General features: G+C 49.1%; 7 protein-coding genes and 1 non-coding gene across 41 annotated transcripts; 3 read left to right on the plus strand and 5 right to left on the minus strand.

Annotated features, from left to right (window-relative positions):
* The first annotated feature begins 2,208 nt into the window (after nt 1–2,208).
* Nucleotides 2,209–17,203, plus strand: MPL (MPL proto-oncogene, thrombopoietin receptor). Its single transcript, XM_086383799.1, has 12 exons — nt 2,209–2,388; nt 2,554–2,686; nt 3,031–3,209; nt 3,726–4,024; nt 4,658–4,820; nt 5,186–5,312; nt 10,227–10,405; nt 10,532–10,710; nt 13,023–13,182; nt 13,375–13,471; nt 15,510–15,597; nt 15,803–17,203. Exons 1-12 carry the CDS (start codon nt 2,310–2,312, stop codon nt 16,088–16,090), a joined length of 1,971 nt encoding a protein of 656 aa, XP_086239925.1. The 5' UTR covers nt 2,209–2,309; the 3' UTR covers nt 16,091–17,203.
* LOC147375161 (U6 spliceosomal RNA) lies at nt 9,234–9,337 on the minus strand. The gene has a single exon (XR_015161783.1). It is a non-coding gene; the product is annotated as a U6 spliceosomal RNA (small nuclear RNA).
* Nucleotides 17,204–21,433: 4,230 nt separating the features above from the next.
* Nucleotides 21,434–25,417, plus strand: CDC20 (cell division cycle 20). Its single transcript, XM_086383515.1, has 11 exons — nt 21,434–21,548; nt 21,721–21,909; nt 22,024–22,172; nt 22,259–22,355; nt 22,516–22,644; nt 22,745–22,941; nt 23,052–23,146; nt 23,284–23,512; nt 23,670–23,795; nt 24,693–24,810; nt 25,160–25,417. The coding sequence occupies exons 2-11, from the start codon at nt 21,729–21,731 to the stop codon at nt 25,336–25,338; spliced, it is 1,500 nt and encodes a 499-aa protein (XP_086239641.1). The 5' UTR covers nt 21,434–21,548; nt 21,721–21,728; the 3' UTR covers nt 25,339–25,417.
* Nucleotides 25,418–25,591: 174 nt separating this feature from the next.
* Nucleotides 25,592–30,378, minus strand: ELOVL1 (ELOVL fatty acid elongase 1). Of its 5 annotated transcripts, none has more exons than XM_086383772.1 (9): nt 30,278–30,378; nt 29,500–29,569; nt 27,712–27,771; nt 27,391–27,581; nt 27,091–27,171; nt 26,911–26,967; nt 26,715–26,820; nt 26,496–26,632; nt 25,592–26,327 (listed from the first exon to the last, which is right to left on the minus strand). In XM_086383772.1, the coding sequence occupies exons 3-9, from the start codon at nt 27,755–27,757 to the stop codon at nt 26,106–26,108; spliced, it is 840 nt and encodes a 279-aa protein (XP_086239898.1). In that variant the 5' UTR covers nt 27,758–27,771; nt 29,500–29,569; nt 30,278–30,378; the 3' UTR covers nt 25,592–26,105. The 5 variants fall into 5 exon arrangements, with proteins under 5 accessions (XP_086239898.1, XP_086239885.1, XP_086239893.1 ...); XM_086383759.1 differs by having other exon boundaries at nt 29,477–29,569; XM_086383767.1 differs by having other exon boundaries at nt 28,382–29,569.
* A 695-nt stretch (nt 30,379–31,073) lies between these two features.
* LOC147375165 (dolichyl-diphosphooligosaccharide--protein glycosyltransferase subunit TMEM258-like) lies at nt 31,074–35,407 on the minus strand. Its single transcript, XM_086383785.1, has 4 exons — nt 33,961–35,407; nt 33,303–33,349; nt 31,490–31,730; nt 31,074–31,104 (listed from the first exon to the last, which is right to left on the minus strand). The coding sequence occupies exons 1-3, from the start codon at nt 34,180–34,182 to the stop codon at nt 31,631–31,633; spliced, it is 369 nt and encodes a 122-aa protein (XP_086239911.1). The 5' UTR covers nt 34,183–35,407; the 3' UTR covers nt 31,074–31,104; nt 31,490–31,630.
* MED8 (mediator complex subunit 8) lies at nt 31,074–51,370 on the minus strand. Of its 15 annotated transcripts, none has more exons than XM_086383567.1 (9): nt 51,187–51,370; nt 49,485–49,603; nt 48,374–48,518; nt 47,697–47,837; nt 47,421–47,502; nt 46,813–47,061; nt 46,023–46,083; nt 33,303–33,349; nt 31,074–31,104 (listed from the first exon to the last, which is right to left on the minus strand). In XM_086383567.1, the coding sequence occupies exons 1-8, from the start codon at nt 51,190–51,192 to the stop codon at nt 33,343–33,345; spliced, it is 810 nt and encodes a 269-aa protein (XP_086239693.1). In that variant the 5' UTR covers nt 51,193–51,370; the 3' UTR covers nt 31,074–31,104; nt 33,303–33,342. The 15 variants fall into 15 exon arrangements, 12 of the variants coding, with proteins under 12 accessions (XP_086239693.1, XP_086239684.1, XP_086239675.1 ...); XR_015157514.1 differs by lacking the exon at nt 31,074–31,104 and adding an exon at nt 31,490–31,730 and having other exon boundaries at nt 33,227–33,349; XM_086383558.1 differs by lacking the exon at nt 31,074–31,104 and having other exon boundaries at nt 33,137–33,349.
* SZT2 (SZT2 subunit of KICSTOR complex) lies at nt 51,295–104,074 on the plus strand. 7 transcript variants are annotated; one of them, XM_086383496.1, is made up of 72 exons: nt 51,295–51,397; nt 63,531–63,656; nt 63,958–64,131; nt 64,489–64,598; nt 67,893–68,024; nt 68,784–68,925; nt 69,334–69,440; nt 72,929–73,139; nt 73,321–73,491; nt 73,846–74,080; nt 74,269–74,398; nt 75,322–75,464; nt 75,714–75,866; nt 75,999–76,113; nt 76,323–76,540; nt 76,623–76,838; nt 77,231–77,309; nt 77,507–77,601; nt 77,867–78,035; nt 78,204–78,318; nt 78,434–78,547; nt 78,736–78,906; nt 79,027–79,121; nt 79,358–79,481; nt 79,573–79,737; nt 79,824–80,028; nt 80,323–80,438; nt 80,547–80,793; nt 81,590–81,731; nt 81,840–81,932; nt 82,083–82,161; nt 82,262–82,555; nt 82,719–82,860; nt 83,039–83,134; nt 83,222–83,285; nt 83,517–83,702; nt 84,019–84,189; nt 84,277–84,364; nt 84,463–84,534; nt 84,712–84,913; nt 85,717–85,816; nt 86,518–86,647; nt 88,399–88,551; nt 88,654–88,756; nt 88,842–88,947; nt 89,033–89,144; nt 89,672–89,790; nt 89,898–90,062; nt 90,304–90,388; nt 90,524–90,688; nt 90,773–90,940; nt 92,386–92,519; nt 92,908–93,074; nt 93,188–93,285; nt 93,375–93,507; nt 93,607–93,737; nt 93,873–93,973; nt 94,047–94,223; nt 94,412–94,679; nt 94,783–94,862; nt 94,945–95,070; nt 95,175–95,374; nt 96,687–96,777; nt 97,002–97,082; nt 97,165–97,239; nt 99,738–99,951; nt 100,313–100,466; nt 100,607–100,729; nt 100,824–101,229; nt 101,343–101,459; nt 103,015–103,083; nt 103,244–104,074. In XM_086383496.1, exons 5-72 carry the CDS (start codon nt 67,992–67,994, stop codon nt 103,385–103,387), a joined length of 9,693 nt encoding a protein of 3,230 aa, XP_086239622.1. In that variant the 5' UTR covers nt 51,295–51,397; nt 63,531–63,656; nt 63,958–64,131; nt 64,489–64,598; nt 67,893–67,991; the 3' UTR covers nt 103,388–104,074. The 7 variants fall into 7 exon arrangements, 4 of the variants coding, with proteins under 4 accessions (XP_086239622.1, XP_086239596.1, XP_086239605.1 ...); XR_015157496.1 differs by having other exon boundaries at nt 51,296–51,397; nt 64,428–64,598; nt 92,975–93,074; XM_086383470.1 differs by having other exon boundaries at nt 51,296–51,397; nt 64,428–64,598.
* HYI (hydroxypyruvate isomerase (putative)) lies at nt 104,067–106,872 on the minus strand. 10 transcript variants are annotated; one of them, XM_086383690.1, is made up of 8 exons: nt 106,660–106,872; nt 106,469–106,580; nt 105,341–105,455; nt 104,867–104,945; nt 104,728–104,777; nt 104,557–104,626; nt 104,335–104,379; nt 104,067–104,224 (listed from the first exon to the last, which is right to left on the minus strand). In XM_086383690.1, exons 1-8 carry the CDS (start codon nt 106,856–106,858, stop codon nt 104,151–104,153), a joined length of 744 nt encoding a protein of 247 aa, XP_086239816.1. In that variant the 5' UTR covers nt 106,859–106,872; the 3' UTR covers nt 104,067–104,150. The 10 variants fall into 10 exon arrangements, 9 of the variants coding, with proteins under 9 accessions (XP_086239816.1, XP_086239796.1, XP_086239825.1 ...); XM_086383670.1 differs by having other exon boundaries at nt 104,335–104,469; XM_086383699.1 differs by lacking the exon at nt 104,335–104,379.
* Between the last annotated feature and the right edge of the window lie 31,849 nt (nt 106,873–138,721).

The following is a 138,721-nucleotide window of genomic DNA, read 5'->3' on the forward strand; positions in this document are numbered from 1 at the left end:
AGGGGGAAGCAAGGAGATCTTTAGAACAATAACATTTAAGAGAAGGAGCAAAGAAAGAAAGAAACTGGAAGGGAACATTACAGGAGTGGGAAGAAACCTGGTGAATGTGACATATTGCAGAACCCAAGGAAGGAAAGGAGTGCCAAGCATTGCAGAAAGGTTGAGCATGATGAGAATTCAAATGAGAGATACAATGAGGTTACTGTGACCAATACAGAGAGAAGGAGACAGTGGTAGGAGATAGGATCTAAGTAGGTTGAGGTCAGATCAGACAGGATCTTGTCTTTAGGAGGTATGCTAAGTGCAGTAGGAAGCAATAGGGGTTTTAAGCAAGGGAGTGAAGAAATGTGATTTGCATTTGGAACATCTCACTTCATTCTATGGAAGATTTGCTGGAGGGATTAATAGTGGAGGCAGTCAGGAAACTTATCAGTGACTCAAACTGGGACTAAAATGGTAGGGGTACAGGTGGTAAAAAGCATTCAGGTTCAGGGTACATTTTGAAAGACTTTCTGGCAAGAGTTGCTAATGACTTGAATGTAGAGTAAAAGGAAGATAGGAATCGAGGAGTACTGAGATTTGGTGCTTAATCAACTGAGTAGATGGTGACACCACTTACAGAGTAGGTAAGACTAGAGGAAACAAAAAAGGTGTAGGGAGGAAGCCAGACTCAAGAGTTTTATTTTGGCCATCATAAGTATAAGATGTCCATTAGACGTGGAAGTAGAGATTCGAAGTAGGCAGTTGGTGATCCAAATCTGGAGCCCAGGAGGGGGAGTCACAGCTAGAGACATTAATTTTGAAATCATCAACACATCCGCAGCATCAAAGCCATGGGACTCCATGAACATTACAGTTATTTCCCCTCTCACTTGACCCGACAAATTTGGTGCCCCTTGCTTGGGGGCTGGGAGAGGCATCCAACGTCATCTCCATTGGGCAGAGGAAGCTGGTCCCATGGAACCTGAGAGACGGATGGGAATCAGGGCAAATCTGGCCTCAGGGACTTCTTCAGAGAAGTGATGCCAGAGAAGCTAAGACCTCACAGGTGAGGCTGAAGGTTTCACATACTACAATCCTCCTACCCCTCCCTACAGCACTCTGTTAATAACATTAATTCAGGAGGAAGAAAGAAGGATACTCAGTCTGTAAAGCCAATGAGGGGAGCCCCAGGTGAGGTCGGCGGGGCTAAATGTGGGAAGTTACCATGGCCTGCACTGGCCCCACGCGCTGCCAGAGTCAAAGCTCCTGAGAGTCGGCGCAAAAGCCACCACAGTTACAATAGTCGCAGGAGGGGACTTGGGCTTCAGAGAAGGGATTCCACCAACTCTTCCACCACAAATGTGAAGATGAGCTAGAGTTGGAGAGCTGAGACCAACCATCCCTTGATTCGGAGCCAACCAGATAAACGCACTGAAGCCCAGAGCTTCTCAAACTTTAATATGTACTCATATCATCTGGGGATTTGGGGACAGTGCAGATTCTGGGGCGGGGCCCAAGAGTCTGCATTTTAATAAACTTCCAGGTAGTGCATTTGCTGATGGTCCATGGACCACACTCTGAGTAGCAACAGGATGAAAGGTAGCTGTGGAGGCTCCCCACGGTGGAGGGGGCTGTCCAGTTCCAAGGAGAACGTGTTTATTTGTGCACAAAGTGACAGAACCTATTAAAGTGGAAACAGCCACCATCTTGTCACCACTGCAAGGCAGACAGTCATTTCTTGGTGGATTTCACCTTCCAGAGGCACTGGCATGGTTGTTAAACACTTAGGTTCTAAGCTTGATGTCCTGAGTTTTGCCTCTTAGGAGGTGCGTCACCTTAGGCAAATGTGCAATTCATCTGCGTCTCCAGCTTCCCCATCACTGTAATGGAAATAATAAGACTATTATGAGGATAGGCTGAATCAGGGGATAAAAAGTGCCTAACATGTGTCAGCAGTGAACAACACTCAGTAAGTGTCGCTCTCCGTGCTCACAATACGCCTTCTCCAGCAGTGAACGCGGACCAACACAGAGGCTTACTCTGCTTCTGGTACGTGGTCAAAAAAAACCAACGCAATCCCCCATCTCTCTCTTGATGAAAGGCCTGTATCCTCCCTTTCAAATTCCCCCTTCCCTCCTGCCCACTCCCACGCCCCCTCCCCTGGCCCCCAGCCCCAGTGTGGTCTGGATGGGCCCCACAAGGGCAGGGACAGGGACAGGACGTGGGGCTGTATCTGACAGGAACCTGAGGGGCTGGCCTGGGAGGGGACTGGGGCCCAGCTTCCTGAAGGGAGGATGGGCTGAGGCAGGCACACAGTGCCGGAGAAGATGCCCTCCTGGGCCCTCTTGGCGGTCATCTCCTACCTCCTCCCGGTCCCCCAATACCTGGCACAAGTCACCAGCCAAGGTGAGGTGTGTGGAGGGTAGCAAACACCCATACCCAGGAAGGTGGAGCCCTGGGCGGGCGGAGTGGGGAGGGAAGTGCAAAGTGGGAGGCCCCCACTGGTCCCCTACTCTTGCCCACAAACATGCCGGGGAGGACCAGGAGCCCAACTCACCAGCTGTTCCTCAGATGTCTCCTCGCTGGCCTCGGACTCAGAGTCCCTGAACTGTTTCTCTCGAACCTTTGAGGACCTCACTTGCTTCTGGGATGAGGAAGAGGGAGCGCCCAGTGAAATGTATCAGCTGCTGTATGCCTATCCGGGGTATGTGTTGTATCATATGTATCATATATGTGTATCGTGTATATACCACTCCCCTGTATTTGTCCTGTGCATACTACAGCTGAGCCCTATTCCAGCAGCTTCCTTGCCTTTGGCCCTGTCAGAGGACTAGTCCAAGTACGTGACCGAAGTAGCCACTTAATGAACAGAGGTGCTTTGGATACAGCCAGCTCCAGCCCCTACATACCCCCTAATCCCACCCATCCCAGGCGCTGAGAAGAGAAATGGCGGTAATGGAAACAGCAGTCGGGCTTGGGCCCAGACCTGGGTCCTCAGGGCTGGACAGGTGAGCGTGTAGGTAGCCCAGACTTCTCCTGTGCCCACAGGGAGCAGCCCCGCACCTGCCCCCTGAGTTCCCAGCATGTGATGCCCTTTAGAACCCGCTACGTGTGCCAGTTTCCGGCCCAGGCTGAAGTTCGCCTCTTCTCTCAACTGCACCTCTGGGTGAAGAATGTGTTTCTGAACCAGAATCTGACCCAGCGGGTGCTCTCTGTGGATGCCGTGGGTAAGCAGCATCCTCCTGTCAACCTGGCCCCTCTGTTTGCCGCCCTCGGGCCAGCTCTTGGAATCAGACCGAGCTGTGCTCTTTCAAGATGACACGGGTGCCCCCCAACTACCAGACTCCCAGAGGCACCTCGAGCCCCCCTTTCTCATTCCTCTTAGCCTCGGCGTCCAGAGCTAGACTTCGTTTCACACCAGAGACACCCTGACCTTCCCATCATTAACCTATTCATTGGCTCACTCATTCATCACTTACAGAATTCCTGCCCTGTGCTAGGCACTGGAAATCAGGACAAGGATGCACAGATGAGGAGGGGTCCCTGCTCTTGAGGAGCACTGAGCCTACCCACTGGTGGTGCGGCCACTACTCATCTGAGGACAGAACAGGATAAGGAGCCTCCCTGCCCCTGCCCCAGGGGCTGCCCTCACCCCAGCCTCCAGCACCCCTCTCCACAGTCCACAGGCTGAGCTGTAGACTGCAGCACCCAAAGAGTTCTGATGTGCTCTGTCTCTCCCTTAGGCCTGCCAACTCCCCCCAGTCTCATCAAGGCCATGGGTGGGAGCCAGCCAGGGGAACTTCAGATCAGCTGGGAGGCCCCAGCTCCCGAAATCAATGAATTTCTGAGGCATGAACTCCGCTATGGCCCCAAGGACCCCAGGAACTCCAGTGGCGCCACAGTCACACAGCTGCTGTCTGCAGAAACCTGCTGCCCAGCTCGGCGGAGGCCAAACCTAGCGGCAGCCCTGGACCCGTCTCCATGTTCACAGCCCATGATGCCTCAACAGACTGGACCGGAGCAGACCTCCCCAACTAGAGAGGTAACCTGGCCTTCTTCTGCTCCACCTCCTATCTCTTACCCTCAATTTTGCCCCAAGAAAGGACAGGCCATGCTTTGGGCATTCCAGACTGGGTTGGTCCTTGGAGAGCTAGCATAGGCTCCGATTAGTTCTCAGAAGCCATGTTTATTTAGGAATCTCCCACTTTAGGTCATTCAGACCAACACAACTGAGCACTTCAGGTCCCCAAGTTAGTGGGGGTTTCCCTAAAAAGCCCTGAAAGTGAAAGTATCAGTCACTCAGTCGTATCTGACTCTTTGCAACCCTGTGGGCTATAGCCGACCAGGCTCCACTGTCTGTGGAATTCTCCAGGCAAGAATACTGGAACGGGCTGCCATTTCCTTCTCCAGCGGATCTTCCCTGACCCAGGGATCAAACTTGAGTCTCCCACCTTGCAGGCAGATTCTTTACTGTCTGAGCCACCAGGGAAACCTAAAAAACCCTGAACTCCACCTGAAACCCACAGACCTGGCCCCCAGTCTGTGCACGTATCATATCCAGTGAAGAACTGAGTGTCTCTCCACAGGCATGTTGTGGGGCTTCAAATATAAGAGATGGAGGCTATCTTGGCTGAGAGGCAGACCTAGATTGTGAGGCTGGGATTCTTCTCCCAAGGCTCCATCTCTGACAACGAAGGGTGGCAGCTGCCTCATCTCAGGACTCCAGCCTGGTAACTCCTACTGGCTCCAGCTACGCAGCCAACCTGATGGGGTCTCTCTCCGTGGTTCCTGGGGATCTTGGTCCCTCCCAGTGACTGTGGACCTGCCTGGTGATGCAGGTGAGTCAACAGAGGAGTAGAGGAGGAGATAGAAAAGATCTCTAGAGATGCCTGGGCTAGATATAGAAGCTCAGAGAACCATGGTCCTTCCTGATGATCTCAAACTTGCTACTGCGCAGGATGGACTATATTCAAGGAGAGAAGAAAGGATAGGAGCAAACATTCAAGTTATGTGTGTAAAGATGATCTGGATACCCTATGGAGTAGGAGCACGTGGGCTCTGATAGGGCTTCTTTCTCCACATCCATGCTCAGTCTTTGCGATCCTATGGACTGTAGCCCACCCGGCTCCTCTATTCTCCAGCAAGAATACTGGAGTGGGTTGCCACACCCTCCTCCAGGGGATCTCTCCTTCTCTGATCCCAGGGGAAATTGGACTACAATGCTTTACCTTGGACCTGACGAATGTTACCTGTCAGTGGCAACAACAGGACCATGCCAGCTCCCAAGGCTTCTTCTACCACAGCAGGGCACGGTGCTGCCCCAGAGACAGGTGAGAAGTGAACCGCTGATTGATGTCATGGGAGAGAGGCACAACTCTGCAGAAAGAAAGGAGAGATTGTTCTTGATCCTCTTCAGTCCCCTTCCTTATTCTCCAAACCAAAGGCCCTCCATGCTCTCATCCGCCAATGGGTATTGTATCCTTTCAACATCTCTTCACCCCCTGGGAATGCATTGGTTTGATTCGGTGTAATCATATCACCTGGACCATTACAACAGCCTACATTCTCTATTACTTCCAATTTACCCGCCCCTGCATGCTGTTGACAAACTGAGCTTTCTTAAATGTTGCATGGCTTTCTCCTACTCAAATATGTATTGCTATTTCTGCTGCTACTACTAAGTCACTTCAGTTGTTTCCAACTCTGTGCAACCCCATAGACGGCAGCCCACCAGGCTCCCCTGTCCCTGGGATTCTCCAGGCAAAACACTGGAGTGGGTTGCCATTTCCTTCTCCAAATACGTACTGCAACTTTTCACTATCTGTTGGATCCAATCAAAACTTCACCTGGTCGTCAAGCATTCCCACCAAACACCTCACTGATCCGTCACCTCCTTCACATCTAATATATAACCAAGGCTTGTTGATTTTACCTATTAAACATCTCTAGGATCTGTCCATGTTTGTTCATCACAGCTATCACCCTAGTACAAGCTGTCTTCTTCTCTGAGTTTGGTTACTGAGAAGACTTACTAACTGATCACCTCTTGGATCCTCCAAAACATTCTCCACACAGGAGCTGAAGTGAGTTTTTAAAAGCAGAAAGATAAATGCAACATTCTCTGCTTAAAACTCATCCAAGATCCATAGCTTTCACTGATCTTAGGACAAAGAAAAGAATTCTATTGTGACTGTGTAAAGTTCTAAAAGACTCAGCCCGTATCTGTGCCTTCAACTTTATCTTATTCCATGCTGCCTTCTGTGCTCTTTGCTCCAATACTGGCCTACTTTCATTCCCTCTCACCTACCACAATCCCTCCTGCCTCTGAATCTTTGCACATGCTGTTTACCCAGCCTGTTTATCTTGACCTAAACTCTACTCATCCTTCAGATCGAAACTCAAATGTCACTTCCCCTGACCTGCCTTCTTAGATCCAGTGGCACTATTATATATCCTTGTTGCACCATGTACCTCTCCTTCTTAAATACTTAACATAGTTATAATTTTACATTTATACCTTACATGGTTATTTGATTGATAACAAAATTCTCTCTCAGAGCTCCGTTGAGAAAGGCTGATCTTAACTAAACATGATCCATCAGGGCAAAGTCAGTGTCTGCTTTTACTCACCAATGTATTCTCACTTACCATGGGGCCTAGAACAGAGTAAGTGCTCAGTTAAAAAGAAAAAATGAATGATGAAAAAAACCATTAACAGTTTTAGTGTATTCTTCCAGTTTTCTATGCATTTACATCCCATGGACGGGGGAGCCTGGGAGGCTGCAGTCCATGGGGTCGCTGGGAGTCGGACACGACTGAGCGACTTCACTTTCACTTTTCACTTTCATGCATTGGAGAAGGAAATGGCAACCCACTCCAGTGTTCTTGCCTGGAGAATCCCAGGGACGGGGGAGCCTGGTGGGCTGCAGTCCATGGGGTCGCGAAGTCGGACACGACTGAGCGACTTCACTTTCACTTTTCACTTTCATGCACTGGAGAAGGAAATGGCAACCCACTCCAGTGTTCTTGCCTGGAGAATCCCAGGGATGGTGGAGCCTGATGGGCTGCCGTCTATGGGGTCGCACAGAGTCAGACACAACTGAAGCGACTTAGCAGCAGCAAACATAATATTTAATTTTCAACATAAATTGGATCACATTATATGTATGATTCATTTTAACTTACTTCTTTTTAACTTACTTTTTTACTTAAAAATATGTCTTGGACATCTGTAATGATGTAACTGATTCTTTCTAATAACTGTATAGATTTCCATACTATGAAGAGGGCCATGAATGAAAGGGTGGCAAAACTGAATTCACATATTCTCTGTCAAAACCTGCTCCTCCTCTTCTTGTCCATCCTGCCATCAACTCACTTTTCCACCCTGAACTTCTGCCTTTTCTACACCCTCCACATCCAATCAGAAACTCTGGTCATTTCTACCTTTTCAGTACCCTCTTTGAATCCATCTGTTTCTCTCTACCCCCACTGCCACAATCCTGCTTTCAGATCCTCATCACTTTGCATGGAAAATTCCATGACATTGTCCTAATAAATTTCTCTGCTTCTAGTCCATCCTCACAGATCCTTTCTCACAAACTGCAGTTAGAGAGACTTTCCTAAAGTACGAAGCTAGTGATGACAATTCTCTGCTTAAAATCCTTGAATGTCTCCATCATTGCTGCAAGATTCAGTTCAAGCTCCTTAGAAAGGCATTAAGGCCACCTGTGACCTTGATCTGCCCACACTTACCGCTCCCCACCAAGCCCTCTGTGCTAAAAAACGTTCTGCACCACTTAGAGTTTCCCCCAAAGTACCATATCTCTTATCTGTGCACAAGCATGTGCCTGGGATGCCTGTTTGTACCCTTTGCTTGTCCTATTTATAGTCCAAGACTCATTCTCAGCACTGCCTTGTACAAGAACTATTTTCTGACCCTCCGCGTTTGGGTTAGATGATCTTCCTCGCTACTCCTAAGCCAGCCTGTGCACATCACAGAAAAATATCATCTGTTTGTTTTTCTCCCTTTCCCAATGAAATGACAGCTCCTTGAAAATTCTTCCTCTGTGTATTCATAGGGTCTATCATAGTACCTAGCACATAGTATAAATTATTTGTTGAATAACCTAGTAAACATAAAAATACATAAAATGGTAAATGATTTTAGTAATAGCTAGCTATTTAGGGGTTATAACCAGGAAGGAGACAGGATTTATTTGTTCAACAAACAACTCTTGAAGGTGACTATGTACCAGGCCCCAGGGATAGAGTGAAAAAACAGAGAAGCTTCCAGCATTGTGGGGACTTACATTTTAGTTGGGGGAGGGGAATGGGGGGAGGCCACCAAGAAAGAAAGGAGCAAGGTTAAATGATAAAAACTAAGTGGAAGGGTGGGGGTGGGTGTTAATTTCATGAGTGGATGGAGAAAGCCTTGCCAAGGAGGTGACAGATGAGCTGAGACCCAAGTGGTGAGAAGAAACGAGTCACGTGAGATCTAGAGGCAGGGCAATCCAGGGCAAGGTGAACTGCACAGACAGTGGATCTGGTATGTTTGCAGCACAGAGAGAAGGCCCGTGTGGGTGAAGGGTCATCACCTTGTGTGAGACTTGTAGGAGATGAGAATGGCAAGGCAGGGAGGAACTCAACCATATGAAGTCCTATAGGCTCTGGGGTGGAGTTTGGGTTTTATTTGGGATGGGGAGCCATGGAAGGATTTAAGCAAGGGTGATATGATATGAGCTTCCCAGGTGGCTCAGTAGGTAAAGAATCCAGCTCCAATGCAGGAGATGCGGGTTTAATCCCTGGGTCAAGAAGATCCCCTGAAGAAGGAAATGGCAACCCACTCCAGTATTCTTGCCTGGGAAACCCTTTGGACAGAAGGGCCGGGTAGGCTGCAGTCCATGGGGCCAGCAAAGAGTCGGACACCACAGCGACTAAACAGCAATGTGACGCCGTACGGTTCACGTTTTTTTCACTTTAAACTTTTTCTTCTGTATTGAGGTACAGCCAATTACTAATGCTGTGATAGTTTCAGGTGAACAGCAAAGGGACTCAGCCGTACGTATATCCAAGTATCCATTCTCCCCCAAACCCTGCTCCCATCCAGGCTGCCCCGTAACACTGAGCAGAGTTCCATGCAGTATACTACAGTTCCTAGTTGGTTACCCATTTTAAACATAGCAGTGTACACATGACCATCCCGAACTCCCTAACAATCCCTTGCCCCTGGCAACCATAAGTTCGTTTTAAAAAATATGAAATGCTTCATGAATTTGCATGTCATCCTTGCCCAGAGACCATGCTAATCTCTGTATCATTCCCATTTTAGCATATGTGCTGCTGAAGTGTTTACATTTTTAAAAGATGTTTCTCTGTGCAATTAAAAAGAAGTAAGAGTGGAAGCAGGATCACCATTTAGAAATATGCCTTAATCCAGGCAGCAGATAATGGTTTCATCTAATGTGGCAAGAATAAAAGTCAAAATAAAGGGATAGCTTTGACATATATTCTGGACATTATCAGATCAACATTTTGGGTCTAAATTCTGATTGCTGTGTGGAGAACAAATTGAAGGGAGTGACAGAAACAGAGGCAGAAAAGCTAGTTAGGAGACTGTCGCAATAATTTGTTAGTAAAATAGCATTTAGAGGTGACTAAGAAGGCTGCCTAATGAGAACAGATTCAGAACATAAATATGTTTTGCTTTACTCTTTGAAACAATCCCATTCAAAGTAGGTATTATTGACACATTTCACAAATGAGGAAACTGAGGAAAAGATGAAAATTAAGTAATTTGCCCAGAGTTTTACACCAATAAGCCAAGACCTGAACTCTATAGCCCATGTAATTTCCCTATTTCATCTAGCTCTTGCTTTTTTTTTTTTTTGGCTGCACTGGGTCTCTGTTGCAGCACTTGGGCTTTTTCTCTATTTGCTCTTCACAGGCTTAGTTGCCGGGTGGCATGTGGGATCTTAGTTCCCCAACCAGGGATCAACGCCCCCACCCCCGGAATTGGAAAGCAGATTCTTAGCCACTGGGCCACGAGGGAAGTCCCTACCTCTTTATTAAAAAGAAGAGGCTGAACTCCAAAGCAAACCTCAGAAAAAAATACATAGCATGAGAGAGAAAGCCCTGGAGGCCTGTCCAAGGAACAAGTTAGATTATAATCGAATTCCCTGTGAGACTGGATTAGTCTCTGAAGCAGGCATTGAATCAAATGACTCTATTTGCCTGATTTGTAGGGACCCCGTCTGGGAGAAGTGTGAAGAGGAGAAAAACTCAGGATCACAGTCCTCCCAGTTCTCCCGCTGCCACTTCAAGTCACAAAATAACAGTGCTATTCACATCCTTGTGGAGGTGACCACAGCCCAGGGTGCTGTTCACAGCTACCTGGGCTCCCCTTTCTGGATCCACCAGGCTGGTAAGGACTTTCTTCCCTTCTCCTCCCACACAGTTCCCACCCCTACCTTGTCTGACCCCATGCCCAGGATCACCAGCTCTGATACTTCTGACCCATGGCCCCGGTGACATGATGTCTCATGCACAGAAGGGCTTAGGCCAGTCCCTGGTGACATCCCTGTAGTGCTCATCCCTACTCCAAACTTGCACTGGAGGGAAGTCTCCAGCGGGCAGCTGGAACTGGAATGGCAGCATCCATCAGCCTGGGCAGCCCAAGAAACCTGCTATCAGCTCCGATACACAGCAGAAGGCCATCAGGACTGGAAGGTACAGTCAAGTTACAAATGACCCCAGACCTCATATTCGGGGTATTTCTGAGTTTCAGGATGTTTGTTATCAGGAGTGATAACCAAGATATCACTGTATACTCATGTGTATCTGTGTCTGGGCTGTTTATCTCTATCTGATTCAACTGGTATCTTAATCTCTCTTTGACATGTGACACTGCTGACTATGCCCATTTAAAATGTTCTCTTCCCTTTGCTTTTGGGACATCATTCTCTCCTGATTCTCCTACCACTTCTCTGACTGAACCTCCTCACTCTTTCCCGGGTTGTTCTTTTCCACACTTTCTTAATAGGTTGTGCTTCCTGCAGTCCCATCCTAGACTCTTTTCTTCTGTGAAAGAGTTAGTCGCTCAGTTGTATCCAACTCTTTGCAATCCCAACAACGGTAGCCCGACAGGCTCCTCTGTCCATGGAATTCTCCAGGCAATAATACTGGAATGGGTAGCCATTCCCTTCTCCAGGGGATCTTCCTGACCCAGGAATAGAACCCAGGTCTCCTGCATTGAAGGAGATTCTTTACCGACATCTAGATGTTCTCCCTAGGTGAGTGCTTCGATTCCATGTTTTCAATGACTATACATTAACCATCCCAAACTCATTCCAACACCTATGTGGAAAATAACTTCCATACCATAGGTGAATTACCTAAACTTCTGAAGAGTCTAAGTTTCCTCACTGGTGAAATGGGGATAAAGCTATGTACTTTCCAGAGTTATAGTAAAAATTAAATATATAGATACTTAGCATATTGCCTGGTAGATAGAAGGCACTCAATAGACATTAAATATTAGTTTCTTTCTCTACTTTTATTCTCATTGACCACATGTATATATGACTTCTTACTAGACAGTTCTACCTAAAAGCCCCCTAGAACATTTCAGACTCAGTATATCCAAAACTGAACTCATTTTCTTCCCCAGACTTTTTTACATTTTTATTCAGGCATACATTACATAAAGTAACACAAATCTTAAATATACAATTGGTTAATTTGTACATGTGTATACATCCATGTAACCACTACCCAGATGAAGAGAAAGGTTGTTTCTGGTACCCCAGAAGTATTTTATGCCCTCTGGTCACACATACACACCCTCCGGGGTAACTACAATTCTGACATTACCATTCATAAGTTCTGGCTATTGTTGAACTTAATAAAGTCGAAAAATACAGCATTTTTTCCTCAAACTTACTTCTCCTGTTCCTTGTCCGTGACAATGGCACCAACACTTAACCCAGTTACTTCAGCCTGGAATTATTCTTGACTCTTCTCTCCTTCTCCCTTGCCCCTTCCCTCTATCAACCATTTAGTTGAGTTTATTGTACTAGTAGGCCTCACGTCTCTACTACTACTGTTTTATCTTTGACCCTCTAGCCCACCTATGCATGCTCTTGGTACACAGAACACTCTGTAACCCACAATCAAGCAACTCAGTCAGCTTAACACTCTTTTGAGGGCTCTGTGGTACCTTACTTATATTGTTATTACTGCACTCATTACTTCTTGTAACTATTTACTTGTTTGGATGTCTTCTTCATAAGACATGTGAGACCTTGTTTTTCTTTTTCCCCAATGCCTACCCCAAGGCTTGGCTTGTCACAAGCAATTCATAAATGTTTACTACTGATCAAGTTAATAATGTCTTCCTGCTGGTATACGCGATGTTTGTTCCCTCTTCTTGGACTCTCCTCGTACCCCCAGCACCTAGCACAGTGTTGGCATCCTTTACTGAAAGGATGTTATTTGTGGCCTGATTTACATGGCTATGGGCTTCTCTGGTAGCTCGGGCGTGGGAGACCCGGGTTCGATCTCTAGGTCGGGAAGATCCGCTGAAGGAAATGGCAACCCACCCCAGTACTCTTGCCTGGAAAATCCCATGGACCGAAGAGCCCGGTCGGCTACAGTCCATGGGGTAGCAAAGACTCGGACACGACTGAGCAACTTCACTTACACGGCTATGAGTATCTGAGTGTGTCCGGGGTTTCCACCACCCCCTGGTCAGTGTGTGTGTACCGGATGTCTGCCGATAGATCATATGTATGTGTCAGGATGAGTAGTTCTGTGTGTAGATGAGTCAGTGTGTCAGGGGTGTACCACGCCAGGCAGGGCGAGGCTCTCCGTCCGAGTGTTCTCTCCAGCCAGTTTCCGCCGGGGATGCGTGTTTTCTGCCAGTGAGGCGCTTTGGAGGAATCCCCGGGATTCAAGGCGGTAGGATTGGGGTCAAACAGAGGCCGAGTTCTCCCCAACGCCGTCCCACGGGGACCTGACCACCCGCTTGCACCTTTGCGTAGGTGCTGGAGCCACCTCTTGGGGCTCAGGGAGAGACCTTGGAGTTGCGCCCGCGCTCCCGCTACCGCGTACAGCTGCGCGCCAGGCTCCACGGCCCCACCTTCCAAGGTCCCTGGAGCTCTTGGTCCGACCCAGTGAGGGTGGAGACGGCCTCGGAGACGGGTGAGGGCCGGGCAGGGGCAAAGGCTCTCTGCGGCTGCGCGAGTGGAGGGGCGGGGCTCCGACCTCACCAGGCTGAGGTTGTGCAGACCTACCCGGCGCCCCGGGACAGCAAGTGGGTGGGGCTGGTGGACCTGCGGGCAGAGCTCTGGCCAGGCGCCTCCCCCTGAGGGCTGACTGCTTTTTGTCCCTTAGTCTGGATCTTCCTGGTGACTGCTCTGCTCCTGGTCCTGAGCGTCAGCGCCCTCCTGGGCCTGCTGCTGCTGAGGTGGCAATTTCCTGAGCACTACAGGTACCGCTCCGGCCAGGTGGGAGACGGGGGTGTGATCCGGGCAAGGCCGGCGGCCCCTAAAGAAGCATCCTCTGGTCACTCTATGACGCCCGCTCTCCAGACAATCTCACATCCAGACCTGTGGTATCTGCCGCTCCCCGCACGTCTTCCCTGGGAGTCCCACCGCCTCCTTACACTCGAACGTGTGCACTCTGCGGGACACCTCAAACAGCCCTGCCTTCTGGCTCCTCATCTCAGTAACAAGTCCACCTGTCACCCAAGCCAGACCACTTGGGCGCCTCCCTCCCCATTATCCAGTCTGGTCCTGTCGTTCCACCTCCTAAACCTCACTCAAAAACAGCACCCTTTCTCTAGCCCTGCAGGAACTACCGGACTCACCAAAAGGGAGCCCCTTCTCCCTCCAATCTAGCCGCACACAGCCACCAGAATAATCTTTCTAAAACGGCGCACATGAACTTGTCACTCCACTTCCTTAAGTTTCACTGTTAGCTCCCCAGGATAAAGTCCAGGCTCTAGGAAAACAAGCAAGGCTGTGCCCCTGCCAGTGTTTCCAGCTCCCACCCTGTGCATCAGCCTTGCCACACTGCCGGTGATTTCCTCCACAAGTCCAGTGGTTTTACTTCTCAGTGCCTTTGAACATAATGTCCCCACTGCCAGGAATATCCTCCCTGGATGACTAACACCCATTTATCTTTAAATAACTTTCTTCACCAACTCCTAGGAAACCTTTCCTGACCCTCCCCTATTGGCTACTCTCTTCGTGCCCCAATACAGACTTCTTTCATAGTGCAGGAAGCATTTTACTGCATTCATTTCTTTATATGTCTTCCCTGTGCCTTACGTGGTCATCCTTAAATCTTCAGCACAGTGCCTGCCAGATAGCACACCCTTAAATAAATGCTGTTAATAAATGAGTTGTTTATGTGGAGAGACTAAGGCTGAGGATAAATGTCACTGGAAGTTATAAACATAAAGGATAGATTCCATACCACCTCAGTCCTTTGGTAACATCTCTTTATTCTTGAGGACTCAGCTCAGAAGGTGACTCCTCCAGGTGGCCTCTTCTGATGGCCCTAGGCTGGATTAGATGCCCCTCTTTGGGGCTCACATCTCTCCTTGAACTCGTCTTTGAGCTTTTAATCCTCTCTAATGTAGGAGCAGACTGGGATGTAGCCTGTATCCGGATCCAGCTAAAAGGTTGAGGGAGAAGAGGGAGGCTGCACTGCTGGCCCGGGTGTACCCAGTTCCTTTCCCCCAGTTTACCAGATACATCACTCCTCCTCCCCTGGAGAGATAAAAATGTGGTCACAGAAGAGGCTCAATTAAAAAAAAAACAAAGAAGAGGCCCGAAGGTCATTCAGCTAAAATCCTTCCTTGTGGAAATATGAGCCTAAGGAACTGGAGATTCCCCTGGCATACCTTAACCCACATTCTTCTAGGGAGAGCATCTTCCCCAGTAACTTAATAAAAGCCCCCACGAGTTCTCTTCATTCAACTAATTTCTTGAGAATCTATTATGGGTCAGATACTGTTCTATACCCTTTAGATCCAAGAGTTAGCAAATAGACAAACTCTTTGCTCTCATGGATTTACATTATATATATATATATATAAAATAAGATTCTAATAAATATACAATAAGTCAAGTACTATAAAGAATAATAAACAGAGCAGGAGACAAAGAGTGATGGGGAAGGGAGGTGGTTCTATTTTAGACAGGGTAGTCAGAGAAGGCCTCTCTGTCGGGATGACATCTGAGCAGAAACCTAAGTAAAATGAGGAAATGAGTCGATGTTCCAGGCAGAGAGAATACAAAGTGCAAAGACCCTGAGGCAAGAATGTTTGAGGACACTCAAACTGCTTTTTTGAGCCTCCACACCACTGACTTCACCCCACCACCTGAGGGCTCCTCTACCTTCCTCTTACCTCTTCAAGCTTACTCCCGCACCTCACTGCCTCTCCCCACACACCTCAGTGGTCTCTCCCACCTCCTAATTCACTCCCACAGCCCAGTGTCCTTCTCTTCCTTCTCCTCAAGGAGCCTGAGGCATGCCCTGTGGCCCTCACTTCCAGACCTACACCGGGTCCTTGGCCAGTACCTTAGGGATACTGCAGCCCTGAGTCCGGTGAGTGCACCTCCCCATACCACTGCCCACCACCAGCCCTGCTTAGAGCTCCTTGTCCCATCACACAACTTCTCCAAGGCCCTTGGCCCACAAATATACCATCCCTGGGCCCTACCTCCAGCCCAACCCTCCTTTCTGCACAGTCCAGGTCCTGCTCCCACAGGACCTGCTCTAATCCAGACCCCTTTCCCCCCATCTCTCCCAGCCCAAGGCTGCAGTCTCAGATGTCTATGAGGAAGTGGAACCCAGCCTCCTTGAAATTCTACCTAGATCCTCAGAGAAGGCTCCCTTGCCCCTGTGTTCCTCCCAGGCCCAGTTGGACTACCGAGGATTGCAGCCTTCTTGCCTGGGGACCATGCCCCTGTCTGTGTGCCCACCAATGGCTGAGCCAGGGTCCTACTGTGCCACTCACATCGCCAACCATTCCTACTTACCACTCAGCTGCTGGCAGGTCCCTCACTCCCAGTACCCTGGACAGATCCAAACTCTCTAGCTCTCCCTCCTGAACTCCCTAACCCATCCCATCCCAACAACCATCTCAGATCTCACGTCCTTCCTGTTGTCTGCCCTTCTGGCTGCACTTCATAACACTGATCTTTCACCACTGCTGCTGGCATCCATCTGGGACTCTTTCTCCTCAGGCAAGGCTTACTTGACTAAGCCCCTCTAAATTTCACCTCCTTTCTCTCTGCTCTTTAATGCCAAAGTCCTTGAAAAGGAGTCTCCACTTCCCAACTCCCATTTGCTCTTCAGACTGCTTCAATTTATTCCCCTGCTACCACTCTGCTAATGAAACTACTCAGGCAAAGCTCACCTCAAGCTTTCTCATCACAAGATCCAATCAGATCTTGTTAATCCTCAACGTGTTTAATCTCTCTGTTGGCATTTGTCATGGTGACTACTTATTTCGCCTTTAAGTTCTCTCCTCCATGGCTTGCATGCATCACCATCTCTCCTGGCTCTGCTTGGGCTTCTCTGAGTATACTGATAGTTGACAGCATAAACTTTGTGGAGTCAGAGCTAGGTTCAATTCCTATCTTTCCCACTTGCTAGCTGTGTGACCTTGAATAAATAACTCAAAGTCTTTGAGCCTTAATTTTCTCATCTATAAAATAGGGATAATACAGAATGCTATAGAGTTGTAAAGAGTATTTAGTGAGATAGTCTAAGTAAAGCATACTGAAAGAGGGTCCCGGATTGATGTCAGCAGCACTGCCAACATAGTGCCGACTAAGACATAGTGTTTGAGATATCTAGACTAGACTATAGTAATTATTCCTTCCTAATCTCTTATCTTGGCATGTCTTCCACTCCTTAATTATTGCAGTCACTTAAGAGGCAGTTCTTAAGTCTCCAACCCATCTGCTCTCATAGCCTTTCTTACATGCTGACCGTTCTAAAGCTCTTATCTTCAGCCCAGACTTATACTATAGCACCTGTAATGCTTTATGCAAATAACTGTTTACATGTCTGTCTCCTGTTACTAGATTGTGAGCTCCTTCAGGGCAAGGGCTGTGATTCATTTGCCTTCCACCTCCCCTACCCCCTAGCACCTAGAGTAGTGCTTGATTCACGATAGAAGGCCTCCAATAAATGTTTTCTAAATGAAGGAAATCTTTCTGGACAATGCCACCTCATCCCATGCCAACCTCTCTCATCCTCTATGCCATTCATATGCAGTGGTAAATATGCTTAGGCCATTCTGATTATGGATTCCCTGACCCATTCAAATTCTCAAACAAATGGTATTTTTTTGCTGACTCCAAACATACCCACTGTATCAGTCAGAGTCTTGGCAGAAATAGATGACACACACACACTCAACCTGGGTATCTGGATGAGAGTTTAATATAGGGCATATTTACAAAGATGGGGCAGGATTCAGTAAAAACATCAAGGAATAGTGCAGTGTCCTGGGGCTAACAACAACTGGGAGGTGGGGCCCACCCCTCCCCACCCTGGGTATCAAGAGGTCCCGGGAGAGAGTGGTTACAGAGAAGGCTGCCTGGCAGGAGCTGTGGCAGAGAGCTGCAGCCAGCTTGTGGGGATGCAACAGTAATGGAGCCCGGGGAACAAACAGCTCCTGCCTGTTCTCCCCCTCCCTCCAACACCACCCCTTGACCCCCTCTGTATTAGTTTGCAAGCACCCCCCTAACAAAATACCACAAACAGACATTTATTGTCTTATAGTTTTGCAGGCTAGAAATTCAAGGTTTTAGCAGGGTTGGTTGCCTCTGAAAGCTGTAAGGAAGAATCTGTTCCATTCCTCTCCCCTAGCTTCTGGGGCTTTCCTGGTGTTCCTAGACTTGTTCCTAGGCCTCTCCTCCATCTCTGCCTTCATCTTCATATGGCGTTCTCCCTTTACCTGTGTGTATGTCCAAACTTCTTCATTTTATAAGGATGAAAGTCATATTGGATTAGGACCCACCCAAATGACCTCATCTTAACTAATTATATTTTGGAGTGACTCTATTTCTAAATAAGGTCACACTCTGAAGTACTGGGACTTAAGTATCCAACATATAAATTTGGGGGTGAGGGACACAATTTAACCCATAACATCCTCCTATTGGTGAAATACAAACAGAAACCAGAGCCCAGGGGAGTCCACTGACGCAGGCCATATAAGTCAGCCTCACAGGGCACAGAGCAGAGCAGGATGAATGTGGCCCTGGACGGGACAAATGATGACACCTAGTATACTCACTTTCCATATTTCCTTCCCCAAGCCACATTCAAGGCTCCAACTCGACTCCTAGGGACTCAAAACTAGGACTAAGAACCAAACCACTGAAACTCTCGCCTCTACACCAATTCAGCCATCATGTCCTTAACCCCTTTTACTTACCAAATTCTGTATCCTCTTCTCCATCTTCACTGAGCTATTATTACAGCCTCTACCAACGGCCTCTGCCTCCAGTCTCTCTCCCTAAATCCAGCCTGTATGTTGCCTCCAGATTGATCTTCCTGTTCATCTCACTCCTTACCTCTAAATCTTTAGTTTGGCTCTTTAGAACCGATCTTATTCTCTTCTACTATTTTGCTATGTGAGAATTAAAAGTGTTAATACAATGGCAAGCACATAGTAAATACTCAGCATTTACAGAGTTATCTTTATTATTATCCCAACTGGACTGTTCCACCGTGAATATTACCTATATTTCATTCCCTCCATACCCTCTCCCTCAGGTCCTTTAGGTAAGAGTTCCCTTATCTAAGCAGCTCATCAGGTATCCAGATACTTTGCTCTACCAACAGGCCATTGCCTGTCCTCTTCTATCTCCTCTGGCTCTTTTGCCTTCACCTTCAAAGATTCATAGGCAGGACTTCCCTGTAAGTCCAGTGGATAAGAACCCACCTGCCAATGCAGTTGACACTGATTCGATTCCTGGTCCAGGAAGATCCCTCATGCCTCGAGGCAACTAAGCCTGTGCACCACAACTGCTGAGTCCAAGCACCCTAGAGCCCCTGCTCTTTAGCAAGACTGCTCTTCAGCAAGAGAAGCCACTGCAATGAGAAGCTCAGGTGACCCAACGACGTGTAGCCTCCTCTACAACTAGAGAAAGCCCTTGGGCAACAACAAAGACCCAGCATAGCCAAAAATAAAAATTTTAAATAAAAGATGCATAGGATCTTAGTGCTGGCATTCCCTCCAGCTCCCATGAACTGCCCTCTTTCCCACTCTCAAATTTCTTATACAAGTAGCCCATGCTTGCTGCCTCCATATTCTCCCCACCCTCCTTTCTGCAACCCCTTCCAAAGGAAACCCGAGCACCCCCTCCCCTGATCCCTTTCTCTCCAAGGTCACCCATGATTTATTTCTCAATAGCCAACTCTGACCTTTTCTGTCACCACTCGACTATTTTGCATATTAGAATTCCTCCTACTTCAAGGTCCATGTCAGTACAGTTTCCACTGGCTTCTGCCATTCCTTTGTTTTTATTTTTTAAATTAAAGTCCTTTTTTTAATTGTCTTTTAAAAAAATAATTTTATTTAATTTTGGGGCTGTGGTGGGTCTTTGTTGCTGCGGGGGCTTTTGTGTAGTTGCACAGAGAGGCTACTCTAGCTGCAGTGCACGGGCTGCTCATTGTGGCACAGGCTCTAGGACACTCAAGCTTCAGTAGTGTGGCGTGTGGGCTCAGTAGCTGCAGCTCCTGGGCTCTGGAGCACAGGCTCAGTAGTTGTGGTGCACAGGCTTAGTTGTTCCATGGCATGTGAGGTCTTCCTGCATCAGGGATCAAACCAGTGTCTCCTGCACCAGCAGGCTGATTCTTTACCACTGAGCCACCAAAGAAGCCCTGTCATTCCTTTACTTTTCAAGGTTCAAATTCCCTGAAGTTGTACCCTTATTTACCCTGTTGTTCTTTTCCTCTACGGTGACCCTCCAGAAACTGCAAATTGCTGGCCATGCCTTTAGAGACTCTCATTGACTCCACAATGCCTAGCAGATAAAAGTCCAAACTCCTTAGCTTAACATTTATGGCCCTGACCAGCTTGACTCCTTTTATGTCCTCTAGGGTTCAGGGACGCCCCATTTCCAACCCTAGGACACATAAATCCTTGTTTTCCAAGGTAACTGGAAAGAGATAACATGAATGCTTCAAAATTAAAGATAATAACAATATCATTTGGGTGAAAACTCCAAAATTTTTTCTGTCATCATCAGAACTGATTTTAGGCTAACAATTGATTTTTGTTTTTCCCTAGCCTTTTTCTAGGACAGTGTAGAATATGGTTAGATTCTGAGGTTAGTTAGTTTGGCTCCACTAATTATTATTGGCTGTGTGTCTTTGGGCAAGTTTCGAACATTTCCCTGATCTGGTTTCTTTTTTTTTTTTTTTGTAAAAAGGGAATAAAGTTTCTGCCTTATGGGATTAAGGATTACCTGCAGTAATGTACGTAAACTCTTTAAACATCATAGTTAGCAGATGGTCAGTAAATGGTGCCCATTATCATTTTTATGATTGCTGCTTCACCTCTAAGTATGTCATACAATTCACTGAAGTCACTGTTAGAGCACTCTATTGAACAGGAGTCAGATCTGGACTCCCACCAGCATGTGACCTTGCACAAATCCTTCGGGGCTGCGGTTTCTTCATCTGTAAAATACAGGTGCGTTGCTGGGATGGGGAGATGCACCATGCGCAGATTAGACTCGTGGATCTCTAAAAATCCTGACATCTCTTGAGCTCCATAGGGGTCAGCCCCAGTTTCCCTCACAGGGCTATCCAATCTTATCTCCCAGATGGGCAGGTCTGAATCCTGATCTTTTTTCTTGATAAGAAAAAAGGAATTCACCCCTCTTTCAGCCTCATTTTCCTTGTTTCTAAACAACAGCAAACAAAACAGTTTTTGAAAACAAACACTGGCACTTCTTCCTTCTAGTAGTGTTCCCTCAAGCACTAAGCTAACAATGGACGCTCCGGCCTTCTCTCGTCTAAGTTTCTCAATCAACGCCTGCAGCACCCCACTCCCAACCCGCCTGCCTGCCTTCGGTCCGGCTGGTCGGCCACTGCCTTACACTGCCTTCTCTAAACAGGCTAAGTGCTTTAGGGCATTCCACCAAGTTCCGCACTTCGTATCATAAAAACTATCCTCAAGCATGAAGCGTGAAGGACGGGTGCGGGGTAGACTGAGGAATGAATGAAACCAATAGGGGAAGGCAGCCAGCGCAGGCCCCGCCCCCAGGCGCGCCCCATCCCGCCGCGTTTCCCGACACCTTGTGGCGTAGAAGCTGCCTTCAAATCCCGCTCGCCTGCTGGACTCTCGTGAGATCTGGAGCTTCCGCCGGAAGACCCGCCCCCTGTGCCGTGGAGGCCAATGGGCTAGGGCGACGGTTGCGACGGTTGGGTTTTGAAGGAGCCAATGAGTGCTTGGAGCGGCGAGTTTAAGTTGTCCCAGTCCTCACTGCTAAAGCCGGTCTGGGATCGGAACCTGCTCTAAACTGACGGTGAGAGACGGCTGGACTAAGGGAACCGGTCTGGGACCGCGGCCGAGGGTGCTGCGCCGGGAAGGGCTGCGGCCAGGGTGGTCCTGACTGTGGTCGGCCGCCCCAGAGCACGGTCGCCTATCTTACTCTGGGGCTCAGCAGGCAGCCCCTGCAAGGAACCCTCTCCCTCCAGACGTTCCCATGGCCCAGTTCGTGTTCGAGAGTGACTTGCACTCGCTGCTGCAGCTGGATACACCCATCCCCAATGCACCCCCTGCGCGCTGGCAGCGCAAAGCGAAGGAAGCCGCGGGGCCGGCCCCCTCGCCTATGCGGGCAGCCAACCGATCCCACAGCGCCGGCAGGACCCCAGGCCGAACTCCCGGTCAGTAGGGTGCGGCGGTTCGCGGGGGAGGGGAGGGCAAGGGCTTGAAGCAGCCTTCACGCCTCCTCCCCCTGAGTCGGGTCTGACAGTCTGGCTTCCCTCCCCCTGTCCCAGGCAAATCCAGCTCCAAGCTTCAGACCACTCCCAGCAAACCTGGCGGTGACCGCTATATCCCCCATCGCAATGCTTCCCAGATGGAGGTGGCTAGCTTCCTCCTGAGCAAGGAGAACCAGCCTGACAACAGTGAGACGCCCACCAAGAAGGTATGTGTCCCAGGGGACTTCTGGCAGGAAACTGGTCTGTGAAATCTAGATAATACCGCCACCTCATCCCCACCCTTATGTGCCAGGAACATCAGAAAGCATGGGCTTTGAATCTGAACGGTTTTGACATGGAGGAAGCCAAGATCCTTCGGCTCAGTGGAAAACCACAAAATGCCCCAGAGGGTAAGATGTCATTCTATCCCCAGGGCTCAGGGTGGGTGAGATGGCTGTCTGCCTTTTCCACCTAAGATTGAGGGGAAGGAAGTGCTTATCTGGCCTTCCTGGCTAAAGGCATGCGCAAGTGTCAATCCTCCCGGTGTCTAGACCCACTCTGTTGCCACAGGTTACCAGAACAGACTAAAAGTACTCTATAGCCAGAAGGCCACGCCGGGCTCCAGCAGGAAGACCTGCCGTTACATTCCTTCCCTGCCAGACCGCATCCTGGATGCCCCTGAAATCCGGAATGACTACTGTAAGTGCAGTCTTCTCCTTGTCCGGCGGATGGAGAAAGAGGGAGAGAGAGGGACAAGGCAAACAAGACAGCTCATGCTCTTCCCTTCCCCCTCTGGCAGACCTGAACCTTGTGGATTGGAGCTCTGGGAATGTGCTGGCTGTGGCTTTGGACAACAGTGTATACTTGTGGAGTGCTAGCACTGGTGACATTTTGCAGCTGCTGCAAATGGAGCAGCCTGGGGACTATATATCTTCTGTGGCCTGGATCAAAGAGGGCAACTACCTGGCTGTGGGCACCAGCAGTGCCGAGGTGCAGGTGAGACTTGTCCTGGTGCTGCAGCTCTGTTGTCCCCAGACCCAGGGGGCTTGCCCAGCAGGACGATGTTAATGCCAAGTCCTGATCCTCATGGTCTTCTCTCTCTGTAGCTATGGGATGTGCAACAGCAGAAACGGCTTCGAAACATGACCAGTCATTCTGCCCGAGTGGGCTCCCTCTGTTGGAATAGCTATATCCTGTCCAGGTCAGTGGCTTTGCTAATCTGTTAAAAAATCATATTTTGGCCCCCTCTCCCTGGACTGTACACTGTGCAGAAGCAGCTCTGGCCTGCCACCTGTTTGGCACTGCTGCAGGACCTGGTTCCCTTCTCTCCTCCGGCAGTGGCTCGCGCTCCGGCCACATCCACCACCATGACGTTCGGGTAGCGGAACACCATGTGGCCACGCTGAGTGGCCACAGCCAGGAAGTGTGTGGGTTGCGCTGGGCCCCGGATGGAAGGCATCTAGCCAGTGGCGGCAACGACAATCTGGTCAACGTGTGGCCTAGTGCTCCTGGAGAGGGCGGCTGGGTTCCTCTGCAGACCTTCACCCAGCATCAAGGGGCTGTCAAGGTGAGAGTGGGGCTGGGCCGGGCCTCTGCACTCTCACCTAGAACCTGGGGACTGTTAAGAGGACATGGGATGGTGAAAGTGGACTGAGTTAATCTGTGTGCCCGATACCTCCTTGTCTTGCTCTAGTACCTGCTGACTTCACCTTTATCCCACCTAGGCTGTAGCTTGGTGTCCCTGGCAGTCCAACGTCCTGGCAACTGGCGGGGGCACAAGTGACCGACACATTCGTATCTGGAACGTCTGCTCTGGGGCCTGTCTGAGTGCTGTGGATGCCCATTCCCAGGTAGTTTTCATTATTCCAGCCTCACTCCCAGATGTGTTATTCTGCATAGCTTTCCTGGGCAACCTCCTCCCCTCCAATGGCTTCACCGACGCAATACTGGCATGATCTCCAAGCTCAGATGTCACCCTTGAACTCCAGACACACATTTTCAACAGTCCACAGCCAGCCTGTCTCTAACCCCATGTTCTATAACGTGGCACCACACTAGTATGTCCCAAATTAAACTCGTCGCTTCCCCTTGCCTCCCTGAAATGTGTGTTCCTCCTCTGCTATTTGAAAAGGATACTAAGAAATCAGAACAAGTAAGACTCTTTCATCTTCCTCACCTAGTCACCAAGATAAGTCAGTTTTCCCTCAGAGTATCATTCACATGTGTCCCCTCCCCTCGGCCTCATCCTTCTTCCTGTGGAGACTCACAGCACTGGTCTTTTATCGCTTCCAGTCTGTCCTCTATATTGGTCTGGGTAGTCTATTTTTGTCCTCCGCAAGCCCTGCAAGGGCTCCCAATTACCTACAGTGTATAATCCAAATGTTTTAGAATGATATTTGAGGCCCTAGCTCAAAGGTGGGTCTCCCTACAAGTGCTGCAGCTTCCTCTCCTGACACCCCCCTGCCCAGTACATGCAGACTTTGCTTTATTCGAGCCTCAGGCTCTGGAGCCAGAGTTCAACTTAATTTGTGTGTGAGCTTAGACAACGTACTGAACGTCCTTCCAACTGATTCCTCATCTGTAAAATGGTTAACAATTCTAACTCTCAAAAGGGTTTTGTAAGGACTACAGTCATTCAAGTCTGAGTCTGTAGCCTCTGGGAGTGCCTAACACCACGGTGGATGCGGTTGTGATTTGAGTAGTCCTGGCTCTGTGTGTGTCATGCCCGTGCCATTTCCTGTCCGCAGGTGTGCTCCATCCTCTGGTCTCCCCACTACAAGGAGCTTATCTCAGGCCACGGCTTTGCCCAGAACCAGCTGGTTATTTGGAAGTACCCAACCATGGCCAAGGTGGCTGAGCTGAAAGGTAGGTGCTAAGTGACAGACTCAAAAGGGCACACACTGTATGACTATTTGTATGAAATGTCCAGTAGAAGCAATGCAGAGACAGAAAACGGATTAATGGTTGCCAGAGGCTGGGAGGAGAGAGTACTGAGGAGTGACTGTCTTTATGGAGTGAATTATCATTGTGATGGTTGCACAACTTTGTGAATATACTATAAACCAATAAATTATATGCTTTAAAAGGATGAATTTTATAGTATGTGAATTATTAATTATCTCAATTAACGTTACAAAAACTCTCAAAATTGGAGGGCTTGTAGGTACCTACCATCCTATGTATTGCTCTCACTTTTTTCCTCCTCACATCCCAGGTCACACAGCCCGGGTGCTCAGTCTGACCATGAGCCCAGATGGGGCTACAGTGGCATCCGCAGCAGCAGATGAGACCCTGCGACTGTGGCGCTGCTTTGAGCTGGACCCTGCCCGGCGGCGGGAGCGGGAGAAGGCCAGCGCGGCCAAAAGCAGCCTCATCCACCAAGGCATCCGCTGAGGACCAACTCCTCGCAGTGTTTTGTGGGGTTTGTTTTTTGTTGTTTTTTACTTTTCTAATAAAGTCACATCTCCCTCTCTTCTGGCACGACCTCTGTCCCAGCCAGCAGCCTTCCCAGAGGCTCCTCCCTACTATGATCAGAGAGCTAGAAACATCCATCCTGTGGGCACCTTGACCATCCCTCCTGTTTGCAGACAGGCTGGCAGGCTTTGTACCCACTCTTCCATTGACACATGTGCACACACAGCCACCATGCTTTCCTCTGTCACTTTTAATAAAGACATAAAGGAGTGAGCAGCCTCCACAGGCTGTATTCCCAGGCCCCTCACCCACCCTGACCTTTGGCCAAGAAGCTCCTACTTCATTGTGGGGTGGAGAAGTGGGGAGCCTGGGTCCACAGTGACAGATTATTGCTGACCTCTTCAGTGTGAGGAAAAAGGCCACAAGACCCTGGTGGGGGCCAGCCCTGAGTGCTCCTCTCCCAAGTGTAAGGCAGGGAGGGGGAAGTAAGTGTCCAGCCCTTTCAGCCCCCGGCTCTGGAGTGGCAGAGGGCAATGAGGCCACATCCCTGGGGCTGGCCGGGAGAAGTCAGGGAGGAACGGAAGCGGTGGTCTCTGTGTACCAGCTGTGGGAAGCAGAGAGCTGTCTGCTGCTCAGTCCTGACCACATAGCCCTGGTCACAGGTGTAGCTGGGGAGGACAATGACAGCTGCTGCCTAAGGTGCAGTCCTGAGGCACTTAGGTGGGCACCAAGCTAGGCCATGTTTCTCAGTTGGCCTTGACTTTGGTGGTACCTGGAACTCCGTTTTGCTGAGATACACGGGGCAGCCGCTTGCCTTTAGTGTAAGACTGATACCAGAAATTGGAGAAGAGCACGAAGAAGATGGTGCCGTACATCCAGATGAGGTGGATGATGACTGGGTACTGGTAGTTACAACTGGGCAGGAAGTAGTATTGGGAGATGTGCAGCGAGACCAGGACAAACTGGATCTGGGACCAAAAGGCATGGGTCAGAGGACACAGGGAGAGAGGACTGGAGAGCAAGGGGACAGAACACAGTGGGGAGGGCTGGGGTCAAAGGTGAGGTAGGCTGGATAAAGGTAGGGTCCAAACCCGAATGTCGGGGGGACGACTGTGGGTCAGGCTCGGGCCCCTCACCAGCTGGATGGCTGTCATGTGCTTTTTCCACCAAAGGTAGGGCTGAGCCACAGGCCCAAGGGCAGACAATCCATAGTACAGGTACATGACGACGTGCACAGAGGAGTTGATCATGGCGTGGAAAGAGCCCATTCCTCCTGTGAGTGGACAACAGGGTCAGGAGAGTCAAGCCTCTGGTCCCCAGTACCTGTCCCTCCCCCAGTGGCCTTCACCACTCACCTGGGGCTATTTTTACCCCCCACCACCAGCTCCAGGGAAGCACTGAGTGATGGAAGACATGTAGGAAGGTCACCTGTCCGTCTTTCTTCCGGAGAACAAAGATCAGCTGAGAGAATTGTATGGGGAAGGGGTTTCAGAGCCAAGGCCTCTCACATCTTTCTCCCCACACGTTCTCAAATCTCACGAAATTACTCACTGTATCTATCAGCTCAATGAACTTGGAGAAGAGGAAGAGCCAGGCCACTCGAACCATCTGTAAGAAGTCAGGACATCCTTAGGACTGCCAAGAGCCTCTCTAAACGTGTCTATAAGACAAGGCACATCCAAAGTGCTCTTACCCCTGGCTGTTTGGGGCCTGGCCTCTGCCGCCACTTACCCTCAGTGCCTCCGGGTTGTTGGAAAAGTCCACTGGGTCGCAGCGCCAGGTGTAGGAACTTAGCCAGCCAGACATCAGGAACTATGAAGAAGTGTGGATTAGAGAGCTAGACATCCCTCCCTCCTCCAAATCTCTTTTGTTCTCTAGACCAGCGGTCCCCAATCATGGCCTGGAGGTTGGGCACCCCTGCTCTAGATGGAGAAACAGAGCTGAGCCTCTCTGGAAAGAAGATGCCTCCTCTAGCCCGAGGGCCCACCCATTATCCTGGAGGAATAAAGCTGAGGCATCCCAGGGGCCTACCTCATAGACAATGTAGAGAGAAAGTGCCACCAGTGAGAAGTTGTAGACAACCATGAAGCCACGGAGCTGGAAGGGCTTCCGGTTGGCCATGATGCGAGGGCCCAGTGAGAGAACGAAGTATACATAGGTCAGGAGGATGGAGGTCATTAGCAGGGGGGACTCCATCAGAGGGTAGCCCTGGACCCGGGGATCTAGGAATAAGGGTAAAAAAAGGAAGGGTCACAGAGTCCAAACAGGCCCCACCAGGTTTGCAGACATGAGGTCAGGTCACAAAGGGTCAAGGGGTCTGTAAGGAGGAAGGGCTAGTAGACAGCATCTCACCTGCATGCTTCATCATCTCCTGGTACAGGTTCACAATAGCCTCCATCCTCGCTAAGGGCTCTGGCGAGGTCAGGATAGGTGTCAGAGAGGGCTGACTGTTCCCCCAACCGCCCCCCCACCCCCAATTTCACCCTTGACCCATAGACAGAACACAGACCAGACAGGACAGTTCCAGACACCTTGCTGCAGAAAGGACAGAGCAGTGAGAGGAAGGAGTTGCTGGGGACCAGAGCGAGGAGGCGGCCATGGGGGGCAGGGATGGGGTGTGTGGGGGATCTGTTTCCCACACATCCTGCATGCCTGGGAAAGGCTGTTCTGCCCTTTCTCTCCACACCTTCCTCTCCCCTCCTCACACTCTGCTCCTCTCCAGGGATTTCTACTTTCTGACTTCCACTCCCTTTTTCTTCCACAAGAGGACTCTCAATTTCTGGTCTCCTTCCATAGAGGCTTACCTCCTACCACCAGGGAATTCATCTCCGGGACGACCCTCCTCTCCCTTCCTCACCAGTCTCTCACCTCTCCAGAGGTCCTCCCCTTTGATTTCTCTTGCCCCATTTTAGGATGCACAGCTCCCAGGATGGTCCCTCCTGTCCTCTCAGGAACTGTCCCTCCCTCCTCCCCCCTGCTGAGACACTCCCTCGGGCTCTCCTCTGCCCTCCTGGGCTCTCACCTCCAGCCTCTCCTCTGTCTCAGACGCTCTCCTCTCACCCTTCCTTTCCAGAAGCCTGGCTCTTTGAGACTCCTGCCCTGGCGGCTCCACCTGTCTGACTAGATCTGGCAGCAGCCCCGCCCTCTGCCCACCCCCACAGCACAGCATCCGAGGTGGAGGGTGGGTCCAGGTCACAGGTCAGTGCTTGGAGGACCCACCAGGATTGAGAAAGCCAAGTAAAGCGCAGGACTCACCACCCACCCAGCCACCCCGGATCAGTCAGATGAACTCTAGGTTTTGAGACAAAAACTTGGACTCCTGCCACAGGCCTAGCCTCTGCCCAAAGAGAACTGCTGAAAACCCATACCCGGGCATCCTCTCCTAAATGAACGATAAATTCTCAGGCTGTCCTACTTCAGAATGGGTACCATCACCCCCTCTCCCAGGGAGGGGCCGGGAGCCAGTGGCATGTGAGGAGGTGGCGGGTGGGAGAGGTCTCAGGAATCTTCCCCTCCCTCAAGGAGGGCTCATAATTGACTAGGCCCTCTCCCTCTCCAAGCCTGAAGGAATGTCGGGGGAGGGCTCAAAGGGACACAAAAGCCTTGGCCAGGAGGAGAGCCCGGGACTCCAGACAGACAGCCCCCAAGGGGCAAGGCGCTCCCCAAACAGCCAGCACAGCAGGTGCTCTGCGAGCTGTGTTAACTTGGGTTGGCCAGGTTCCCTCCACCCAGAGAAGCAACCCTGCAGGTACCAAGTAAAGAACACAACTTCTGACAGTCACGGGGGCTGCACACACATCTCACAGACGCTCCCCCAACCTCTACGCCCACCCACAACTGCCCCACCTCGGTCAGGCCCCCAGCCGTCCCATACACACAGCCCCTGCCACAGCTCTCCCTCCGCCCCTGCGACAACTCGCCAGTGGCAGCACACGCATGCACACACAGAGCCCACCTGCCTCCTGCCGGCTGCAACTGCCCTTGTCTGACACACTACCCGGACAAGTCTTTGTGGACTTTGACATGCACGGTCTCTAATACTCAGGCCTGCTCCTAGCTACGCGCACACTGGCAAACACACCTAAACACACATGCTCCTTCACAGGAGCCGCATTACCATGTGCAAGGGCTTGTGCTCACATGCAGGTTTCCTCTCGCGTCTGTGAGTCTCAGATGAGCGCGGTCACATACATAAACTCACACAGCCCACCTGCAGGTGAATGAAGCCAACATCACCCACACCATGTGCAGACATAGACCTACCCAGGGTCATGCACACCCGTAACTCTCTTTTCACCGATGGCAGTCATCATTCATTCATTCACAGAGTTTTGCTGGCTGCTTATTCCAGGGTAAGGCCTGCCCAGAAGCATGTGCTCTAACACACAGCTCCTCCTCGACCCATGGGAGCTTGCCAGCTTGTTATCTCCCAGTCCCTCTCTGCCACCATCCCCAAGTTCACCTCCCCCACCCCACACACGCAGGCACCCTGGAGGTCAGGGGTGGCTCCGGGCTTCTGGAAGGCCCTCTCCCCAAGTTTGAGGAGAGTCTGGGTGTGTCCCCAGTAGGGAAACTCGGTCTGGTCCTTCCTTGCTTTAAGATGGATGGAAGGGAAAAGGAGACAGGCAAAGGGAGCAGCGGGGGTGCAAAAGGGCGCCAAGGGGAGGGAGGAGTAAGAGACGGAGAGGGGCCAGAGTAGGAGGTGGTGGAGGAAGGCCCAGGTTCAAGCAAATGGGGGCCAGGCGCGAGGGAGGCTGCTGGGGAGGCCCAGCCCCGGAGAGCTGGGACCTCCCACCCACTCTCCACAGGCACAGCCTCGCCCACAGCCTGGGCAGGGCAGGGCCGGGCCGGGCCGGGTGGCCCAGCGGGTCAGGGGCCTGGGCACGTGGCGAGCCCGCCCTGGGAGGTCCCGACTCACCAGTGGGGGCCAGGCGGGCAGTCGTGGAGGGCTGGGATGGAGCAAGGCTGGAGAGCAGTCCCCAGGGCCAGCCTGCCTGCCACTTCCTCATCTGCTGGGCCGACTTTCTGTCACCAGAGGGGGAGAGGGCGGGCCGGGTAGGGGGCGCACGCTGATTGGGCCTCTGGTCGAGGCAGGAGGGGCCGGCCAGCCCCGGCTCTGCTGGGCCCGCAGGGCGGAGGCAGGGGCGGGCCGCTGGGCCCCTGGCAGGAAGCGCGCCCAGCCCCAGCTCCCCACCCCTTTCCGCCGCATCGCCTCCCGCCTCGGTCAGCTCGCGCGGCCTGGCCCCGGGCCCTTGCCCGCCCAGGCTGTACCCTGCGCCTTCCTAATGTTTAGCCCCTGCGTGGCCTCCTTCTGGACCCTCTGGGATTCGTCCACCAGCACGACAGCTTCTATTCGTAACCGATCCACCCAACCTGGGACCTGGGAGCAAGTTCCGGGGTCAGCCGTCCCCTCAGAGAGCTCCCTCTCGAGAGAGTGGGACCCGAGGGGTGCAGGCAGCCTCTCTATGCCCCGATAGTGGACTCGGTCGGTGGGAAGGTCTCAGCCCAGGGAGCCGCTGTGTGGGGAAAGCTTCCTTACCATCCTATAAACTTGGGTGAGCCCAGCCTTTGGAGTTGTTGAGAGGACCGTGTGGACCGGAGGTGGGAGAATACAAGTAGCCCGGGGCAGGGGAAATTAATGAATCACTGGCTACGCTGGCCTCTTCAAGGTTGTGAAAGGAAAAAGGGGAAATGAAGCCAGCTGTGGCTGAATGTTGAAGGCCAAATGGAGCAGTTTGGTTTATTCTGGAAGCAGAGGAGAAACCAAAGAGTTTTGAGGAGGCTACTATCAGACCTGTGTTAGTAAATATCCACATTATTACTGACCACCTACCACGTGCAAGATGGGCTTAATTGCTGGTGGCACATCAATGAACAAGGCAGATGCTGTCCCCACATGGGGTTTACTGTCTAGCCAAATCACTTCACACTGGCAGCCAGTGAGAGAGGGTACTTGGTGCGTGGTGGGGGGGGGGGGGGGCAGGTGAGAGAGCACCCTCACCCAAGAAGGTCTGGAAACTGACAGGGTTGGAAAAATAGACACTGGAGGTTTCCCTGAGACAGCTAGTCTTACTCTGTACACTTAGTTGTCTATCCGGCTCCCTGAACCCCCCTCACGCCATACACTCACCAACTCTACAGAACCACTGGGGCTGAGGACTAGGTTTCAGCAAAATGAAATCTGTATCTCCAGCAGCTCCGGGATCAGTGCTAATAACTGCACACAGTGATCAGTAACTGTGCACAGGACTGTCTGATGTACACGTGGAATTCAGAGGAGGTGGCGGTTTGGGAGAAACAATGTGTTCATCAGCAGTGGAATGCAGCTTTGTGGAGGGGCTTCCCTGGTGCTGCAGCAGTAAAGAACCTGCCTGCCAATGCAGGAGATCCTTGGTTAGGAAAGAGCTCCTAGAGAAGGAAATGGCAACCCACTCCAGTATTCCTGCCTGGGAAATCCCATGCACAGAGAAGCCTGGTGGGCTACAGTCCATGGGGTCACAAGAGTCAGACACTTAGCCACTGAACAACAACAAGCTATGTGGAAGTGTAGTCTTAGAGTTAAGAGGTCAGAGCCAAAGTACAGTTCTGATCCAGTCCACAGAGTACCTACCAGTACCTACCCTTGAAAGGAAATGGCAAGAGAATTCAGATATTCAAAAAGCTCAGACTAATTAGCGTTGTACCTGAAGGCCTATCTGATCTGGTCCTCAGCCTCCCCGCATTCTCCTGGGCCACATCCTATGCTTTAACTGTTCCCCAAGGATATCAGCATCTTTCATATACACCCACACCTCCAAGCCCTGTCTCCTAACTCAAGATAAAAGCAGCTTTTCCAGGCAATAAAGCAGTCCCTCCCTTTGCTTTCACAATCTCCTGCAATGCAATTATCTGCATACCCCTTCACTGTAAGTTCTTCTCAGCAAGGACCAATATTTTGGTTGTCTCTGTACCTCTAGTATCTGACCAATGTTGGACTCATCTGCCCCTCCACAGTGTTTGCAGAGTATTAGAGTGAATGAGAAATGAGAAGGGGAAGAGAGGTCGAGGGACCCAGAGTCAAGTGGGGAAGACAGTAAGAATTCAAAAGCTTTTCTACTTGCCTTGGGATGACAGTATCAGTTGAGTCAATAAATATTTATTGTTTTAGGTATACTTCAGTAGCCCTGGGGGTCACACCTAACTCCAAAGACCTGATTTTAAATCTCCAGTTAGTACTTACATGACTTAATGTTAAGTGGCTGAACCTCCAACAGCACCTATCTCATTAGATTGTGAAGATTAAAGGAGATGACCCAGGTAAAGTACTCAGCACTGTTTCTACCTCGACATTTCATAGCCAAGGGGTGAAGCAAGAAGGTATATTCTTGTATGTCGATTAATGAGCATTCGTTCAACAAATACTTCCTAAATAAACTGTGCAAAGCACTGTTTGGAGAGCACTATTGAGAGGTTTAGACTAAGTGTCCATCTAGAGACAAACAAAGCAGACTGTTATAAATGATGAAACAGTTCCTGAGGTTAAATATGGTAGAGATGTGTGTGTGGGTGCTGTGCTCAATTCTGTCCAACTCTTTCCGACCCCATGGACTGTCACTCACCAGGCTCCTCTGTCCATGGGACTTTCTAGACAAAAAACTGGAGTGGGCTGCCCTTTCCTACTCCAGGGGATCTTCCCAACCCAGGACTCAAACCCACATCTCTCGCATCTCTTGCCTTGGCAGGAGGATTCTTTACCACTGTGCCACCTGGCACAGAGAGAGATCTTCCACTATCCATTAGTCACCTGGACCACACTGGTATTGACGAATGACCATAGCAAGCCCTCAGGAAATGCCCACTGACGACATGAACACGCCCAAAGACTCACTTCCTTCAGTTCCAGTCCTAGTCCTAGGAGAAAACACCTTCAAATATCTGATATAGACCACCAAACCAGGTCCTACCAAATGGCTTCTCCAAGGCACTGGGGTTCCTGAAAAATATTCACAGTCTAGAAAAGAAGACAGATAGATAAATTAACAGTTACAATAGCAAGTGGTGAGTTAAACCAAGAGGGTTAAGAGAGCAGCAGGGGTTGCGGGGGCGGGGGGGCACCTTACTCCAAGGTGGGGGTTAGTTCTTGAAGGCTTCATAGAAATTACACCAAAGCTGGGTGTTAAAGAAGGCAGGGAGACGTTTTCAGGCGGATGGAAGCATGTGTGTGAAGGTACGGAAGCAGGAGGTATGGCCCGCATGGGGAGTTCTGGGGAGTCTCCAGTCCAGAGGGCGAATGGGTAAGGGGGGAACGTCGGCAGGAGTCAGTCATGAAGAGCTCTGTATGGCCTGCTACAAAGTCTGGATTTAGCTGTTTATCTTTTTTAGCCCTGGCTGCACACCAGAATCATCTGGAGAGTTTTAAAAATATCAGTGCCTGACTCTCACCTCCAGATTGATTCTAAAGGTTTTGATTTTGTTTTTTCACATATATGCCTTTACTGTGAGCAGCAGGTAGGATACTTCCAGCAATAGTAGAAACAAAAACCAAAAATTAATTTACCAAAGGAAGGACTCAGTGAGGACCCTTGGTTGAAACCCTTGGGAGCTCAGACATAAGACACTGACCCAGAGCAGCAGGCAGAGGACTCCAAAGCCCATGAAGAGTGAGGCCACCAAAGAGATGAGGAGTTCTTTGTAGATATCCCAAGTGTACTTGGTGGAGGTGACCTTATAAACAAAGAACCAGGAGGTGAAGAACATGTCAGCGGCCAACAGCACCACAGTCATACGGGGAAAGATAGCTGGGTTCACTGGACGGGTATATCTACTCATGGCCTCTAGCTCCATTTTGCTGGGCTCAGGGTAATCCACTGCTCCTCTAAGGGTTGTTTTTAATGGAAAGAGGCTTAAGCGTGTCTATGTGCTGTGTAGAAGACAATGAGATACGGCACACACAGGGTTTAGACTTTGGCTCAGGAAAACAGCTTATAGGCTGAAATATACAGAAAAGAAGGGTAAGTCTGTCAATGCACTGCTAGGAAATGGGACCACTTAGAACCTGCAGGGAAGCTGGTGGAAGATCTTGGAGGTAAGAGGGTCCATGGGACGCTACCTACACCGGAGGCAGGCTGATAAACTGGAGAAGCTGAAAGAGTCCAGGAAGTCGTTCTTGATAAGGATAAAGGCCAGATGTGTATGTGGGTAGGGAAGAATACCAAGTCCAACAGCTGAAACTCCCCCTGAAATTCATGGAGCCTTCCTGACTAAAGGGAAGTGAGGTGACAACTTCCCCTGGGCCCCACCCTCTCTGACTCACACCTCACTCACATGGGCCTTTCTCCATTCTCTCTCCCCAGAAGATAAACTACTGATTTACCTTCTCCAAGGGTTCAGTCTGAAAACCACCATCTGTATGAACTGAACTCTAACAACTCTTATTTCCATGATCATGTGGTTTTATGTGTTTCTGGGGAAAAAAAAATCTAAAGGGAAACCGGATCAAAGAAGCAGGAAAAAAAAAAATGGTAAAAGGTATTATCTGTATGCGCCTGCAAGGGAGCCGGTGGAGCAGTGGAGGGAACAGGGTATGGGGGCGACAGGCGAAATGGCTGAGAACAACAGGTACTGAGGGTCAGAGGCTGAGAGGCCACAGGAGTAGCAGGTAGAAATGGAAGCAGTCTCCCGGGGCCTATGTCGAGCTTCTCCCTTCCCCACCTGTAAGGGACAAAGGGCACTTTCTAACTGTATCCGCACAGAGGAGCTGAGGGGAGGGCTGCAACCTGAGGACAGAGGAATGAAGATGAGGGGAAGGGCTTGTCGGTTAATGATTCTGCATGTCCATGGGCCTCAGTCAGCTCGCTGGTGTCCTCTGCCTAAGGTTGGGACCTTGGCTGAAGGAAGGACATCCAGCCAGCAGAAGAGAGAGACTGCATGCAAACACTCATCATACTATCTGAACTGGGGGGCTGCCTGAACCCGTGAGAGGTCAGGGAGACAAAGCCTGATCTGTTGTAGGTAGCCAGTGCCAACACCCTATGAGTATTGTTCAGTGTTCACTGAACTGAGGTTTAAAAAAAAATTCAGTTTGGGGGAAAGGGCTGTGATAAAATGTGCTAGAAGAGTTCTGGAGAGAGAAAAGGGAAGGCTTTTGGTGAGGGGACAAACCAGGGGAGGTTATCAAGGTGGACGAAAGAGAGTTAGCAAGATCTGGAAGATGTGAGAGAAAGGCCAAAAGGGGGAGAGAGAAAATACAACACTTTCTCTGGCAAGCATGGGGCCAGCTGCTTCCCATATGCTTTTATGGTTCAGTCCTCTAAGGCAAGTACTGTGATCACTGCTGAACAGATGGGGAAAGGATGGAATCAGAAAGGGCGAAGGATTTTTTCTCAAGGTGACACAGCAAGTGAGGTGGAAGTAACATAGATGGTTCAAGCTGAGGAAAAAGCATGGACAAAGGGGTGGATGGAGGGAAGAAAAGGACAGGAGCAGGGAACTGGAAGCAGTTCTATTTGGTGAAAGGATCCAGTGAATGAAAGGCCTTCATATGCTAGGTTAAAAAGTAGATGGCTCCAAATCATGAAGTGTTTTGAATGAAAGAAAGAGGAGTTTTGTTTGTACTGAGATGTCCCTGGAGATTTTTAAGGGGTTGGTATGATCCCCATTGTTATTTACAAAGAAAAACCTGGTGACAGTGAGATTATCAAGAGGAAGGCAGAGGAAGGGAGGCCAGCAAAGAGACCAGCTCAGAGGCACAGGTGTGACACGGTGAGGGCCTAACCTAGGGCAATGGAGCAAGAAGGGAGAAGAGGGGATGGGACCAGAACTGACAGCCAGGCTGGCAAGCTGGATAACCCTGTGGAGCAGGATGGAGGGAGTGAATGCAGTTTGGGATATCCTGAGTTTGAGGAAAGATGGCCCCTTCCACAGGCAATCTGAAACACAGTACTGTAAGTTTAGGAGAAAGGATGGGGTTTGGTTGTGGTGGGGGCTGGGGCGTGGGGGACGATATCTGTGAATTGTCTGCAGAGATAAAACCACACACAGTGGACTGTTGTAGCTTTAAGTCCGGTTGCATTCAGATACTTTCCCATCCCCCTGCTTTCATTTCCTTTATGGAATTTCTGCCCAGCCCCACTGGTGCTTTAGTCATGGTGTTCTCTCCATTTCCCTCAGTGCTTCTAATGGCACAGAATCCAAGCAACAGGAGAGTTCTTCCACGAGATGAGCTATATGTAGTAGAGTAGAGAAATGCAGAGACAGAGCTGAGACAACACCGAGCCCCTGACCTGCCTGGAGCCAGTCGCCCTTCAACTCCCCATCTGTATAACCCAAATCCATTGGGTCTCTCTTTTTTTTTCAGTTAAGCTAGTTTAATTGTACTATGTTGTAATCAAAATAGTCTAACATGCTATGTGATAAACACAAGATTTCTCAGGAGAGTGTAAGGGATTGCTCAGGGGAAGGAGAACAGTGTTGGCATTTCAGTGCTGACTATATGCCTGGCAGGCCTTGTATATGCCCTTCTAAGAAGCTTGGACTTTATCCTATAGTAAAGTAAGAGCTACTTAAGTTGAATTTTAAATATGCTAAGTGGAAGGTACCTTTCACTGAGCATATTATGGGATTATAGCACCAATTTAGGAGGTGGAAATCAAGGGTCTTGGAAGTAAAGTAATCTGCCTAAGGTCACATAATGGATAAATGTCCAGTTCAGTTCAGTCACTCAGTCATGTCCAACTCTTTGTGACCCCATGGACCGCAGCACGCCAGGCCTTCCTGTCCATCACCAACTCCCAGAGTTTACCCAAACTCATGTCCATTGAGTCGGTGATTCCATCCAACCATCTCATCCTGTCATCGCCTTCTCCTCCTGCCTTTCCCAGCATCAGGGTCTTTTCAAATGAGTCAGCTCTTCACATCAGGTGGCCAAAGTACTGGAGTTTCAGCTTCAACATCAGTCCTTCCAATGAACACCCAGGACCAATCTCCTTTAGGATGGACTGGTTCGATATCCTTGCAGTCCAAGGGACTCTCAAGAGTCTTCTCCAACACCACAGGTCAAAAGTGTCAATTCTTCATCGCTCAGCTTTCTTTACAGTCCAACTCTCACATCCATACATGATCATTGGAAAAACCATAGCCTTGTCTAGACAGACCTTTGTTGGCAAAGTAATGTCTCTGCTTTTTAATATGCTGTCTAGGTTGGTCATAACTTTCCTTCCAAGGAGTAAGTGTCTTTTAATTTCATGGCTGCAGTCACCATCTCCAGGTCGGGTATAATTTAAGAATGGTCAACTGTAAAAGGGAGGAAGTGATAAAGACTTCACAGGAGTAGGTGCTATTGGGAGGACGAATTGTTCCCTAGGTGAACAGGAGGTTGGAGCAAGAAAAAGAGAGGGCAGACACACCAAGGAGAGAGCAAAGCATGTTTAAGGCATGGAGGTGTGAGACAGCACCTAGTCCGCAGGTATTGGCCATAGCTTAGAGTATAGTGACAAGAACCATGGAGTTGCCATGGCAAAACAAGGCCTAAAGGACTGGTGGTGACTGTGAAGGGAAGAGAGCAAGCATGGAGCTCTGGTGTGCGATAACCAGTGGATCACACAGCCACTGATGAAGACCTAAGCCTGGACTGAGTGAGCAGGGACAGAGAAGAACACATCCCAGCTGCACAGGGAGACCTCTGAATGGTGAAGGCCCCCCTTTAGATGAGATGTGGGCAGACTGGAACTGGGTCTTCAAATGGTGTGGACAGGGAACAGATAGAACTTAGAAGGGGTGAAAAGGAACACTGCCAGTGAGGAAGCCTGTCATATGGTCTCAACTCAAAATCACAGTTTAGGAGACCAAACTGGGCTTTAATAGACAACTAAGAGGGAGAAAGAAAGTTCGCACAACTAGATCTGGAAATGACTCATTGCTTCAGGCAAGCCAATGCAGAAATGTTCCAGTGTCTGCTCTGCACACAGTGGGGGATTAAATGTGCATGGAGAGTCTCTCCTAGTGTGAACGTAGCTATGAGCACAGATGAGCTACAGAGGGAGGAAGAGTTACCTCCGCACAGAGGGACTGGTCAATGATTGATTGAAGCAACAATTGCTGACAGCAGACTTTCAGACACTACCCTGAGGATAGTTAATATTTACTGAGCTTCTACTATTGTCAGGCACACTATCCTAAGTGCTTTGTATGTATTAATATATTTAAACTTCACAGAAGCCTTGTGAAATAGCCACTAGTATTATCATCCCTAGAAATAAGGAATCTGAGGCAGAGAGAGGTAAAGTAACTCGCTGAAGGCCACACAGCTAGTAGGTGGCACAGCTAGAATTTGAACCTAAAGGAAATCAACCCTGAATATTCATTGGAAGGACTGATGCTGAAGCTGAAGCTCCAACACTTTGGCCAGCTGATGTGAAGAGCTGATTCACTGGAAAAGACCCTGATTCTGGGAAAGATTGAGAGTAGGAAGAGAAGGGGGCTGTAGAAGATGAGATGGTTAGATAGCATCACTAACTCAATGGACATGAATTTGGGCAAACTCTGGAAGATACTGAAGGACAGGGAAACCTGGCATGCTGCAGTCCATGGGGTTGCAAAGAGTCAGACACGACTAAGCAACTGAACAACCCGGCACTAGAAAATGCTCTTTTAACCAAAATGCTAGATTATACTCTCTCTCCAAGGTCAACCAAATAACAACAGTAATAGCAGCAGCGACCACTTAAAGTGTTTACAGTGGGCCAGATGCCATGTATGCCAGGCATGCACATTTCTTGCAGAAGAAAATATAGCTCTCAGATAGAAGAACTGGATTCACCCTTTGACAGTGCAGGGTGCTTGAACTTGGGGGGGCAATAAAGAGCAGCAGGAGCTAGGATAAGTTTGTACAAGGTACAAATGTACAGCATAAAAGAGCAGGTCATTGACCACACCTAGTGGAAATGGCACTGGGCTATGGACAGACAGCTTTCTCGGAAAGCTTCAGAGTGTGACCTGTGAGCTGAATTTCGAAAGAAAATTGGATATTCATCACCGAACGATGGGATAAAATGTTCTGTGCGGAGGGAACAGTGGGAATAAAGGTATGGGAGGCCAAAGAGAGTTACATTCAGGAAACATCAAGCAATTTGTACAACATGGGAATAGATTGGGTGGCAGGACAGTACACAAATTAAGTTGGGAGAAGTCAGGGAGCTAGATGACAAAAATCTCGACTTGCTTTTCCAGGAAATTTAAGCTGTTTTTCAAACTTGTCTGCTGCAATAAATGTAAAAAAAAGAATAAATATCCCCAGAGAATTTAGCAGCTTAGTATGAAACCCTTCGGACTAGTGGTAATTCCCCAAAGTCTGCTTACTCCTTACTGCATGCCTGATAATTCTGCATTTTGTTTAAGTTACTTACCCTCGAGTAAAATGGGCAGCTAGGATGAGCTCTACCCTATAACATTCAGTATGCCTGGCTCACTGCCCCTACCAACCTGCCCAGTATGTGGACCCCAGTTTGAGAACCATAAGAAGGAAACTATCAAAAGGACTTTAATCAAGGGAGTAATGTGATCAGTAATGTGAGAAATCTGTATGCAGGTCAGGAAGCAACAGTTAGAACTGGACATGGAACAACAGACTGGTTCCAAATAGGAAAAGGAGTACGTCAAGGCTGTATATTGTCACCCTGCTTATTTAATTTCTATGCAGAGTACATCATGAGAAATGCTGGACTGGAAGAAACACAAGCTGGAATCAAGATTGCCGGGAGAAATATCAATAACCTCAGATATGCAGATGACACCACCCTTATGGCAGAAAGTGAAGAGGAACTAAAAAGCCTCTTGATGAAAGTGAAAGTGAAGAGTGAAAAAATTGGCTTAAAGCTCAACATTCAGAAAACGAAGATCATGGCATCTGGTCCCATCACTTCATGGGAAATAGATGGAGAAACAGTGGAAACAGTGTCAAACTTTATTTCTGGGGGCTCCAAAATCACTGCAGATGGTGACTGCAGCCATGAAACTAAAAGACACTTACTCCTTGGAAGGAAAGTTATGACCAACCTAAACAGCATATTCAAAAGCAGAGACATTACTTTGCAAACAAATGTCCGTCTAGTCAAGGCTATGGTTTTTCCTGTGGTCATGTATGGATGTGAGAGTTGGACTGTGAAGAAGGCTGAGCGCCGAAGAATTGATGCTTTTGACCTGTGGTGTTGGAGAAGACTCTTGAGAGTCCCTTGGACTGCAAGGAGATCCAACCAGTCCATTCTGAAGGAGATCAGCCCTGGGATTTCTTTGGAAGGAATGATGCTCAAGCTGAAACTCCAGTACTTTGGCCACCTCATGCAAAGAGTTGACTCATTGGAAAAGACTCTGAAGCTGGGAAGGATTGGGGGCAGGAGGAGAAGGGGACGACAGAGGATGAGATGGCTGGATGGCATCACTGACTCGATGGATGTGAGTCTGAGTGAACTCCGGAGTTGGTGATGGACAGGGAGGCCTGGCGTGCTGCGATTCATGGGGTCGCAAAGAGTCAAACACGACTGAGCGACTGAACTGAACTGAACTGAATGTGATCAGATCTGCACAAATCTCTGGCAGCCACATGGAAGATGAGTTGGAGTGGGCAAGCCTGGATGCAGGGCATCCAAACAATACTTTTAAGGCGAGGCTCCAGGCCTAAACTACAAGGCAGGATGGATGGATCTTGGGGAGGCAGAATTGACAGGATTTGTATCTGACTGAGTGGGGGGTGGGGCGGTGCTGGGACACAGAGTGGGGAAGTGTTTAGGACAGTTTCCATAGACCTGGCTTAGGTCACACCTAGGATACTAGAAAAGAAACAGGTTGGAAGGGAAAGATGATTGGACTGACACATTCAGAACCTGAGGTATTTGTGGATCATAGGGGCAGAAATACGCAATAGGCATCTGCAGGTCAGCAAAGAGGTCTGGGCTGTCTGATAAAACTTGTTTGAGTTATGTACATAAAGGTGGTGGTCACAGAGACAGCAAGTAGAATTAGAAAAGAAGGTTAACAACAGAGTCCTGGAGAATAACAACATTCAAGAAGCAGACAGAGGGACAGAAGGCCAAAACCTGCAGAGAAGGGATGGTCAGAGAAGTGGGAGTCGGTGAAGGGGAGAAGGTGGAGGAGCAATGGCCAGCACTGTTTAAAACCATGGAGATAAGTAAGAGACAGAAGGACTGGAAAAAGTCTGGATTTAGCTCTCAGGTCAACAGTGATCTGAGACAGGCTAGTTCCTGAGGAAGAGTGGAAGTGGGGCTAAAGAGTGAGTACGGGGCGTGAAGGAAGATGGTGGTGGTAGCCTCTGTATTTCAAGAGCATGGCCGAGAGTCAAGTGAGTGGTGACGTGGGCTCAAGGATTAACACGGAAGGATACTAACCAGGGTCATGAAAATGTGTGCGGCCTAGAGAAATGAGTACAAAAGAACAAGGATGGTCTACACATGGGTTGTGGGCCACGGAAGATTAATTATCAAAATGACCATGAAGGAGGGAAATTTGGGCAACAGCAGGGAAGGGAATGACATGGCAGAGGAAACACAGGAAGGGGAGCAGCCCGTGGTGCCTTGGATTCAATTCCATGGGGAAGGTTATCATGTGGAAAAGTATAATTTGCTGTCTTTAGGTGGGGGAATCTCTGGTACATTTATCTTGCCCAGAGGAGAGAAAGAGATGCCTGAGTGGGAAGGTGACCTCTGGCATTCAATGCATTTATCTCTGTTGTAACTTTTAATAAAGAACTAGTGCAAGTTAGGAAATAATTTTAGGGAAGTGCTCTAGAGGGAGGTCTGTATTTTAAGCTGCAGGTGACAGGGAACTTTAGGAACAGTTTGGAGGGGTTCAAGGGATTGGCAGGCCAGTCTAAGAAAAACTTTGCCTATCATAACATAGTCATGTGATGAGGAAAATGAAAAATGCCTGGGGATATACAGGCTTCAGAATCACTGCCAGAGACTTGAAAGCTAGGAAGTATCACTGGGAGCACCCAGGTGAGAAAACAGGCCCAGGGAAGTCAGGGGCCTTGTCCATTGTGTACTTGGGGGAACTGCCATGTACATATGGTAGGTGATATCTTGAAAGCATGTGAGCTGATCAAGAGGTGACAACAGAGAGCCAGAACCTGCCTCAGTAGAAAGTAAGAGACAGAAGCTAAAGGGAAGAAGAGAGGAAATTTGTCCCGTAGGACAAAATACATCTTGAAGCAATGACTGGAGTTTCAGTTAGAAAGCCCCACCTGCAGGGTGGTAAACTCTTTCCCAATGTTAGCCTCTGTGTGTTCAAGGCTGTCAGGCCAGAGCCACATTGAGCCTCCATAAGTTGGTACAGTGAACCCTCCAGACTGAATCACAAAGGGACCACAGCCCCCAGCCTTACTCCTGGCCCACTGCTAAACTTCAATAGGCTAACCCCCACAACTTGGAACAGATGGGAGAAAACGTACATCCCTTGGCGGTTTCTCTAGACAGTAATCAGGAGCTGATCTAAAGTGGCCTTTGGATGGATTCCGCCCCCGTCCTGCCTGGTGCTGGGATCAGCTCACACGGCTCCTGTGTCCACAAGGCACAGAGAATACATTGTCCATAAGGAGGATTATTCTGTACAAGAAGTTTAGACAAAGGGAGAGGTTGTTCCCAGCTGCCTGGGGGAGGTGGGAAGGGGGTGGGAAAGGGACTGGCCTTGCACTAGGGCATTCCTGCAGAGATCAGCTTCTTCCCTTCAACAGCAGGACAGGAGGTGGGCACTATACCGGCTCTGGTTCAGTCCAAACACCAGGACTGATTATGGAGTTTGAAGGAGCACTTAGCTGAAACCTATCTACCTTGACTGTTTCCCAAGAAAGTGCAAGGTCAAGTTACATGACCTAACTAGGTAGGGCAGCAATAGACATCAGCAGAGGAAGAAAACAGGGTGACTGGGGCAACGTGCAAAAGAGAGGTTCAGCAATGAGAGTCCCAGCCTCAGGGCAGAGCTGGAGAGGGGGCGGTCCTAGCAATGGGTGTCATGCAAATACCGATGCAGTAAGCCTCCACCTTCAACAGGATGACCTCTGTGCTGCACTTAAGTTTAACAGCTGCTGCTTCTTTCGCCATCCCAGACACACACCTGGGAGACAATGGTGTGTCCTAATTTCATTTTCCCTGGTTCCCCAAGAGTAGAAGCAAGCACAGGCCCCAGGCAAAACAGAAACATCAGAAACTGGACAACACTACCAGAAGGGAGGAAGAGTGCCATCTTTTTATCTTAAACCTGAGCAAGGGGGCAGCAGGTCAATGTGCTCTTCTTGAAACTCTGTAGTATTCTCTCTATACCCTCCGTTAGGGATGAGTGTTAGGGGTGGGAGATGCTCTCCACTGAGACACTTGTTGGGCTGTATGAGCCCCACAGTTGGTGACGCTGCTAGGTTTGTGCACTCCAGAGGACCCGGGGTTGGGACGCTGGGAACGAGAGCATGTCCTCTCAGAGGGAATACAGACGTAAGGACGGTTTGCTTAAGGGCATGAGATGGAGGTGGGGTCCTGAGTATGCTCCTCTTGGGACAGGAGGGCACTTCAACTCTGGGAGGGCAAGGAATCCATTTCAAATAGTACTTTGGGAATGACATTGCTATTAGTCTGAGACAACAAAGACACTTGGGGTTGGTTTCAATAGGTTTGAAAGTTTTTAAGAAACTTTCAACAGGAAGGAATCTTTGGGTGGAATAAAGGACAGTGGTCACCAAGCTACTCCAGGGGTTTTGGAGACACACACCTTGAATCCTATCCAATGTGACAGTGAGCTCGGGTATTTCCAGTGCAAACGGAAGAGAGGAGAAGGAACAGGTGAGTAGGCTGACAGATCGCTAAGGCAGCCCTGCTGTAGTGGGGAAAACCCCTGACACTGCCTCAGAGCTGACGGCAGGACTCTCCACGCTCTGTGTACTATGATCAGTGAGAGAAAATGTGTGGACACATTTCTGGTCGTGATGGAACTAGAATGGATGTGACATCTGTGACTGCTTTTCCAGTCCTTTGCTGCCACAGCCTGGCAGAGTCCTGCCTGGCACTGAACAAATACCTAAGTACTAATACGTGACAGAAGAGAACAGAAAAAAGGCAGCTGGGAGGAATGAGCAGGCCATTTTATTACCTCTCAGGACTTTTAGATCAAACCTACAGATAAGAGAAAAAAAAAACAAAAAACCTAAGAAAACTTTTTATTGGAGAACAAACAAGAATTGCCTTGGGACTTGGTGGTCCAGTGGTTAAGACTTTGAGCTCCCATTGTAAGGGGCCTGGGTTTGCTCCCTGGCTGGGGAACTAGATCCGATATGCTGCAATTAAGAGTTCACCTGCTGCAACCAAAAATCCTGCAGGCTGCAACTAAGACCCAGGACAGCCAAATAAATAAGTAAAATTTTTACAAATATTGCCTTGCAGCAACCTTGAAAGTCTCTGACATGTAGTCTCCAATCCCCACATAGCTCTCTCAATTTACCTGCTGTAGATAACCCTGACACAGTGGTCATCAACTTAAATAACTTTATTCAGAGCAATCCTTTGGTCTACTTCTGCTGACTCAACTCCTGCCCTTGCTTGCAAAGGAGAGCCAAGAAAGGCAGCTTAAGCTGGTGACCCAAGCCCACTCTCCTCTCCAGCTTTATAGAAGCAGGCAAAAGTGCTGGCGGCTGCCACCTCCCACCATCCACTTGACCCTTATTGGAACTACTGGCTCTATGGACTGGAGAAAAGCCATGCTAACTGAGCCCAGGAACCAGGCATACTTTGAGGATGACTCAACCATGACGAGAGACGGTGTGAGGTGCAATTCCTCTTTCCCTCCAAAATATGAAAGAAAAAAAAAGGTCTGGAGAACAAGGGATATTTTCACATGCTCACAAAACTCTTTCTCATGTAGCCCTGCCTGGCAGAGCCACTTCCTGAGGAAGCTCCCATCTACTGGGACTTCAACATCTTCCCTCACAGGCCCAGGGTTGGGTAAAGGATAGGGGACTCTGACTATTTCCCAGATGAGAGCTGAACTGGCTTCTGAGAGGATGGAGAGTAGAGCAGGCCCAAGCTTCTCCAGACTTGTAAGTGGATGGTCTGTCTCAGCCCAGAGGCCTCGTCACCTGCAGCCTGGAGAGATGGCCAGGCTGGAATCTGGGAAGCCAGGCCTGTGGAGGCAGTGGGCCTCTAGGGACACAGAAGCTGTCACCATCTCTGGCAGCACAGAATAAGCACAGGATTTCAAACAAAGCTGAGCGGTCCACGATCTTGTGTCCATCAGCTCACCACAGACATGAAGCAGTCTCAGATCAGGGCAAGTTCTGGATCGAGGACTGAGGAGGGGACAGTGGGAAGAAGTGGCTGGAGAAACTCTCATTTATTGAATACTCATTATTTCATAGATTGTGCTAAGTGTTTTACATCGTTTTCCCATTTTAATCCTCACAACAACCCTATGAGGTAGGTATTATCATCATTTATAAACCAGAAAACAGGCTCAGAAAAAGTAGGTCACTTGCCCAAGGTGACACAGCTAGTTGGCAGTGGAGATGGGATCTGTCTGTGGCCGAAAGCCTGTGTTCTTTTCATTGTACCCATCCAGGTCAGCTTTGGGCAAAAGGCAGTTTCACTGCCCAACTCTGAAAAGAACACCTGGGAGTGGAGGTTGCCACTCACACTCACCGCTGGTAGGGATGCATGGAAGCCGACTTGATGTTGGTTTTTATCCCACTTGGCATTTTCCCTAAAAAAAACATGAAGAAAGATACCTGAAGCATAGTCAGATGTTCATCATAAATCAGAAGTGCTGCCTCCCAGGTTCCCTTCTGTCACCTCCTCCATCAGCTCAGAATCTGTGGCATCTGACCTTGGGTGACAAGGCTGAGGTACGGCTCCCTGCCCAGCCCTCTACCTGAAGATGGTCAGGACGAGGAATAGTGGGAAGGGCTGGAACACATCCCTGGAGGTTCCTGCTCCTCCCCTAATAGAAAAAGAGAGCTTGTCCCTTTGCCTAGACAGCTTGGAAGAAAATATTTCTTCTAGCTGCTTATATCCAAACTCCTCCAGACTGTTCTTATAATTACTAAGAGTGAGCAGAAGAGACAGTATACAGAGCAAGGAATACGCATAGCACTGGAAAACCTGCCTGCTTGTCAATTCCTAACACACCTACCCAATGATCCTAATACCTAGGGTGAGACACTGACAATACACCTACCCAAAGTTAAAGGGGACAGAAGGGTAGCTAAGGGCAATTTCAGTCAAAGTTCTTTCTCATTGTCTGGTGTCTGTTAACAGAGTCTCAAATGGGACTTTCACTCTCAAGAGTTTTTTTCCAGGTCACAGTCCAAGAGAGAAAAGGAGAATCTCTCCAGCCCTGGGGATGGGGTAAGGGGGAAGTGTGGCAGATAACCCAGTTTATTTTCACATCCCTGCTCAAGGTCTGTCACCAAGCCAATCTTTGTCACCTTACCTGGCTGACCTGCTTGGGCCATCTGCACCCCACTGAGCATTGGCTGCTGCTGATTTGGAGCTCCTGCCATCTGCACCTGCTGTAATCCTGAGGCTCCTGCGAGGACTGTTCCAGCTCCCGGCTGGCCTGGCTGGCTAGGACCACTGCTGCCTGCAGGCCTCCAGTTAGAAAGCCCCTTTCCAAAGGCAACAGCTGCTACTAAGGCGTTGGTATCTGCTGGGTTAAAGGTCTGCTTATTCGGCCGGAGACCTGAAAGGCAAGGTAAGTGGAGACCCTGAGGTATGCCTCTGGCCCTGGACTTCGTTTAGCACCAGTATGAGTGCCAGGGCTTGGAGTTCTGACTTCGGTAGCATCCAGACTTCCTGGCAACCCAGAGGAAGAGCCAGAGGACCCCCATGACTATCTCAGAATTCGCCCTTCTCCCTTTGCTCCTTTCTCCACCTGCCCCAGCGCTGGCCTGAAATATAGAAGGCCAACAGAATAGATGCATACCCTTGGCTAAACAGCACATCCCTGCATCCTCATTTCACCACTACCTACACCACCCTTCCTATTCCAATGATCTTATCCCTCATTCCCCCACCACTTTGCCACCAATCCCTCCATACCTCCACTCTCTGATTCTCGTTCCTCTTTGCTGATTTTCTCCAGAAGGTTTGAGCACATTTTGTTCAAGCTCTGGATCTGTTTCTGTAACACATGTAAGTTTGTACAGAAATTAGGGCAAGCAAGAAATGATTACAGGAAAGTTTCTTCTTTGAGCTATTTCAGGGGCAATGGAGGCATAACCAACTGCCATACCCTACAATACAGGAGTGGGAATACTCAGCTTCTCATGGTAAAACTCGAGGGTGTAGGGCAGCAGGGCAGTGACTCAGTCCAACCTGCGCTGCATCAGCACCAATGCGAGCAGCATCTGTGGTCAGCTGCTTCTCTTGCTCTTCAACCTCAGGGTCAGGCTTGGTTCTCAGATGGTCAGGGACCACCTCGTGGCTGAAAACAGGTACCCGTCCTTCAGTCTGCCTCTGTAACACACAGATTTTATTGATCCTACTGTGGACTCCAAGAAGATTCAATTCTGGCCTGATATACACATAGTTCCTTCCACAGGCAAACACTGCATTTTCAGGGAAAACACAACCTGAGACTAATAATATCTGGCTTCCTAAGACACCATTCCCCTCATTCCATCCTTCAACTCTATCTACTCACACCCCATCTCTACCAGATCTAAGGATAAACCCCTCTCTGCCACATTTTAATCAAAGATTGAACTAGGAAAGGTTACAAAAAACAAACGTTTTGCTCGAGACAGGAGGTGGAGGAAAGAGGGAAAAGGTCTTTATCTTGGTGCTGTAGGCCTCAGGTTAATTTAGCACTCTTTGGGAGTGGTTCTCCCAAACTCCAGAAGGACAAAAAGCAAGGCCTCCAAAATGTAGCCCCCACTTATTGCCATACATTATTGCATATTCAAAATTTCTAGAATAGAAACCAACCACTGTGCTGTCAGTCCTCACGTAAGAACGTTGTTTCCTAAGCTGCATCCCTCTCCTCCTCTTACCATGAGATCTTCATCTCGGTCTGGGGACAACACCAGAGGGATGATGACTTGGTTGCGGAACAGTGGTGTCTTTTCATGCTTCAAGACCTTGTTCAGAGTGTTCAGCTGTCCAGAAAGCAAGGCAAAGCTGTCCAGGACAGATGGCCTGGTGGTGGTAAGAAGATGTCAGAATGTTCCTGGTAAAGGAGCCTCAAAAGGGTCCCTTGGACTAGGAATAACCAGACTTACCCCCAAAACACTCACAGCCCTACACTGGCCTGGGCAAGAACTAGACTGGCTCACAGGGATTATGGGGTTAAAAAGAGGGATACACTTTGAATTTCTGACACAGATGCAGAAAAAAGACAGGTTATTATAGCAGTCCCCACTTATCCTAAGTTTCACTTTCTGAGGTTTCATCTACCTGTGGTCAACCACAGTCCAAAAATATTAAATGATAAATCCAGGAAATAAACAATCCATGTTTTTAAACTGGGAGGTGTTCTGAGGAGCGTGATGAGATCTTGCTTCATCCCACTCTGTCCCACCCGGGATGTTGATCATCCCTTTGTCCAGCATATCCATATTGTATACGCTACCCACACAAGTAGTATAGGAAAAAAAAGAAAAAACCCACAGTATATACAGAAAAGGATTCAGTATTATCATAGTTTCGGGAACCCACAGTGCGTCTTAGAACTTATCCCTGGACAATGGCAAAATAGGAATGATGGCTACACTATTAATCACTAGAACTTCAGAAACTGGGTAAAAGATCCCTTTCCAGATCCAAACTTTCTGAGTAGATTGGACCTAAAAGACTTGGCAACACCCATGCAAGAAATCCAGTATGAATACTGCAGTGGGAGGACCCACTGCAGGAGGACCTCATCCTGGAGAAGTCAAACAGGGAGAATCAAAAGCTAGAAAGAACCTGGGTTGAGAAATTGGGCATTTCTCTACTTCCCATACAATTGGGGCCCAAGGCCAACTTCAGTGTTAAATGTTGGGAAACCCAGCTCTTTCTAAATCAAAAGATGTTGGCAAAGTGATACATGCTGGAGATACCCTATCCAGCAGGGGGCCTAGCCCACCCATGGAGCCCTCCCCAGCTTGCCCTGGCAACTCTTACCAGGTCAGCCGGTCATACTCGTTCTCCAGCTTGTAAATGAAACTCCCCAGTGAGTTCTTCAGATCAGCCACTTGACTCAGCAGTGCGTCTAATGATGCCTCAAGCTGTTTTTCCTCCCTCTGAGCCAACAGTAATAGGTTGGTTACTCAGATAAGTGTAAGGATGATGCATATAGAAGAAGGCTGAAAAGCCAGGGTGACAGTGTGCAACACCAGTACAGTGACACAGAATCTCATTGGCACAGGGAGAGTCAGGTTGTTTACTGTATTTGGTGTTAGGATCACAGATAGCATCAACCCTTAGACCTTTAAACCCATTCATCTGACTGCAATTCCTCTTACCTACTGATTCCTTCCTCTCATTGCTTTTAATCCAGGCGTGACTGTTTCCCTATATTAGGCTTGGTTTTTCTCTGTTCTCCCTCATTGGACAATTTTCACCAGATGTAATACCTGGGATTTATTATGTTTGGGACACCTCAGCAGCATACATCCTCTGGCGTCCTCTGTTCTAGAACCTGCCTTGTGAACCTGGCTCTCCTTGGCAATGACATAATCTCTGAAAACCTACCTACACAGGAAGGCTCCTCTGAATACTGCCACGGTCACCACCTCTGCCACCCCCACCTTCCTCTTCCCTCAGCATTTGCTGTTTCAACCTCTTCCTTGCTAAATCAACCTGCACTCACTTTATTGCTGTACCAATATTCCTGTGCCCCTTTCTCAAGCTTGCTGCTGCTGCTGCTAAGTCACTTCAGTCGTGTCTGACTCTGTGCGACCCCATAGATGGTAGCCCACCGGGCTCCCCCGTCCCTGGGATTCTCCAGGCAAGAACACTGGAGTGGGTTGCCATTTCCTTCTCCAATGCATGAAAGTGAGAAGTCAAAGTGAAGTCGCTCAGTCGTGTCCGACTCTTGGCGACCCCATGGACTGCAGCCTACTAGGCTCCTCGGTCCATGGGATTTTCCAGACAAAGAGTACTGGAGTGGGGTGCCACTGATGTACTGACAACTACTCTTGTGCAACAAACAGTGACAAATGAAAACCGAAACAAAACAACAACAAAGCTGCACAGGCCCCTAAGCACTAGGCAAACTATATTAAAAGCGGAGGGGTCTTCATGGCATTTCCTTTACGTCTACGATCTCCAGTTTTATCTCATTTCACCCTTTAACTACTAGGGGTACACACTAGGAAGAATGAAGCAAAACTGCAAAACCCCGAACGTGCAGGACAGGAGCCGGGTTCCACCCACGGTCTCACATTATCTAGTCTGGCTTCTGGCCACCACGGTCCCACAATTCCTTCCACCCCCGGGCTTCTCTCCAATTACAGATTCTCTGTTCTGTCGACATCCAACAGCCTAGGCTGGGGCCTGAGCCCGAGCCCAATCCACCTCTTTCTTCAGCCATCTTTCTTGGACTGCACCTTCCCAAATTACAACTTGATCCTTTTCCACACCCTAGCAAGACAGTGCTGCCTTCTCCGTCCCAACTTAACTGCAGTTTCTGTCTCCTGTCAGCCGGGCTCCACCCCATCCCTCTCTAAAGGTCCTCGCCCCCATCGCGCGTCCCCTTATCTCACAGTCGCGGTCTCGACCCCGTCCTCTCAGCCCTAACTCCTCACTCTCTCCTCGGCCAGCCCACTTTCTGTCTCGTTACCCAAAGCTAGTTAGCGGTCACTAGCTCCAAACCGGTCCTCACCTGCATTGCGGCGGCGGGGGGGCGGTGTCAATCACTTCCTCTTCCGGTTCCCAAGTCAGCCAATTAGAAAGCCAGAACTCGACCCTCCCACTTACTTCCGGCCCCGCCAGTCGCGAGACCTCCGGGTCAGGGGTCAGGAGCGGAGCATCGTCTCTGGCCCGGGCCGGCGCGGGAGGGCTGTGTGATGGCCTCGGAGCGCCCGGAGCCGGAGGTGAGGGGCGGGCGGGCGCAGCGCTGGGCCTGGAGATCCGAGGGGGAGGGTCCGGCGGCCAGGCGTGGCCGTGGCCTCCTCCGGGTCTGGGGGCCGCCTGGCCCTCCTGAAGGCCCAACAGTAGCATTTCCTCACCCCTACTTTCCTTGCGGGTGCTAGAGGAGGAACTCGTGGCTCAGTTTTGTTTGCCGAAATTTAATCCACGACTCTCAACTCTACGGCTCTTGGGTTCTTTGACCTCGTAATGGCATTCAGAAAATCTGTATTTTGATCTTCTGTTGCAGTTTCAGTGGACAGGTTTGCCGGTTGCTGCATCTTTCAAATATTATTGGAATGCCATAAACAGCATAAATTAATTAGGTTCTAGCGGAATCCCAGGGACAGAGGAGCCTAGTGGGTTGCTGTCTCTGGGGTCGCACGGAGTCGGACACGACTGCAGCGACTTAGCAGCAGCAGCAGCAGCGCTCACGCTTTTGGAGAGCAGCTTAGATTTCATGAAAAAACGTTGGATTCAGAGTGAAACCTCGTTCTAGTATTGGCGCTGCCCTGTAGCTGTCTGTGCAACTTTGGGCAAATCTTGACTTCCCTGATCCTGTTTTCTTCTTTGTAAAATACCTATCTTCTGGTCTGTTGTGAGGATCACACGTTTCAAATCGGAAAATGCAAATGAAGCATCCATTAAGTAGGAAGGACCATGCAAGGAACTTTTGTATACATTGTGTGGTTCAGACTTGTGCAAGGAAGATGACAATAGCCATTTTCATTTACAGACAAACTAAAAATCAAGAGAAGTGAAGTACCTTACCCAAGTGCTACTCTGAGCTGGGGAGTAGCAGAGCTTTGGAATTAGAAGTGTAAAATGTCAGATTTGGAAAGAAAACATCACTAGGAGAGGTACCCAATGTTACAGGAGAACATGTGAGTGGATGGGAAAGGTGAGAGGTGTATAATCATGAAATGAGTCCTTACCTATTGAATGCTTACTGTGTGCCAGAGACCATCTTAGCGCTTTACCAGTGTCAAAGAGTACTCTCAACCCTACGAAGTAGACACTGTTATCCCCATTTTTTAGTTGAGGAAACTGAGGCACAGAGATTTTAAGAGTAACAAAGTTGCACAGCTAGTAAGTGGCAGAGCCAGGACTCCAAAACAGGTGGTCTCTTGTAGATCTTGTGTTCTTAGCCGTAATGTTTACAGTGCAAAAAGAAAGTGGCCACAGGATGGTAAGTCTCCAGTATTAGGATTTGATGTGATGAGACCCAAGATTAAATACAACTATAGGAAACTACCCTATTAAAAAGGATCAAATGTGCTCACAGGGCTGGTGGAGTAGCCTATGCATCAGAAATACCATTACTGAGGAATACTCAAGGGATTTGAAGCATGTTTTGTGGATTAAAATGAGAAGACATGGAGGGATGTTGTGAAATACAACAGACCTTTCATGCATATAGTCTAAAACAGCATTATCCAATGGAAACCCAAGGCAGGCCGTATATGCCAGTTTTCTGGTAGCTGCTTAAAGAGGTTAAAAAAAATAGGTAAAATTAATTTATAATAATATATTTTCTTTAACCCCATATTTCCAAAATAGTGTCATTTCAACATGTGATGAATATTAAAAATTACAAGATATTTAATGTTCTTTTGTACCAAGTCTTTAAAATCCAGAGTGTATTTTACATTTAAGCATATGGCACTTTGTGCTAGCAGTATCGCAAGTGCTCAGTAGCCACAGACGGTAATGGCTACCGTACTGAGCAATGCAAACCTAAAATAACTTGAATCAACACACGTTCCTGGCAGTCTCACTCAGCCACAAGTCCATTTGTTAAATCCTTGATTTGCATTTCTGAAAATCTTACCCCAGAAAGTAAAGGGAATGAAGAGTTCTGCCCCTTGGCAGAAAAGTGACTGACAGAGGTTATTATAATCCCAAGAGAGAAAGATTGAGCCTAGTCAGATTTAAGACGTCATCATTCCTCAGATACTTAAATGATGTGTGCTGTTATGGACTTGGAATTGTGCTAAGTATCAGGGTGGATAGGAAGCAGTGTAAGACACTCCCTATTTTAATGGGGTGAACAAACATTGGATTATGATAATAAGTGCCTCAAAGGAAAAGTACAGAGCGAGTGAATGTTTAACAAGGGTTCTTAACCTAGTTGTTAAGTGAAGTGGGTGGATCCTACAGCCTTCTCAGAGGAATGACATTTAAGCATGGAGGAGTGGAGGGTGGCAGTGAGGAGAGGCGGAATACATTGCAGGCAAAGGGAAATTGACAGTCTGGAGGGAAGGAGGAGGAAAAGGCAATGGCAACCCACTCCAGTACTCTTGCCTGGAGAATCCCATGGATGGAGGAGCCTGGTAGGCTGCAGTCCATGGGGTTGCCAAGAGTCGGACACAACTGAGCGACTTCACTTTCACTTTTCACTTTCATGCATCACTGGAGAAGGAAATGGCAACCCACTCCAGTGTTCTTGCCTGGAGAATCCCAGGGACGGGGGAGCCTGGTGGGCTGCCGTCTGTGGGGTCGCACAGAGTCGGACACGACTGAAGCGACTTAGCAGCAGCAGCAGAGAAGGAGGAGCTGTGAGCCTTCAGAGAACTTAGAGGAAGCAGCTGCTCATGTGGGCTCGGTGACAGAATAGCTAACACAAGTGCTTCCTGAGTTACCATCTAATACTTGGGAAATCCCGGTGAAATCGGCACAGTTATTATCCCTCTTTCACAGGTGAGGAAACTCAGGCACAGAGAGTTTAAGTAACTTCACCAAGGCCTTATTCTAATAAGCAGTGGAACCAGTGTGTGATCTTAGGTGCTCAGACTCAGGGGGAGGTGGGTGAGAGATAAGACTGGTGAAGAAGATCCAGGTTGAAGCCATGCTTGAGGTTCAGACTTTGGCATATGTACAGTGGTTCAAGGGCAGGTGAAAATTCTTGTGGAACTCTGTTAACAGAAAACAGCTCAGGGTTGGAAAAGGCTTCAAGAATAATTTATACCTTAACCACCAAGGGACAGGGGCAACAAACAAAAAACAAATTAATGAGATGGACATGGTTTCCTTCATGCTGGCGTACATAGTGTGCAGCACATGCCTCATGTCTTATTCAGCTTGCTGTCAATGAATGTTCCAGAATGATAGGCTTTCTCTGTCATTGTCTTATTCTCCTGGTTAATTGCCACAGCATCCTTCTGAAATAGACATTCTTATTCACATATTACAGAAGAAACTGAGGCCTGGAAAAACTGACTTGTCCAAGCTCAGTTGGATACCAAGTAGTAGAGCGTATTTGAATCCAGGTCTCTGCCTTCAAAACCCTGCTTTCTTTTTGCCAGACAACTCCAATGTACTTCAAACTCAGGAGGATTCAGTGCTATGCTATGCTATGCTAAGTCACTTCAGTCGTGTCCGACTCTGTGTGACCCCATAGACAGCAGCCACCAGGCTCCCCGTCCCTGGGATTCTCCAGGCAAGAACGCTGGAGTGGGTTGCCATTTCCTTCTCCAATGCATGAAAGTGAAAAGTGAAAGCGAAGTCGCTCAGTCCTGTCCGATTCTTAGCGACCCCATGGACTGCAGCCTACCAGGCTCCTCCATCCATGGGATTTTCCAGGCAAGAGTACTGGAGTGGGTGCCATTGCCTTCTCCGCAGGAGGATTCAGTATCAGGGATTAAATCTCCACGTGAGTGTCAGTGCTGTGAGAACACAGCTAACTCAGGAATTCTCAACCAGTGCAGTGGAAGAGTGACTTGGGGGAGCTCGTGAAGTGTAGACTCCTGAGCCTTCTCACCTCTTAATTCATGTGGTCGCAGGTGGTGCCCAGGTGTCTGCAGTTTAACAAGCACCTCAGGTGGTTCTGATGCCACTGGGTCCTTGGATCACACTTGGAAAAATACCACTCTAGCTGCCTGAATGAATTCTTGAATCTTTTGGTTTCGATAAATTGCATCTTGAAAGTGAAGAAAACTTAGAGCTGATGTTTGTGAAAATGTAGTTGTTGACTTTGAAGGATACATACAAGGGGGAATGTTGCAAGAAGGCTCGAGTTAGGAAATGTTCCTGGTTTCAAGAGTGTGGATTCTGTAAGAACCGATTAATGAACTAGACTTCAGTTTGGCCTTGAAGAGTTAGTCCGTCATTCAAAATAACCTTTGAAACAAGGTGGAGAAACGGAAGCTACACAGTACTCGAATTAAGCAGCTTACTAACAAATAGTCTGAAGAAAGTCTTCTAATGGGACAATGCTTGTCTGTACCCTCCATCTGCTGTATCCCCCTTTTCCTCCTCACTTAGTCAACTCTGTTCAACCTTCAGAGTCACTTTCTCTTAAGACCCACCTCTGAGTCAGGTTACTTTGTTACATGCTCTCATAAAACCACATTCTTATCCTTAGGCACACCTAGTTTGTATTAATATAATAATTAGAGTGATTATCTAACTGGTTTTTTTTTTCATTATAGGGTAAATTCTGTGAGAGCAGAGAATGCCAATTTTTGCTTTCCATCGTATCCTTAGGACCTAGCCCCATGTTGGCACATAGCAGACTCTCCATAAATTTGTTGAGTGACAGATGGATGCATACTCACCTTACCTTTGTCCTCTTTGGACTTGGATAAGGACTTGATGGCATCATGATTGAATCAGCAGGGAAATTTAGCTGTAAAGAGATTTACTAGAAGACAAAACAGCAGCCTAAGCTTCACAATAGAATAATAGGCTGGGTTTATCCAATGTAATAGGACAAATTGAATAATTGTGTGTGTCCAAAAAAAGCCAGCGGCATTAGGACAGAATAGGGGATGTGTCTAAGCAGCAGAAGCAAGGAAGTCATAGAGATCTCTTGGGTCAACAGCATGGTAAAGCTTTCCGCAAAGTAAGTAGAATGTGGGGTACTCTGAATCTGTGCCTTCACCTGGGTCTTGTACTCCATTTTGGCGTCCACATTTTGAGTTGAAAAGTAGACCAGCCAGAGTTCGTTCATGGGCTTGTGATCTAAGATATAAAATAGGAAACTCAAACCATGCTGTTAGAGATGCACTTAAGGAACCTGGAGATGATTATTGTGGAGCAGCAAAGACTCAGAACCATCATCAGATATCTGATAGATTCTCCTTTGGCAGAGGGTCAGATTTTCCCTCTATGGCCTCAGGAGGTAAAACCCAAAGTGATTTACGTATTTTCAAGAGAGCAGATTTCCAGAGCAGGTCAATGTAATATCAAGAAGACAGATTCTGGCTCAGTGTGAAGAAATTTCTAATTCTGCCAACCAAGTGAGGGTGAGCACAAAAAGCTGAAGTGAGTGGCTGTGCAGGACTTCAAAGCAGCAGCACCTTGTTACCATTAACACATGCATTTATGTGGCACTTTTAACTTTACAATGTGCTTTCACCCATCGTTGGGATAGGTGATGATATTTTATAGAGGAGGAAACTAAGGGTCAAGGCCAGAGTCTCAGCTGTCAATACTGTCATTGCATCTAAAACAAATCTATTAAGAGTCTACACCAGAACCACCCCCCCCCATTCCAGAATTGTACAGAAGAACATAATATCAATAAAGAACATACTAGTAGGGGGAAAAAAAAACTTGGTAAAAACAACTTTCATGGAGGCAAAGGAAAAATCCAAACAGTAGTTTTTCGACAAAGCAGATGAGGAAGGATAGGAGTTCTTAAATAGCAAAAGCCAGATGTTGATAAAGGTGAAAAATTTGGAATCACTGGTAAGATACTAAGAACATAGCTTAAAACAGAGAAGAGAGTGAATATAACTTGTCGGAGGTATTTCTCTCATTCATACATTCATTCAACAAATATTCCATCCCTTAGTGTCTTGGCACTGTGCTGGTTGCCAGAGAGACAGCAAAGAACAATACAATGTAGACAGCCCCGCCTCCCCGCGGTGTCTACACTTGTTGGGGAAATCAACATTTAAAAGTATTTTTTACAAATTTTTCAGTATTAACTCTGGTGGGTGCTATGAAGAAATCCAGGCCACTTTGCGAATGCCTAACAAGATACCAAACAGTACAGGGAATCATGGAAAGAAAGGTTCGTTTATTAAGCCCAGAGTGGCCAAGATTTTAGTCCTAGAAGATGAAGTGACCAGGTGTCCCCAACTCTCCTTATGGTGCTGACACATAGACCTGTGCTCTCCCTCCTTTAACCCTGGCCCAGTATGGGCCACAAAACCCTTTCCTGGCTATTTCCTTGCACAGCTGAAACAAACTGGCATTTTAAAAAAAATATATCTTTACTCACCACCAAAGAAGAACAAAAGGAAAATAGCATGGAGACTAGTGTTATGATGACCTCACCTTGAGAAGAGTTGTACTGCCTATGATTGGTTTTAAATGTTGCATTTGCTTTGCTTAGAACATAGAGTGAATTCACTTACTCAGCAAAATTGTATAGCGCATCCTATTGCCAGGCCGTGCACCAGACTCCGGGGATAGAGTGATAAACAGAAAGGGCTGCTGAACTGGGATATCCTTCTTATTCTGATAATTCTGAACCCAACCCAGCCTTTTTCAAGATAAGAACCGTGGCACAGTCAACATGTATACAAGAGAGGTCACTAAGGCCACACAGCCAATCCAGAGGGAGAGGTTGCCTAGTTTGTAAAAGTAACTCATTCTGAGACCAGGGATCAGAGAAAGAGGGCATGTAATTGCCGCTATTTCCTTTCAAGCCAATTAGACCCCGTTTGCCTTTTTAAGAGTTTGGCAATAAGAGCATTCGATTTGATGGGACCTTCTGAGGGGAATGATGGTTAGAAATGATAGGAAATAACTATACCTAATTTCTCTAGCTACCAGAAATCATCCTGCAACCTACTGGTTTTTGTGGTGTTTTCTTAAGCATCCTTGACACCTTTTTTTTTTTTTGGTTACTTTGGACTTCCCTGGTGACTCAGACGATAAAAGAGTCTGCCCACAGTGTGGGAGACCTGAGTTCGACTCTTAGATTGGGAAGGTCTCCTGTAGAAGGAAATGGCAACCCACTGCAATACTCTTGCCTAGAGTATCCCATGGATGGAGGAGCCTGGCGGGCTACAGTCCATGGAGTCACAAAGAGTTGGAGACACTGAGCGACTTCACTTCTCTTCCCTACTTTGATTAATCATCAGTTCTTGTCCATCTTAATATAAAGATTCCTTAAAGTGCAACTGAGCTCACTTGTCTTAAAGGTTAGTTCAACTGACTTTTCCCAAGACCGTCAGTGAAAGGCAGTGGTGGTTTTACATTCTAGTACAGCTCCTTGTCTCAGCAGGGAACAGGCTCAAACACTCACAGAATGGCTACTTTGAGTAGCTGTGCTGTAGGCCATTGTCATCTCCCCTGGTTATTAGGAGAGCTTTCTAAATCCTGTGGTAGCCAGGGGGGGATTCTTTTAAATTCAGATACAATAATACTGCCCTGCTGAAAAAAGATTTAGGTAGCTTGACCTAATTCTTAGATAAAATCCAGACTCCTAGCCAGGGCCTACCTCAGGCCCATGCAGGATAACAGTATAACAGTGGTATTTCCCAAAGTGTGATTTTAGACAGTATAGAGACAACACAGAGTAATACTGAATCGCATCACATTGATGTTTAAATTGTCTTTTTGAATTATGTCACAGCATCCTTTATAAACCTCCATCATGTTCCTTCTTGTAACCATTTTAAAACTTTTCTGCTCCTAAGCCCCAGTTTGATCCATATGTTAAGCTCAGTAGATGGGCTTTCAGCTCATCAGGCATGGGCTTGACTTCTGACCCTGTGCCTACAAATTCTAGACCACTAGACCATTCAGGTATGACCTAAATCAAATCACTTACAATTATACAGTGGAGGTGACAAATAGATTCAAGGGATTAGATCTGATAGAGTGCCTGAGGAACTATGGATGGAAATTCATGACATTGTACAGAAGGCAATGATCAAGACCATCCCCAAGGAAAAGAAATGCAAAAAGGCAAAATGGTTGTCTGAAGAGGCCTTACAAATAGCTGAGAAAAGAAGAGAAGCTAAAGGCAAAGAACAGGAAAGATATACCCAATACCCACCTGAATGCAGAGTTCCAAAGAATAGCAAGGAGAGATAAGAAAGCCTTGCTCAGTGATCAATGCAAAGAAGTAGGGGAAAACAATAGAATGGGAAAGACTAGAGATCTCTTCAAGAAAATTAGATACCAAGGGAACATTTCATGCAAAGATGGGCACAGTAAAGGACAGAAATGGTGTGTACTTAACAGAAGCAGAAGATATTAAGAGAGGTGGCAAGAATACACAGAAGAACTGTACAAAAAAGATCTTCATGACCCAGATAATCATGATGGTGTGATCACTGACCTAGAGCCAGACATCCTGGAATGTGAAGTCAAGTGGGCCTTAGAAAGCATCACTATGAACAAAGCTAGTGGAGGTGATGGAATTCCAACTGAGCTATTTCAAATCCTAGAAGATGATGCTGTGAAAGTGCTGCACTCAATATGCCAGCAAATTTGGAAAACTTAGCAACGGCCACAGGACTGGAAAAGATCGGTTTTCATTCCAATTCCAAAGAAAGGCAATGCCAAAGAATGTTCAAACTACTGCACAATTGCGCTCATCTCACATGCTAGCAAAGTAATGCTCAAAATTCTCCAAGCCAAGCTTCAATAGTATGTGAACCATGAACTTCCAGATGTTCAGGGTGGATTTAGGAAAAGCAGAGGAACCAGAGATCAAATTGCCAACATCCATTGGATCATTGAAAAAGCAAGAGAGTTGTAGAAAAACATCTGCTTTATTGACTATGCCAAAGCCTTTGACTGTGTGGATCACAACAAACTGTGGAAAATTCTGAAAGAGATGGGAATAGCAGACCACCTGACCTCCCTCCTGAGAAATCTGTATGCAGGTCAAGAAGCAACAGTTAGAACTGGGCATGGAACAGCAGACTGGTTTCAAATAGGGAAAGGAGTATGTCAAGGCTGTATGTTGTCACCCTGCTTATTTAACTTATATGCAGAGTACATAATGCAAAATGCTGGGCTGGGTAAAGCACAAGCTGGAATCAAGATTGCCAGGAGAAATGTCAATAACCTCAGATATGCAGATGACACCACCCTTATGGCAGAAAGCAAAGAAGATCTAAAGAGCCTCTTAATGAAAGTCAAAAAGCTAGCTTGAAGCTCAACATTCAAAAAACTAAGATCATGGCATCCGGTCCCATCACTTTATGGCAAATAGATGGGGAAACAATGGAAACAGTGAGAGACTACTTTTTTGGGGTTCCAAAATCACTGCAGATGGTGACCATAGCCATGAAATTAAAAGATGCTTGCTCCTTGGAAGAAAAGCTATGACCAACCTATACAGCATACTAAAAAGCAGAGACATTACTTTGCTGACAAAGGTCTGACAAAAGTCAAAGCTAGGGTTTTTCCAGTAGTCATATATGGATGTGAGAGTTGGACTATAAAGAAAGCTGAGCACTGAAGAATTGATGCTTTTGAACTGTGGTGCTGGAGAAGACTCTTGAAAGTCCCTTGGACTGCAAGGAGATCCAACCAGTCAACCCTAAAGAAAATTCTGAATATTCATTGGAAGGACTGATGCTGAAACTCCAATACTTTGGCCACCTGATGCGAAGAACTGACTCATTGGAAGAGACCCTGATGCTTGGAAAGATTGAAGGCAGGAGGAGAAGGGGACGACAGAGAATGAGATGGTTGGATGGCATCACTGACTTGATGGACGGGAGTTTGAGCAAGCTCCGGGAGTTGGTGATGGACAGGGAAGCCTGGCATGCTGCAGCCCATGGGGTCGCAAAGAGGTGGACACGACTGAACGACTGAACTGAACTACAAATTCTGCTAAGCCGCCTAACTTTTTTGGATCTCCACTTAACTTCTGTTAAATGTTTTGTGTGAAGACTGAATGTGGTTACGTAGGTAAAGGGCCTAGTGTTGAGCCTGGTCATAATCTGTAGTAGTTAACTTCTATTGTGTTCTAACTAAGTGCCACGCACTCTGCTGACGACTTCATAGACATAGTTTTCCTTCATCCGCAGAACAGCGCAATTCAATTGGTATTAGGATTGGTGCTGGTAAATCTAATACCAGTACTATCTTCATTTTATAGATGAGGACACTAAGACTTATATAGGTTAAGTACCTTTTCCACAATCTCACTGCTAATAGGAGGCTGAATTGGGATTCAAACCCAGGCTGTCCGAATCTGAAGTTCTTATACTTAACCTCTCCAGTGTTCTATTGAATGTATTTTAGGTACTCAATAAATATGTGTTTCTTCCCTCTTCCTACTCCTACTCTCATCCCTGCCATTTTCCAGCGTCCCTTTCTGTATCTCTTTCCCCAAACTTTAAACTTTTTATTTTGTATTGGGATATAGCTGATTAAAAATGTTGTGGTAATTCCAGGTGAACAGTGAAAGCACTCAGCCATATACTTGTACGTGTATCCGTTGCTTCTGTATCTCTTTATGCTTGCCTTCTGTCTTGGAGAGAAAGGTCTTTCTTCATCATTAGTCGTTGCATCTCTGCTCTCCAAACTCTTCTCCAGCATCAGATATCCATCATTATTGCTTTTCCAGGACTTTTTCCATCTCTTCTCCATGGGTATTTCCCCATTATTGGAGAAAAAAAAAAATCTTCATTTCAACATCCCATTTCTCAACAGGATATCACTGACTTCTGCTCACTTCCTCGTAGCCTGGCATTTCCCCCCTCACTAGGAACATGGGAAGAGAAATTTGCAGTTTGTCTAAGTAGGAGAGGAGAGTAAGCTTTTCATCTGAGGCAAGAGTAAGGGAGTAAAGGATGTTACTGATAAGGGTTAATCTTGAGGAAACATTGAAGAGTTCAGGCCAGCTGACCCTTATTTCTCTGCAAAACTGTAGGCAGGTTCATCTGCTGGGACCACGGGAGTAGGCAGATTGTAAAACCTGAGGGGACTAAGGAAGGGTTGCTGAGCAGGAAAAGGTGAGATGATTGGTGACGTTCTCTAGAAGTGGCACCACTGGCAAGGTGGGAAGCTTCTTTCCATCAGAGTGTACAGCCGGTGCAGTGTATGTGTGGATAAGGAAGAAAGTTAAATTCATCCTAAGTCAAGAGTTGGCTGGGCTTTTGTCGCGACAGGTGAGGACACAGGCAACGGAACAGATGGTCGTTAGGACACAGTTGAACTGACTGCCTGTGAGGCAACGGAAGGAAGGAACTGGAGCGTTGACAGCTGAGAAGGATGGGGAGGGAGACTGTGACCCACAGAAGTTGGGCTTTGAGGTCTTCAGTAGGCTTGCCATTCACCCAGTGAAGAGCTCTCACTCCCTGCTGTTGTCAAGACTTAGTAGGAGGAACTGCCGGGCATTATTGAGTGTCTGTTCTGTTTTAAGCGATTTGCTAAGCACAGGGACACAAAAATAGAGCAAGATGCAATCCCTGCCCTCAAAGAACTTAGAGTTTATAGGAGAAACTCACATATCCATTGAAGTGTACAAAGGTCACTTGATCTGCATAGATGTCTTTAGAGGAGAAATGGGAACCAAGAGATGAGAATTGAATCCTTGGGAAGCCCATTGCACTGAAGTGGGGGTAACCATTTCACCTCTGCTGCCTCGCCTCTCGGTAATGGATTCCGAGCTTTTTGGACAAGTTACTTGCACTGTGATCTATATGTACTGGCAACTAGTGGATTTTAAAAAAATACTTATTTGGCTGTGCCAGGTCTCAGTTGTGGCCACACGAATCTTTAGTTGCAGCATGTGAACCCTTAGTTGAGACACATGGGATCCAGTTCCCTGCGTGCATGCTGAGTCACTTCAGTCATGCCCAATTCTTTGTGACCCCATGAACCGTAGCCCACCAGGCTCCTCTGTCCATGGGATTCTCCCAGCAAGGATACTGGAGAGGGTTGCAATGTCCTCCTCCAGGGGATCTTCCTGACCCAGGGATCAAACCTGTGTCTCCTGCATTGCAGGCAGATTCTTTACCCATGGAGCCACCTGGCAAGCCCCTAGTTTCCTGACCAGGGATCAGACCCAGGCCGCCTGCTTGGGGAGCATGGAGTCTTAGCTGCTGTACCACCAGGGAAGTCCCTGGGACTAGTGAGTTTTTATAGATTTTTAAAATATCTCTTTATCTCTAGGTGGAAGAAGCTGGGCAGGTGTTCCTGTTGATGAAAAAGGATTATCGAATCTCCCGAAATGTTCGCCTGGCTTGGTTCCTCAATCACCTGCACCAGACTGTGCAGGCCACACCCCAAGAGACGCTGGTGAGGCCCAGAAGCATGCGCAACGTGAGGGCTGACCCCGAGGATCTGGTTTTTTTTTAGGAGACTGCTGGAAACAGGAGGGGAGACTAACTCTTGAGGGGTCCAATTCGAGGAGGGGCAAGTGACCTTGCCCACAAAATTTCACAGGGGAAATTTTGTCTAGTCATTTTTCCAGCTTGGAGAAGTACTTGGTTGGGTTGCGGGAGGTAGAGCCAGTGGTGTGTCATTTTGGGTCTGGAAGTCAGGTCCTGGAGAGAAAGGGGCGACTTCCCTGACTCTTCCCTCTTCTCTCCATCATCAGCTTCAGTCTGAGCAGGAGCTGGAAGTCCTCAGTGTCCTGCCTCCTGGGTGGCAGCCAGATGAGCCGGTGGTCCCCAGGCCCTTCCTCCTTGTACCATCCACCCGGGTCACCTTCCTGGCCTGGCAGTATCGGTTTGTCATTGAGCTGGACCTCAGCCCATCTACCGGCATTGTGGTAAGGGGCTGGTTGAGGGGAGGCAGTGGGAAGAAAGGATTGGGTAGGAAGTGAGAAGTAAGAAGAGGTAGCCTGAGATAAGTGAAGAATGATCCCACAGTGGTACCACGGTGAAAAGGAGACAGGTGTGTGAAGGAATGGTGGGTGTTTGAAGACAGAGCCCGTCCCATCTGTGCACTGTGTTGGGGGGTATGATCAACCTTAAGAATCTCAACCCCAGAAGCTGCTTATATCTGCCTTCTGCTCAGGGCTGTGTTTGGTTACCCTTGAGAGACCTTTCTTTGCATTGCCCTCAGGATGATTCCACAGGGGAGATCTTGTTTGATGAAGTTTTCCATGCCCTCTCCCGCTGCCTAGGCGGGCTGCTCCGGCCCTTCCGAGTGCCTGGATCTTGTATCGACTTCCAGCCTGAGATCTACGTCACTATCCAGGCCTACTCCTCCATCATTGGCCTGCAGTCCCATCAGGTATTGCATCCTCTCTCCATGTCTGTATCCTCAGACCTCATTTTGGGTAGTCCACTGACCAAGTCCTTATCCTGTCTCTACTCTCCATGCCCAAAGTCCCCAGCCCTCCTCAAACCTATTCCTAGTCATCTCTGCAAGTCTCTCTCCTCTTTAAAAGTGTCTGTTGCTCTGGCCTTAAAGGGCCTTCCCACAAGCATCAGGTGCGTTGGCACTGACTGGACAAATGCCTCTCTCATGGCTCCTGTCAGCCTCTGGTTCTGCTCCTGGACGTCTCTTCTCTCCCCTGCCCCTTTTAGTTCCATCGGAAGACTTGATACTGTCCTAACTCCTTGCACTGCCTCTAGGAGATGGTCTTTTGGCACAGTTTTGTGGTTTTGAAATATAACAAAGACCCAGAAACATAATTTCTTCCAAGGAGAGAGGAGGGTCATTTTTCTTCTGAGCCCTGCGAGCTGTCGGGTGTTAATGCTGACCATACAGATAATTACAGGCTTATCAGACACCCAGACAGGCTATCAGAAGGCACTCCTTTTGGAGAATGGCCAAGTCTGTTACTGGAATATCTGTTTTGGGCTTAGATAAGTATTGGCCCAGTTTCCCCTCATCTGCTTGTAACCACCCTTAACTCATTGGTAGGGGCTTACCCTGAAACTGTTCCTGATGGCTGCATTGTCAGCTTAGCTATCAAACTGGCTTTGAGAGAGGAGGATGCAAGAAACAGCATCTGAGGAGCTGAAATATGCATATGGCATTGGGTACATGCCTGGGTCCCAGCCCTCTACCCAGGATTAAAGTATTCTCCTAGTGCTGGTGTTAGGACTGTTGGTGGTGGACTACATCCCCAGGCAGAGATCAGGCTTTGCAGGTACTCATGGTCAAGGTGAGAAAAGTTTAGATGTTAGGTAATCACTCAACACTTGGTTCACTTTGATAAACAGTTAGTGAAGCCCAATCGATGCCAGGCCTGGGCTAGGTCCTGGATGAATCAGACCCTGTTCCTGTCCTACTGGGAGGGGTTGAGAGCTTAGTGGGGTAGACAGATATTGAAAGAGATCATTTCAGTTGAAAGTGATAAGGGCACTGATAAGTTATGACTCAGGTGCTGTGGGAGCACCCAGCCAGCCTGGAGTAGCAGCAGGAGAGACTTTTGGACCAAGACATTTGAACTGAGTCTTGAAGGATGAATTGATGTTAATTATTGAAAACAGAGGAAATGGGCTTTCCAGGCAGAGAGGCCAGCAGAAGCAAAGACATAGAGCTGTGAAACTGTGCTGTCAGTCACTGGGGTTCTAGGGAGCCACATGTTACTCAGCTGGCCACAATGAAGATTGAGTGATGGGAGGGTTAGGAGGGTGGTAAAGGGGAGACTAGAGAGAGAAGCGGGGGCAGAATTAGGAAACGCCTTGGATGTCATGGCTAAGAACTTGCACTTTATTCTACAGGGGAGTTTGGTGGTAAAGAGCATCTGTATCTGCAGATGCCTCATGTGCTTCCTGGCTGTACCCCTTCCCAGCTATGTGTTCTTATGCAAGTTACTTAACCTCTCTGTGCATCTGGGTCTTTTCTCCAAAATGGGGATGTCACCAATATTGCATGGTTACTGAATTAATACATATCAAGCATTTGTTAATAAAACAATGCCTGTCACACAGAAAACGTGCAAATGTTAGCTACTGAAATTATTAGTCACAGGTAGTAGAGAACTCTTGGAGGTTTGGAATGTCAGTGACAGGATCAGATGTGTACATTAGGAAGATGACACTTGTTTGTGGCCAATGAGAAGAATTGCAGGCAAATTCTGGACTAGGGAGAACAGGCGGAAGATTATTGCAGCATGGCAGAGGAGGTGAGTTCTGAACAAGGACAACCACTGTGGAGAAGATGAGGACTGAGAGCTTAGGTAAGCCTCCAGGGCCACTTGTTACTAAGTCAGCTAAGAAGTGAGGCAACTTCCTCAAGATGCATCCTGCTGTTTTTCAAAACAAAAAGTTGTCACGTTTATACTATATGCCCTTTGAAGGAGATTTGGAAAATATATAAAATATTTTTTTTAAAAACCTACAGAACTTGCTCATAATAAACCTCTCAGAAATAGCTATTTTTGACATGTTATGGAATGTCTTTCTTCTCTTTGAGTATGCGTTTATTTCCCTCATCACCTCTACTCAGTCCAGAGACAGAAGAAATATCAGGCTTATTCCAAACACCCAGTGGTACCCCTGCTTTTTTAACATATGATATGGGCATTTTTTCCACATCACTAAATATTTTTGGAAAGCGCAGTTTTAAATGACTGCCTCTCTTAATATTTTATCGTGTTTTTGTCATTATATATTTAGCCAGACTTTTGTTGTTGGATCCTTAGGTTGACTCAGTTTTCACTCTTCTGAACAATACAGCTCTGAACATTTTGCTCATCTTTTCACAGCCCCAGTTCCCAGTCTTCCTCTCCTCAGTCAGGCCTTTAGTCGTCCTAAGTCCCGCTCTGCCCTCTTCTGGCTGTCCCCACGCACTGGCCCAGTTCTGAATGGAGAGTGAAGCAGTAGCTGTTGGGTGGGAGGGCAGGGGTTGGGGAGAAGTGGGCAGATTGTAGGAGTCTGATGAGAACAGGGAGAGAGGAGAGATCCCAAGGCCACCACAGGGGCTGCCAGGTCTGTATCAAATTTTTAGGATGGGAGAACTTACTCACGTTGAAAGTAGAAGGAAGGAAACCCCATGGAGAGAGAACCAAGATGTTAGACAAAAGATCCAAGATTAGATGGAGATATTAGCTTTGGGGAGAAAAAAGAGGAAGAGGAATCTTCTTCAGAGCCTGAAAGGAAGAACAAGAACACAGGTAGATCCAAATGCCTGGCAAATGCTGAGGGCGTTTTCGGTGGGTCAGAGAGTAGTCACCCTGAAGGTTAGGGTGAGTGGGGAGTTCCTGTTGACTGGTTTCCTTTCTCTGTGAAAATGGTGGGTGGGAGTTATCTGCTAAGGGTAAAGAGAAGGAAGGAACACTCATTGGGGGAATAAGATTCTAAGCTTAAGAAATAGAAAAGATCCAGAGCAGCTTGGTGTGCAATGCTTGGAAATCAACAAGAATAAGAAAGTATGAGTCAAATTCCTGGCCAGATAGGGCAGCTTGTAGACGATGTCCTGGAGGCCAAGATGGAGGAAACTGGAAGACGTTAGTGGCGCCCACATGCGCGAGCTTGGGGCAGCCCAGTATGGCAAATAAATAGGGAGGCCAGAGGGGTACTGCCCGGCGTCCCCCTGCCCTTCATGTCTCGCTCTTGCCCTTGTGCTTCTCAGGTGCTGGTCCAGGGCTGCCTTTTGGACCCTTCCCAGCAGGAGGTGTTCTTGCAGCAGGTGTATGCGCAGCTCTGTCTCTTTGAGGATAAGGTGGCCACCATGCTACAGCAGCAGTATGACCCCCAGAACCAGGTATGTGGGAGAGAAAGCAGGTAGAGGCCACTTAGAAGGAAGAGCTGTTAAGGGACAGAGGAAGGACAAGCCAAATGTCATAGAGGGAAGAGACAGCAGGAAAAAAGGGCTAAAAGCCAGGGGCAGAGGGCGCCAAGGAAAGAAGTGCCAGTGAGTGCACACAGCAGGTCCCTGTTGGAAGAGGGCTTATTAGACTCCCCAAGACACACACTGCTGCTGGGAGAAAATGTGGAGGCTGTTTGCTTGTGTTTTTTCAGTCCTGAATCTTCTCCCCCAGTGGATCTGAGAAGGTGATCATGGGTGACTTTGATTTCCACTATTTTGTATAATCTGGGATAAAGCTGCTTGGGTTCACCACAGTGCACTCTCTTGTTCTTTTAGATATCTGAGAAGTAGCCAGGCAGATGGCAGGTCTGTGTGTCTGAAGACTTAATCTGATTGATGTATTAATATATATCGTAATGGCAATGGAAGAATATGTAAAGGGGGCCTTACTGGCAAAAGGTGGGGAAGGCCTGCTCCAGGCCAGTGAGGTGCTTCACCTGGTGCTGGACGCCCTGCTCATCTGAGGATCAGCCTCCAAGCACACAGCCGGGGAAGGAGCACAGTCAGGACTTGGCCACACAGTGGGGGAACTGGAGGGCTCATGGGATTAGGCCTGTCTGGCCTGGGCAATGCTAGACTATCAATTCTGGCTTTGCTGTGGATGGGGTGGCAGCGCCATCTGTCCCATTCAGTCTTTTCTGTAACTTGGGCCAGACCGAGGACCAGTCCCCAGACTCAGGGGAGCCCTCAGGCCGGAAAGTGGGCGTTTCCATGGTGACAGCTGATCTTGGACTGGTCAGTATGATTCGTCAGGGCATCCTGGCACTGCAGCTGCTGCCCTCCAACTCCAGTGCAGGTCAGTAGGAGGAATGTTGGTGAGATTGGGGAAAGGGGGATACAGGAAGGGTGGGTGGTATTATCAGCAAAGATAGAAGTTCCAAAGGATTGGTGGGCCGCAGGGAAGTGCGTCTGTTTCCTTGTTTGTGAAAGGTAAGTGTTCAGTAGTGTGTATCTCGAGTACCCCCAGCTCTGACAACCAGCAGGGACCCTGGTGGGAAGGAACAGAGCTCCAAGATCACCTCTTGGGAGGAGTTTGGGACCCAGCTCTCAAGAGGTTGGAGCAGGAGGGAAGGGGAGAAGGAAAGGTATTGGAGGATTATAAAACACAGTGGTTGGTGGACACTGAGGTCCTTTCCCTTCGGCGCCTCCCTGTGACTCTGATCTGGAGGGACCCCAGGTCTGAGTCTGATGCTTCCTGCTCCAGGTATCATTGTGATCACGGATGGAGTGACCAGCGTCCCCGATGTTGCTGTCTGTGAGACGCTGCTGAACCAGCTTCGCAGTGGCACTGTGGCCTGTTCTTTTGTGCAGGTAAGGACTTTCTGGGAAGGAGGATTGGAAAGTATCACACCTTACCAGGTGGAATGTGGCTGGTTACTTTCTTGTAGGCAGTGGTTTCCCAGGTAAAGCCAATAGCATAGTTCTGGAGGGATGGGGGGGATGGGGAGGGAGCATCATGTCTAGAACAGGATAGTAAATTGATGGGAGAGGATTCTCATCTTTGTTCTTTCCTTAGGATGTGAAAGACAGCATGTTATAGTAAGAAGAATCCAGAATTTGCTGTCTGGCAGTCAGTTCCAGTCCCACCTCCCTCATTAGATTAGTTATTCCTGTTGCAGTTGCAAGGGTCAGAAAACCCAGCTCAAACTAGCTTAAGCAGAGGAGGGAGTGCATATATTCAGGGACCTGCAGCCAGTTTGGATTGACAGGCTATAGGATAGAAGGCAGAGAGCTGTGGAAAGTGAGGCTAGAGGGTAGGCATAGGCCAGAGCATGGAAAGGCGCTTCTGCTGTGTTAGAGGAGTTCCAGCATAATTGTGTGGGTGATGCTGATAGAGGGAACGAAAGTCACTTACTGGGTTTATGTTTTATAAATGTCACTCATTGCTGGGGGAGGGACAAGAGTGGAGGCGAGGAGGCTGTTAATTGCAGTGGTCAGGTGAGAGGATCAGGACTTAAACTAGGGGAATTCAGGGTAAGAGAGAATGGGGGTTAGCATTAAGGAAATGAAGGGGCGGCATCAACATGACTTATGATTAGCGAGGGGGGAGGGGTGAACAAGAAAGAGGGGCTAAGGGTGTCTCCAAGTTTCTGACTTCACTGATGACTGGGAGCCAGCAGAGTCAACAGAGCAGCAGCTGGGGTAGAGTGCGGACAGTACGATGAGGCCAGGCGTGTGCACATTGTTCCAGGGGGCTCTGTGTCACCTTTGGAGTCAGGCATGCCTGGCCGGAATCCTGGCTCCACTTACTGGCTGTGTGATGTGGACACATCATTTCACTTCTTGGGTGGATTCATTTGTAAACGGAGATTGTAACAGTACCTTCCTCAGTGGGTGAGGTGATGCATTTGAAGGGTTTAGCATAGTGCAGAATTGCATAGTGAATGACTGCTATTCGTAGCCGTTAGCAGTCGGACATGTAGCTCAGACACTCAGGAGTCCACACTAACTGAGAGGGAGTTAGGATTTGGGCAGCCTACACACGGCATTTGAGAATAGATAAGCGTCCCCAAAGAACCTGGGGGCTAAGACCGTTCATAGAGAGGGGGCCCAGCAAAGAATGAAGAGGAAATAATCAGACAAAAACCAGAAGGCTCTGGTGTCAAGAATTTCAGGGTTTGGGGGGAAAAAGGAGTACTTCACAGCATGAGGCAATAGAGAGATCTTGTACAATGAGGAATGAAAAGTGCCCTTTGGGTTTGGCAATTAGGTTATGGAAATTTTTTTCGAGGCTACTACAGTCAAGAGGCGGTGAGAGAAATGATTGCAGTGTGTGGAAGAGTGGATAGAAGGGAAGGATGTAGAGACAAGGGACATGTGGAATCTGGTTGTTCAGAACAAGGGAGGAGCAAGCGTGCTCGAGAGAGAGAACGGCAGCCTGAGGGGAGGACAGTGTGGAAAGAGAGGGCTGTTCTGATTTGTGTTTTAAGCTAGAGACTTCATGTTTCCAAAGGGCCATGGTGGAGCAGAGTTTGAAAATAAAGGAAAGGAAGCTGAAGTTCCTAAATTAACAGGAGGGAGGTGGCTCAAAAAATAAATTGAGGGATTCTTGGAGCAGAAGAGTGTCCTTGCTTCTCTGAGACTAGGATAGAAGTGAAGACATGTGCTGTGAGAGAGGGAGGCAGAGCTGAGGAGGAGGAATGACGCTGAAGACCAGCCTGAAGGACCAGCTGCATTGGGTGTCATACGTTTTGGTGTGGCGCCACCCTACACAACTGTGCAGTTTTTCTTCCATTTGGGATCCAACCAGTCCATCCTAAAGGAGGCCATCCCGGGTGTTCATTGGAAGACTGATGCTGAGGCTGAAACTCCAATACTTTGGCCACCTCATGCGAAGAGTTGACTCATTGGAAAAGACCCTGATGCTGGGAGGGATTGGGGGCAGGAGAAGAAGGGGACGACAGAGGATGAGATGGCTGGATGGCATCACCAACTTGATGAACATGAGTTTGGGTGAACTCTGGGAGTTGGTGATGGACAGGGAGGCCTGGCGTGCTGCGATTCATGGTGTTGCAAAGAGTCGGACACGACTGAGAGACTGAACTGAACTGAAGATCTCATTTGGGATCTGAGTATAGAGCTTGTGATCTTAGTTGGGGTTTCCAGGTGGAAGCAGAAAAATGGTGAGGAGGGCCTGGGAGTTAAGAATGTTGCATAAGAAGTTGTTTGAACATGTGGTCCAGGCTAGGTTGTAAAAAGAGGCCCAGGAGGACGTGGATAGATTTGAAAAGAGCAAAGGTTCAAGGCCTGGGAGTCTTAATGGGATCAGAGAGCAGCAGGAGGAGGAGGATGAAAGGAACTTAAAAATGGGACAGAGTTATTTGTAATCAGGGATGTGGCAATTGAGTTCACAAAGAGGAAGTAGTTCCAGGTGAAGCCAGGGGCCAGTGTGTAGCTAGGGGGCAGGTGAGTGGAATAAAGTTCCTGGAGATGAGGGTTAAGGAGCTGAGTGGCCAGGAAATTGAATGAACCATCTGTAGGTGTCCCCATCTCTGATCCCTAAAGCCTGATGATCTGAGGTAGAGCTGATGGAATAATAATAATAATAGAAATAACTTGCACAGTAAATGTAATACAGTTGAATCATCCTGAAACCATCCCCCTCAACCCTGGTTCATGGGATAATCATCTTCCATGAAATTGGTCGCTGGTGCCAAAAAGGCTGGGGACTACTAAATTCTAGAGTATACCTGCAAAGGACCAAGTAGTAAGCATTTCAGCTTTGTGGGCCGTATGGTTGTCCCAGCTACTCAGCTGTGCTCTCGTAGCCTGAAAGCAGGCATGGACAGTAGGAAGATGAATGGGCGTGCTGTGTTCCAATAAAAGTTTATTTACAAAAATAGATGCTAGACTAGAGTTGACTGCAGGTTGTATGTGGTTTGCTAGTCTCTGATCTATAGGTTTAGTGCTCAAACTACGGTCCACAGACCAGCAGCCTTGGCATTGCCAGGGAGCTTGTTAGAAATGCAAAATCTCAGGCTCCCACCCCAGACCTCAGGTGCTTTGTGTGCACCCTGAAGTTTGAGAAGCACCCTGTCAGACACTGCAGTCTTAAGATGATGATAGGAATTTGGTGAGCCATTGGCCAAAATCTTAGTGAATGGGGTCAGGCTGGTATTTGATGTGGGGTGAGAGGGGTGTGGCCAGCTGGCGTTGGCTTCAGACAGAAGGGCTCAGGGAAGGAAAGCTGCCGCTGTGCGGGCCAGGGATGGGAGCTGCCACCCAGCCCAGTCTCTTCTTGCACCACCTTCTCCGTTGCCTCTCCTGGAGCTAGGTCTCTACTTGCTCACTTTCTTCAGGTGGGAGGAGTTTACTCTTATGACTGCAGTTTTGGCCACGTACCCAACGTGGAATTGATGAAGTTTATCGCCATGGCAACATTCGGCTCCTACCTGTCCACTTGTCCTGAGCCCGAACCAGGCAACCTGGGTCTGACTGTCTACCACCGGGCATTTCTCCTCTACTCCTTCCTGCGCAGCGGGGAAGCCCTGAACCCTGAATATTACTGCGGTGAGGGGCAGACTGGGGCAGGTGTGGGAACCGGGGGATCCTAGTGTGGACCCAGAGATGATACAGGGATCTGTCTAGGGCTCGAGTCCCCGGGCAGTGTAACTGGGCTGGTGACTTCACCCTGTTCTCCTCCATCAGCTGACAGGTAACACTGTCCCCTGCCCCTCCCCTCGGCCCCTAGGCTCTCAGCACCGCCTGTTTAATGAGCACCTGGTCTCCGCAAGCAGCAACCCTGCCTTGGCCCTGCGCCGGAAAAAGCACACTGAGAAGGAGGTTCCCGCTGACTTGGTCAGCACCGTGTCTGTGCGGCTTCGAGAGGGCTACAGCGTCCGAGAGGTCACACTGGCCAAAGGTAAGGTCTAGGCCCTGCTGTATCCCACACGTCTAAACAGAGCAGGAGACCCCCGTGTACCATGCATGGCAGACTCTGCCTGTCAGTTGAGCTGGGCTTCTCTTCGCATTTAGCTTCCCAGTTTCATCTCCTTCTGTTCCAGGTGAGTCAGCTGAGAGTGGTGTAGTGTCCTGGACTTAGCTTGTTTTCAGATTTTGCCTGCGAACTTCAGTTTGTGTCTGTTGGCGGGCTCTTGGCCTGCACTCTGTGGAACCAGGCTTGGAACCTTTGGCCAGGCTAGAGTTGCATGCTGTAGGTGGAGGTTGCGGACAGGACCCAGTCCCAGGCCCTCCTCCCCTCCTGCTTCCCCTGAAGGTGGGTCCCAGCTGGAGGTGAAGCTGGTGCTGCTGTGGAAACACAACATGCGCATTGAGTACGTGGCTACTGCACCCTGGCCCCTGGAGCCTGAGGGCCCTCGAGGCACCCGGGTGGAAGTGACAATGGAAGGTGGTTATGACATCCTGCATGACGTGTCCTGCGCGCTGAGACAACCCATTCGCTCGCTGTATCGGACCCACGTTATCCGGCGGTTCTGGAACACGCTGCAGAGGTAAGCAGGGTCGCCGCTCAGTTGACGGAGGCCCCACTCACTGTGTGGAGGGGCGGAGGTGTGAAAGCGGGGCTGGAGAGAGTCACCCTGAGCACTCGGGCTTGTGTCCAGACTCCCACGTGCCCCGGGGCTCCCCTCCCCTGACTCCCCAGAGGCCGGGGAGGCTCAGGGTGGCCCTTGCTGTGCAGCATTAACCAGACGGACCAGATGCTCGCCCACCTGCAGTCCTTCTCCTCCGTCCCGGAACACTTCACGCTGCCCGACAGCACCAAGAGTGGAGTGCCTCTCTTCTACATCCCACCTGGCTCCACCACCCCGGTGAGGGGGCCCTGACGCGTGTTCTCCCTGTCCTGTGCTCTCCCTCTGGAGCCCAGAACCACGTTCATTTTCCTCACCTCTCAAATCTGAGGCCCCCAAACCAGGACCCTGAACTTTAGCCGTCAGAGCCCCCTCCTCCCCACCCCCACCCCCCGCCCCAGGGGAGGAAAGAGTCTCTAGAGAAAGCTGACCCTCCACGGATCACTGGAGTCCAGGGTCAAGAGTAGCAGAATGCCTCAGAAGTGGTCTCCCAGCCAGCTACAAGCCCTTTCGCCATCTCCACACGCTCCCTCCAGCCTGCCCCGCACTTCCCGCCAACCACGACTGCTGTGCTTCTCAAGGACTGTGGCTCCGTTTGTCTTTTGCCTTCTCCACACTTGGCCCCAGCTGTCAGCCTAGCACTGAGGGGCTGGGGGCTTATTCTACCCTCATGAGGGTATGAATCATACCCTCTTCCTGAGGTCCTGCCATCACTCAGAGGCTTTCCCCCAAAGTCAGTGATGGAAGTTCCATCCTGTGTCTGGATTCAGCTTTAAGAGGCCACGCTGCCTGTCCCTGGGCCCATTTGTCTTAATCTAGCCAGTGGTCCCCAACCTTTCTGGCACCAGGGACTGGTTTTGTGGGACAATTTTTCCACAGACTGGGGTTTGAGGGAGTCGTTTTGGAATGATTCAAGTGCACTACATTTATTGCGCGTTTTATTTCTTACTATTATTTCAACATTTCCAGCTCAGACCCTTAGGCATGAGATTCTAGAGGCTGGGGGCCCCTGACCTAGCCTTCCTATTGGAAGCAGTTTCTGCCTCTGTCCCAGGTGGGGCTGAAGGTTCCTTTAGCCCTACACCACTGCCGCCTCTGACCCCCCCCGCCACCCCAGGCTCTGATGCCCTGCAGAGGTCATTCATGACCTCTTCGTGCCCCAGGTGCTGTCGCTTCAGCACAGTGGCTCCGACTCCTCCCATGCCCAGTTTGCTGCCTACTGGAAGCCGGTGCTGTCCATGGATGCGAACTCGTGGCAGCGCTGGCTGCACATGCATCGCCTGGTGCTCGTCCTGGAGCACGACACGTGGGTATCCCTGGTCGGGCCACAGCTGGGGTGGAGGAGCGGGGCACGGGAGGGACGCGGAGTGATGGGGAAGGGAGGCAGTGGATGAGCCCGTACCGACTTGGCCAAGGAAAGCTCCAGCTGTCCTAGCCCTCCTGCTCTTGAGCCTCCAGACCCTCAGACAGGGCCTGGAAGAGAGAAGTAGCAGCCTGTCCCCCTCCCCCAGCCTGGGGCCGGGCCGGCTGACCTCACCGCACACCCTCTCCCCAGGCCCATCCCCAAGCACCTGCACACCCCGGGCAGCAACGGCCGATACAGCACCGTCCAGTGCAGGATCTCGCACTCCTCGCTGACCTCCCTGCTCCGTGACTGGAGCAGCTTCGTGCTAGTTGAGGGCTATTCCTATGTGAAGCTGCTCTCCAGGTGGGCGCGGTGATGTCCCCTCCTCCCCCCATCCCGTGTCTCTTCCTCTCACCCCAGACCCTCTCCCTCCTTCCTCCTAAACCCATCTTCTCCCAGCCGAGGGCTGCTCACGGACCCTCCATTTCTCCCCAGTGCCCCAGACCAGCCCCCCTCCTCCTTCTACATGGTCCGCATCATCTCCAAGGCCCCGTGCATGGTGCTCCGCCTGGGTTTCCTCATCGGCACACCAGCACAGGCTCGGCACAAGGTGAGCGGGGCCCCAGCTCACTCTCCGACCCACAAGCCCTAGAGTGTCAACAGGCTCCTTCTCCCCAGTACTCCCAGGGGCCAGTCGAAGGAGGAGCCCCCCAGACCAATAAGCCATGCGGCACCAGGCTCTCCCGCCTCGTCTGTGGACCCCTTCTGCATGTCCATAGCAGATGGGAGCAGGAGGTTGTGATCACAGTTTCCCCTCAGATTGTGTCGGACTTGCGGGAAGAAATCCTGCGCCTGCGTTTCCCCCACCGGGTTCAAAGCAAGGAGCCAACACCCAAGGTGAAACGAAAAGGGCTGGGGGGCACCGGTGGAGGCAACTCTCCCTCCAAGTCCCCCCCAACGCTGGGGCCACAGCAGGCCCTGTCTGACCGGCCCTGCCTTGTGGTCCTGCATAAGCCACTGGACAAGCTGCTCATCAGGTTGGTAGAGAGGGTGAGGACAGGCCAGGAACATGAGCTGGGCATGAGTAGAGGTCAATTGGGAATTGCCCTTGTTGCCCAGGTATGAGAAGCTGCCCCTGGACTACCGGGCACCCTTCTTGCTGACCCTGGAGCCACCGGGGCCACTGCCCTTGGTGTCGGGCCGCTCAGCCTCTTCTAGCCTGGCATCACTGTCCCGCTACCTGTACCACCAGCGCTGGCTCTGGAGCGTCCCGTCAGGACTGGCCCCTGCGCTGCCGCTCAGCGCCATCGCCCAGCTCCTTTCCATCCTCACTGAGTACGTCACTCAACCTACCGGGCTACGGGGGGCAGGGAGGGAGCAAGCATCAATGCTGGGCTTGGATGCTGGCAGAAAGCCTAAGCCAGACATGGTCCCTCTCTCTGCCCTCATCTCTGAGGCCCCAGCTCTGCAGAAGAGCCAGCACAGAGCTGGCACGCTGCTCCCCTGCCCACCATCTTTCCCCACAACTTGGTGACTTTGGCCCCTAGTTCTCATTGGACCTGCTGCCCCTAAAGGACCAGTGGTTTGAACAGGGCCACCAGCAGACAAGTCTGCCTGGATGGCCACTGGAAAGTGGGCGTCTTAAGTGGCATCAGAAGCCAGGGGTTGTATGCTGAATGTCTCTCCCCATCTCATCCCATCCCACTGCTGCTTCTCTGGGGCCTCAGAGTTCGGCTCTCGGAAGGGTTCCATTTCGCCTGCAGTGGGGAAGGCATCATCACCATGGTCCTGGAGCTCCCGATTCAGGTACGTGCCATCCCTCACATCCCACCAAGGTCCATCGTCATCTCAGGGCTACTCACCTCTGAGCGGGTTCGGCGCTGATGGAAACACTGCCTCACTGGGACCCTGTGGCCTGAGGCCAATCCCAGGAGTGTGGCGAGGGGCCTAAAGTTCTGAAGGCCAGGGCTGGGGTGGGTCTAAACTCTCCCCTCCTGTCTCAGAACGAGCCCCCGGGGCAGGCTGTGGCCGAGGAGAGGCACACGTGCGTGGTCCAGTACATCCTCTTCCCGCCTCATTCAACCTCCACCAAGGACAGGTGAGGCCCGACCCCCGGAGCCACTTTGCTCCAGTTCCCCTTCCCCCTACTGCGCCCTGAAGGTCTGTCTCCCAACCTTGAAAGTCAGGGCAGGGGATACTGTCTTTAGACGCTTCATGGGGCAGATACAGTGACAGAAGGCCGTGTGTGAATTGTGGCTGTCCCGTGAGCCCTGGCCTTCCCACCCTCTGTGGACCAACTCCTGACCAGGTGGTGGTGGGTTGGACTCTCCTTTCTTCCAGGCTTAGAGTCCTTCCTCCTTTAGCTTCTCAACAGATGATGACAACGATGTGGAGGTGGAGGCCCTGGAGGGGGACTCGGAACTCAACCTGGTCACCGAGGTGTGGGTGGAGCCACAGCATGGACGGGTGGGACCCGGCCCTGAGAGCTGGAGGCACCTCCAGGACTTGACGTACTGTGAGATCCCTCGAGCTGTGAGTGGCCTCGGAGGACCCCACCGCTCCCTAGTCCCCTGGGAGTAGCACAGCCTGATGGCTTCCTGGTCCCTCTCAGTCTCTGTGTTCTGAATGTCTGTGTTGGTGGGGCTTCCTTGAGAGCTGGAAGCTGGGGTTCACCCCTGCCCTCTGCTACTCCTCCCCTAGCTCCACCCTCGGGACGCTGCCTGCATAGGCTCCATGCTGAGCTTCGAGTACCTGATACAGCTCTGCCAGAGCAAGGAGTGGAGTCCCCTGCCCCTGGAGCCAAGGGTCTCTGCCGGTCAGTGGGGAGGGGCCTCTGGGCAGGAGCAGGGGAGGAGTGGGGAGAAGCCAGCTGCAGACGGGAACTCCAGGCCTCCCTGCACTCGTCTCCCCCACCCTCACTGCCCTCCCAGGATTGGACCAGGGAAGAGACGCCTGCGTCCACGAGATCCCTTTCCGTTTTGACCTCATGGGACTGTTGCCTCAGTGCCAGCAGCTCCAGATGTTCTTCCTCCTGCTTTCCAGAGGTGGGTGAACCTTGTGCCTAGAGAGCCGGCCAGCCAAGGGGTATTAGAGCACAGAAAGCAGATGAGTCTGCGAAGGAGCAGAGGGTGTCAGGGGCGGCGGCTGCAGGAGGGCCGGGCTGGCCGGGGCGGAGCCGGGGGCGCTGGGCAGCAGGAGGCCCTGGGTGCTGAGTGGAGTGTGTGTTGGGCAGAGCCAGAGGGCGTCCCTCCTGCCGAGGGGCCCTGTCCCGCCAATGACATGGTGCTGTGCCTGCTGCATGGCTGCCTGGGCCAGGAGCTGAGTGACCGGGAGCTCCCGCTGCCCGCCGCCGACCAGGCGGCCTTCCTGCGCGAGGTGCTTCGGCGGACCCGCCACAGTCCAGGTGAGCCCCCGCCTCTTTCCAGGCACCAGACTCTACAGAGCGGTTCCCGGCTGGGTTCTGGCCTCCCGTTTCCTGCATCTCAGAGCTCTGCTCTCCCATCCACCTCTACCTTCATTGTAGGTCCAGAGGGGCCACCAGTGGGGGACCCTGGGATCCTAAAGGATCAAGCAGGCAGCAGCGCCCAGGCCATCGGAGACCCCGGTCTTCCCAACCTGGTCAGCACTGGTGCATCGGGCCTTTCATCATGGTGACCTCCTGCCGTCCCCACATGTTCCTCCCCAGCTTTCTAAGTCTGGGCAGGCTCAGTGCCGCCCGCCACTGACAGGGTGCCGTCGTTCCTCTTGGTCGCCAGTGTTGCAAGCTGTCCCTGAGCGTGGAGTCTCGGGCAGAGGAAGGAAGTGGGCACTGGGTGGTCCCTTCAGGCGGCTCTGATTTTGCTTCTCTTGTACAGAGTCCAGGCCCTCCTGAAACTCCCGGGCCCGTCAGCTCTGCCCAGCCCCCTCAGTGGCGCTGCTATGCAAGGCTTGTGACCCCCCAGCATGTTTTTCTGACTTTCCTCCCCGCGACCTTCTCAGGTACTGACTGTTGACCTCTCCCACGCATCCCCTCAGCTCCCTCACTGGCCCGCCAGGCGGCTCTGAGTTATGTCTCACTTTTCTTCTGCAGATGTCCTACATCTGGCTTCATATGGCCTAGAGGGACCCCCTCAAGAGGAGATGAGGCCTAAGTTTGAAGATTGGAACGGGGCCCCCAGCCCGAAAGATCTGGCGGGAACTGGGGTCACGGTGACAAAGTCCCAGGTCCCCACCCTCAGTGTCACCCCAGCCAGTGGTAAGTCTGCTGACTCTTAAGTCAGCTAAGCAGCAGCGGGAACGGGAACAGAGGGCTGGATGCCATGGGCTACCTCTTGCCCACAGACAGTGCCCAGAATCCAGGAGAGCTGAGCCCACCCTTCCGTCAGGACGTACCAGCTTACCCTGGGCGCCAGGCTTCACAGACAGAGGGTGCAGATGGGCCCTGGACCCGGTGTCCTGTCTACATCTATAGCTGTTCTCTGGAAGCATTGAGGGAGCAGATGATTGGCATGCAGCCCCCTCAGCCACCCCGAGATCTCGTCTTCCGGTGAGTGCCCTCTGTGTTGACCTGGGTCCTTTCCCCGCCCCCAGCCAACCACGGCCCCCAGCCATGGCTCAAGGGGAGAGACACACAAGTTGATGATCAGTGTCAGGAGCTCAGCTTCTTGGCCATGTCCTGCCTGCCCAGTGCTAGACTTCCTTCAGTGCATCAGCTGAAGTCTCTGGGCCATCACTGCCTTTGGTAGGGACCTAGGGACAATCCACTGGAAGGTGGGGATGGTTGAGTGTGGGCTGTCACTGAGGGGAGCTGGCCAAGCCCTCTCTTTCCTTCCCTTCCTAGGACTCAGTTCCTCGACCAGCCTTCCCTCTCCTCAGCCTGGATGGAGCCCAGGCACAAGGGGGCAGCCAGCCACTGTGCCTTGCTACAGGAGCACGCACAGCGATGCTACGTCCGCGGTGAGCGTGACGCCGCGGCAAGGAGGAGCCCACTTTGCAGATGACGGCCATGGGGACTGGAGAGGTCCTCGCAGAGCTTGACCTCGTGGCCCCTTCTGCTTCCCCCAGGGCTGTTCCGGAGCTTGCAGCAAGCACAGAGTGTGACCTCGCAGGACCTGCTGATAGCAGTGGATGCCTGTGAGGAGCTGCTGCAGGAAATAGACATCACCCCCTTTCTGCTCGCGCTGTGTGGCCACACTCGGGGTTTGCCTCATGCACCCCCAAGCCCTGGTCCTCTCAGCCCAGGGCTCTTCAGCAGCAGCATGGAGGAGGGCCCCGAGCCTCGGGAACGAGCTGTCCTGGCTTCTGAGTCCAGGTTGGGATGGTTCTTGAATGATGTATAAGGGGGCACACAGACGAAGCCCCTATAGCCCGGGGCCTCTTGCCCTGGGGAAGCGACCAGGCATGCTTGGTCACTGGTTTCCCACCTCCTGCCCAGGCTTCTGTCTCCCATTCAACATGGGCAGCAGTCTCCCCGTCTTACTCTCCTGGTTCTCCCAGCTTTCCTGTTTTGGTGTGGAGTGTTGAGCTAGGTTAGTGGTGGGGAGTTGCCAGTGGCCATCAGAGAAAGCAGAAGCTTGTCCGAGGACATCCAGATTGTAGTGATAATCCCCTAAACTGCTGAGTCTCAGACAGAAACTGTTGAGTGAGAGAGGCAGGCAGGCAGACAGCTGTGTGTCTGGTGTCTGCAGGGGTCAGCACTGGGGGAACGGAAGGAGCAGAGGGCTGAGTACACTGGTGGTGCCCAGTTCCCTCTCTGGAGGTCTGCATCCCCCACCTTTCATGCCCCCCAGATGAGTGCACTTTTCCCACCAAACCTTGCTTCTCCACCTGGGTCTCTCTTCCACGATGAATGACCTCTCCCTCCACCTGCTGAAAGCCAGGAATCAGCCTTACTCACTCTGTTGCACAGAAATGTCCAGCCACCAAGCAATATGGCGGTTAGAGCGGAGACGGGTGGGTGGGTTCTCCCGCCCTCTCCTGCGAGTGTCCTGTGCTCAGCACCCTTCTGAGAGGCGGAGGCAGACCATCGTGTGCTGCTCCCACTTGGGAAGCAGGCTCCTCTAGGACGCAATGCTTCCTAACACTTCACTACCCCCCACCCTGCTCAGCATAGAGACCGAGGACCTAAGCGAGCCTGAGTTTCAGAGCACCCGTGTCCCTGGGCATCCAGACCCGGGCCTGGAGATCTCTCTGACAGATGTCTGCCAGCTCAGAGGAGAGGCCCATGATGCTCTTCACAGCCTCATCCAGGTGAGGGCAGAGAGACAGAGCCCTGGCTGGGCAGTGGTCCCTCATGGTTGGGGGTGTGTAGGCTCAGCCAAATAGCAGCTGACATCGTAGCCTTCTAACCCCAAACAGGAGAAGTTCCTGGAGATCAGCAGTCTCCACTTCCGCACCGTGCCCTCCAACCCCCACTACTTCTTCTATTGCCCTCCATCCAGCAGGCGTGAGGTGAGCGGCCATCTCCCTTACCTCCCTCCCTCCCTCCCCACAGCCTGTAGCCCCTGAAAGCCTGCTTGGCCCACCCAGATCCTCCTGATCCCTGATGCTTGGTCCCCTGAGGCCCCACCTCAGGTCAAGCTGTCCCTTTCTCTTGCCCAGGATGAGGGCCCCCGGGACACAGTCGACAGAAAAGTCAGTGACTTGGAGTTTTCAGAGGCTGAGCTCATGGGAGAGGAAGGTACATAGGCCAGTGGGTACGGGGTAAAGGCTGCTTCCAGCCAGCATCCAGGGCCTCCGCCGCCAGCCTCTCCTGTTGACCACGTGACATGTGTCTCCAGGAGACGCATCTGCCTGCTGCGTGGTCACCGAGAGTGACCCAGAGCTGGAAGTGGAGTACCGCGAGAGCCGTGAACCAGACCTGGGGCCTGCTGGGCTGGACTGTGCCTCACTGTCAGATGTAGACACCGTGAACCCGGACGAAGACTCCTTCAGTATCCTGGGGGGCGACTCCCCCACGGGGCCTGAGAGCCTGGCGCATGACCTACCGCCGCTCTTCCTGCACCTCACGTGCTCCGTGCGGCTGCGTGGCCAGCACAGCTCAGTACCTGTGTGCAGCCTGCCCACCTGCCTGGGTGAGTCTAGAGGTCCCCAGGGGAGGGCCATAGGACCTGGTCCAGCCTGCCTGCCTGTCTGGGGGTGGGAGAGAGCCTCTGGGTATAACTCTTTAGCCCTAGACACTTGGAATCTGTGCTTGTCCCAGGGCTCCAGTGACCCCTAACCTCCCCCCTCTCCCAGGCCAGGTGCTTTCTAGCCTGGAGGGCCCCCCTATTGGAGGCCGAGTTGCTCTGCGGGACCTCAGTGTCACTCTGGACGTCTTTGTGCTGACCTTGCCCCTGGAAGTGGAGCTTCCCCCGACCTCAGATCCTCAGCACCACCGGTGTGGCAGCAAGTTTGGTGGGGGATCTGGGGCCTTGGGATCCTTAATGGGAACCATTAAGGAGTTTAGGGGTGCCTGGGGACCAAAGGTACCTTAAGGATTCCAAGAAAGGATTGCGGAGGAGGCCTTGGGAGGATGATAGGTGCTGACCTTTGATCTTTGCTCCTGTTCTGTTCAGGTCAACTTCTGAAAGCAGTGCGTCCTTCCCACGGTCCCCAGGGCAGCCATCCGATGATGGGCTGGGGCCCCCACTTCCACCGCCAGGAGAAGACAGGTATTTCCTATCTCCCTCTTAGACTTCCTTGCTCCCCATTGGTTTTTGTCCTCTGGAAACCAGTATGTAAACCTTTCTTCCAATTAGGCACCCAGGACTGTCTAATTTGGCCACACCCCACAGACTGGCTGTTGAGACGACCATGAGTGAGGTGAGGGCCTTCCCTCCCCCAGCCTAAGTAACCACCCCTCAGCACTGTAACTGACACCCTTTCCATCAGATGGTGACATAAGACACCCCCTTTATTCTGGGGTCCAGTGAGGCCTGTCCCAGTCTGTGAGGCAGAGTCTCTTCCAGTGTCTTCTGATAGAGGAGTACAGTGATGCCCCAGTCGGCGTGGGGGGTGCCCCTCACCACTCCCTGCATCGCTCTCTGACTGTAGATCCGCTGGCTGCTGGAGGATGAGATGGTGGGGGCGCTCCGAAGAGGGGGCATCCCCCAGAGCCCGGCCCTGCACCGCGCAGCCGCCCACATCCACAGCTCACCCGGACGCTCCACCTGCCTGCGCCAAACGCTGCCCCTGAGTTTTGTGTTTGGGCCAGAGCGTTCTCTCACACAGTTTAAGGAGGTATGCTGCCCTCGAGACGCTCCCTGGTCACCCTGGGGCCCGTCCTTCCCCAGGCTGCATGAATAGAACCAGAAGGCCCTCTCTCGGTTGGAGTCCACCTCCTCACCCTGTGGTCTGACTCTGACCCCATGCCTGGCAGCTCACCCTTGCCCCCGGGCCTGTTGAGTCTTGGGCGAGTCACTGAGCCTTTTCATAACAACGGGGATGCTAGCTTGTGCTTCACTGGCTACTTGTGAGGGGTCTGATGAGGAAGTGTGGGGCCCACCAGTAGGGAGAGCTGCTCCTGCCTAACCTCTGCCTGGCTCCTGCTCCCTAGGAGTTCCGCCGCCTCCACCTCCCTGGTCACGTTCTTCTTGAGGACCCTGACAGTGGCTTCTTCTTTGTGGCAGTGGGCCAACAGCCAGGTGGGTCCCACAGGGAGCTTGGGACTTCCCCGGCCTGGGCTTGGCGCAGCCAGGAGGACAGGGCTGAAGGCCTTGAAGGGGAGGTGAGTCTTGCCTGGGCTGACCTGCGAAAGGAGCGGGTGGTGGTGGAAGTATGGGGCTGTGCTCCAACCTGACCTCCTGACCCTCAGGCCCTGACAGCCAGCCCCCAAGCCCCTGGCTCCCCAGAGGATTCTCAGAGCCCCCTGCTCATCAGTCTGCCCAACCTGCCCCAAGGAGGTAAGAGAGGACTTGCACCTCCCTGGCCCTGCACCCATGTTCAGAAAGCGTCCTTGGCAGGATTGAGAGAGGCTCCAGGCTTTCCCTTCTCTTCCCAGGGAGCCAGCCTGGGCCCAGCCGGGGACTCAGTCTCATGTCCAGTCAGGGCAGTGTGGACTCGGACCACCTAGGTAAGTTGGAGCAGAGCAGGGAAGACCAAGCTGATGGGAAGTGGACTCAGGGCCGCATAGTGAAAGGTCTGGGCAGGTCCATCAGTAGGGACTAACCCAGGGGGGCCCACCAAGCTGATGCATTTGGGGCTCACATGAGCCTAAGGGTAAGGTCGAACTTGAGCATGTTTGACACAGGTTACGATGGTGGCAGCAGTGGCTCAGACAGTGAGGGTCCCAGTGAGACCCCAGGTGAGAAGCCCCCTTTCATGTTGCGGACCCCGCCTGGGCCTCCACCTCCACAGCCTTCGCTCGTAGGCCTCCCTGGACCCTGCCTGCCTGACTTCTGGCTCATTGTCCGGGTGCTGCAGGACCGTGTGGAAGTGTACGCACATGCGAGGTAAGGAAAAGCTGGGCCTGCACCCTGACGCCGACGTTAGCCTCTCCCTGGTCCCACAACTCCCCTCTTCAGTGTTGTTAGAAGGCTAGACTTGGGACTCAGGTTTTGGGTAGGGATCTGACTTGTGCTCTGAGGTTGGGGGCTCCTGACCACTTCCCACAGGTTGTAACAAAGCGTATCACTCCGCTCTTCTAATGGAGTTGAAAAGCTGATGAGGATTTTGGCTCCTAGCCAAGCATTAAGAGAATCTATAGTTCACAGCAGCTCAGGAGCTGTAGGCATATAAAAATAAGGGATAATAGGTAGTATTTAACAAGTACTTGCCATGTGGCAGGCACTGTGCTGCTTGTTATATGGATCACTCATTTGATCTGTAACATACCTGTGAAGTGTTATTATCCTTATGGTCAGAATGAAGAAACTCCAGCACACATAGGCTATATTATGCTTGCTCAAGGTCCCAGTTAGTAAGCAGCAGCGTCATACTTAGGCATCTCTAATCATGGGGGTGGGCATGTTAAGAGAAGGGAGGCCCACCATTCTGACAAAGAAGATCGGAGGATAAAGAAGAGGTGAACTGCATGAGGGAAACCTCAGGTGGTACCTACGTGGAGGCTGTGAGGCCAGCCTGGAGCCCAGACTTCCAGAATTGCTGTTGAGAATTCCATCTTTCCTAGTTCCCTTCATGTTTACTTCCCCTTGTCCAGTCCTCCTTCCTTTCCCTCCTCTTGGTCCTTCCTCCCATGACCCCCTCCCGCCTCTCCCGCCCCACTGCAATTCTGTGTCTGATGTATCCTCCCCAGGAGCCTGATTCGGGAGGATGGGGGGCCAGGCACCGAGTGTCGCCACCTGCAGCAGCTCCTGGTGAGGCGAGTTGGGGAGATCTGCAGGGAGGTCAACCAGGTAAGGGGCAGGGCTCTCCAGGCATGGGATGCAGCCCAGATAAGGAAGGAGTTTCTAGGAACTTGACTTTCGGAGGCTGTTGATCCAACTTGGACATTTTCTTTGACCCTTAGTTACTGGGATGCTATTACTCCCCAGTGTCCTTACAACCTGAGGAGCTCTCCCAACCCACCCCCAGAGTGGGTTACTCTCTCATTCCCTTCCAGTGACTGTGAGATGCTCCCTCTCATTGCACTCAGCTAGCATTAGGGATGAGATAATGAATTAAGACAGAGGGAAGCTTATGTCAAATGGGGAGAGATGGATATGAAACCACTAAAGCACACAAATTATTTCCGCTGCAATTGTGAAGGCTTCTGCAGAGGAAAAGCAGAGACTGTGAGAACACTTAACAGGGATCTGACCATCTGCAGTGTCAGGGAAAGCTGGGAAGAAGAGATTTTTAAGCTGAGATCTGAAGGGCAGTAAATAGATTCTGGCAAAGAGGAGGGACAGATGTCCCTCACTGGCTGTAGCACCCAGAGCCCAGTGACTGTCAGACACCATCTCTGAGCTCCCAGTGATTACTGATGCTCTTTTTGACCTCCGACCCCCAGTGATAATGGGCATTCTCTCTAGCCTTTGATCACCCCCTCCACCACCACCAGCAGTGTATGCGGGAGTATTTCAGTTCCCTGAGAGCTGGTTCCTTCTTCTCTCAGCGGCTGCTTCTTCAGGACCTGCACGACAGTCATGTGTGCAACTCTCTTCTGGTGGCTGAGAGCGAAGAAGACCTGTGGCGTAGCGAGACCCCCTTCCACTCCCGTCAGCGGGTACCACTGCCCAGCGATGGTGAGTCCCACTCAGGAGCCTTCCTTTACCGAAGACTGCTGAGAAGCTGGGGGAGGACCGAGTCACTCACCATTACTTGGTCCTCAGTGCCAGGTAATACAGTGGAGAAGAGGACCGAAAAGGATCACCAGGTTTGGCTGCCACGGGGTCATCAGTGGCTAGTGAAAGTGCTTTCAGTGGAGACAGGAGTAGGAAACCAGAGGAAGTGGAAACATGAAAGGATATTAAGCTGGAGGAGCCGGGAGGCACTCCTCTTTCAAGTCGCCTGGCAATGAAGGGAGAAGCAAATAGATCCGGCAGAAACTAAAGGAAGGTGGGAGGCAAGGCAGGAATTTAAAATAAGGTGGAGACTTGAACATGTTTCTGTTCCATGGGAAAGAGCCAACAGAGGGGGCACCGTTGAAGAATACAGGAGAGAAGGGACATGGAGCAGGCGCCGCTGTGACCTGTCTTCCTAAGGGCATGCTCTACTGGCCCTGCCTTGTTTTCTGAAATGACCATCTCGCCCCTGCTGGGTGATGGCCGGGGCCAAGGAAAGGGCAGGGGATGGTGGACAAGTAGGCCAGGTCACAGGCGAGAAGCCCGGAGGGGTGGAACCTGAGTGCCCATAGGATTTTCCCTCTGATTGGCTGTCCCTCCGGACAGGCAGGCACAGAAACCTTTGGGGTTAGAAAACACATGATCATCTACTTGAGATGGGAATCAAAATCTCCACACTTCTGCTCCCTTCTCTTATTCCTCATGACCTCTCACCCCAGCTCACAGGAAAAAGCCAGATTGTGCCATTCCTTTGCCGTTTTCCCTCAGTTCTAAAAGTCATGTCAGATCACTCCTTATCTTCAACATGCTTGGCAAGTCTGTAGACAAATGTTGCTAACAGCTACGGGAGAGCGCGTCTCTCAGCACGTCCTGGGATGTGTTCCATATCAAAGCAGAATCCCCGTAATTGATGGACTTCCCAGGGTTTAGAAGACATCTTCTGCAAATTGAGTATGAGCTGCAACCACCAAGCACTCCTTCCCAGTGGCTCCCAGCAGCCCAGGATGTGAGACTAGTCGGAGCCCAGACCCAGCCCTTCCTCATTTTAGTCTTTCCATATGGTTTCGCTGAAACCCTTAGTAACCAGCATTCCAGTCCAGACTGTGCAGCCCCCTGGGTGTCCTGTACGCTGCTCACATCTTAGAGCAGCTTCTGTGGGAAACCAGATTGCCACCTTGACCTACTGGAAGGTTCCTCATCAACCTGGAAGGGGTCGGTCAAGGCCGTGGGCTGCAGCCACAGTCTTGCAAAGAGCCACCCAACCCTTCGGGTTTTCTGGGCTAGCTGTCCTCCAGAGCAAAGGGCGTAGTGTCGCCCCTGCCGTAGGGGTATGTGAGCAGTCACACACGTTCTGTTTTAGTGGGGTGTGTATTATTATTGCACTGCCCAGTGAGTACATGAGTAGGATATGTTCTATATTAGATTCCGACAGGCTCAGTGTCCTGGCAGCATCCCCAGGACTATGCTTTGCCTTTCCTGATACCTCTTCTTAGCTCCTTCTCCATGTCTTCCTGAGATAGTTCTGAAAACCTCTGTGCTATGACCTGTCTTCCTAAGAGCTTATCTTAATACCCAAAGTGACCGTCTTTCCCCCCACAGAGCGATCGGCCAGAGGAGTCGTGGGTTGAGGACAGGTAGGCCAGTTCACAGGTGAGAAGTCTGAGGGCAGAGGGCTGTGTCCTGTTTCTGATCCACCATCTCCCGTCCCCCAGATTATGCTGCCGATGAGAGCTGTGGGCCCCGAGGGTACCTGGCCGCCACGATGCAGTTTGTCCCTGGCCATTTCTCCTGTGACGTCGTATGGGGAACCGTGATTCGAGTCCACTCACGCCTCAAAATGGGACCCAGCATGGGCGTCTCTCGGGGTATGTGATTGGCATGAGAGGGCAGGTGGAGTGTAGCAGGGTCAGGGGTGGGGGTGGGGAATCTGGAGAAAAGAGTTTTCTAAGCCCAGGTTCCCCCTACAGCCATCCAGGCCCTACGCTCTGTGCTTAATGCCTTCTCTGTGGTGAACCGGAAGAACATGTTTGTTTATCAGGAGCGAGCAACAAAAGCTGTGTACTACCTGCGGTATGTGGGTCCTGGGAAGCCGGGCTACAGCCTGGGGCAGTGAAGGAGCTGTGGTCCAAAGCCCTCCCGTGCCACTCTCTCCCAGGCTCCTGGAGACGTCCTGCAGTGAGCGGCCGTGGGACAGTGATGCCCTGCCCCCGTCCCTTGCTCTGTCCCGAAGCCAGGAGCCCATCTGTTCCGAGGAAGCCTCGGCATGTATCCCCCACTCCCCGATTGCCCCGTGCTCCTGCAGACTTTGCTCCCTGGAGCCAGGCCCTGACCACAGTGTCCCTGCAGGGTCCTCGTTCTCCCCTGGACATGGCGTCCAGCCGCAGTTCCGATGCTGCTCGTCCTGTGGGCCAAGTGGACAGACATATCCAGCTGCTGGTGCATGGCGTGGGGCAGGCAGGTGAGGGGAGTGGCCAGATGTGGTTCCACAGTTGTCTGGGACTTCTTACACTAGCTCCGGGCATCTCTCGAGCAGGAGCTGGGTGGGAAAGGACAGGCTCTTGGGATGTTGAAGGGTAGGACCTATAGCTGGCAAAAATGCAGCCAGACGTCTAAACTGACTGAATATGTGGATAGATGGTGGTCCCATTGGCCAGATACTGGGGCGGGTTTGGGATACACTGAACCCAAGGTATCCAGTAGGCAACTGGCTCATTTATTTATGGCTCAATAAATGTATACTAGCCTTGGGCTAAGAATGTTACTGATGAGATAGATGCTATTATTATTCCCACTGTATTGAGGGGGGCACCGAGGCTTTGAGAGGTAAGACTCGCCTGTCAAACGCTGAGTAGCTTGGCAGAACTAGAAATTAGTGCTGGCAGCTTCTGATGTATGGCAGCCTGTTTGAGTCTGGGGTTAAGGGATGAGATGGGGTGGCTGGATCTTCTGCCAGTGTCTCCACCTCCCCACCGTGGCCGTGTCCAGGTCCTGAGATCACGGATGAGCTCGTACGGGTTCTGCGTCGGCGCCTGGATGAGGCCACACTAGACGTCATCACGGTCATGCTCGTGCGGAACTGCAAGCTGACGCCAGCTGACGTGGAGGTCAGCTCCCTCCCAGGCTCCCTGCGTGACTCCACCGCAGCCGCCGGGACAGTCGCAGCCAGAACCTCTTTCTTCAGCTCTGACTCCCCTTCCTTCCCTCTCTGCAGTTCATCCAGCCCCCAGGGAGTCTGCCCTCAGAGGTGCTGCAGCTGGGCCTGCCACCCTGCTGCCGGCCCTGGCTTCCCGCCCTGGCCTGGTACCTGCGGCAGAACCTGCTCATCTTCCTGCACTCCCCCAAGTACACGGACAGCAACAGCCGGAACCACTTCCAGGTGAGGCTGCACCCCCCGTCCACACTTGCGTGCATGCTTGCTGAAGTAGCTGTTTTCTGCAGATCCCCACCCGGGTACCTTTGTGCGCCCGTGGACCTCTGTACACCCGGCCCGTAACACCTACCTGTGTCTCCCTTTGCTCTTGCGTGTGCCTGTTCCCCACTCTCCCCGTGGATACCTGTTCCCTGAAGCCTGTGTCCATCTGCCTGGTCTTAGTGCTCAGAGGCTCTTCTCTCCGCAGCATCCACTCCCGCCGCAGGGTGGCCTCCCCGACTTGGACATCTACTTGTACAACAAGCCTGGAGGACAGGGCACTGGGGGCAAAGGTACAGCGCAGCCCCTGGGCCCGTGGTGCCACGGGGTGTGGGAAAGCCTGTTCCTGTCCCGAAGCTGGGTGGGGGGTGGGGAGGGCAGGGCCCAGAAGTCGCAGAGCTGAGCTTTCCTTTTGGATTTCTACCCAGGGGTCGCCTGCATCACTCTAGCTTTCGTGGGTGAGGAGGGAGCCCCCATCTCGCTGGCATCGTGGCCCACTTCTTCTCCGGGGCCCCCAGACCCACTGCAGCAGGAAGAGTTCGAGCAGCTGACTCAAGTCACTCGCTGCCCAGTCCTGCCGGGCAGTTCTTCAGGTGGGGCGGCTTGGTCAGAGGAGGGGGTGTTCATTTAATGCTGTGGAAACCAGGGACACACTCAAGTGGCCCCTGTTCTTCCAGCTCCAAGCGGGGCCCCACGGCTTCGACTGGATGTGTGGGAAAAGGGCAACATCAGCATTGTGCAGCTGGAGGAGAAGCTCCGAACAGCAGCTCGCCAGGCCCTGGCGGATGCCATCATGGAGCTCTGGCTGCTGCCAGCACCGCTGTGTACAGAGGATACATCCGCAGGTACATGGAGTCCTGCTTTGGGGAGTCACAGGTTCGCCAGGGCCAGGGCTGAGGGGAGAACCCCAGAGATCCAGGTGAGATGGTGTTCCAGGTCAGGGTGCAAGGAGAGTCTGGGGAGATGTGGCGGAGGCTGCATCTAAGATACACATTCTCGGCTGTCCATCACCTTCTCCGCATCAGCACGGTGACACACCTGATGGAAGTGCCTGTGTGCGGCTGTCACTCGCTGAGATTGGGGGTCTGTCACCAGGAACTCCCTACACACACTCACAACCAGGAACTCCCTACACACACACAGGACCAGGAACTCCCTACATACACACACAACCAGGAACTCCCTACACACACACACGACCAGGAACTCCCTACACACACACACGACCAGGAACTCCCTACACACACTCACGACCAGGAACTCCCTGCACACACACACGACCAGGAACTCCCTACACACACACACGACCAGGAACTCCCTACATACACACACGACCAGGAACTCCCTACACACACTCACGACCAGGAACTCCCTGCACACACACACAACCAGGAACTCCCTACACACACACGACCAGGAACTCCCTACATACACACACAACCAGGAACTCCCTACACACACACGACCAGGAACTCCCTACATACACACACGACCAGGAACTCCCTGCACACACACACACACACACACACACACACACAGACGACCAGGAACTCCCTACACACACTCACCACCAGGAACTCCCTACACACACACACGACCAGGAACTCCATACACACACACACACACACACACAACCAGGAACTCCATACACACACACACACACAACCAGGAACTCCATACACACACACACACACACACTCACCACCAGGAACTCCCTACACACACACACGACCAGGAACTCCCTACACACACATACACAACCAGGAACTCCCTACACACACACACACACACAGACGACCAGGAACTCCCTACACACACTCACCACCAGGAACTCCCTACACACACACACGACCAGGAACTCCATACACACACACACACACACACAACCAGGAACTCCATACACACACACACACACACACAACCAGGAACTCCATACACACACACACACACACACACAACCAGGAACTCCATACACACACACACACACACACACAACCAGGAACTCCATACACACACACACACACACACACACACACACAACCAGGAACTCCATACACACACACACACACAGATATACACACACACACACACACACACCCTGCCATTCAAAAACAGGTATAGTATGTAAATACATATCTGTCTCTTACCAGTCTTGGGGCTGGCTGGGTTGCAGGAACAGGTAGAGTAAGTAAATGGCATGTCTGTCTCTTACCAGTCTTGGGGCTGGCTGGGTTGTCTGAAAGAGGGTTGACGGTCAGTGACAAGAGTCTGTAATGCCTGCTGCTCACAGGGAGTCTCAGGAGTGGGTCGCTGGACACCAAGAGCCCTGCAGGCCGAGCCAGCACCTTTCCCCCCAGCCCTGGCCCTGGCGAACCTGTGACTCCCCCCAGCAAAGCTGGCCGGCGTAGCTTCTGGGATATGCTGGTAATGGAATAAAGGGAGGTAGTGAGGTTGACCTCTGCCTTCTTGCCTGCCTCCTGTCTCCCCTCTCTACTCCCTGGAGGCCCTGCCTCAGAGCTCTGTCCCTTAGACAGGAGTATACAGAACATGGCACGTTCCCACTTATACACAGATAGCCTCAGCTTAAATGTTTTCATTTCCACTTTCCTTGTCAGATCCTCACAGCCTGCAAGATTTCAGCAGGCCTGTTACTAGCGAGGCCACTGAGGATCTGGAAAGTTGAGTAGCCTGCTCAAGGCTGCTCGGTTAGCCTCCAGCTCTTCTGGGTTCTTGTAACTATTCTTGGGTGCCTCCATCCTCCACCACATTCCCCTTCCCAGTAGCCCCTCCTCATTCACTGCATTGCCCCCAGAGTAAAACAGAATGTGGGGACTTGGGTTCCCCCAAAACAACTGACGACATTGTCCTGGATCGGCCAGAAGACACTCGGGGCCGGAGGCGTCACAAAACGGAAAGCGTTCGGACTCCGGGTGGGACTGAGCGGGCAGCGGGCCCAGAGTCTGGGGCCCAGAGACAAAGGTATGTGTGTTGTCATGGCAAATGTGCTGTGAGGTCACAGGGGTTGTTGAGTGCGTGTGACCACACAGGTCTTGTGTGTGGGTGCGAGGCTCTTACTCCTGCTGTGTCTTCAGACGGAGGACCACACAGCTGGAAGAGGGTGAGGCGGGCACCCTGCAGCCTGTGTTTGCTCGTGTTGCTCAGCGCTGGATGGAGTTCATGGTTCAGATTGGTGAGACCCTTCTCCCACCCCCGAGCCTGTGGCCCAGTCCCCAGCCCCCAGCCCCAAGCCCCACCACAACCTCTGTGCCCGGGATCCAGGATGCGCCTCGGTGTCCAGGAGCTCCACTCACATGGTGTCCCGCTTCCTCCTCCCATCCGTCCTGTCTGAGTTCACCACTCTGGTCACCTCAATGGCTGGCGACACCAGTGTCCGCATCTTTGAGCAACATTTGTGAGTTTGGGATCTCACGGAAGCTGAGGTGGGAGAGGCGATGGCCAGGGAATGGGGCCGTGGATGGTCTGCTTTCTGTCTGTCCCTCCCTCCCACTAGGACTCCTGAGCCAGAGCTCTTCAGTCCGTGTTCCCTTGGACAGCTGGGCCCACCGCCCCGCCCGGCAGCTGAGCGGCACCTGCTGCTTCTGGGCAGGAACTTCTCACAGTGGAGGAGACCCACCCAGCAGGGTGAGGCCACAGCCTGCAGTAGGGGTGGGGGGGGTCTCAGAATGACTGATCCTGTAGCCTCTGACCCTCTGGGGGTCAGTGAGGGATTGAGAGGGATCAGTCCCAAGACCTTCATTTTGTCCCTTGACCCCATAGCTGCCAAAGCCATGCAGCGCTTTGAGCCGGGAGGTGACGGGAGCATGGGGCGAAATGCTCCCCGGCAGAGGTTCCTGCTGCTAGAGGTCGTGGACAAAAAGGTAGGCGTGGGGCCAGGGGCTGGGTGGTAGGAGGGGCTCTGTGATCCCACTGACGCTGAGCCCTGACTTCCAGCTCCAGCTACTGACCTACAACTGGGCTCCAGACCTGGGCGCAGCCTTGGGCCGTGCTCTGGTTCGCCTCGTGCAGTGGCAGAACGCACGCGCCCACCTCATCTTCTGCCTCCTCAGCCAGAAGCTGGGGCTCTTCCACCACTACGGCCAGTTGGACTTCCCAGTGCGGGATGAAAAGGTGCCTGCCGTCTGGGCCCCTCCTCTCCTGGGTGGTCAGCTAAAGGAAGCTGCCGTCCGGAAACAGGAGAGGGGACAGACTGAGAGCAGAGGTCGCAGGGAGGGCGAGTCAGAGAGGCAGCCACGGGGTAGGAGAGGAGGTCTGAGGGCAGAGGCCCTGGACCCATTGTGAGACTTCGTCTCTCTCAGGAGCCAAACCCATTCCTGCTGCCGACCGTAGAAGCAGAGACCCTCATCCGGAGTGCAAGTCCCCCGCTGAGCCGTGAGCAGGGCCGGCTGAGTGGGTCCTCGCGGGGCGGGGGCCCCCTTCCCCTGGACACATTCCCCTTCGATGAGGCCCTGCGGGATATCACGGCCGCCCGCCCCACCTCCTCCCTCGGCCCTGTGCCCAGACCGCCCGATCCCGTCACCTACCATGGACAACAGTTCCTGGAGATCAAGATGGCAGAGCGCAGAGGTGAGTGTGCTGGGCCGGGCGGCAGGCAGGGCCAGCTGTGGAGCCCGGCAGGAAGAGGGGTGGCTGCTCCTGGGGTCTGCCAGTAAAAGCCTCCAACCCCTAGAGCTGGAGCGCCAGATGAAGATGGAGAACCTGTTTGTCACGTGGCAGCAGCGCTCTGCCCCAGCCAGCATGCCCATCAGTGTGAGTGCCCCGCCCACGTCCTCCGGACCGCCCCGTGACCCTTGCCCTGGCCCCCCGCCCAGCGCTCACTCTATTTCTCCAGGCTGGGGAGCTGGAGACCCTGAAACAGTCATCCCGCCTGGTGCATTACTGTGCGACGGCCCTGCTCTTTGACCCTGCAGCCTGGCTGCATGGGCCCCCAGAGACCTCGGGGCCCCTGGAGGGACAGGTGAGGCTCCAGACTCTGGATTTCTCCAGGAGGACCTCTCTTCCTTCACCCCTGATAGGGTGGTTGCCGGCGGGTAGAGTCTCTCTTAACCTCCACTCCCACAGCGGCGCCATCGCCCTGAGTCGGCCTCTGGAAGTCGAGAATCCCCTGCCAACTGCGACTCCTCGGACGGGCCTCCGCTGGGCGCCCGGGAGGAGCCTTGGTTGAAGGAGCTGAGCTTGGCCTTCCTGCAGCAGTACGTGCAGTATCTGCAGAGCATGGGCTTTGTGCTGGTGCCGCTGCGGCCCCCCTCGCCTGCCCGCAGGTGAGCCCCTCTCGTCTCCCTGTTCTCCTCTCCTCCTCCATGGCAGGTGAGGGCCCACACTCCCTTCCCCTTGGGTCCTGTTTGGGTAATTAGGGCCATGTGCACATTCAGCTCACCAGGCCCACGCTATGACAGTTCATTTCACGTATCCAGATATGTGAGTTTGTTTTCTCCCTCCTGTTTTCAGTTTGATGCCTTTTCAAAGTAGTAAATGTAAGTCATGCTTTCTTACTCAAGATGCCCCCTAGGCCCAGAAAGCCATTTCCCACCTCCTTAGTGTTTCTGTAGCCAGCTCTCCATCTCCCCGGCCTCCCGTTCTCTCTCCGGCCTTAGGAGGAGGACAAGCCTGCGCCTCCAGGATGTTTCATTCAGTTGCCCCTCTCATTTCTCCGGGACAGACCCCAGGAGGAACTCAGCTTATTGCCCTCCACAGCCAGGTCCCAGCGGCAGGGATTTCTCTGGTGTTCACGTCCTTCCCATTCAGCTATGTTCTTCCCAGAAGTCAGAATGCCCTTTTAAAACCAAAGACACTAAGGTTAAATATATGTTTCTAGAGGAAAATTTTAAATCAGACCTTCCTCCCTCTCAAGTCTCTCCAATCAATAGGCCTGGTCCCTATTTCCTTGAGAATTAAGTGGGACATTTCTTCTTGCCAAAGGCTTTGACCACTGCCCACCCCGCCACCCCAAGCAACAGTTCCAGGAGTTTGTAGTCCTGAGTATGATAAGTGGGTCTCATTGGCTCTTTCTATTTTGTCCTCATTCACAGTACTTCTCTTTTTCCCCTTTGTCTCTGAGTTGAGAAAGGAAGGACAATAGGCTTTAGATCACTGAAACTGACCTTCCCAGCTCAAAAGAGAACCCCTTTTCCCTCTCAGAGGAACTGTCCTTACCAGGGCATCAAGCATCCACTTGAGCTTTCCCCGTGAAGTCTCAAGATGGACATCACCCACTCCCCTCCCACCCTCCCCTGCTGCCTCCAACAAGCAGGTACTGCCATATCCCACCGGGGTCTCCCCTTAGTCATGGCAGCCTCGCCGGCCCCACACTCATCCTCTCGCTGGAAGAGAGGGGCCTGTCTCCACCTCCCCTTAGAGCAGCACCTGCTGTGGAGAGAGCCCCGCACCACAGTCTAGCCCCGGACTCCAGTCTCAGCCTGCCCACTGACCTACCGTGGGACCCAAGCAGGTTACCTCTGAGCCTGTCTCCTTGCCTCCACAGTGACTCCATGTGAACTGGTTCTGGGTCTGATAGCAGGGACCCTTCACCCCACAAGCCTGCCTCACCCCCTTGTCCCTCTTCCTTTTCTGCAGCACCAGTCGGCTTCGGGCCATGGCTATCCTTGGAACAGAAGGACGGGGTTCCTTCTCCTGCCCGAAAACCAAGGCTGAAGGGAGCCCCAAGGTAAACACATTGTCATGTGCCTTCCCCAGCAGTGAAATCAGCGATGCCTCAGACACCAGCATCACTAAGCCTGAATTATTTGCCCAAGGCCTAAAGTCAGGGGCCCTGGATAATGACTGAGGTCATTGATCCCAGCCTGACACCATTAAAGTCATTGGCCCAGGGGCCTGCTTCCCCAAGAGCCCCCATACTTGCCCCTAACCCCAGTCTTTCTCCTTTTGCAGAGCACGGGCTCTCCAGTCACCACATACCACCTGCAGCGGGCACTGCCTGGGGGCATCATCCTCATGGAGCTGGCTTTTCAGGTAAACAGGAGGAGCACCATGTGAGGAGAGCCAGGCCCTCCTGTCTCTTGCCCTCCTGACCTCATCTTTGTCTTCTCTCCAGGGCTGTTATTTCTGTGTCAAACAGTTTGCCCTGGAATGTTCCCGAATCCCCATGGGGCAAGCTGTCAACTCTCAGGTAAGTGGTGGGGACAGAGGGCTGTGGGGTCTAAGTGTAACCCCAGCAATGATTTGCTACTGTGGGTAGCTGGGTCATTCCAGTGCCATGACTGGCCCATCTACCAGTCACATTGTGATAGTCCAGAGCTGTGTTCAGGCATGGCACTGGGGGCAGAAGGCAGTGCAGCACAGGGGCCAGTCTGGCCCTGGAGTCATTCTGGCACTGACCGTAGATGGGTGGACAGTGAGGACATTTGAGCTGAATGGTAATATGACACATGGGTGGGCCAGTGCCAGTCCTGGCTTAGAGGGGGGCAGCCTGGCACTGTTCATATAGTCACTAACACTTAGAGTGTGGACTAGAGTCCCCACCCATACAGCATACCCCCACACTTGGTTTTATTTCTAGCCCTGTCTGATTGCCTGAAGGCAGGGCCTCTGTACCCCATGAGGGCTGAGCACTCAGGAGAGCTCAGAATGAATGAATGAGTCAGGACCGAGTGTGGTCAGGGACCTGAAGCCCTCCAGCCTTGAGCGAGTTTGGCCCCTTTGGGTTGTCAGGCTTGTCGTGCAAGGGCCTCTGCCTTCCTTGTACCTCAAGTTGAGTTTGTAAGAGATCAGGGTCTGACTGGGTACAGGCTGTCACTCTCCAGGACAGACGGCATAGACTCTTCCCAAATCTGGACAGCTTCAGATCCAGCTCGTAGGTGGTGGGCTCTGACTCGGGTATGGATGCCTCGTCTAGTCATCACAGGAGAGTGAGATCCAGGAAAGTTTGGTGACTTCGGTGCAGGAACCTACCTGGCCTAGGGCACAGCAGGGAGATTGGACGGGCAGGTACTCTTCCACACTTTGCTGTAGTATTGGCAGGACGGACCCACTTCATTATTCTCTTGAGCTTCCTGAAGTCCTGACTTCCCTGACCCCTGATCTCTGTCCAGCTTGGTTCTCTCTGCCCCTGCATATCTAATCTGTATTCCTACTTAGATTTCTAAGGTGCTTTATTATTGCTATTAGTTAGTGTTTAGTATACATTCTAAGCAAAGAGAATTTTATTCCTGCTGTACAGATGGGGAAACTGAGGTTCACAGAAGTTAAGTGGTGTGCCCCAGGGACACAGCTAGTTGGTGGCAGTACTGGGGCTGCAATCTGAGGCTCATCCTTGGCGACTGCACTGTTTATCACGCTGCTTCAGATTTATGAGGGTCTTTCCTTTATTTCCATAGTGGATGGGGAAACGGAAGCAGAGAGGTTGTGACTTACCCAGGGTCCTGCAGCTACTCTGACTCCTAGGCAATTGCCTCATTTACAGTCACTGACTTCCTTTCCTACTAGTTTTTTGCCCAGTGCCACCAAGGGGCATGCTCATGTAGATTCTGCCATTCCAGCCTCACTTATCCAACTGTTAATACACTCTCAGTAATGCTGATTTCCTCCAAGAGAAGCCCAGCTCCGTGTCTCTGCCTTCCTTTCTTCCTGCATCAGTGGTTTGTTCATTCATTCATTCCTTCGCAGATCAACTAGAGAAGGCCTACCCTGGGCTGGGAGAAGGCAATGGCAACCCACTCCAGTGCTCTTGCCTGGAAAATCCCATGGACAGAGGAGCCTGGTAGGCTGCAGTCCATGGGGTCGAGAAGAGTCGGACACGACTGAGCGACTTCACTTTCACTTTTCACTTTCATGCATTGGAGAAGGAAATGGCAACCCACTCCAGTGTTCTTGCCTGGAGAATCCCAGGGACAGGGGAGCCTGGTGGGCTGCCGTCTCTGGGGTCGCACAGAGTCGGACACGACTGAAGTGACTCAGCAGCACCCTGGGCTAGCCTTGACAGGATGTCCCAGATGAAGCTTTACAAATGAGTGGGAGTTAGCCAGCTTTGGGGGTCAGTGGGAGCAGCATTCAGGCAAAGAGAATGGCCGGTACAAAAGTGTAGAGAAAATATGTGATATATACTTGGGGACAGCAAGTAATTTGATGAGAAGATAAAGCTGGAGAAATGGGAAGTGCCCAGAAAAACCTTTCTAATAGTAATTACACACCTGGCCTACCCAGCCCACCCTGTTTAAAACCACACCTGCTTTACCACCTGATTTTCCATAACAATCTACTAATCTGCTGTGTATTCATTTACTGTGATGTTTATTATCCTGTCCCCACTGCTAGACTGTAAGCTCCTTGAGGGCAAGGGTGTGTATCCCCAACACCTAGAACAGTACCAGGTAGGCAGGTGGTAGGCACTCAGCAAGTATTTATTACATGAGTAAATCTGTGCTGGATTTGAGTGGACTCTGGGATACAGAGTTCAGAGGTTCATCTCTCAAAATGGTCAGTTTCATGTCAACAGTTACAACACAGTTGAATGTCATGAGGAGGGCTTCTCACAGAAGCGTTTCTGGCAGAGGGACCCACAGGACAGGGTGAATTGTGAGCGGCGTTTTCCCAGGCAGGAGGAGGGAAGTGGGGGTGCGCTGGGCCGCCTGCCGTCGTCCCCTGACCTGGCCCCCCGCGCCTCCCCAGCTGTCCATGCTGTTCACGGAGGAGTGCGACCGGGTGCGGGACCTGATGCACGTGCACTCGTTCAGCTACGACTTCCACCTGCGCCTCGTGCACCAGCACGTGCTGGGCGCCCACCTGGCGCTACGGCACGGCTACCAGCTGACCACCTTCCTGCGACACTTCCTGGCCCACCACCCGGATGGGCCCCACTTCGGCCGCAATCACATTTACCAAGGTCAGTGCCCAAGGGCCAGCCAGGGAGCCGGGAAAAGAACAGGCCGCGAGCCGGGACCGAAGGGACCACTTTGGGGGCCAGACCTTGTCTCTTGTGCCCCCTCTCCTGTGTCGTCAGTCGCCTTGCGTCACCTGGACCCTGTCCTCACCTTTCTGTCTTAAGTAACTCCCAGTCTGTTTCATAAGCTTAGGTCCTGTACCCCGTGTGCCCTGAGCCGCTTTGTCCCACCCCCATGTCCCACAGGAGCTCCCCAGAAAGAATCAGTCTGCTTGTCAGTCAGAGCCTCAGGGACTCTTGTCCTCCAGCCCACAGATCCTTGAGTCTGTCTGGGGCTCAGTGTCTACTGTAACTCGCCTCTCAGGGACCCTGGAGCTGCCCACCCCGCTCATCGCTGCCCACCAGCTGTACAACTACGTGGCCGACCATGCCAGCTCCTACCACATGAAGCCGCTTCGGATGGCCCGGCCAGGAGGCCCGGAACACAATGAGTATGCCCTGGTGTCGGCATGGCATAGGTAAGGCGGGATGGGGACAGGTGGAGCTGGAGCCAGGGCCATCCTTGCAGTAGGGGGACCCGTGTTCTCTTAGGCTGAAAGGGTGGGCCTGGCTTCATCAGAACCTCAGGTTTGACGTCTCCCCCACCCCCACTGCTCAGCTCTGGCTCCTACCTCGACTCTGAGGGACTTCGTCACCAGGACGACTTTGACGTGTCTCTGCTTGTCTGTCACTGTGCTGCACCCTTTGAGGAGCAAGGAGAGGCCGAGCGGCACGTTCTTCGGTCAGCAGATCCCCTACCTTGAACGTGGCTCTTGCCCTGAAATGGCCGTCTCCCCTACTGTGACCATCACACTCCTACCTCCTCCCCACCCTAGGCTACAGTTCTTCGTGGTGCTCACCAGCCAACGAGAGCTGTTCCCCAGACTCACTGTGGACATGCGCCGGCTCCGGAAGCCGCCCAGACTGACACCGGAGCCAGAGGCTCCTGGGAGCTCAGCCAGTAGCCCTGGGGAGGCCTCTGGGGCCAATTTGGCCCCCGGACCAGCTCCCCTCTTCCCCCCACTGGCTGCAGAGGTGGGCGTGGCACGCGCACGGCTGGCTCAGTTGGTCCGGCTGGCTGGAGGGCACTGCCGTCGGGACACCCTTTGGAAGCGCCTCTTCTTGCTGGAACCACCAGGACCTGATCGGCTGAGGCTAGGGGGGCGCCTGGCCCTGGCCGAGCTGGAGGAGCTCCTAGAAGCAGTCCATGCCAAATCCATTGGGGACATTGACCCGCAGCTGGTAAGGGGCTGGGGTGGGTGCTTGGAATGCCACCAGCAGCCAGGGTAAAGGTTGCGGGAGTCTCAGAGGTGGCTCTGGGACAGCAGATCCATGCCTGTGGACCTTTCCCCCAGGACTGCTTCCTGTCTATGACAGTCTCCTGGTACCAAAGCCTGATCAAGGTTCTCCTGAGCCGCTTTCCCCAGAGCTGTCGCCATTTCCAGAGCCCAGACTTGGGGACTCAGTACCTGGTAAGTTTCCTTGGCCTTCCTCTGAAAGAAATCCTCATTAGAGGGAGGACAGGGTTCCCCTCAAGGAGCCCCAGCCTGACTAAATAGGCTCTGGAGGGAGGCTGAGAGGGAGTGATGACACAGGTAGATAGGAGGAAAACTCTTCAAGCACCAAGCCATAGCCTGTGACTCACTGAGAAGAACCTAGAGCTATGCTCTCAGGACCCTCAAAGGCACAAACCTTGGCTAGTGATCCCAGGGGCCAAGCTCTGGAACCTCATAAGTGGTTAGTTCATGTAGGTTCAAGTCCCAGAAAGGACTTCTTGGGCTTTCAGGACTCTTTACCAAAGTGTGGTCCTCGCACCAGCAGCATCAGCCCCACTTGGGAGCTGGCTGAGTGCAGGTCCAAGGCCCCACCCCCAACCTGCTGGCCCAGCAGCTGTTTTTCCACCATCTCCAGAGAAGGCAATGGCACCCCACTGCAGTACTCTTGCTTGGAAAATCCCATGGATGGAGGAGCCTGGTGGGCTGCAGTCCATGGGGTCGCTAAGAGTCGGACACGACTGAGCGACTTCACTTTCACTTTCATGCATTGGAGAAGGAAATGGCAACCCACTCCAGTGTTCTTGCCTGCAGAATCCCAGGGACAGGGGAGCCTGGTGGGCTGCCGTATATGGGGTCGCACAGAGTTGGACACGACTGAAGCGACTTAGCAGCAGCAGCCAAAGTGATTGATGTGCACATTAGAGATTGACAGGTTGCTGGGAAGGGCAGTGGAGAGAAGAGAGTTATGGCAGTGGGCACTGGGGACTGCAAGACTCAAGGATGGCCCAGTTGAGAGCGGCAGTTTAGGAGGGTAAGGTTCAAAAGATTTCTGAAAAAATAGTACTTGGCCCATGGTGAGGGGTCCTGCCACATGGTGCTTGTGGGGAAGACTTAGTTTCAAGGTGTGACAAAGCATCACCCAGAAGCTGAGGTTAGTTAGGGTAAGGCTGCGGGAGTGCGGGCGAGTGTGAGCAGATGGGGGTGCTTCTGTGGGTGGCAAGAATGCTGGAGCAGGAGCAGGTTTGGGGGAAGGGCGATGAGTTGAGTCTGAGGCCCAAGAGGACCTTGCAGGACCACAGTCTGGAAGGTCTGTGGACATTGGGGATTGGAGCTCAGGAGAGGGGTGTAGGCAGCACTTATATGAACAGGAGGTCACTGAAGCCCCGGGCATAGAAGAAACTGCTTGGGGAGAGATTACAAAGCTGAGCTACAGGGACAGACATCCGGGAGGCCAGAGACACAAAACCCAGGAGGCAAGGAGGACTCTCGTCGAGGGGAGAGAGCCTCCCTTTGTTGATGGGCTTCAGGTGTTGATGCCAGCTTGTGTAGGGCCTTCCAGTCAAGGACCACTCCCCTCATCCTGACGTCCTGCACAGGCTGACTGGGAGCCAATAAGGATGAGAAGGCTGCAGCGCAAGGGGGGTCAGGTGGTGATGAAAGCCGGCCTTCCTCATGCTGGCCCCACCTCCAGGACGCGCTCGTGGAGGGTCTGTCTGCCGCACTGTCCATCTCATTGTGTCTGTGTCTTTAGGTCGTGCTGAATCAGAAGTTCACGGACTGTTTCGTGCTAGTGTTTCTGGACTCCCACTTGGGAAAGACGGTGAGAACAGGGGTGGGGGGCTGTTGAGGGGCTTTGTGTCAGCCCTAGTGGGAGGCTATACCCCAAATGCTCCACCCCAGAGCCTGCTGAGGTTGGGGAGCCCAGCTTCCTGGGCCCAGCCTGCCCGCCTCTCACCACTGCACCCACTCCCTGTTCTTAGTCTCTGACAGTGGTTTTCCGAGAGCCCTTCCCTGTGCAGCCCCAGGACAGCGAGAGCCCCCCCGCCCAGCTGGTCTCCACCTACCACCACCTGGAGTCCGTCATCAACACAGCCTGCTTCACCCTCTGGACCCGCCTCCTCTGAGGGACAGGCCACTGAATGTCCTCGAATCATGGGTCTAGAAGGTTGCCCTCTTGAAATCTTGGCCAGCCCTTCCAGGTCCCTGGGCAAGACTGGACACTGAGGGACGCCAGAGGTCGTGTGAATGTGTCTTGGGGGCCTGTAGCAGGAGCTGTGCTCCCTAAACACTTGCTGCCACTGACCAGCACAGGGCTCCAGAGGGTCCACTCACCTCCTGAGGTGCCCATGTCCTCTCAGGTCCCCGGGCCCTTCCAGAAGGAGACTCCTTTCTGCTCACCTGGCTGAGTCTGGGAATTCTTCATATCAGGTGGCAGGTAGACCCCTTAGAGCTGCTCTGCCTGAATCCTGTCCGACACCCACCTCCCCCACCCCCATCTCGAGTCCTCTGATCATCAGTTCCCACTGGGACATCATTGCCAAACCATTGCCATTGAGATAAGACACCTCCGTTCGAATCCCAGCTCTGCCTCTGAAGCAGCTGTGACCGTGGGCAAGTCCCTTGGCCGTCGTACCCTTGGTTTCTCATCTGTACACAAGGAGCACAGACACAGCAACACCGGCACAGACTGGAGGACTTGAACATGAGCTGTATGGCCCTTCTCTGCAGGAGGAAGCGACCCAAAGAAACTGAAGAGTTAGACACTGTGTGTCCTCCCCTCCCCTCCAATAACACACATGTGGAAACGTTCAGCAGGTTGTCTTTAATTAGAGGAGACTCAGTCATGCTGCTCACCATCCCAGAGGCGTGTGGCTGGAGCACAGGACCTCACTGGCCAGCCTGTGGGCGGCCCCTCATCTCCCAGTATGAACGCAGCCAACTCAGGCCCTCTGCTGTGTCTCCTGAGGGGAGCAGGGCGTGCAGCACCTCAGCCCATGAGGAGGAAGACAGCCCCTGTCCGACACTGTCCCTCCAGAGGCCTTCCCTGGGGCCAGGCTCAGCCCACCCTCACCTCGAGGCTGGTACTCGCAGCCCACGAAGCCTGTGTAGCCTTCATCTTCCAGCAGTTGGAACAGATAGGAGAAATTGAGCTCTCCGGGGCTATCGGGTTCCCCCCGACCCGGGACCTGTGCCACCTGCACGTGCCCTGGGGGTAGATGTTGGGGTAGAGAGAGTGGAAGGACAGAGGAAGCCTCATCGCAGACCAGGAAGAAGCCAAGAAAGGGGCCCTCACCAACAATGGGCAGGAACTCTCGCACGTTCCCTGTCAGGTTCCCGTCCATGATCTGCCAGTGGAATAAGTCCTGGGGCAGAGATTCCCACAGTCAGACCCTGCAGCCCACACCACTGTCCCCAGCTTTGGAGAACACGGCCCTCTGAGAAGCACGCCCTCTCCCCCACTTACCATCTGTAGCTGGAGGTTGGGTCTTCCCACCTTCTGTAAGATGGCAGCCGCTGGGAGAGAAACCAGGGAGGGGGGTCATGAGACTCAAGGAGGGCTGGAGAATCAATGGACAGGAGGCGGCAGGGGGCCGGGGGCCTACCCTGCTGGGGCGTGTCCAGGAAGTACCGGGGGTCCGTGATGCGGGTGTTTATGGGCTCCAGCAGTCCCACGAGGTTCTCCTAGCACCAGGCCAGATCCATGAGTAGAGCTCTCCCCAAGTTCGACCCCCTCAGTTAGTCACTGCTCAAGCCGATCTCCAGCCCTTCTGGCCTGGGCCAGGGCCCAGCCTGGCACCTCACTGCTCTCCCTACTGTGTTTCCCCTCCACATACATACATGCATGGAGTATGTGTGTCTGTGTGTTTTCACTGTCTCGTGTGCGTGCTCAGTCATGTCCAACTCTGTGACCCCAGGCTCCTCTGTCCATGGGATTTCCCAGGCAAGAATACTGGAGTGGGTTGCCATTTCCTCCTCCAGAGGACGTTCCTGACCCAGGGATCAAACCCACATCTCCTGCATTGGTAGGCAGATTCTTTACCACTGTGCCATCTGAGAAGTCCCTTTCACTGTCTCACCTGAGCCAAAACCTCAGCTGCATGCCTGAGGTTCTCCAGGAAAACTATCTCCATTTCACTCCTGACTGCGGCTCTGTCAGCCCCCTTGGGCACTCGGCCAGCCATCAGGTGAATCCTGTGGGGAAAATGGGACTGGAGGAGACTGTGGAGTCCATCTTCCTGGAAGAAGCCTTCACTCCCACGCTCCCTGGGGACTTCTCTTCCAGCTGCCCTCCAACTGCACCAGCCTCCCGTCTCCCCAGGTCTCCAGCTGGGACCTGGCTGTGGTGCTCAGGCCTCCCGGTGCCCTCAGATACTTGTGTCAACCTAAGACCAAGACCTTTCCCAGATTCCTTCTGAAGGCCCACCATCCTCCTGCTTCAGAGACCACAGGCCTTCATGCAGCCTGTCCTGTACATCCAGATTCTCCTTTTCCATGGCCCTTCTCCTCAAGCCTCACCTTTAAAAAATTACTTTGACCCTTATGCTCAGGTATTCCATGCTGCTTGTCTCTCCTCCTTGCATCTGTTTCTTAGCTGCTCCCCATCTGTTTTCTGCACACACACTCCTCCCTCTGCCCCATAACTGCTTGTTGCCAGTTCCTTCTCAGCCTGGTTGCCCTGTGCAGGATTTGACATTCACCTTATCAGCCCCACTCTGAGTCCCGCACCTTCTCCCTTCACCGCCTCATCTTTCTCAGTCACCTCCAAAGCAGATAGGCTTCACCTCCAGCCTCATAATCTCTGCAGAATACACCAAGCCCCCAGGGGCGTGTGGCTACTGCATCCCTGCCTGGAATGCTCCTTTGGTCAAGAAAGCACCCACCACGGAGACCCAGTTCAACATCACTACCTGTTAAGAAGCTTTCTCTGACCCCAGACCGAGTTAGTACCTGCTCTGCTCCCAAGGTCTCCTTGAACTGACCAGTCCTCTTAATGGATCACTGCTTTGTTGACAGTGTTATGTCCTAGGTCATACTGAGTTCCCAGCATGAGGTGAGCAAGAAAGAGTTGCAAACTGAGAGTGACATACACACAGATGAAATGCAAAAGGCAATTTACAAGGGCCCAGGCCTGAAGAGGCAGAAAGTACCCCTGAGCCTCTTCTCTCGCGGATTATGGGGGCGGGGGAATGGAGAGGGGAGGTTACCTGGAACAGTCCAGAGCCTTAGCGTACAGCACCGCCTGCTCCAGCCCTTCTCGGAAGGCCGCCTGCCTCCCGGGAACAGCCCCGAGCCCATTCTCCCCCTTCTCTCTGTCTCCTGCGGAAAGAATGGGCCTCAGCTCCCTGCTCCTTCCCCCCTGCCCCACCCTGTCCCGGCCCGGGCCCTCCCGGCGCACCCGGGGGCGTGTTGATTAGCACGACTCGTAGCCCGGCTTCCCGCGCCGCGCGCGCCAGCGCCTCCGGCGGCTCCGCATACGGCCAGCCGATTTCGGCCGCTTCGAAGCCTAAACTACCCGCGGCTCGGAGCCGCGCGGGAAAGCCCGACAGCTCCGGGAACAGCCACGACAGGTTGGCCGAGAAGCGGAGCGGAGCCATGGCTTCTCGAGAGCGCGCGCGGGGCGGAGTCTCCGCAGCTAGAAGGCTGCAATGGCGGGCAGGGTTGAGCGGGGGACTTCACGGCCCAGGCTGCATGCAGGGCCGGGTTAAAGACTGGAGGGCCGCACTTGCCGGGAGCGGCGGGGCGGGGCGTGGAGGACCCGGAAGTGGTGGAGGAACCCGGCCCGGCCGCGCGGGGGCGCGCTGGCGCCGCGAGTTGGGTGCCGGCCCTCTCCGGCTGGGAGACCCGTGGGTGGTAAGGGCCGAGGACCTGCCAGGAAAGTGCACTTTTCCGGACGCGAGAGGAAGGCATGGGGAGGGGGCGCGGGCCCAGTTAGGGTGAAGGAACGTGGATGCTAACAAATGCTTGGTGTTTACCTTCATCATAACCAGAGTATCTTGTTCATTAAAGAACTTTTGAAAGCCATGTGCCGCACCACGCAGCCGTTAACTTTCCTGTACAGGGCAAAAACTCAACATGTGCAGTCTTGTCTTAGAAAACCCTGATCACAGTGTATATGAGGTCTTATAGCATATTGTTTCGTTTTCCCCGAGAAAACCTTGAATTAGCTGCTCGTTCCACACCTGAACAGCCTAGAACTGATCATGTTACAGGGGTTTCAAAGTGTGTGTGTGTGTGCGCGCGCGCGCGCGCGCGCGCATGTGCTATGAAAGCTCTTTAATGCACCTTTTGGTTCCATCTCTGAATCGTTTTCTCAGGTTCCTCTTGTAGGTACAAAGTTCAAAGTCCCTTGTAAGGAAAACTGCCCCTACCCCCTGGACTCCGCACCGAGCGGCTGTGGGCGGGCTGTCCCCTCTCAGCCCTAGCTGATTGGGCCACGGAAAGACATCTGATCCAAGCGCAGCCGATCGGCCCCGAGACCCTTGTCCAGTTTGTAAAGCTAATCTGGCCAATTAGATTCCCTCTTGGAGAGTTCAAACAAGGAAATCCTGAGAGCCAAGTAAGCGGTGGGTTTGGCAGATGGTTTTGGCTGTAGAAACTAAATAAACTGGAGTCAGGTGGTGAAGAAAATTAGAACAGAGAAGGAGAATAACCGAACACTACGAGTAGGCGTAGCACATTGAGATACCGCTGCTTTAGAGTTCCCAGGACTGACCAAACCCACGGCAGCTCCCAGGTCTACGCTTCCCCAGGCCAGGATATTTAGACTTTCCCTGGTTTCTGTGTCTGTAGTCTCCTGGTGTTTCTTCAGATCATCCGAATAAATTTATTTCAGCCCCACTAACCCAATTGAATAGGCAGATTCCAGGTTGGGATTACATGGTGAAAAAGTAGGGCCATGCTTAAGTTTTTTATGACTGTGCTAATGTGCTGCAGGCGCTAAGTTGCTTCTGTCGTGTCCAACTCTGTGCGACCCTATGGACTGCAGCCTGCCAGGCTCCTCTGTCCATGTCCATGGGATTATCCAGGGGAGAAACCTGGAGTGGGTTACCGTTCCCTCCTCCAGGGAATCTTCCCGACCCAAGGATCGAACCCGTCCCAAGTCTATCTGCATTGGCAGGCCGGATTTTTACCACTAGCACCACCTGGGAATGGCTTCTCAAAAATGTAATTTTACGCTCAGATGACACATGCATAGAAGTCATCTTGATCTGCTTCCTGTGCTAACTTTGACAAAAGGCAGCTTGAAGTGCAACATCAGGAGAACCCAGTGTCCACTATCTTCTGTCACTGCTCACTTGCAACTCAAGTCAGGCTCAACCAGCCACCCCGGGTCCAGGCTGAGAGTTAAAATTAATCCAAGTTCCTGTCAGGTACTATTTCTTCAGCACTGCCGCCACGAACAGACGGATGTGAGCTCACCTGAAATCAAATCACTTTATTTCTTGCCCCTCTGCATTATGCTTGGAACTCTGACTCCTCCAGGAACATGTTTCTTGGAAGAAAGTGAAAATGAAAGTCACTCAATCGTGTTCGACTCCTTGCGACCCCATTCACTATACAGTCCGTGGAATTCTCCAGGCCAGAATACTGGAGTGGGTAGCCTTTCCCTTCTCCAGGGGCTCTTCCCAACCCAGGGATCAAACCCAGGTCTGCAGGCGGATTCTTTACCAGCTGAGCTATCAGGGAAGCCTTTCATGTTTCTTGGGCACTGTCCAATCAGGATATGGCCTCACTAAGTTTAACATTTTAATCAATCTCAAGTTCAGCATGTTTATGATCCACTGTTGACAATGTGGAGTAACATCTAAGGTAAGTAATTCCTTATCAACAGTTCAGTTCAGTTCAGTCACTCAGTCGTGTCTGACTCTTTGCGACCCCATGAATCGCAGCACGCCAGGCCTCCCTGTCCATACCAACTCCTGGAGTTCACCCAAACTCATGTCCATCGAGTTGGTGATGCCATCCAGCCATCTCATCCTCTGTTGTCCCCTTCTCCTCCTGCCCCCAATCCCTCCCAGCATCAGTGTCTTTTCCAATGAGTCAACTCTTCGCATGATGTGGCCAAAGTATTGCTTCACTATAAATCTCTGAGTATGCAAATTCTATATAAGACTTTAAAAACACCACCATCTTCTTGGGTCTTCACCAGGAAAAAGATTTGTCCAGGCTCCAATGGTCTACTTGTTTTTTGCTTGTGTACCATTTTTAGGGCAGCAGAGATAATGTAGAAACTAGATGTTCATGGCTCACTTTTCTCCTTATATCCACCTTCACATAATGTATCAAAGCATATACAAGAGGAGAATAATGTCCAGGAAAATTATTTTCTTTAGTCATCATTTGCCATTAGCTTATCCCACTTTGCAAAATAAGCATTACACTAAGTTATTATTACAAATCTTGATTCTTTGCATTTAACTTTTCTTTTGAATGTATTTAGTTATTTTTGGCTGCACTGAGTCTTCATAGCTACACATGGACTTCTCATTTCAGTGGCTTTTTGCTGTCCAACACCAGCTCTAGGGCACTTGGGCTTCCGTAGCAAGCGGAGCGTGAGCTCAGTAGCAGCAGCTCCCCGGCTTAGCAAGCTATGGCATGTGGGATCTTCCCAGAGCAGTGATTGAATTGGTTTTCCCTGCGTTGCAAGGTAGACTTTTAACCACAGGCCCACCAGGGAGGCCTTGCATTTAACTTTAATCACAGAATGTGTACAGGTATGATGATCAGTTAAGAGAACAAGAGCTTGTAAATAAGTATGTGGATAATGGCTGAAACTTGCACTTAGAGTTCAGAGTCTCATTTGATCACTGATTGCACTTGCCAAGGTCATAAAAAATATTACAGCTCATATGTGAAATGCAAACCAAAGCCTTAATGAAATTTCATTTTATACTTTCCAGATTGGAAAAAAAAAAAACCCACCTTAAAAGGTAGACAGTAGCAAGTATTGGAAGGGATTTGAAACAACTGGAACATTTAATCACTGCTGATAGGAGTATGAATTACTACAACCACTTTGGAAATTAATTTGGCATTATCTCTTAAAGCTGAACATTCATATACCTTTGATCCAGCAGTTCCATGCCCAGGTTTATCCCCTGGAGAACTTTGTGGAGAAGAGTACCCAGAATAATTCAGTAATGTTCATAACAGCACTATTTACACAGCAAAAATAAGGAACTAACTCAAATGTCCATTGATACATATATAGATGAGATGTAGTATGACCCTGCAGTGTTGTTTATAAAAGTGAAGGGAAAACAGGTGACTTAAATGATAAAATTGAGTTGCTCTTGGATTAGAGTAATGCATGAAGACTTAGTGACTTTGGATCAAATTGAAAACATCAGTATGAACACATCAAATGGATAAATCTCAGAAACATAATTGTGAGTGAAAGAAGCAAATCACAGAGAAATATATACAGTGTGATTCCACTAACATGAAGTTGAAAGCAGGGAAAACCAAGCAACACCTTGTGTAGGGATACAAACATCTGTGGTAAAACTATAAAGAAAAGCAAGTGATCATGACCACAAAATCAAAGATGATGGTGACTTCTGGAGGGGGAGAGTAGGGGGTGGTGTTGGAAACTTCAAGATTAAGGGTCGTCCCCTTTTTCTGGTGTGTTGTGATCACATACCTTTCTTTATCACATTCTCTGTATCTTACATATATTTTATAAATATTTTGTATCTGTTTTATATTTAAAATGATAGCATTTTAAAACTTTTGATATGCTTTATTACCACTTGTTGGCACATTTTATATTCATATCTTCATTTCACTATCATGAGAATCTCAGGGTTTTTCTACAGACTCAGCTTGTTTGTGTTAGACTATAATTGCTACTTTTTAGATTCAGCATGTCTCTGCTCAGGCAAGTGGTCCTTTTCTGTACTACCTGCTCAGAACCTGTGGGAGGCAGCCTGTAAAGTGATCCCTGGTGATCTCCACCTCCTGGTCGTCATGTCCCCTCCCCTTGAATATGGGCTGGTCCTTGCAATTCACTTCAAACAAATAGAATACAGCAAAAATAGTACAATGTCACCTCGGAGATTAGGTTACAAAAAGGCTTTAGCTTATGTCTTGGGTATCCTCTTTCACTCACTTGCTCTGAAGAAAACCAGATGCCGTATTGTGAGCTGTCCTATGGAAAGATCTATGTCTAAGATTCTTTCCAAGTGACTAAGAACTGGCCACAACTTAGCAACTAGGAGCCAATGCCTCTGGCTGGCAACCTGTGAATGAGGTTGGAAGCAGGTCCACTCCCACTGAGCCTTAAGATAACTGTATTCTGACCAACACCTTGACTGCCTCATGACAGACCAGATTTGAGTCAGAGAGATCCAACTAAGCCACACCCAGATTCCTGGCTACAGAACCTCTTTGGTAGTAAACATTTGTCGTTTAAGTCCCTGAGTTTGGGGTAATTTGTTAGCAGCAATCAATATCTAATAGAGGTTCTCTTTCTTCTCTTGTTTGGGAGAATTATATCACTTTCAACACTTCTTCATCTTAAGTGTGAATAGGTTCTACCATCTTCTTACAAGTTCCTCTCTTGACCCAGCCACAGTGACTGGTCAGTGAGTGGACGCCTGACCCAAGCTAGACCAACCAGAGTACCTGTTATAGACATTGTTGGTTGCCTACCCAATGCCTGTTCCCTCTTTTCTCCTTAGTTGAACCATACCTCATCAGGACACTTTGTTCAGTTGCTAGGTCCTGTCTGACCCTTTGCGACCCCACGGACTGCAGCATACCAGGCTTCCCTGTCCCTTTACCATCTCCCAGAGTTTGCTCAAACTCATGGCCATTGAGTCAGTGATGCCATCCAACCATCTCATCCTCTGTTGTCCCCTTCTCCTCCTGCCTGCAATCTTTCCCAGATCAGGGTCTTTTAGAATGAGTCCACTCTTCACATCAGGTGGCTAAAGTATTGGGGCTTTAGCTTCAGCATCAGTCCTTTGAACATTCAGGGTTGATTTCCTTTAGGAGTGACTGGTTTGATCTACTTGCAGTCCAAGGAACTCTCAACAGTCTTCTCCAACAGCACAGTTCAAAAGCCTCAATTCGTTGGCATTCAGTCTTCTTTATGGCCCAACTCTACACCCATACATGACTACTGGAAAAACCATAGCTTTAACTAGATGGACCTTGGTCGGCAAAGTGATGTCACTGGTTTTTAACACACTGTCTAGGTTTGTCATAGCTTTCCTTCCAGGGAACAAGCATCTTTTAATTTCATAGCTGCAGTCACAGTCTGCAGTGATTTTGGAGCCCAAGAAAAGAAAATCTGTCACTGATTTCACTTTTTCCCCTTCTATTTGCCATGAAGTGATGGGACTGAATGCCATAATCTTGGTTTTTTGGATGTTGAGTTTTAAGCCAGCTTTTTCACTCTCCTTTTTCATCCTCAGCAAGAGGCTCTTCAGTTCCTCTTCACTCTCTACCATTAGAGTGGTATCATCTGCATATCTGAGGTTGTTGATATCTCTCCCAGCAATCTTGATTCCAGCTTGTGATTTATCCAGTCCGGCATTTCACATGATGTACTCTGCATATAAATAAAATAAGCAGGATGACACTTGGCCAGAGAGAATAAAGTTGATGTACAGAGCGCTTCCCAGGTGGCTCAGTGGTGAAGACTCCACCTACCATGCTGGAGATACATGTTCAATCACTAAGTCAGGAAGATCCCCTGGAAAAGTAAATGGCAACCCACTCCAGTATTCTTGCTTGGGAAATCCCATGAACGAGGAGCCTGGTGGGCTCCAGCTCATAGGGTCACAAAAGAGGGCTCACAACTTAGCAACTAAGCAACAACAGAGAAACGTGGCAAGAAAAACTGAGAGAGGCATTGTGTTCACTTCTGTAAGGGAATCAATCAGGATAGTCTTCTTGCTTCATCTTAACTCTTCCCCAGAAACAGATGTCTCAGAACTAACTTGCTTTTCCCATCACCAAACCAAGAATTGTGCACATTTCAAAAAACACTTGGTTCTTTTGGTAAAAAAAAATTTAAAGACTTGGACCATGGGCACTTGGGCTATGTATTTGCATAATTTTATGAATTTATATAATTTCATATAGCTGGTAGCAGTAAGCTAAATGACTCACAGCAACTTAGGGATCTCAGTGTCTATGAGAGAATCTTTATCTTTCAAAGTAATGAATTTATGCTCATGATTTTTATTTCACCCAATCTTCATTAAGCTCTTTCTTACCTTGCTTTAATACAAGAGCATCTTCCTTTCTATTTTAACTTTCTTATTTGAGCTCCCAGTCTTTTTTATCATTTTTATATGGCATGTTCAAATCAGGCTCCATATATCATGTTAGGTATTTTCACATCCAGCCATGTGTTCAGTTACAGCTGCCTGCATTTAAGAATCTAGTGTCACTCTATTATTATTATTTGTCTGAGCCATTGAGTTTGCATTTCCAAGGCTTCGGAATTTAACTTTCTACTTTACTCAATTTTACCGGTAATAGTCCGTATCACATGGATTCATGATCGCTTGTAACTGTGTCAAAAAGGAAACTAAATCTTTGGTAAAGTTTTTCTTTCATAGGTTTCTGTTGTATCCAAGTATGTCCTAGAGGAGTACCCATGGTACATCTACATTAGGACTGTACAACTAAAATTTCAGCACATTTAAACAGAGTCATCTCACTCACACAGTACATTGAATAATAATATCATTATGTGAAACAGCATTGAATCACTCTACAAAATTTGTACTTGCATGAACAATCCTTATATTCTGGGAAGAATATAATAATATTTGCTGTTCCATGTTATACACCCTTATCTTTAAAAGGAGGCTCCTATAACTGGGCCTTTATCTTTAGTTTCTAAATGCTATTACTGAGTGGCTGGATCGTGTCCAGAAACGCTTCTGTGCCCCTCCCCTACATATGCATGTTGTTCTCGGCAGTATTGTTAATGGAGTGTTAGCTCGTTACACACCCATCCACATGCAATCTTTAAACTTTGTTAAATATAACCAGTGTGCGTATGACTCAAAGGGTGCGAGTGTGAATAACTGCATTTTATTCCAGAATACAAAGTTTTTATCCTTCCCCTATTGATGGACAAAAAGATTGCTTCCAAGCGATCACTATTACAACAATAATACGACATCTTTGTGGACGCCTTTTTGTATGTAGGTACAAATATGAATATTGTTCCAGTATATGTCTCTGAAAGTAGACTTGCTTGGTCAAAGGATGAGCACATTTAAAGTTCTCGTTCACTGCCAAAGCACCCTTCAGAACACTTGATCAGTTTACATTCGTTCTGACAGCCTCTGAGTGCCTGTTTCCCCACATCTTCATCAACGCTGGATTTTTGCCAATCTGACGCAGGAAAAAACATTTTAAAAAATCAAGTCCTTCCTTATTACTGAAGTTGAACATCTTTTCAGATGTTTATTTGCCATGAACATTCCCTTTTCTGTGAATTGCTTATTTGCAGCCTTTGTCCGCTTTTCAGTAGGATTCTTAATTAGTTTATAGATGTTCTTTATGGAAATTCTGGATGTTAAGTCTTTGGCTGTTTTACTTATCTTTGTCTTTAGTATTTGCTGTTCAGAGTGTTGGGGCAGTGCTGCCTTTCCCCCAGGCTTCGTGTTCCCAATATGAAGGAAGTTTGCCCAGTATAGAAGGCTCTGGGCACCTGCCCTGCCTTCCCGGTCTTCCCCAGGGAAGCAGAGTGACTCTTTTGGCAGAGAGGAGCCTAAATGCTCAGCTGAGTTCCATCCTCCCCTCTCTGTGTGAAAAAGTACCTTTCTGGTCCACTCCCCCCACTGTAAGGTTTACAGGGCTGAGCCCTCATGCGGCTGACCTCGGGGTGAAGTCTCAGCCACCTGCTTGCCTAGCAGACCTAAGCCATATTGTCCAGTGTCAGTTGTAGTGGTAATAAAGGTAATATTTGTATCTCCATCTGCCACACTCCAGTGCCTATCTCCTAATAGGTTCTTGTATCAGTCAGAGTCCAAACAGAAAACAGATGGCACATTCAAATTAGGATAATTCGGAAGATTGAATAAAGGGACTATTTATGAAGGCGTGGGCAGGGCATGGGGGGGATCCATGAGATAGTGAAGCACCCTAGGGCTGTCACAGCAGAGCTGCTCCTCCTCCCAAGCTTGAAAGGGTGAAGGGGGTGCAGGCAAGGGGACTGAAATCCAGGAGGAAAGGGTTCTATAGCAAGGAGCAGAAGCCCTCACTTGCAGGACACAGGCAGCTTAAGGCAGCCTGTATGGAGGAAGCCTGAGAAATAAATACCCTACCTGACTCTTCTCCCCTCTAGTCTCCTGATGGGCCTCCCACTAGATAAACCAGTCAAAGCCCGAGGGAAAGGGAACCTGTTGATGGAGCCAACACTGGTCCATCTATTCGGACAGAGAGCAAGGAGTAGAATACAATGAGAGATGCACAGAAAATATCCATCAGAGTTCTCCTCTTTCTTTCCTCGGTGTGCACTTTCATTCCTCATCTGGGTAAAAAATTCGTGTTCTCGTCAACGAGATGCACTGACTACCATTTCATCAAGAGATGCTCTCAATCTGCATAATCCCCCCCCCCCCCCCCGCTACCGTGGCTTTACTGCCACTGATGTTCTTCAAATAAGGAATCAGGTTAAAGTGAGGAGAGGGATGGTAGGCAGAATCCAGAGACAGTCTCTCCAAATTCCTGCTCTTGGTGTACACGCCCCGTCTCCCAGTCACTCAATCCAACGCTAGTCTAGATAATTGCTATGAAAGGATTTTGCAGATGCAATTAAGGTCCCAATCAGGTATGAAAGCGAGATGAAGCTGGATGAGACTGACCTAATTAGGTGAGCCCTTAAAAGGGCCAGAGCTCTTCCTGCTGAAAGAGATTTGGAGTTAGTGCATGAGAAATTGTCCAGCGGTGGCTTTGGAGATGGAGAAGGAATGTGGGTGGCTTTGAGGACTTCACACTTCTTATGCTATAAATCATGTCCCCTTGTCAGAGGTGATGGTATAGCATTTGGTAGCATGGTTAAGGATAAGGCATTCTGTAACTCTACAAATGATCTTGGAAGAAGAACTTCAGGCAGAGAAGACAATCGGAATATGTATTTACTCCCTGAGAACCAACCTCTGCTCCCTCCAAGATGGAGGGGTCCACAGTGGCCTCCCTCCAACCTCAGTGTGTCTCTTGCTTTGTGGTGTGAAATTCAAGAGACAGCAACTTGTCTCTTCCTTCAGAAGGATGCTCCAGACCACAGAACCCCTAGATACTTCCCCAGTATGGTGGGTCAGGTTGCCTCAGGGACGCATTTAACTTACAAAGGCCTCTAGAGTGTGAGACACTTCCTACTCACAGATCAGTTGATCATAATACCATCAATGGGAATGTCCTGTCAGAGACAGAAATGCTTAATTTTCCATCACATAATATTATGGCAGGGAGGACGAGACATGACATTGTCATGGTAAAGATGGTAAAGTTATACTATTTTCCCTGCTGTATAAATTCAAATTGCTTCAGCTTTTCCTGGAAAGAAAATATTTTCCAGGTGAAATGGAAAATGGTGAAGCTGAAAGCCAGGTGCCATGGGCTGTATTGAATTGCCAGCAAACAGCAAAGATTTCCTCTTTGGTGCTCTAGTCATGATTGGCATCACTATCTAAGTTTGCAGATTTATTCTCTTTCTGTGTGCCCCACCTGGTTCACGCACTAGCCAGTTAAGTGAGTTAAATGGGGATGTTCTGGGAACCACTAGCCTTGAACATCTTAAGTTTAATGGTAGCACTAATCTCTGTAATTTCCCCAGGGTGAAAATGCTGCTTCTGACTGACTTTCTTGGTGCGGTGGGCATGTAAATGGGGGGGATCATTTTAAGAGCTTACACTTTGCCCTTTTCATCATAATAGCCTTCATTTCATGGGTGAAAAGACTAATATAAGAATTCTACCTGTTATTAACATCTTTCTTTTCACCATCTATTCTGGGAGCTGGGGTGGGGGAAACACAGTGCATCCATGACCCCAAGGACACTGTCTTAGACTTGGGCTAGGACTCCATACACCATCTGCTTCTCATTAGTTCTCAGTCTCACTAGTGGATCACGGTGGCACTTCAGGGCTCTGGGGATCATCGTGAATTCAGAGCCAATGTCTATTAACCTCTGGAAGATCTAGTATGTGCCTTTCACTAGTGCACAGTTACCTTGGTTAATGATAGCAGGTCATCTGGATACAGTGGGCTTCCCCGGTGCCAATGCAGGAGACAGCAGAAACACAGGTTCAATCCCTGGGTTGGGAAGATCCCCAGGAGGAGGAAATGGCAACCCACTTAAGTGTTCTTACCTGGGAAATCCCAGGGATAGAGGAGCCTGGTGGGCTACAGACCACAGGGTTGCAAAAGAGTCAGACATAACGACTAAACAGCAACATTCAGGGACAGCACACAGTACCTATCTGCAGCCGCATTGCAGGGTTCTTCCTCAGCTGAGGGTCTCTGAGTCTGTGAACTGCCTTGCTGCTGCTGCTGCTGCTGCTGCTGCTAATTCGTTTCAGTCGTGTCCGACTCTGTGCGACCCCATAGACGGCAGCCCACCAGGCTCCCCCGTCCCTGGGATTCTCCAGGCAAGAACACTGGAGTAGGTTGCCGTTTCCTTCTCCAATGCATGAAAGTGAAAAGTGAAAGTGAAGTCGCTCAGTCGTGTCTGACTCTTAGGGGCCCCATGGACTGCAGCCCACCAGGCTCCTCCGTCCATGGGATTTTCCAGGCAAGAGTACTGGAGTGGGGTGCCGTTGCCTTCTCCGGTGAACTGTCTTAATTAGGTCTAAACTCAAAGTGAAAGTCGCTCAGACATGTCCAACTCTTTTCGACCTCATGGACTGTAGCCTGCAAGGCTCCTTTGTCCATGGAATTCTCCAGGCCAGAATACCGAAGTGGGTAGCCTTTCCCTTCTCCAGGGGATCTTCCCAACCCAGAGATTGAACCCAGGTCCTCTCACATTGCAGGTGGATTCTTTACTGTTTGAGCCACCAGAGAAGCCCAAGAATACTGGAGTGGGTAGCCTATCCATTCTTCAGGGGATCTTCCCAACCCACAAATCAAACCAGGGTCTCCTGCATTGCAGGCGGATTCTTTACCAGCTAAGCTACCAGGGGCCTAGCAATGGGGTAAAAAGCCAGGAATACCCTCCCCTCAGTTTCTGTGCAGAAATCTAGAATTTTTCACCTGTGTTTGTCAAGCAGTACCTTCACAGGCTACCCAACTATTTCATTTCTAAAAATTTTTGCCACAGTTATCTAGAGATCAAAGCACTCCTATTGCCATTATATATCTGTGACTTATTGTGGGCTTAACTGGTCTCTGACAGGTAAGCGTGGCCACCTTGACCTTTCTACTCTGGGATCCCATTATTACTGCTGAGATCAAGGGACAGGATTCCCTTGCATTATCCCTAAACCTCATCTCCAGTCTATAGATGTCAGTCCAGTGACTGCAAGCTCTTCAAAGACTTCTCACTGCCTTTATGAGGGGAGTGTCTTCCAGGCCTTCCCAAGGGCTGTGGCTGGGGAGAAGTGATCAGGTTTATCCAGGACCATTGTCCTCAAAGTATGATAATTCTGATACATGCTAAAGTTTGAGAACCATTACTATAGAACAGGGCTTCTCAAACTTCGATGTGCATGCAGATCACCTGGAGAGCTTTTTAAATGCAGAATCTGATTCTGTGTGTCTTGTGTAGAGCCCAAACTTCGGCAATTTCTAACAAGCTCCTAGATGATACCAGCATTTCTTATCCAATACCACTTCTTTGAGCAGTAATGCCATAGAGGAGGATGTCTGATGAGCTAGGAAATGGGAGTGTAATGGATCTGTTCTACCAGTGGTCCTCAAACTTTGGGGGTATATCAGAGTCCCCTGAGAACTTGTTAAAACATAGATTTCTGATCCTACCCCCCACAACCAAAGTTTATGACTATAGATCTGAGGTGAAGCCCAAGAATTGACATTTCTAACACATTCAAGATGTTGCCAGTGCTGTTGGTACAGGGACTACACCTTGAGAACCTCTTGTCTAACATCCTTAGAATCCATTACCACACGTTTTTGCTTGACCCTTGATTCTACACCTTGGCAAGGTTCTGTAGCTTGTTAAGTACATAGGCCATCTTCTTCTGGAACAGGCACACACCTCTCCATCTTGGTTCTGCATGGGCCTGAAAGTGATAAGAGATAAGGAGATGGGACCTAAAGAAAATTGACCTCAGCTTATGAAGCAATTGTCCTGCATGCAATTATTGTAAGGCTTTTATAGAAAGAAGAGCTAGTTTTTTCAGCCAGCAGAAGAGATTTGAAGGAGTATGAAGGGCCAGAATTTTCTGCCCTTTGGGCATCATGCTTTCCCTCCTAGGTGTCAGAGTTTTACTCTTTCCACCAATAACCTTGACCAGATGTAAGAGACTTGGCATTTAATTGGCACTGCAAATCTATGACCTTTACAGTCATACCCTAGGATTCTTTCTTAGCCATATTTCCTCTGCAGTTACTGGAAACAAGAGACTCCTTCACTGCTGCAGTGGAGGTATTCTGGTTTTCCATATGTTTCTTTTATTGTATTTCTGTAGCTTTATTTTCTTTCTGCCTGTATATACTTTTCAGAGTGGTAAAAAGAATCCAGTTGGTTCCACTATTTTATAACCACTGTTCTTGCCATAGTAATGAAGTGTTAGAGCCACTTGAACTCTTAATGCCTTGTCCTCCATCTGCATGTCGTCTCATTCTGCCACCATTGATAACTTGAGTAATGATGATGCCACCACATGCCATGGATTGTTTATTTCCTAAGTCTTTGCCAGCAAGGTCATAATAGTAATCCTTAAATATCTGAGCAACTGAATTCCAGGGTTTCATTTTGAGGGACTGTTTCCTGATTCTACAATTACTGTATTATTCCCAAGTCTGAATGGGAAACAGATGGCTCACTGAAATTAGTAATTCAAGGAAGGTTTTATAAAGGGACAATTTATTAAGGTTTGGGTAGTGTAAGTGCAAGGGGACCCACAAGGGATAATGTGTTAATCCAGAACTAAGAAGAGCAGAATAATTAATATCCCCAGGCCTGAAGGGATGAAGAGAGGGAGTGGTTTCTGAGATCCATAAGAAAATTCTGATAGAGCAGGTCAGTTGGAAAGAAGCAATGACTTTTGACCACAGGACACAGCAGTCCAAGTCGACTTCTAAGGGATATGTCTTGCTGGGTATCTGCATTGGCTGAACCCAACAAGAAGTCAGAAGGTGAAGAATTCACTGACGTAGTCCATGTGGGTCGGCCCCAAGGCAAAGCACAGGGTGGAAAAATGTACACAGTGGATCTGGAGAGGTGAACATCCTACTAGTTTTTCCCTGACACTCTTACTGTTTCTTTTTCTTTGCATTCAAATCTGCCGTTTTGTTCTTTGTTTTCTACTTGTTTCATCACAGTTTTGTTCCTTTATTTCTCCTTTCTTGCCATCTTTGGGACTAATTTTTTTCCCCATTTTCCCCCTCCATTACCTTATCAATTTTACATTTTCTTGTTCTTTTAGTGGTTACCATAGAGACTGAATATATGTCCTTACATCTATATGAACTCATATTTAGCTTAATATGCATACAGAGGTAGAAATATATACTTATAAATATTTATGCCCACACACACATACCTGCATATGTGTGTGCACAGTCTAGTATATGCACATTTGCTTCATTACTCTGTCAGCTGAGAGGGCCTGGACATTATGACACCTCATTAACAGCAAACACAGCTATCACTTGTACCTTGGTTTCTAACGCCATTCTCAAAGAAACCAGGGGCCCTTAGAGAAATGGCTAACTAAAATTGGGACACAAAATATACAAGATAAGTCTACATCATCTTGTAGTGCCATAAAGTGAAGAAGCGCTTTAAAAAAAAAAAAGATTAAGGTATGTCAAAAGGATGCAAGAACCAAATGAAAAGCTCCCCATGGCCAAAGTTGGATCAACTTGAGCAAAGGAAAATAAAGTAAAAGACTACTGTATAACCCAAAGTGTAAAATAAATACCCATGAGCCCATAGGTAAATAATAGAATAAATAAATAAAGGAGAAGACAGAAATCCCCCTTGTACAAGAATTCTGAATAATTTATATAAATACTCTGCCTTCAGGCAGGTAAAACATAACTTCCCACTCCTTGGGTATAAACCTGCAATGCTGTGCTTCCACCTGGAATGATTGTACTTCAGCTTGAAACCCCCTTTAATAGTTTTTAATGTTGCTCTGATAGTGACAAATTCTCCCAGCTTTTGTTTGTTGGGAAACAACTTCATTTTCATTCTTGAAGGATATTTAAACTGGGTATAGAGTCTAGATTGACAGGCATTCCATTGTCTTACGGCCTCCATTGTTTCTGTTGAAGAATCAGCTATAAGTCATAATGTTCCTTCTATGAAAGTAATGTGTTTTCCTCTCCCTAGCCATTTTAAATATGTTTTCTGTCTTTGGTTTTTATTAATTTGACTCTAATGTGCCTGAGCATGGTTTTGTGTGTATTTAGCTCATAGAATCTTAAAAAGTCTCTTGAATTTGTGTTTTTATGCCTGTCCCATTTGCTTCTGTTTCATTTTCTCTCTCCTGGGAATCTTACTATTCATATATTAAACTTTTCCACTGTATCTCCACGTCTCTTATGGGTTTTTAAAGATCCTTTTCTTCTGTCTTTTAAAATCTTTTTTTAAATCTCTCAGTGCTTCAATCTATGTAGTCTTTTCTAGACTGTCTTCCAGTTTATAAATCCTCTGTGTCTAGTTACCTTTTAAACCTTTCTATTGAATTTCTGGGATTTAACTTAACCGTTTCGTATAGATTCCAGGTTTCTGGTTAAATATACTATGTATGTTCTTGACTATATTAATAACAGCTATTTTCAGGCCCCTGTCTGGTAACCCCAATATCTAAATCATGTATGGATCTATTTTTATCTTGATTTTTAAGCATTTGGCTCTGTTTCAATCATACTTCATAATTTTTATTGATGCCGGTCATTGTGTATGAAAAATTGTTGAGGATTTGATGATGTTGTCTTTCTACAAAGATAATTAAAGTTTCTTCTGGAGGCTAGTTCAGTTCAGTTCAGTCACTCAGTCATGTCTGACTCTGCAATCCCATGGACTGCAGCACACCAGGCTTCCTTGTCCATCATCACCTCCCAGAGCTTGCTCAAATTCATGTCTATCAAGTCAGTGATGCCATCCAACCATCTCATCCTCTGCCGTCCCCTTCTCCTCCTGCCTTCAATCTTTTCAAGCATCACGGTCTTTTCCAATGAGTCAGTTCTTTGCATCAGGTGGCCAAAGTATTGAAGTTTGAGCTTCAGCATCAGTCCTTCCAATGAATATTCAAGGTTTTTTTCCTTTAGGATTGACTGGTTGGATCTCCTTGCAGTCCAAGGTACTCTCAAGAGTCTTCTCCAGCTCCACAGTTCAAAAGCATTGATTCTTTGGCACTCAGCTTTCTCTATAGCCCAACTATAAGAAGGATACTCTGGAGTGTAGAGTACTGGGCAAATACCTCAATCCTTTTGAGGGTTGGACTTACCCTTGGAGCAGAGCCCTGTTCCAAGGTCATAGAACTTCCTCTTAATGTGTGGACCTTAACCCAAGGATGGCTTTTCTGGGGTCACAACTAAAAGCCTAAATTTTATGAAGGCCCTTTCACCCTGGCAGTATTTGAACTCCAACTTCTGTCTTCTCAACAGCATGCATTAGTTGAAATCCCTGCTCAAACTTTTACTTTATCAGCTATTCTTTTCTAAGCTTCTTGGAGTCTTACTGCGTGTATGTGCATCTTAGGAGTTGGCCAAGATTTGAAGAGATATTGGATGCAAAATATCCAATACAAGCTATTCTCAACTGCCTTTTATTACAGTTAGATGATTATCTTTGTTAAATTATGAAATATATAATACATTCAAAAGAGTATTATAATAATATGCAAAATTTTAAGAATAACAAACCTGTTATTAACAAATCTGTTTATTAACCTCAAGTAAGGTTAATAAACAGAACAACAACAAAACCTCTGAAGCTTTTTATATGCTCCTCTCCAAATTCAAATGCATCCTCCTCCTTGAATCCAAAGATAACCATCACCCCAAATTGGTCTTGATCACTTTTGTTGCTTTTCCTTATAGCTTTATCACACACACATATATATATACCATATATTGTTTACTTTTGCCTGTGATGTTCAGTTCAGTTCAGTCACTCAGTCGTGTCCGACTCTTTGCGACCCCATGAATCGCAGCACGCCAGGCCTCCCTGTCCATCACCAAATCCTGGAGTTCACCCAGACTCACGTTCATTGAGTCAGTGATGCCATCCAGCCATCTCATCCTCTGTCGTCCCCTTCTCCTCCTGCCCCCAATCCCTCCCAGCATCAGAGTCTTTTCCAATGAGTCAACTCTTCACATGAGGTGGCCAAAGTACTGGAGTTTCAGCTTTAGCATCATTCCTTCCAAAGAAATCCCAGGGCTGATCTCCTTCAGAATGGACTGGTTGGATCTCCTTGCAGTCCAAGGGACTCTCAAGAGTCTTCTCCAACACCATAGTTCAAGAGCATCAATTCTTTGGTGCTCAGCCTTCTTCACAGTCCAACTCTCACATCCATACATGACTACTGGAAAAACCATAGCCTTGACAAGACGGACCTTTGTTGGCAAAGTAATGTCTCTGCTTTTGAATATGCTATCTAGGTTGGTCATAACTTTTCTTCCAAGGAGTAAGCGTCTTTTAATTTCATGGCTGCAGTCACCATCTGCAGTGATTTTGGAGCCCCCAAAAAATAAAGTCTGACACTGTTTCCACTGTTTCCCCATCTATTTCCCATGAAGTGATGGGACCGGATGCCATTATCTTTGTGTTGAACAGTGCTATGAAGACCTACAAGACCTTTTAGAACTAACACCCAAAAAATGCAAAAGTAGGAAGTCAAGAAACACCTGGAGTAACAGGCAAATTTGGCCTTGGAATACGGAATGAAGCAGGGCAAAGACTAATAGAGTTTTGCCAAGAAAATGCACTGGTCATAGCAAACACCCTCTTCCAACAACACAAGAGAAGACTCTATACATGGACATCACCAGATGGTCAACACCGAAATCAGATTGATTATATTCTTTGCAGCCAAATATGGAGAAGCTCTATACAGTCAGCAAAAACAAGACCAGGAGCTGACTGAGGCTCAGACCATGAACTCCTTACTGCCAAATTCAGACTTAAATTGAAGAAAGTAGGGAAAACCACTAGACCATTCAGGTATGACCTAAATCAAATCCCTTATGATTATACAGTGGAAGTGAGAAATAGACTTAAGGGCCTAGATCTGATAGATAGAGTGCCTGATGAACTATGAAATGAGGTTTGTGACATTGTATAGGAGACAGGGATCAAGACCATCCCCATGGAAAAGAAATGCAAAAAAGCAAAATGGCTGTCTGGGGAGGCCTTACAAATAGCTGTGAAAAGAAGAGAGGTGAAAAGCAAAGGAGAAAAGGGAAGATATAAGCATCTGAATGCAGAGTTCCAAAGAATAGCAAGAAGAGATAAGAAAGCCTTCTTCAGCGATCAATGCAAAGAAATAGAGGAAAACAACAGAATGGGAAAGACTAGAGATCTCTTCAAGAAAATCAGAGATACCAAGGGAACATTTCATGCAAAGATGGGCTCGATAAAGGACAGAAATGGTATGGACCTAACAGAAGCAGAAGATATTAAGAAGAGATGGCAAGAATACACAGAAGAACTGTACAAAAAAGATCTTCACGACCCAGATAATCACGATGGTGTGATCACTGACCTGGAGCCAGACATCCTGGAATGTGAGGTCAAGTGGGCCTTAGAAAGCATCACTACGAACAAAGCTAGTGGAGGTGATGGAATTCCAGTTGAGCTATTTCAAATCCTGAAAGATGATGCTGTGAAAATGCTGCATTCAATATGCCAGCAAATTTGGAAAACTCAGCAGTGGCCACAGGCCTGGAAAAGGTCAGTTTTCATTCCAATCCCAAAGAAAGGCAATGCCAAAGAATGCTCAAACTACCGCACAATTGCACTCATCTCACACGCTAGTAAAGTAATGCTCAAAATTCTCCAAGCCAGGCTTCAGCAATATGTGAACCGTGAACTCCCTGATGTTTAAGCTGGTTTTAGAAAAGGCAGAGGAACCAGAGATCAAATTGCCAACACCTGCTGGATCATGGAAAAAGCAAGAGAGTTCCAGAAAAACATCTATTTCTGCTTTATTGACTATGCCAAAGCCTTTGACTGTGTGGATCACAATAAACTGTGGAAAATTCTGAAAGAGATGGGAATACCAGACCACCCCTTCTCCTTAATACAGTATAAATTAGAGTATTTTTCATTTTGTGATTTGCTCTCTATTCTCAGCATTAATCTTTGAGATTCATTCCTGTTAATGTATGTTACTAGTTATTTTCCTTGCTATAATATGTTGTATTAAGTAGTATTACAATGTTTGGACGTATTATAGTTTGTTTACTCACAAACATGAATATTTGGGTTTCCAGATTTATGCAATTATGAATAAAGTTCATTTGTATATGGTTGGTTTATTTGTTTGTTTATTTGGTTTATTTGTTTCAATGTTTATTTGTATATGGTTTGGGAGATTTTTTGCCTTTTTAATATTTGGGGGCTGTGCTGAGTCTGCATCATTGCGTGTGGGTTTTCTTTGGTTGCAGCGAGCAGGGGCTAGTCTTTAGTTACAGTGCACAGGCTTCTCATTGAAGCGGCTTCTCTTGTTGTGGAGCACGTGCTCCGGGAATGCAGGCTTCAGTAGTTGCAGTGCGTGGGCTTAGTTGCCATGCAGCACGTGGGATTTTCCCTGGCCAGGGATCAAACGAGTGTCCCTGCATTGCAAGGCAGATCCTTCACCACTGGACTACCAAGGAAACCCTGTATACAGGTTTTAGTGCGAACATAAGTTTTTATTTCTCTTGGGTAAATACCTAGGAGTGTGATTACTGGATCATAGGCAAATATATATTTAACTTATAATGAGCTGTGAAACTGTTTCCCAAAGCGGCTATGTCCTTTTTGCATTCCCACCAGCAATGTATGAGAGTTCTAGTGCTCCATGTCTTCATCAATGCGTGGTTTTGTCTGTTTCTGTTTGCTTCTTTGTATCCTTAACCACCCTAACAGGTGTGTAGTAGTGTCACGCTGTAACTTTATTTTGCACCTGCCTAATATCAAATGATGTTGAGAATCTTTTCACATGCTTATTTCCTGTCCAAATATCTTCTGAGGTAAACTGTATGTTTAAAATGATTGCTTATTTTTAAATAGAACTATCTTCTTATTACCGAATTTTGGGAATTAAAAAATTTACTCTGTACACGTATTTTTTGACAGATATGTGCTTTGCAAATATTTTCTTTCAAGCTATGATTTATCTGTTCATTCTTTAACAGTGTCCTCCACAGAAAATTTTAATTTTGATGAAGTTTATTTTTTTTCTAGTGGATCTAGATTTTGTTTGTCATATATAAAAAATCTTTGCCTACTCTAAGGACATGGTGATTTTCTTTTATGTTTTCTTCAAGAAGCTTTAGAGTGTTGGATTTTACTGTAGTCTATAATTATTTTGAGTTAATTTTTGTGTAAAGCGAAAGGTATGGGTCAAGGTTCAGTTTTTTACATGAAAGTGCAATAGTTCCAGCACTGTTTATTGAAAAGAGTATCCTTCTCCAAATTTGTATTTGCATCTTTGTACAAAATAAGTTTATCACATATGTGTCAGTCAATTTCTGGATTTTATTCTTTTCCATTGGTCTATATGCCTACCTTTGTGCCATTACTACACAAACTTGAACGCAGTACCTTTGAATAGGTCTTGAAATGAAGTGGTGAACTCCTCCAACGTGCTTTTTATTATCATTTTTAAAGAACAATGTTTCAGCCTTCTTCATTTTTTCAATTATATCGTTGTTTTCTTTATCATAATTTTGGCTCTTTTCCTTCTTCTCCATTAGGCTTATTCTGTTGTCCTTTTTTCTAATTTCTAAATTAAATAGTTAGCACATGTATTTTTAGATTTTCTTCTTTCCTTGTACAAGTTTCTGAATAAAATATGTCAATGTCTCTCCAAATTTCTGTTTAGCAGCATCCCACAAGTTTTGATATGTTGTATTTCTTTTATATTTTGATCTAAATATCTCCTTTAAAAATTATTATTATTATTATCATTTTTAATTTACTTTTATTTGGCTGTCCCAGGTCCTGGTCATGGCAAGTGGAATCTTTATTCGCAGCACGAGGATCTAGTTCCCTGACCAGAGACTGAACCCGAGCCGCTGCATTGGGAGCATGAAGCCTTAAATACTGAACCAAAGGAAAGTCCCTAAATATTTCCTGATTTACATTTTCATCTCTTCTTTGGCCCAGGAATCATTCTGATAGTATGCATTTAAATCTTCAAATTTATAGCATTTTAAAGCTTTTTATGTAATTGCATTATGATCAAAGAATGTGGCTTGAATGGCATTAATTCTCTGAAATATATTGACTTAGTATATGATTTAGCACATGATCAGTCTTATGAATGTCCCATGTATGCTTCAAAATAATTTATATGTTTGTATTCTTCAGTTGCTGGGTGTAATGCTATAATTGTGTTCATAAGATCAAACTATTAGTTGATCTATTAAATCTTCTATATCCTTACTGATTTTCTGAATGTTCAGTCTTTAAAATTTTAATAGGTTTGTGTTGAAAATTTTCCACATGAATAAAAAAATTAAGTAGTAATACATTATAGCCCAAAGTATAAAATAAATATCCTTAAGTCCATACTAATATAAATGATTGAATAAATAAACAGATGGGGGAGAAGAGAGAAATCTCCCTTGCAGAATTCTAAATAATTTATGTAGATACTCTGCCCTCAGAAAAAGGGAGTATAATTCCTTACTCCTTTAGCTTGAGCTGCGCATAATGACTTCATTCCAAAGAGTAGAGAATTGAAAGAAAAACTTTGCAGTGGAGAAACCTAACACTAACTCAGCCCAGTGGTTGAAGTCGACACCCACAGTTACATAAGTCATGTGGATACTCTGTACCTTTGATGTGATATGATAGGATATGATGGGAATAGTACTTTACTTCTGTTGGCTTCCCCTCCAAAACATTACCAGTGTGTACTAATCATGAGAAAATATTAGACAAATTCCAATAGAGGTGTACCCTGCAAAGTACTTGACTGATGCTTCCAAAAACAATTAAGATCATCAAAAACAGGGAAAGTCTGAGAAACTGTTACAGCCAAGAACTTACCTAAGGAGACATGATGACTAATGTAATGTGTTTCTTGAATGGGATTCTGGAACAGAAAAAGGATATTAGGTAAAAAACTAAGGAAATATGAATAAACTATTTTATTTAATAATATTATATCAATATTGGGCTTCCCTGGTTGCTCAGACGGTAAAAAATCTGCCTGCATTGCAGGAGACCGAGTTTGATCCCTGAGTCAGGAGGTTTCCTGGGAGAAGAGAATAGCTACCCACTATAGCTTACTCCTTGGAAGGAAAGTTATGACCAACCTAGATAGCATATTGAAAAGCAGAGATATTACTTTGCCAACAAAGGTCCGTCTAGTCAAGGCTATGGTTTTTCCTGTGGTCATGTATGGATGTGAGAGTTGGACTGTGAAGAAAGCTGAGCACCGAAGAATTGATGCTCTTGAACTGTGGTGTTGGAGAAGACTCTTGAGAGTCCCTTGGACTCCAAGGAGATCCAACCAGTCCATTCTGAAGGAGATCAGCCCTGGGATTTCTTTGGAAGGAATGATGCTAAAGCTGAAACTCCAGTACTTTGGCCACCTCATGTGAAGAGTTGACTCATTGGAAAAGACCCTGATGCTGGGAGGGATTGGGGGCAGGAGGAGAAGGGGACGACAGAGGATGAGATGGCTGGATGGCATCACTGACTCGATGGACGTGAGTCTGAATGAACTCCGGAAGTTGGTGATGGACAGGGAGGCCTAGCATGCTTCGATTCATGGGGTCGCAAAGAGTCGGACACGACTGAGTGACTGAACTCAACTCAACTCAGTCTTCTTGCCTGCAGAATTCCATGAAGAGAGGAGCCTAGCAGGTTACCGTCCATAGTGTCACAAGGAATTGGACACGACTGAGCAACTAACACTTTTACTTTATCAATATTGGTTCATTAATTATAAGAAATGCATCATACTAGTATAAGATGCTAATAACAAGGGAGGTTGGGTGAGGAGGTATAGGAAAAATCTCCATACTATCTTCTCAATTTTTCTGTAAATATAAATCTGTTCTACAAAATAAAGTCTATTTTGAAAAAAATACTTCCACAATTATAATAGATACATTGATTCTTTCTGGTAGTTTTGTTGATTTTTGCTTAATGTAATTCAAAGTTTTATATATATAATGTATATATATTTAGAAATGTATCCAAATATATATGCATTGAGAAATGTGAGCTCTGGTAGGTTTAATATTTTATCATCTTTATCTGATTGTTTTTATGCTTGGCATGTTTTTTGCCCTAAGGTCTGCTTTGATTGATATTAATCTAGCTATGCCAGTTTGCTTTGTTTGTTACATGCTTTCCCATCTTATTACTTCCAACTTTTCTTTGTCCTTATGCTTTAGGTCCTTATATCTACTACTGTGGGCAAGAATCCCATAGAAGAAAAGGAGTAGGCCTCATAATCAACAAAAGAGTCCAAAATGCAGTACTTGGGTACAACCTCAAAAATGACAGAATGATCTTTGTTCGTTTCCAAGGCAAGTCATTCACCATCACAGTAATCCAAGTTGATGTCCCTACCACCGATGCTGAAGAAGCTGAAGTTGATCAGTTCTATGAAGGCCTAGAAGATCTCCTAGAACTAACACCAAAAAAAAAAAAAAAAAGATGTTCTATTCATCACTGGGGATTGGAATGCAAAAGGAGGAAGTCAGAGATACCTGGAGTAACAGGCAAGTTTGGCCTTGGAGAACAAAATGAAGCAGGGAAAAGGCTAACTGAATTCTGCCAAGAGAATGCATTGGTCATAGCAAATACCCTTTTTCAACAACACAAGAGACAACTTTACACATCAGATCAGATCAGTCGCTCAGTCGTGTCCTACTCTTCACGACCCCATGAATCGCAGCACGCCAGGCCTCCCTATCCATCACCAACTCCCGGAGTTCACCCAGACTCATGTCCATCGAGTCAGTGATGCCATCCAGCCATCTCATCCTCTGTCATCCCCTTCTCCTCCTGCCCCCAATCCCTCCCAGCATCAGGGTCTTTTCCAATGAGTCAACTCTTCACATGAGGTGGCCAAAGTACTGGAGTTTCAGCTTTAGCATCATTCCTTCCAAAGAAATCCCAGGGCTGATCTCCTTCAGAATGGACTGGTTGGATCTCCTTGCAGTCCAAGGGACTCTCAAGAGTCTTCTCCAACACCACAGTTCAAAAGCATCAATTCTTTGGTGCTCAGCCTTCTTCACAGTCCAACTCTCACATCCATACATGACCACAGGAAAAACCATAGCCTTGACTAGACGAACCTTTGTTGGCAAAGTAATGTCTCTGCTTTTGAATATGCTATCTAGGTTGGTCATAACTTCCCTTCCAAGGAGTAAGTGTCTTTTAGTTTCATGGCTAAATAGAGGGGGTAAAAGCAGAAGTGGTGACAGATATCCTCCTCTTGGGCTCTAAAATCACTGCAGATGGTGACTGCAGCCATGAAATCAGAAGACGTTTGCTTCTTGGCAGGAAAGCTATGACAAACCTAGACAGTGTGTTGAAAAGCAGAGACGTTACTCTGCTGACAAAGGTCCATATAGTCAAGGCTATGGTCTTCCCAGTTGTCATATACTTTTGTGAGAGCTGGACCATAAAGAAGGCGGAGAGCTGAAGAATTGATGCCTTTGAACTATGGTGCTGGAGAAGACTCATGAGAGTCCCTTGGACAGCAAGGAGATCAAACCAGTCAATCTTAAGGGAAATCACCCTGAATACTCATTGGAAGGACTGATACTGAAGCTGAAGCTCCGGTATTTTGGTCATCTGATGAGAAAAGCTGACTCATTGGAAAAGTCCAATGACTGGGAAAATTAAGGGCAGAAAGAGAAGAGGGAGTCAGAGGATGAGATGGCTGGATGGCATCACCAATGCAATGGACATGAACTTGCGTAAACTTCAGGAGATGGTGAGGGACAGAGAGGCCTGGTGTGCTGCAGTCCCTGGGGTTGCAAAGAGTTGGACACGACGGGGAGACTTAACAACAACAACAGTGCTTTAGGTGTGTCTCTTGTGAACAATGTATAACTGGGTTTAATTGGGTTTTGCTTGTTTGTTTCTTAACATAGGCTGACTAATCCTTTACATTCATGTGGCTGTGGAAATAGTTGAAATAATTTCTACTCTTATCTTGTGCTTTCACTTTGACCTGCTACCTGCACACACACACACACACACACACACACACACACACACCCCTCCTAACAGTGGTGAACTAGAAAAAGTTTAATCACCAGCTCTCTAAGTGTGCTTCTGTCATTGATGTTGGTTTATATTTTTGTTTACATTAATAAGAACATCTTCTTTGCTGAGCTAGATAATAGCCTCAAATATTAAAAGAATATCCTCTGAATATTTTGTGCTATGCCCAATATAAAGATTGCAGACACAACATACTTTGAAGTTTAACCTGTGTTAACATTTTTCTTCCGGAGAAGGCAATGGCACCCCACTCCAGTACTCTTGCCTGGAAAATCCCATGGACGGAGGAGCCTGGTAGGCTGCAGTCCATGGGGTCGCTAGGACACAACTGAGCGACTTCACTTTCACCTTTCACTTTCATGCATTGGAGAAGGAAATGGCAACCCACTCCAGTGTTCTTGCCTGGAGAATCCCAGGGATGGCGGAGCCTGGTGGGCTGCGGTCTATGGGGTCGCACAGAGTCGGACACGACTGAAGTGACTTAGCAGCAGCAACATTTTTCTTCATCACTTTCTTGAGTCTAGATTATCAACAAAACAAGTAACCAAGCCCTGACTTGTACTGTTTCCAGATTTCTGAGTGTAATCACCCCTATCATGGCTCATTTCAAACTACCAACTTGACATCACTAATTACAGAGTTTGGGAAAATGAGCAATAGCACACAGTATTTCCACCAGACGGATAGAATAGACATGAATAACTTCAAGAGCACAGATAATAGTAAAATGTCTGTGAAGTGATGTATTTTGAGTATTTATTACCTCTTTTTAGCAAACCTTGTATATTTAATTGTAAGTTGCCATTTTAACTCCTAATCATAGATATGGTTAACAGCTGATTCACATAATACCTGAAAATTTACCAATTAGCTCTCAGGAATCAGCACAAGATGTCTCCAGCACACCACTTCTTGCCTTCTTTTGGATTTAATTAAGAGTTTTCCCTCATAGAAATTTTTTCCTCTTTTGAAAGTACACACTTCACTTATATGCTTTTAGTAGCTGCTCTAAACATTTTAACATTTGTATTTAACCTTAAAAGTCTACAGTTAATATCTGTGTCCTCCTCCCAATCAATTCATGAGTCTTGGGATCTTTCAACTCCAGTCACCCTATTTCAGACCATATGTGCTATTATTCGGAGAAGGCAATGGCACCCCACTCCAGTACTCCTGCCTGGAAAATCCCATGGATGGAGGAGCCTGGTAGGCTGCAGTCCATGGGGTCGCTGAGGGTCGGACACGACTGAGCGACTTCACTTTCACTTTTCAGTTTCATGCTTTGGAGAAGGAAATGGCAACCCACTCCGGTGTTCTTGCCTGGAGAATCCCAGGGATAGGGGAGCCTGGTGGGCTGCCGTCTATGGGGTCGCACAGAGTCGGACACGACTGAAGCGACTTAGCAGCAGCAGTGCTATTATTGTTCTGTATGTTAGATCTACCTCATTGTCTGTAACCCCATGAAGTAGATATTATTAACAAATTTTTACATTTTATTTTTAAACGTATTCACAGGTTTTTCATGTGTTTTGCCCACATTTTCCCCCTTGCGTTAAGGCACTTCTAGGATTGGTTTTGTCCTGCCAGTGTACATGCGGTGGCTGGGAGTCGCTGGGGTCAGGCGGATCCCTGATTCGTAGTGAATGTCCTCTCACCATGTTCTGTTTCCAGCTACCGATGTAACATCACTGACTGTGGATGTGGAAAGAGATGGTCGGATTCTGCAGGCTCCAGCACACCACTGAATTCAGTTTTTCTTTTCCTTTCTTCCCTCCTTTCTTCTCTTCTTCCTTCCTTCCTTCCTTGCTCCCTCCCATCCTCTTACCATTTTTCACAGCTTTATTGAGGTATAATTGACAGGCAATGAACTGTGTATATTTGAAGTGTGCAGTTGGCAAGTTCTCACATCACCGTCACCACAATCAAGACAGTGAACTACCCATCCCCCACGAATGTTTCCTCATGACCCTTGGTGGTCACCACCTCCCACCCCTACTTGCCCTTGCCCCAACCCCAGACAGGCGCTAATCCGTTTTTCTGTCACTAAAGATCAGCGTACATAGTCTAGAGTTTTCTGTAAAAGGAATGATACTGTACTTTGGACTGGTTTCTTTCAGCACCTATCATATTGTGAACATTCATTCTGTGTGCATCAGCAGCTCATTCTGTTTCATTGCTAGATGGTATTCCACTGTAAGCCTATCCACAGTTTATGTATCCATTCACCTGTTTGTGAATTTTGGATTGTTTTAAGGTTTTTGTTTTTGTTTTGTTTTTTTGCTATTGCAAACAAAGCTGCTGTAAACACTAGTACAAGTCTTTGTATGGACATATATTTGCTTTTCTCTTCTGTAAATACCAGGAATGGGATGGCTGGATTGTATGGTAGGTATGTGTTTAACTTTTAAAGAAACTGCCAAATTGTTCCCCAAGATGGTTGTACCACTTTACTTTTTCCATGAGCAGTGAACGAGCATTTCAGTTGCTCCAACTTCTCATCAATGCTTGACGTGGTCGGTCAGTCTTTTTAAATTGTACGCTTCTAGTGGGTCTGTAGTCGTAGCATTGTGGCTTTAATTTACATTTCCCTCGACTACTGAAGACGAGTATTTCATCGAAAGGTGCTTTATCTTTAGCATCTTCCTTAGTCCATTGAAGGTAGATTCCTCTGTTTTTGTTTGTCCTTTATTTTACCTTTATTTTGCCCTCTCATTTGACAGAAATTTTACTGAGCTTATAATTCAACAACAATTACTTTCTCCCAGAACTTTGCAGATATAATCCTCCCATCTTTTGAGTTCCATTGTAGATGCTGAAAAGAGATTTCAGTCAAATTCTTGTCCCCTTATAATGATCTGTTCTTGCTCTTTCTTCATCTTATACAGATGTATATTTCTTTTTATTTATCCTGTTTGAGAATTGTTTGTCTTTTTTAATTTTATACTGAAAATTGACACCTCTCATCTGTTTTCGAAATTCTCAATGATAATTTCTGAATATTGCAACTCCCCTTCCTTCTAGAACTCCTATTAGGTTTATGGTAGTCTTCTCATTTGCTCCTTATCTCTTCAGTTCACTTCAGTTCAGTCACTCAGTCATGTCCAACTCTTTGTGACCCCATGAATCACAGCACACCAGGCCTCCCTGTCCATCACCGACTTCTGGAGTTCACTCAGACTCACATCCATCGAGTCAGTGATGCCATTCAGCCATCTCATCCTCTGTCGTCCCCTTCTCCTCCTGCCCCCAATCCCTCCCAGCATCAGGGTCTTTTCCAATGAGTCAACTCTTCGCATGAGGTGGCCAAAGTATTGTTTCAGCTTCAACATCACTCCTTCCAATGAACACCCAGGACTCATCTCCTTTAGGATGGAGTGGTTGAATCTCCTTGCAGTCCAAGGGACTCTCAAGAGTCTTCTCCAACACCACAGTTCAAAAGCATCAATTCTTCAGCACTCAGCTTTCTTCACAGTCCAACTCTCACATCCATACATGACCACTGGAAAAACCATAGCCTTGACTAGATGGACCTTTGTTGGCAAAGTAATATCTCTGCTTTTCAATATGCTATCTAGGTTGGTCATAACTTTCCTTCCAAGGAGTAAGCGTCTCTTAATTTCATGGCTGCAATCACCATCTGCAGTGATTTGGGAGCCCCCGAAAATAAAGTCTGACACTGTTTCCACTGTGTCCCCATCTATCTGCCATGAAGTGATGGGACCAGATGCCATGATCTTCGTTTTCTGAATGTTGAGCTTTAAGCCAACTTTTTCACTCTCCTCTTTCACTTTCATCAACAGGCTTTTTAGCTCCTCTTCGGTTTCTGCCATAAGGGTGGTGTCATCTGCATATCTGAGGTTACTGATATTTCTCCCGGCAGTCTTGATTCCAGCTTGTGCTTCTTCCAGCCCAGCTTTCTCTTATCTCTTAATCCATCACATATTTGCTGCCTTTGTCTCTTCTTAGTGCATTCTGGGCAATTTCCTAGCTATATCTTCTCCTTCCACCTGTGTATAATCTCCCATTTAAGCTCTTTATTTTTTTCCCATTTTATTTTTAATTTCCAGAAGTTCTATTTGGTTTGTTTTTATTGTTGTTCTTCAGTCACTCAGTTGTGTCCAACTCTCTGCAACCCCACGGACTGTAGCACGCCATGCTTCCCTGTCTTTCACCACCTCCTGGAGCTTGCTCAAACTCATGTCCATTGAGTTGATGATGCCATCCAACCAGCTCATCCTCTGTCATCCCCTTCTCCTCCTGCCTTCAATCTTTCCCAGCATCAGGGTCTTTTCTAATGAGTTGGCTCTTCACATCAGGTGGCCAAAGTATTCTAACTTCAGCTTCAGCATCAGTCCTTCTAATAGATATTCAGGATTGATTTCCTTTAGGATTGACTGGTTTGATCTCCTTGCTGTCCAAGAGGCTCTCAAGAGTCTTCTCCACCAAGACAGCTCAAAAGGATCAATTCTTCAGTGTTCAGCCTTCTTTATGGTCCAACTCTCACACCCATACATGACTACTGGAAAAACCATAGCTTCGAGACATAGCAATGTCTCTGCTTTTCAATACTCTGTCTAGGTTTGTCATAGCTTTTTTCCAAGGAGCAAGGGTCGTTTTTAATTCTGCCTAATTCCTCTTGATGGTCCATTGCTACTTTGTCAAACTTTTGGTGTCTTTTGTAGTTCTTTAAACATAGTTAATGGTCTCTGGGCTTCCCTTGTGGCTCAGCTGGTAAAGAATCTGCCTGCAGTTCTGGAGACCTGAGTTCAGTCCCTGGATTGGGAAGATCCCCTGAAGAAGGGAAAAGCTACCCACTCCAATGTGTCTCTTGTATTCTGTAACTGATCATTCTAAGTAGCTATCATATTTACAGGTCAGATCCTTCGAGGTATTGTTTATGCTGATTCACACGCGTGGTGTCATATTACCTCCTGTGTTTGAGGATTCTTCAAATGTGTGTAAACGCATATACTTTGAAAATTTATCTGTGGCAATTGAGGCCCAGGTGAAAATATGTTCCTTTGCGGAAAATTTCACATGTTTGCTTCTGCCAGGCAGTTAGGGCACTACAAACCCAGAATCATTTTAAGTTTTGGGCTTGAGGTTTTTTTATGCACATGTATGAGACATCATTTCCGAGTGAGCACAGCCCCAGATTGGAGATGGGTGTCCACCTTGCCTTTTTATGTTGGTGGCATTTTTTCAGTTCAATCACTTTTCTAGTTCAGCCTCAGGAAATCCCAGCTTTATGTATTTTCAACCCAAACTCCCTGCCCTCTTACACTCAACCCCTATCCTCTGCACTTTGCTAAGCCACCAGGGATTGGCAGATGTCACCAGGCAAACACCAACTCCAGCTGGAATTTTTCTGGAGTGGAGCTTTCTTCTTCTTTCTGACAATTTCCCTTCCTTTTCTGACATTGCCATGTCTTTAAAAAGAACGATGCTTTTTGTATTTCATCCAGCATTTTAAGCACTCTGTACTGGGTGGTTTCTCCAGACATTTATTGCTAGAAATAGACCATTTATATTTTTACCCATCTGGAATTTATTTTTACATGTGGTGTGAGGCAGAGGTCTGAGAACTCTACTTCCATTTTCTACTGTTCCTCCTTTTTCTTCAGAAGTGGTATCTTTAAATCAACTTTTAAAACAATATTTCTTCCCTGTTATTCATTGCCAGCTGACTATCTAAAAGAGTCATAGAAACCTACTTACACATGAAATATTTCTAAAATAAAAACTATAATACTATTATTAGCTCCTCTAGTGACTCTGTGTTTTTACTCCCATATCTTGCTTTATGAAAAATCCAAATTCTACATAACAAAGTTTTTCCTAACAATCCCATTTCATCATCTAAACAGAGGGAAAGGGAACTAGGGCTCCTGATATACATATAGATAAGCCAATGCAGGTCAACATTTTGCATTAAAAAAAAATCACAAATTTGATAGAAGAAAAATTCAAAACTTGGACTCTCAAAATTAAGAATCATACTGCAACAAAATTTAACATCAGTTTAAAGACCAAATCAACTTTCTATCAGTTAAATTCATACCAATGGATGGAAAACAGAAGATGTTGCAAAATAATTTGCCACATGTTTTCTCATGTAAGTGGAGAAAATACACTGCTAAACCCCAATCACATATAGACAGATAAACATTGGAAAGAGCATCTGTTGCAGTTTTCACAACATAAATTTATATTTTCAATCATGCTAAATTGTTAGTTGGGAAGCATACTCCCAAGGAAACAATTTCTGAAGCTCTATAAAACCTGTTTTTATTTGATGAGCTCTCAGTCAAGCTAAAAATTTCAAAGAAGACCTCTAGAACAAAGTTCTTTATTCAAAATATCAATCCCACTTAGAAGGAAAGATATGAGGGGGAAAATTTAAACATATTTTTAAAAGATGCTTTTTTAATTTAATCAATGAATGCAGCTCATGGTGGGGAAAAGACCTCCTGGTTCTTCAATTAAGGTAAAATTTATGTACAATAAAATGCTCAGATTTCAATGAGTTTTGACATCCAAGTAATCATCACAATCAAAACAGCAAACATTTCCATTACACAGGAACGTTCATCTGTGCCCTGTCCCCGTCATGCTCCCATCTTATCCGAAAGGTAAACACGGCTCTCATTTGTATTACCATTGCTTTGTTTGTCTCAATCAACCCTTAGAAAACTTTTCTGTAAAAAGACAGACAGTAAGCATTTCAGTCTTTGCAGGGCACATACAATTTCTGTCACTACTATTTCTCCTCCCCCTTCTCCTTTACCATCCTCTAAAAAAATGTAAAAACCATTCTTAACTCAAGATTATACAAAAACAGGCATTGGGCTGCATTTGATCAGTGAGCCACTATCTAGAACCTCAG

Source organism: Bos grunniens, chromosome 3 (assembly GCF_055505025.1).
Source record: "Bos grunniens cultivar Pamir isolate PY7600 chromosome 3, Bosgru_T2T1.0, whole genome shotgun sequence".
NCBI lineage: Eukaryota > Metazoa > Chordata > Mammalia > Artiodactyla > Bovidae > Bos > Bos grunniens.

Bases quoted from the DNA above. Each gene is read 5' to 3' on its own strand.
- MPL (XM_086383799.1), top strand. From the start codon at position 2,310: ATGCCCTCCTGGGCCCTCTTGGCGGTCATCTCCTACCTCCTCCCGGTC. The intron at 2,687-3,030 runs GTATGTGTTGTA...CTGTGCCCACAG, and splicing joins CTGCTGTATGCCTATCCGGG to GGAGCAGCCCCGCACCTGCC. The intron at 13,472-15,509 runs GTACCGCTCCGG...CTTCTCCTCAAG, and splicing joins CAATTTCCTGAGCACTACAG to GAGCCTGAGGCATGCCCTGT.
- CDC20 (XM_086383515.1), top strand. From the start codon at position 21,729: ATGGCCCAGTTCGTGTTCGAGAGTGACTTGCACTCGCTGCTGCAGCTG. The intron at 22,173-22,258 runs GTATGTGTCCCA...CTTATGTGCCAG, and splicing joins GTGAGACGCCCACCAAGAAG to GAACATCAGAAAGCATGGGC. The intron at 24,811-25,159 runs GTAGGTGCTAAG...CTCACATCCCAG, and splicing joins CAAGGTGGCTGAGCTGAAAG to GTCACACAGCCCGGGTGCTC.
- ELOVL1 (XM_086383739.1), bottom strand. From the start codon at position 30,368: ATGAGGAAGTGGCAGGCAGGCTGGCCCTGGGGACTGCTCTCCAGCCTT. The intron at 27,772-30,277 runs GTGAGTCGGGAC...TGACCTCGCCAG, and splicing joins TGCCCGCCTGGCCCCCACTG to AGCCCTTAGCGAGGATGGAG. The intron at 26,633-26,714 runs GTGAGTGGTGAA...GTCCACTCACAG, and splicing joins GGGGGTAAAAATAGCCCCAG to GAGGAATGGGCTCTTTCCAC.
- LOC147375165 (XM_086383785.1), bottom strand. From the start codon at position 34,182: ATGGAGCTAGAGGCCATGAGTAGATATACCCGTCCAGTGAACCCAGCT. The intron at 33,350-33,960 runs GTCAGTGTCTTA...CTTCTTTTCTAG, and splicing joins TCCTCTGCCTGCTGCTCTGG to ACTGTGAATATTTTTCAGGA. The intron at 31,731-33,302 runs GTAGGACCTGGT...CTGCATTGGCAG, and splicing joins TGCCTTGGAGAAGCCATTTG to GCAGGTTCTTTACTGCTGCA.
- MED8 (XM_086383528.1), bottom strand. The intron at 47,838-48,373 runs GTAAGAGGAGGA...TGTGTGTTACAG, and splicing joins ACCGAGATGAAGATCTCATG to AGGCAGACTGAAGGACGGGT. The intron at 45,674-46,022 runs GTGAGTGTGAGT...TCCCCTCCTCAG, and splicing joins TCCATGCATCCCTACCAGCG to TCCTCGATCCAGAACTTGCC.
- SZT2 (XM_086383470.1), top strand. From the start codon at position 51,371: ATGGCCTCGGAGCGCCCGGAGCCGGAG. The intron at 78,548-78,735 runs GTGGGTGAACCT...TGTGTTGGGCAG, and splicing joins CTTCCTCCTGCTTTCCAGAG to AGCCAGAGGGCGTCCCTCCT. The intron at 100,730-100,823 runs GTCAGCAGATCC...TCCCCACCCTAG, and splicing joins GCCGAGCGGCACGTTCTTCG to GCTACAGTTCTTCGTGGTGC.
- HYI (XM_086383657.1), bottom strand. From the start codon at position 106,858: ATGGCTCCGCTCCGCTTCTCGGCCAACCTGTCGTGGCTGTTCCCGGAG. The intron at 106,581-106,659 runs GTGCGCCGGGAG...TTCTTTCCGCAG, and splicing joins GCTAATCAACACGCCCCCGG to GAGACAGAGAGAAGGGGGAG. The intron at 104,778-104,866 runs GTAGGCCCCCGG...TTTCTCTCCCAG, and splicing joins CCTGGACACGCCCCAGCAGG to CGGCTGCCATCTTACAGAAG.